Genomic DNA, 144179 nt, shown 5'->3' with positions numbered 1-144179 from the left:
GCCTCAGATAGGTGGGCCAGTGCTTTGCTCAGGACTGGATAGTGAGAAGGAGACCATCACTGGCTCATCAGGGCAAAGGACCAGCGTGTTCAGAGGCTCAGAGGTGGGGAGGAGCGTCTACTAGGGGAATTGAAAGAGAAATACGGATACAACAGGACAAGGGCGAGGAGGCTGGAAGGGGGTGAGGCCTGAGAGACAGCCAAGGGCTCGATCACACAGTCATGACGGCCATGGAAGGAGTCTGGGTTAATTTTGTAGGAATAGGAAGCCCCTGTTTCCTTGGGATCCAAAATCAATGCATACGGTGACTGCAGCCATGCCATTAAAAGACGCTTGCTCCTCGGAAGACAACCTGTGACAAACCTAGACAGTGTATTAGAGCAGAGACACCCCTTTGCTGACAAAGGTCTGTCTTGTCAAAGCTATGGTTTGTCCAGTAGTCATGTATGGATGTGAGAGCTGGATCATAGAGAAGGCTGAGCACCAAAGAATTGATGCGTTTGAACTGTGGTGTTGGAGGAGACTCTTGGAAGTCCCTTGGATGGCAAGGAGATCAAACCAGGCAATCCAAAAGGAAATCAACTCTGAATATTCATTGAAAGGACTGATGCTGAAGCTGAAGCTCCAATACTTTGGCCACCTGATGTGAAGAACCGACTCATTGGAAAGGAAACTGATGCTGGGAAAGACGGAGGACAGGAGGAGAAGGGGGCGACAGAGGATGAGATGGTTGGATGGCATCACTGACTCAATGGATATGAGTTTGAGCAAACTCCAGGAGATAGTTACGGCAGGAAAGCCTGGTGTGCTGCAGTCCGTGGGGTTTCAAAGAGTTGGACATGACTGAGGGACTGAACAAAACCAGGGAAGCCCCTATAAAGTTTTAAGTGAGGAGATGACAAGATCTCTCCCACCCCCATCCTAACTTTTGCCCCATCAACCCCACATGGAGGGACCTGATGGGAGGCCCAGTGCCACTCACCTGGGAGGAGGCACCTCCGGGAGCCCAGTGCCACTGTCCTGATGGCCGGCACTCGACTCGTGTCTGTTGCTCAAGCTCCAGCCTTACTTGTCCTGAAGCCCATTTTCTTTGAGATTTGGGCCTTCCCAGTTCTCATCACTTCTGGACTGGAGTTTCCAGAAGTATCACGCACCCCCCACCACCACTCCCTCCTGTCCCCCGCCACCACCACACACACACACACACACGCACACACACACACACACAAATACACATACACACACAAGCATCTGAATCAGAATCGCCCAAAGATCTTGTGTAAAACCCACTCCAGAAGCCCCTCTGCAGAGAGGCTGGTTGGGCAGGCCTGGTGTTCTTAGCTTGTCGAAGCTTCTGAAGGCTTCAGAGGAATCTCCGAATATAAGGTGGGGCTCGTCTCCTGGCCTCCCTCCCCAGGGCCGACCCCCGCGTGATGGCTCACCTGTTTACCCTCCTGCTGGATGTGCACACATGAACAACCTTCCCAGAGGACCCCCACCTCTCCAGACTCCAGGTAGCCAAGCCTGTCTGCCAGCCCCACACCCCCAGGTATTTCCTGCACGACCCCCCTGCCCCACCACCACCACCCAAGTGCTGGACAAGAGCCACCAACACCTGTCGTCACTCTGTCCTCCTCCCCATGGGTTCTGGCTGCTCAAACTTCCCCTGCCTGCAGCGTGGGCTCCACAAGCCCCACAGGCAGATCTGCTCCCTTATACTGCATGGCTGAGCCTGTGGGCTTTATGGCTGCACAGCCCTGACTTGGAATCCTGGCATTGTTACTGACCAGCTGGGGAGCTGCAGATAAGTTACTCTCTCTGAGCTTCCATCTCTTGTCTGGGGAATGGAGCTAATGGAGCTTTTGCTCTGAAGATTAAATGAAATAATACATTTAGCAGTTTCCAGCACATAGCCAGTACTCACTAAATGTTAGCAACTATTGCTACTATTACCATGATTACTATTATTACTTCTGGCCAGGGGAGATGTGCTTGACAGCCATTCTCATGAGGCTCTCACAGGAGCCCTCCCTCCCTGAGCGAGGACGTTGGTCCACGCACTGTCACAGGTGGCTCAGGAGATGGCAGGAAGTTACTGCTCCAGGAACCAGTTGTCCCCTCCCCCAGGGTGGGGGTAGCATATGCCTGGTGCTGAATTTTCAGGAAGGAAAGGGTCTGAGATCCCTGTCCCCTCCTCCCACTTCTGCTGCTCTGGCTAAAGTCTATTTTTATCAGCTTTGTGCTCCCCTAAGCTGAGATGTTTGGCTGCAGGGAACAGCTTCTCCAGGGGGGGAAAAAAGAAAAACTCATAACCTCCAAGCCTCTCTCTAAAATCAATTGCATGAGCGGTTCTGCTGCCCTGGCACCTCCGTGTGCTCCAGCTGGGGGACCAGCTGTCTAGGAGTGGGGGCTGCCAAGCTGGGCTGAGGCATGCCCAGCCCCGGATGGGAGAGGAATGCATTTCCTTCCAACCCAACTGCCTGAGGGTGGCCTGAACACTCCAGGGCCAGAGCCAGCATGGACACAAACCCACATGTGAGCCATCTCCTTACCTGGCACCTACAGGCTGTGTCAGGAAGTAAGCTGCCCGGAACCACACCTATTAGAGTTGGCAAGGACCTCAGAGATCATCTCTTCCAATCCTTCCATTGACTTCTGGGGATCTGCATCCTCAGTGAGGCAAAGCCACAGCTCCTGGCCTCACAGTGACCTCCCTGGAGACTCGCTGGCTGTGCTGCTCGGCCAGGTCATCTGTTGACTAGAGTAACAGCTCCATACCTGGCTCGAGCAGCACCCCTTTCCAGACATATGGTTGGCCCCTGGTCCCTCTCTGTTTACTGCCAGCATCGCCTGCCTGGTTTTTTTTTTTTTTCCCTTACGGGAAGAGCCAAAGGGGCCAGACAGGGCCACAGCTACTGAATGGCTCTTCTGAAAAGCAGACTGTTACTCCAGCAGCTCTGGAATGTCTAGAAGGATGAAATGGAACTGCTGTGTGCAGAGGTGGGGAGTGCCCTGGCCCCTGCTTCAGCTCTGTGTATTTAGGGTTGCAGTGTTTAAACAATGCCAAACCCCAGATTCCCAAGCATGTGGGCATCGTTTTCACACTCGCACCTCCCAACGTCCCTGGGAGGTTAAGGTCAGGGCCTTTACAGCCACCACAGTCTGTAGATCATCAGCTGAGTTTTGCTTAGTCGAGGGAGCAGCCCAGTCCATGGCTTCCCATACTTCCTACACTGAATTGAGAGTTTGGAAACCAGTTTAGTGCCACATTCCCAGGGCCAGGCACAACTGGTGGCGTGAGATGTACTCTATGCATGTTGCAGCAAGTCCCTCAAGATTTATGGGGTTTCCAAACAGATATTGGACCTTTCTACACAGCATCCTTGGAAGAAATAGAAAATGGTTCCCCTCCACAATTCTGCTGAGAAATTGTTGTAAAATACTGATTTTGTTAGTACAAGACACCTGATTGCCAGGAAACTGTCACAATTCACTTACAAATCCACAATGTATACGACATGAACGAGGCCCCCATGACTGTGGATGAGTCCCCTGCACAGTGGTACGGGGCGACCTGAACTGACAGCTCTGCTCTTCCTCTTATCTCAGATTCTTCCAAAACGGCCCCGTCAAGACCTCTGATTGTCTCCTTCCATTGCCTGAACAGTTGGCTCGGCCTGGGATGGTCAGCCTGTGGTTCACCATAAATTCAGAGAGCAGATTGTTGGGTCCCCAAGTGCCTCCTCTGTTCTCCCCAGCCAGAGGCCCCAGGGTAGAGGGAGGGGCCCAGGCCAACATCTGCTTGGAACAGGAAGGGGGCAGGAGGCTGGAAGCCGCCTTTGACCATGTAAATAAAGGATGCTGATGGAGGCCCGAGGCACAGGGAGTCAGGACAGCATGGGAGAGAAATAAATACAGACACAAAGCCAAATGCATCCAAAAAGCACTGAGATTCTCTTTCCAAGGTCTCTCTCTAAGCCGGGAAAGGAAAATTCTAGCTAACTTCCTCTCCAGAGGGGAACATGGGAGGAGAGGGCCAGGAAAGCTGACTCCTGGGCCTCATGCTCCTACAGAGGCTGGGAAAGAACATTAAACTCCTGGATACACTCCACCAGAATGTCTCCGAATGGGGAGAGAAGAGAAAAGTCAGGCAGTGTGTTAGTTAATTTCTGTTTCCTTTAGGAGCGAGGAAGACAGCTTTGCTCCCACTTCCCCTCACTCACCCCACCCCTCTCCCTCCATCTGGGCCCTCACCCTGGTCACTGCCTGTGGGCTCATTATCTGCCCACTGATATTCAGAATGATTTCATTAACATCATCGCAGATGCAGTCATGGAGAACTTATTAAGGAAGTTTGAACTAGCCAACACTTCCCACAAAGAGCCAACTTAAATACCAAGCAAAGGCTCCATTTACAGTGTCAAGGAAAACTCCCAATGCATAGGGTCAAAGAAATGCTGTTGCTCTTGTTTGATGCAGAGGGTGGTGCCAGAAAACCGAGGGAATATTGCTAATATCTATTTGGGGAAAACGTGGATTAAAAATAAACAGACTGAGCTGAGGGCAGACATGTGATGATGGAGCAAATGTGAAAAGCAAGTGTAAAGATGCTCAGTCACAGATTTTGAGCCTGAATGATCAAGCTTTATTTGTTCCCTATACAGCTCATAATTTTAACCTTTTATTATGCAAAGCAGCCAGTTTGGCTTTACACTGCCGAAGGAGGCTTGGCATGATTAACAGATCACATTTGCCAGTCACTTCATCTATGAAAAGGTGGGTTAGCTTGAAAGAAAGTATTTAAGTTATTTTCAACGATTTGAACATGAAGACATGGGCAGCCTAAGTCAGCATTCTTTCCCAAAAGCTGATGCAGAGAAATAATTAGGTAGGGTATGGGAGTGCATGGGATGACCTGGATAATTCCTGGGGTCCAGAGGAATAACCCTCTCTCCCATCCACTCCCATGTATGCCAGTGAACAGCCTTCAGCCTCCTGAGGTTCATGACAGTGGCCAAGCTACCCAGGTAGGAGGGTTTAGGCTTTGTTGGGCCTTTGGAGCTCTCCAGGGTCCTGAACAGCTTCCGCTAAAACTCTTTCTGACCTAGTGGACCCTCAGGCCTGGAGCTGGGCCCACCATCTCTGTCTTCCAGGCTTTGCCCTCTGGAGACCAGCTACACCAAATATGAACAGCTTGCCAGTGTCTGCATCCTCCTCAGTTTTACACCACATGAAAAAGCAGTGAAGTGCCATTGAAAGAAGCTGGACTTTCAAGCCAGATAGACCTGGGTTTGAATCTCAATTCTATACTCATTGTGTGAATTGGGCATGTTCTCCCTTCCCTTTGAGCCTCAGCTCTCATTTCTAGAAAATGAAATAATAACATTCGTTGTTTAAGGTCATTGAAAAGATTCTAATAGTTGGTGACTATGAAACACTCATCTTGTGTCTGGCATAGAGTAGGTGCTCAGTAACAAATGCCCGACATTATTATCCAGTTAGCTTCAGCGCTATGCCTAGGCTGCTTTAGCAACCTGACAATCCCTGGACTGGTGACTCCTTTCCCTGCTCATGAGTTAGGATTCAGTGGTGACAAGGAAAAGAAAATGGGTATTGGCTTTTTTTTTTTTTTTTAATGGGCATTGCATTACAAGGACATGGGAGTGTCTGATGGAAGCCCAGAGCCCAATGCACTAACCTCCCCAGGACCCGCCACCATCTCCCATCTCTGCTCCTCTCTGACATCTCCTTACTCCATCTGTAAGTGGCTGTCTCTGTTCTTCCAACCATTTGGCAAAATGTGTCGTCCGTTGTTCATGTGTATTCCCTTTTTTGGTTAAGAATAAAGACTGGGTAAGACTGGCTCTGCTTTCTCAGTCCCAATTGCAGTTCACTAGAGGGGAAAAAAAAATCTGATTGGGCCAGTTTGGAAGGACCCCTGATCCAAACCAGCCAAACTAGGGGCAGGTCACCCAATAGGAAAATGACTCCTGGGTAGGGAGAGCCATCCCCAGGGGAGATAACCATTCCCATTCCCACAGATGGTAGCATCACTTGGATTTCCAATACAAACGACTTTCAGATGCTGGTTGATGCATAAAAGCTGTTAAATTGTTGTTCCATAGATAGATAATAAATGACAGGATTTTAGGAGTGATAGAATCAAAAGTACTTTAGTCACATACATTTTACATGTGTTTTTCTTGTCATCAGATTCATGCAAAATAAAAAGCTAATGGTCTTGTCAAAGTGGGACTTACCAATGCCATCTGATAATGTTCACTGTGTAGGCTGTGGTGGAAACCATTGCAACCTTGTATTGAATTTCACAGAAGCTCCTTGCACTTTCACAGAGCTCCCTGTCTCCCTGGCAGGGAGGATGTCAGCGTGTCTGGGCTCTGTGCACCAGGGGCAGTGTGACCCCAAAAGAGACGCTCCTGACCAAGAAGGGCTGACAATACCTAGAGAGACCTGAATCTAGCTTCTGTCCCCACACAGCATACTTTGGGAGAAATATTCAGCCTGAAAGGGCCTAACTGCACAGCCTCATCCTCCAGGTTCTTCAAACCCTTTCCTGCATCCTTTTTTCCTACCAATATATTCCATCTGTCTAGGCAGTGCGTCTCAATTTGTATGAACATCAGAATCATTTAGAGAGTCTTTAAAAGAACAGAGATCCTAAGACAACCTCCTGCTTCCCAGGGATTGTTTTGAAAGCTCAGTAGTGCTGGGGGGCAGGCAACAGAAATTTACTTTTAAACAGCTTCCCTGGTGATTTGGATTTACATCAGACTTGAAAGTCCTGAAATAGGGTAACTCTGCCAACTCACTCTGCCAACTTCATCTGAGCTCTACTGTGCGATGCTGGGGGTAAAAGCTTTAGATGTGATTTCTAAGAACTGCCTCTGCTTCACTCCTCAAAGGAGATGATGGCTTTCCTTTTTCTGCACTGGCAAGTTTGCCAGAAAGCAATGCCTTGGGGAGCACCCCAGGCTGAGCCGCAGGATGATGACTTGTGTACTTTTGAGTGTGGCACCCCATCTTCCCAAGAATCCTCAGAAGAACGATGGCCACAAGCCTGCAATTATAGGAGGAAAAAAAACGGTCTTTTAGGGAAAGACAGCTTAATCAATGCCCATGGAGCAGCGAGGCAGGGACTTGCTATGATTATAGGGTTATACGCTGGGTTGAGCCACTGTTTACATAACCCAAGAGCTAAGACTAATTGCTAAGGGTTACCTGCAAATGGGGAAGTGAAAGCCCCTACCCCCGTAAGAGGGATAGCGAGACCTAGGGCTGGGTGGGAGAGGGCAGTTAGGACCAGCAGAGAATCCGGCAGTAAGGGGAGCAGGGTGGACCAAAAGTATAGAATAAGAAGCTCAGAGGAAGCTCAGGACTAAATCAGAGGAAGCAGAGAACTAGATAGAAAATGCTAACCTGTAAGGAAGTCTAGGACAGAAAGGTACTGCGCAGAAACAAGCTGACCTCAGCTGGCCTGCAGAGGCTTTCAGGAAGGGTAATTTCAGTGTAGCTCATGGAAAGACCTTGGAACTCCCCCCACTGAGACAGAGAATTTGGCCCTAGCCCTTGTTAGGGCTTGCTTCTAACAAGCTGTGTGACCTTGGGCAAGCTGCCTAACCTCTCTGTGTCATGGTTTCTCCATGGGTAGGAGCCGTTGATCTCTAGGTTCTCTTCCAGCCCCAAGATTGTGGATGCCCCAGTCTGGGCCCTGTGAGGACCCTTCCACCACACCGAGAGGACCTTCCCTAATGACTGACTAAGAGGAGGGAGGGTGGCAACCTGGGAGGGAATCACAGGAGTCTCGAGCCTGGACGGCTGTGAGCCATCTGGGGAGCAAAGAGGTCTCCAAGAATTAGGAGACCTGAGGCCAAATCAATGCTCCCATCATGATCTCCCCCCAACCCCACCCCAAGGATCTCGAGGGACCCAAGAAGCCTCACCACTTCTAAAGACAGAAGGGAACACCTACTCTGCTCATGATCAGGTTACACAGGCTGACCAAGGCATCGGGGCTTTTTTTTTTTTGCTTTGGGCTGGAATAGCCTCATGGCAGTGTGGTAACTGGGTAAGCTGGCAGCCTTTGATGGATAAAAAACAGATGGTGAATTACAACTTCCTCATGTAGTCTGTTGGCAGCCAAGGGGTCAGTGTCTGATCCAGAAAACAGAAACCACAGCAGTTATTTTAACAGAGAGAATTTGATCTAGAGAATTGCTTAAACAGGTATTGGATGACTCAAAAAGAGGAAAAAAAAGGAGGGGAGACACATGGAGAAAACAGAATGAATACAGGCAAGAGCTACCACCACCCCAGAACAGGGACAAGGAAGGGTTGGAGATGTCGGGATGTAGAAGTGTAAAAGAAGGGTTCAGAGGGAGGCACTGGGCCCTGGGCTTCTGAGGATGGGTGCTGCTGGCTGGCTGGCTGGGCATCTGAGTGGGCACAGGAGGCTGATGCTAGAAGTGACCCAGAAGAGCCAAGATGAGCCCAGAAGAGCAGTGACTCTGCTGCCAAGATGAGGAACCACTGCTAGGGTGAGGATGACAGGAACAAGAAGCAAATCCTGTCCAGGGGGAGCAAGTCCCAGCTCCCTCCACCTCCTGCCTTTTATCTCTTCTGGCCTCCTCATCAGCAGAACCTACCAGGGCCTACTGATTTGCAGGGGCCCAGCCAGGGCACCCCAAAGCCCCTTCTAGAATAGGGGCAGCCATGGGGGCCAGGTGGGAAGGATTAAGAAGACCTGGGGTGCAATGTGACAATGACGCTAAAGTCTGCTTTGATGGGATGCTGGAGGCCTGTGGAGCAGCAAGGCCTTGGTAGCTGGTTTTGCAGTGAGATCCAGGCTCGGCATGGCTGTGGGCTGCTGGCTGGTGCTCCCAGAGCTCAGGGCTGGACAACCCCACTTTGGAGAGAGGAAACTAAAGAGAAGCTGGCTTGCAGGCTCCTTGCTTTCACCCTCAGCATGTCCTCTTCTTCCTTCCTGTGTAGGCGCTCATTCATGTCCAGCTCTTTGTAACTCGACGGCCTGTAGCCCACCAGGCTCCTCTGTCCACAGAAGTCTCTAGGCAAGAGTACTGGAGAGGGTTGCCATTTCCTCCTCCAAGGGATCTTCCCAACCCAAGGATCTAACTCACGTCTCCTGTGTCTCCTGCATTGGCAAGCAGATTCTTTACCTGCTGAACCATTGGGAAAGCCATCTTCCCTATGGGAGACGGGAATGAACTGTGAGGAGCTAACTCCTCGATGTGGATGTAGGCAGAAACGAGTGACCCTACTCTAGGAAAATCACCCCCTGAACTGCCTGCCCCCGGGTGGAGGGTGGGGCACTGCCTCTGCCTCCATCAGCCATTCTCCTTGCTGGGCCAAACCCTCTCACCCAGCTGGAAGGAGAGAGGACAGGTGCTCTCTTTCCTGGTAGAGAACCCTGGGACATGTCCAGGGGTGTTGGCCATCTTTACTAGCTGCAGCGCCTAGGAGTGTTGAGTCTAGGAAGCAGCCACCTGCATGGGCCAGACATGGAAGTGCAGCCCCTGTCCCTCAGCCTGTACCACCTCCGAGCTGGTGCCCAACTGCCTTCTCTCTCCCTGCTCCCCCGACCCCCATTAGCACTACAGCCTGCTCTGCTGTGGAATGATGGAACTGGCAGTCCCTAATCAATGCGCAACAGAGTATAAATACCCCAGTTCCCTTTCTCCCCAGTGGGCTAACTCTGAGTTGCTGGTCTGGGCTATTTCCCAGCAGAATTCAACCCCTGATGCCCACAGTAGTAACTCACTCAGTCTTCCTCTCCTTCCTCCCATGCCACCTTCCTGCTCCAGCAGGAGTGATTCCTAGGATCACCTCCAAGGGTCTCAGCATCCAGATCTGGGGGAATAAAAATGGGAAAAAGGGAGAGATAGAAGTCGGGCCCAGGAGAGGACCCGGCCATGGACGGTGGGGTGGGCTGAAGCCTCACCCTCCGCAGGAGCCCCAGAGGCCCACAGGAAGTGCCCGCAGCCGGGCTGCCCTCTGGAGTCTGGCCCAGCCCCCCGGGCTTGAGGTTTCTCTGTGTGAGGCTGCTGCTGTGCTTGGATGGTGTGTTTGCCCCAAGACTCCGTCCTGCCTGTGTGTCTACATGACAGCCGGGTCTTTGAGCTCTGAGCATACTTTTGAAAAGGGAAAATCTGGGTCATGCAGTCACCATCCAAGCGAGGTTTCAGAGGACTTTCCATCCCTCAAGCTTTTCCCTTTGAATTTGGCCAAAACTTTCCTCCCAGACTGATGTTTCTTCCACAGAATGATAGCCCAAAGGTGAAAAACGCAGGGCAGTGTTCACCGCAAGTGGGTGGAGTTGTTTTTCGAGTCTGATGAGTAAGCGGGGGGAAAGTACTGGCAGCTGAAGCCGGCAGCCCTGGCCCCCCTGGGATCACCCCCCTCAGTGCCGACGCCTGGCCTGTCACTCATGCCACAAGCTGCCACTCAGAGAGCCCCCTTCTGGGAATCACCGCTGGTTAAAACCACCAGCTCAGCCTTTTCTCCTCCTGCCTCCTGATACGGCCCTGTGGTATGTGGGTCACCCCTAGAGCTCCCGCTCACACAGGGCTGGAGGGCACTCACTGCCAGCATCAGCGTCACTGCCCTGGGGCTCTTCCCTCATGGGTCATCTGTGCCCACAGTGCTCTCAGCTCCCAGTTCAGTTGGCCAGTTCAGGTGCTGTGGGAACTGTTCTCAGACCTAGGGGCAGGAGACACGTGATGCAGAGGCAAGGACCTGGACTTCCTCTCTGGACCACCCCGTGCCTCTGCCCTTCCCCACCTCCCTAGGTCTGGATCTCAAGAATCAAAGCCTCCACGCGCCTCAGCCCCAGCAATAAGCCCCCAAAGCAGAGGGCTGAGAGCTTGGGCTCGGAACCAGGGGGACCTCACTCAGAGCTGAGCCCCTCTCTGGCTGGGAGACCATGGACAGATCACTCACCTTCTCTGGCTTCACTTTTCTTGGCTGTAAATGGGGAAATAATAGCGCCTCCGACATAGGGCTGTTCCGAGGGTCAAATGAGGCCATGCCTGGGCAACGCTCGGGGTGGGCCTGGCACACAGCGTGTTTTCAGAAAAGGTCAGTTTTGTTTGTTGCCTGGTTGTTGTTACTGTTGTTTTTTAAACTTCAAAGAAGGATGTTGGGCCTCAGATCTCTATCTTCTGGTTCTTGAGTTCATTAAAAAACACTGGGGCCTACTTCAGCCACTGTCGAAATTTAAAGTTATGCCAAATTGATTTACTGACCCCAGGAGCTGCTCCAGAAGAAGGGCCAGCTCTGGCCCAGGTTTAACTACTGAACCCAAACTGACTCAGCAACAGTTTTGTTGACTGTTGGAAGATCAGGAATTCTCCAGCTCCTCCACTTTCCTCCTTGCAGGTAGAAAGAGTCACTGTTGAGAGGTCAGAGGCCCAGGTCAAGCATTTCTGAAGGCTGAACAAAAGAGCAAGAGGGGCCTTGTGTGTTCCTGTCGACATCCGCCATCCCCCACGTGCATCTATCACCCACAACCCACCCTGTTCTTCAGTGGATCTCCAAACTTATGTTTTAAGTCATGGAAGTTTGCTTCTGGACTTTGTTTCAGCCACATGAGATGAGGGAACATTTAACCACCCTGACCTTGAAAATATGCAAACAGACTTCATTTTGCTTCAACAGGTGCCCAAAAATGCATCATAAAAGGGACTGTAGAAAGCAGCCCAAACTTTTCCAGAGGTCCAGAGTTGTGATTGGTGGTTACTGGTCTGATCAGCGGTGACTTAACGGCAAATTTATACCACCACCACCGTCATAAAAGCAAATACTGTATGTCTCCATAATCACTTGCAATACTTCAGTTATGCTCCGAGTCCTATAAAATGGGCATAAATACACCCAACACTTTATTACATGAGAGGAACCAATGGCCTATATGCAATATATGTGCAGCTATAAAAAATACAGCCATGTCATAAATTTGAACTAAAGCCAATATTCCAGCCTTAATGGGCATCAATTAAATATTTAATTAATGCCAGGTTCTAACCTCTTGCTTTGAATTCCAAATGAATTTGGGTAGCTTGGATCTCTTTTAAAAACTGCCCAGGGAAGTTTGAGTGGTTACTTTTGCTCCTTAATATGTATGAAGGTCCCAGAGGGGGCAGCAGATGGAGCTCAATGCGCTGGACTCTGAGCTAAGTGACTTTGGTTGTTAAGAATGGCATTTATCCCACAGAAGAGGACATGCCCCACACAATACTCCCCTGGCCTCTCCATCTCTGAAGCGGAAGCTGCCTTCCCTAATGAGGCTGGCAGTTGAGCACCTGAGTTATAGGAGGGAGGGCATTTGCCCCAGGGGTGTTGCTAGGGACCATGGATAGAAGAATCACGGGAAGCTGTTGAAATGCATATGTCTAGGCCTCCCCCTGACATCCTACTCTGTATGGTTGGGATGGGGCCTAGGAACCTGCATTAAACCAGCCCCTTGGTAACTCTGGCGCACAGCAGGGTTTGAGAGTCCCTAAAATGGGGGTCATTCTCATCTTACCCTCTCCTGGCCAGGCATTACAGGCCACCATTATTCCCCAGCTCTACAAAAATCAGTTCAGTCGCTCAGTCGTGTCCGACTCTTTGCGACCCCATGAACTGCAGCACGCCAGGCTTTCCTGTCCATCGCCAACTCTGAGTTTGCTCAAACTCATGTCCATCAAGCTGGTGATGCCATCCAACCATCCCATCCTCTGATGTCCCCTTCTCCTCCCGCCTTCAATCTTTCCCAGCATCAGGGTCTCTTCAAGTGAGTCAGTTCTTCGCATCAGGTGGCCAAAGGATTGGAGCTTCAGCTTCAGCATCAGTCCTTCCAATGAACATTCAGGACTGATTTCCTTAAGGATTGACTGGTTTGATCTCCTTGCAGTCCAAGGGACACTCAAGAGTCTTCTCCAGTACCACAGCTCAAAAGCATCAATTCTTTGGCGCTCAGCTTTCTTTATGGTCCAACTCTCACTTCCATATGAGACTACTGGAAAAACCATAGCTTTGACTAGATGGACCTTTGTCCACAAATAATGTCTCTGCTTCTTAATATGCTGTCTAGGTTGGTCATAGCTTTTCTTCCAAGGAGCAACTGTCTTTTAATTTGGTGGCTGCAGTCACCATCTGCAGTGATTTTGGAGCCCAAGAAAATAAAGTCTGTCACTGTTCCCATTATTTCCCTGTCTATTTGCCATGAAGTGATGGGACCAGATGGCATGATCTTTGTTTTTTGAATGTTGAGTTTGGGGGCAGCACAAAAAATTGGGGCACCAGGGCCCTGCTCACACCATTCTGCAGCTACTCTCCTTTCCCTACAGGCAACCTTGTCAATTGTTGTGCATCTTTCTGGACCTTTTATAAATGCATGGATTTCCCTGGTGGTCCAGTAAACACTGAAATCTGCCTGCCAGTGCAAGAGATAGGAGTTTGATCCCTGGCTGGGGAGGATCCCACGTGCCACGGAGCAACTAGCCCTAGAGCCCATGCTCCACAACAAGAGAGAAGCCACTGCAATGAGAAGCCTGTGCATTGCAGCTAGAGAGTAGCCCCCACTCACCACAACTACAGCCTGCACACAGCAACAAAGGCCCAGCACAGCCAAAGACAAATAGGCAAATACATAAATAAATACGATCAAACAACCAAAACCTGCATCTGCACAGTCACATACGAAGCACAAATAACGAGGTTCTTTCCATGTACACCAGCGGCATCATTCCACAGGCACTGTTACGGAACTTTCCTTTTTTCACTCTGTATAAAGTGTGGGAAAACCACTCTGTGCCAGTGTGTGGGGAGACTGCCTCATTCTTTCTCTCTTGCACCATATCCTACCCCCGGGCTATACCATCTCCCCGCCCCCCTTCTCCTGGTTACCGACCATATTTCTCTGTGCAGACCTTTGGGATCACTCACAGCCTGTCACTTCCCAGGCCTGAGCCCTGGGCTGGGAACAGGAGGAGGGAGCAATGGCCTGGGTTGTTGATGCTCCACACCTCAATGAAAAGTCTTTAAACAGTTATCAGGCCCTTAGCTCAAAGATTAGCTTCTCTTACCAACTTGTCATCTCCTTAACTGAGAGTCCTTATCATTTCACCCTGGGGTCACCTCCCAGCTATTTCTCCAAACAGCGGTCTCCAGCTTGTGTTGCCGAATTGCTCTTCCTAACCCCGCCCGTGACCGTCTCATCACCTGCTTCGCCTGCAGCGAGAGATAGGGCCCTGACTCCACACCGGGCTGTTCTCGCTCAGCCCAGCCCTGGACCCCCTTTCTAGACTTACCTCCTTTTGGTCCCCTGCACTGATCTGATTCTCCACCAGGTTGAGAGTCTCCGTGCTCTCAGGCCTGTGTATGAGGCTGCGGGCATGCCTACCCACCCAGCGTGTACCCCTGTTGGTACCAGCCCGCTCCTCAGGCCCCGTGCACAGCACACTCCCCCACGGGACTGCTCGCAGTGCAAGCTTCCCCTCCATCCTTCTTGCTCCCCAGACACTCACGGCCCCTCCTCTGCTGAAGGTCCCCCTCCAAGCAGGGCTGTTCCCTCTGTGCAGGTCTCCTCTTCCATCCAGGTGCAGCCCCCGAGGACTGGGAGAGCCCTTGCCCTGCACAAATCAGGCCTAACTCAGTGCAGTGCAGACACTCTGGACCCGGTGATGGGTTCAGAAGGGCTCAGATTCTGCACTCATCTCCTTCACCTCTTCCCATTTCCTACTCAGGATCTAAACCTACCTGCTGAGGAGTAACTACATCCCCGGCCTTTATCTCCTGAAGTCATGATGTCAAGACATCCGAATGCATGTCGTAGCTGGCCACTACAACCACCTACACAGGGGTCTCTGTGTGCCTGGAACAAAATAGGGAACCTACCACCTCCCCATCCTCTGTGGTCTCTGATGCAGCCAAAGAGCTTGGCCACCCAACCCTCCTCCCACCCAGGACAGGCCTCCGAAGCATTTTCACTCTCAGCCTCCACTGTGCCTGTCTCAGCAAGGGTGAGCAAGGCTCTCAACTTGCTGAATCAGCCTTACCTCCGGCGCTTAGCTCCCCCTAAATAAATCCATCAGCCTGAGGAGGAGGCGCTCATTCTCCATGGCAGTAGTTCTCAGCTGTCACATGCATGAGGTTCATCCAGAGGATTCGTTAAGACACAGGTTGCTGGGACTTCCCTAGTGAGAACAGTGGGCAAGAATCCGCCTGACAGTGCAGGGGACGCAGGTTCGATCCCTAGTCTGGGGAAGATTCCATGTGCCTCAGAACAACTAAGGCAACGTGCTACAGCTACTGAAGCCTAGCACCTGTAGCCTGTGCCCCATGACAGAAGCCACCACAATAAGAAGCCCATGCACCACAGTGATGAGCAGCCCCCGTTCACCCCAACTAGAGAAAGCCCGCACACAGCAATGAAGATCCGGCACAGACGAAAAAAAAAAAAAAGACACAGATTGCTGCGCCTTGCCAGAGTTTCTGATTCAGAATGTCTAGGGTGGGGCCTGACCACTGGCATTTCCACTAAGTGCTCAGGTGATGCTGAGACTGCTGATCTGGAAACTGCTCTTTGAGAACCACCACTTTGAAGGATTTGGAACTGGTTCCTGCTGCCCTAATTTTGGGTCAGGAAAGTCTGAGGCAGACGCCCAGGTATTTCCCGTGCATACGTGTGTGCTAAGTCACTTCAGCTGTGTCTGACTCTTTGTGTCCTTATGGACTGTAGCCCATCAGGCTCCTCTGTCCATGGGATTCTCCAGGCTAGAATACTGGAGGGGGTTGCCATGCCCTCCTCCAGGGAATCTTCCCAACCCAGGAATGGAACCCGCGTCTCCGGCGGCTCCTGCATTGTAGGCAGATACTTTACCACTGAGCCACCTGGGAAGCCCTGGTTACTTCACACCTGCCTCCAAATCTTGCTCTTCTCTTTTCTCAGGGGGTTTCAATCAGCTGATAGAGGTTACCCAGTAGGGCTGGTGACCAGGCCACCCAGCTGCTGAGCTAAGGATGGAAGGGCAGTTTTGTGGGGTTGTGACAGAAATGCTACAGGAGACTCCTGGTATCAGAACCACCATAGCTTTAATTCCCACCCCGCCCCTTCCCTGGCTCAGACCTTCTGTCTCCTTTACGTCCATGCTTTGTGTCCTCTGGAAGGTCACAAGTCACTGTGAGAATCTGATGAACGCAATGGACTCCTCTCCCTGGAAAAGTTTACATGCAGATAATTTTGCACGCATTCTCAGGAGACACCAAAGATACCTCCAAGGCCCACCACAGATCACAGGTTGAGGGCCATACTAACTCAGTGATCCTTAACCTTCACCATGAAATAGAGTGTCACCTGGGAACTTCAAAAATACAGATGCTCCAAAAACCAACCCCCATCTCCCAACCCCCCTCTGCCATGAGTGTGGGGTGGGACCACGGCAGAGGTTGATCCAGGGGATTTGTTAAGACACAAGTTGCTGGGCATGGGTCCTCTTTAGGACCCATGGGTCCTTTTAGTGCAGGCTGAAATGCTGCACTTGCCTTCTTGCTCTGACCTAGCCCTTCCTCCCCTTTCCACACTCCTGCACCTGAGGTGTCTCTGGGTCCTCCGATCAGTGGGGTCACGGGACAGTTCTGAGCCCCTGTTGCTGCCATGATGATTATGGATGGATGGCGTGACTGGTCACTTGGTGACTCTGTCCAAGGTCACCTCTTCTCAATTATCATCCTCACCAGGGTTCACAGCCAGTCTCCAGGCTGCATCCTGTAACGTTTCTGCGAGGGCCTCTGGAGCAGCCAATCCCATCCTTCCCACCTGGGAACAGCTGTATGCACCATTAACCCGGCCGCTCCTTTCCACTTAGATTCAGATTAGCAAGAGAGGGAGCTGCGATTCTGTCCTGTCATCAGATACGATTAAGATGAGAAATTATCCCAAGCAACCACATGGAAAGGTCAGCTCCTGCACAGGGTGTTCACATGCCTAAGAGACCCCTAGTGTCAGTGACAGCATCATGGGAGAATGCACTAAGATTTCCAGAAGGTAGGACCCTATAATCAATATCTGGAGACAGCATAGGCGATTGTCATTGATTAAGTGAGGTGTTTAAATAGACCAATCACAGTCTAATTATCGCTCATCGCTGACTCAAGGCATCCTGTGAAGTTATAAAAAACAATCCGTGGCTTCCCCTTACTCCTTCCAAGGAACTGAGCAGGAAGGAGTAGAGATCGGGGGTGGGGAATCATGGTGGCAAGAGTCACAGGAAGCTGGCTGTTGCCCCTTGCTCGAGCAGCTGAGGGTTCAGTCTACCCAGTGTCCCTTCCCCTTTGCGGTATCAGCACCCTAGTTTCCTTTTGAGGAACTACCCTCCTCCATTCCAAGAAGCCTTGGTAGCACTTTTAAAGCACCCCCTTCCCACCCCACTCCCTTGAGCAAGCTCTGATCATCATCCCCAACAAGAGCTTTTCCGGTTGAATTAGAATGTGAGTGAGATGACCTGGCGTCCTAGGTGTCTCAGTGGGAAAGAATCTGCCTGCCAATGCAGGAGATGCAAGTTCGATCCCTGGGTCAGGAAGACCCCTTGGAAAAGGAAATGGCAACCCACTGCAGTATTCTTGCCTGGGAAATCCCATGGGCAGAAGAGCCTGGCAGGCCAGAGTCCACAGAGTCGAAAAAGAGTCGGACATGACTGATCAACTGAGCGTGAACACATGAGATGGCCTGAGGACATTCCACAGACAGCAACCTGAATCAACTGCCCTTCAATTCTTGCTAATAATCAAGTTCCCTGGAGCTGTTAGCCTGTCTTATGCCAGCCTACACTATTTAACTTTTCCAGTTTCTCTTCAATAAATCCTTTCTTTATTTAAATTAGCTGAAATGGGTGCCTAAATTTTCCAATCCCTACTAGGAAAGGTCAGAAGGATGACAGATAAGAGGTTGTTTCTTAAGTCTCTATCAGAATAGGGCCTGGATGACTAAGCTTCAGGGTTATTTGAGGAGTTGCCATGCAGAATCAAGGCCACAATGAGTAGGTACGAAGACCACAGACGTGCCCAAGTTCAGTCATGTTAGAGATGAGGTCCAGGAGGCCAGCAGACGACTGAAAGGATATTTCCTGGCATCCAGAGGAGAGAGCAATGACAGCCCACCCCAGTACTCTTGCCTGGAAAATCCCATGGACAAAGGAGCCTGGTGGGCTGCAGTCCATGGGGTCACTAAGAGTCAGATGTGACTGAGCGACTTCACTTTCACTTTTCACTTTCACGCATTGGAGAAGGAAATGGCAACCCACTCCAGTGTTCTTGCCTGGAGAATCCCAGGGACGGCGGAGCCTAGGGGGCTGCCGTCTATGGGGTCGCACAGAGTCGGACACGACTGACGCGACTTAGCAGCAGCAGCAGAGGAGACAGAGCAACGGGGCAGCTGCTCCATCTTTGAAGTACTTGGTCCTCTCACAGCAAAAGTTTTAGCTTGTGGTCAGTGTGCCAGCTTCCTATGGCTTCCGTAACAAATGACTACAAACCAATGTGATTATAACAACAGAAATGCATTCTCTCACCATCTAGAGGCCACATGTCTGAAATCAACATGTCAGCAGGGCTACGCCCCCTCTGAAGGCTCCAGGGGAGGATCCTTCTTGCCTCTTCCAGGTTCTGACCACTCTGATTCTCTGACTTGGCAGCATAACTCCAGTCTTTGACTTCATTTTCACATGACTTTCTTCCCTTTCTGTGTCTCAAATCTCCCTTTCTTTTCTCTTGTAGACATCAGTCATTGGACTTAGGACTCACCCTAAATCCAGAACAGTCTCAGTCTCTAGATCTTTAACTTAATTGCATCTGCAAAGATCTTTTTTTCCAAATGAGGTCACTTTCATAGATTCATGAAGTTAGGACTTGGATATATCATATTTGGGGCCAATTTCATAGGATAAAAAGTCAACGTGCAAAAACTGATTGTACTTTTATATGATAGTGAGGATCAAGTAGAAATTTTTTAAAAAATTAAGTGCTGTGTACAAGAGTACCCAAAATGTGGAATACTAAAGCATAAATCTAACATGTGTATGTTATGTATGTTATGTGTGGGATCTTTATGCTAAAAACTATAAATCACTGATTAAATAAATAAAAGGAGAAAAATATATATGGAGACCTAACCCATGTTCATGGATCAGAAGGCCCAATTTCCTTAAAATATTACTTCTTCTCACTGATTTATATTTTTGGTAGAAATTGACAAGCTGATGCTAAAATGTATATGGGAAGGCAAAGGATCCAGAATAACTAAAACAATTTTGGAAACACAAGGTTGAAAGACTCACTATGTGATGTAAGACTTTCTCTATAGTGACAGCGATCAACACAGGGAGGCACTGGTTTTAAAAAAAGCCACAAGCCAGGGAAACGGGCTAGAGTAAGAGGCCACAGTATCGCACCATCTGGGAGAGGCATTTTCCTCACTTTGTGCCTTGAGAGTCTTTAGAAGCATCGATAACTAGTCCCACTGGCTTGGATATCAGCATTTTCAGCTTGTGAACATGAGCCACAAATACTTGAAAAGTTTTTTCAAGAAGCTTCTCAGGCAATAGACATCAGTGTTGGTGGGGCAGCAGAGGGTTGCAAACTGGGTGGAAGATTACGGAAGAGGCTGCAATCTAACTGCAGCTTCCAGTCTGTTTTATGAGTGCGTGTGGACCACTCCCTGAGAACTCCTAGATGTAAACTGAGTGAGACTTGATTGGGGGAGGGGGTCCTAACTACACTACCAGAATGCTAGAGAGAAGAACCTAGAAAATATGGCCTTTATTGCTAGTGTGACCCCAGGAGTACCCTGGAGTCTGGGAAACTTGGGTTAAATTTACTTTTCTAGATTTCCCAAAGCAGTTCCATAAATACTAGTTGCTCAGTAACTATCATTGAGCGAATAAGTAAATGAACAATTTCATCCATACATAGAGGCAGATTGCACTGGCTGATGTAATTCACATAATTCATATGATATAAATAACTCATGACTTATGTGGTTAATATTGAGGACAGGAACTGGGTCTTTATGTCTCTGAGTCTGCCTTGTGCCTGCCTATACCTTGGAAAGCGTTCTCTGTTATAAATATGGCAGATCAATGCCCAATATTTAGTAGAGGATGATGCCCCAATTTGAACAAGGAACATTCACCTATTAGCTCTGGTTTACAGAGCCTTGCCAAAAGCATAAGGCATTAACACGAAGTTCCCATCACCCTACCTCACCACAGTGACAGTAATTCTGCTGGTGGGCAGAGGTTTATGTTCATTAATTGGTAATGAGGAGAGGAAATTACTTCCCCTAAGAAGTGAAGTTTCTGCTGATATCTTGGTGGAATTCCTTCTCTCCTGCCTTGTTTACTAGTACTCGATGCTAAAAGAAGACATCATTTATCTATGTTTTTTCTGGACCGTTCAGTCAACACTTTAGGGGTCAAACTGTCCTAAGAAAAGTGGTTTTCAGTTTAATGGCTAGGAAATGAAGTTTTTCTTGTCTTTTCTGGGCAGTTTCCTTTGTGAACAAACCAACAACCCTGTAACTGTTTAACTCTTCTTTGGGCACAAGTATATCCAGAAGGGTTCAGGGCTAAGAATTGTTCCTGCAACTCAGGACTCACTGCAGGTTATGAAAGGCAGGACCAGCTGTGAGTGGAAGGAGAGGGCATTTGGAACAGGTGCCAGGTCCCTTCTGCCTGCCCAGAGCTGGTAGGCATCAATGACACCTGTCTCCCAACCTCAGACACTCAGTTATGTTCACCACGGCATAGATTTTTGTGGTGTTGGATAGATGTCAAACTTCCGGTCATGGAGGAAGATTCTGCCGGAATCTATAAGCTGGCCTGAACTCCTACTCCTGGCCCAGCATGGGTAGGGCCTTTTGAGGACTGTAATGAGAAATTCCCCAAGACCACCACCCAAAAATGAACTCCTTGGGGACATGAGCTTTCTGTAGAACTCTACATAGACAATATGGCTCTACCACCCCACATGAAAGGACTAACACCCCTTTGCGACTAACTGCAATATAGAAGACTGTGATCCCAGAAGATCAGCCCATCATACATAGAGGGGATCCTTCATGATGGAAGACAGCCACTGAGAGGGGTTGAGCCCACTAGACAGGTCTGAGACTCCTAGGAAAATGGCATCCACAGGGCTCCAGACTCTGTCAGGGAAAACATTTTCCAAGGGGGTGGACTTGAAAGATGGTTCTCAAATGTGAGCAGGTGTTAGAATTCCCTGAAGGACTTGTTAAAACATAGATGTTGGGCCCCATCTAGGGAGTACCTCGTTGAGTGGCTCTGGGGTGGGGACTGAAACTGGCGTTACTAACAGGTACCCAGGTGATGCTGACGCTGCTTGTCTGGACCACACTGGGAGAACTGCTGGGCCACCATGTGCGACTGCCTGCCTGCCTCTTGCCCCATCTTTTGTGGTCTGAACAGGCCCATCATTAGCCCAACAAGCCCCACCCATTAGTCCTACCTTCTGGTGGGGCTTGTCTCCCACCCCTGCACCCCAGACTCCCTCCTGGTTTGGCCTTTGATTGGCCTGATGCCAAAGGCTCCCTGTCTCACCTCTGGCTCTCGGCCTCTGTCTTGGCTCGGCTTCTGCTTCATCCAGGGATTTCCCTTGACCTCTATCCTGGCAGGTCCCACCCTCTGCCTGTGGTCGGCCTGGTAGGGAATTCCCCATGGGACAGCTCCTTGCTGCCCCCTCCTGGTGGCATGGAAAATTAACCCTTCGTAGTCTGTCAGGCCCACCCTTAATCTTACAGTATAGCTGGGGAGATAAAACCAATTCTTCACAAAAAGCCTTAAAAATTTTTTTGCAAAGCTCTAAATCAACAGACTCAACTTAGTCAATTAGTTCCAGAGACAATTCACAAACAGCTGATCTGGGGCTGTGAATGGCTCCTAATACATTAGTGTTCAGTTTGGCTCTGCTCCCAAGCAGTCAACGATCTTCCCAAACGGGCCAAGCCAAGGTGAGACCTGGGTAAAGGAGTGCTGTGCAAGCCGCGAGGTCCCCAGGCTAGCCCACTAAGGCCGACTGACCTCATTTGCCACAGGAAACCTGGAGAAGCAATGCGATTACTCTATTAGTCATTTTAAGAGATCCAGGAAAACAGCATGGAATAAGAAATGTTTTTTAGTTTAACTTGTCTGCTGTTGCTTGAGGAAAACAAGAGTTCAATTACTGATGGGTGAGATGGTCAGCACAGACTTGTGTGAGATTCTGAAGGGATCTCGGGGGCTTCGGGGTTGTGGCACTGAGTCTTCGTTGTGTTTCTTTTCCTCCAAGAGTCACAACTTCTATTTACCTGAGTAGAAGCATGTCCGGGCACTGTGCCTACATTCAGCTGCTGAGACAGGGGAACCTGGCATTTGCAGGTAGAGCTGGGTGGGCGGTGAGGGAGAATGGGAGGGGGACTTGAAGAAGAGTTGGGGGAGAGGTTAGAGACGGGTGTGGTCTTCTCTAGTGACTCAGATGGTAAAGAATCCGCCTGCCAATGCAGGAGATCCGGGTTTGCTCACCAGGTCAGAAGATCCCCTGGAGGAGGGCATGGCTACCCGCTGCAAGATTCTTGCCTGGAGAAGCCCATGGACAGAGGAGCCTGGTGGGCTCCAGTCCATGGAGTCAGACATGACTGAGCGACTCAGCACTTAACACTTGGAGTGGTGTGTGGCTGAAAGAAAGAGGCAGAGAGAGAAGAGGAAAGTGGGGAGCAGGGCCTGGGAAGGAGTCTAGAGGGAGAGGGAGGGAATGATGATGGGGAGGATGGTGATGACAACCCCCTCACCCAGGACTTACACCTGAGAAGTGGGGTCATGCACTAACAGCGTGTACCTTCTTCAGGGAGGGTGCATGGAAAAAAGGCTGTGGGGCAAAGATGAGGTAAAATTACTGGCATCAAATCACACTGCACATCCAAACAGCTGCGGGAACTCAGCGCCTCTGTGCTGGAGGTCCAGAGGTGGAAGTGGAAACAGGGGGGTCTCAGTGGGATTTTCTGCCTTTAGCAGCTTACAGGTTACTAAGATCCTGCCTGTCCTCCCCCCAGATAACCCCCTTTCCCAGACTCTGCACCCTCCCACCAAAAGGTATAAATCTGTGGAATTAAATTCCAGCTCAAGACAGTACCAGGAAGAAGTAAGGCTCCTACGTCCCAGTTCTAATCAAATCCACAACCTGCCCTCCTCCAAAAGCTTCTGTGGCTCCCCTGCCTGCTGAGGTAGTGTGAGGGCCCCCACCTGACTCTGGGGGCTGCACGGCCCATGGCCTTCTAAACTTGATTGATTTGATTCCCCACCCCAGCCCCAGGGCCCACCTCTAGGCCACATTCCCACCTCCTCGTGGCACTTCCTCCCTCACCCCAAGACTGTGTTTAGACTGGGCAAGGACTCCCCGCTTCAGGGGGCTGCCCTGCAGCCTCATCCAGTCATGCCCTCTCCACAGGGCATGGTTTTCACAGGGTCAAGGGAATGTGCCCACTGGAACTCCCATCCCACTTCTAAACCCGTGCTCCATGGGTATTCTTGCCCATGAGGCCCGAGCCAGTTTCCAGCCTTTCCTCCTGAGGGCAGACTGTACCCCCAAGCTGTGCACCCAGGCTCAGGGCACGAAAGAGCCACTGTTGCAGAAGTCTGGACAAGGCCTGCTGAGCTGGTGTTCCAGACACAGAAGGCCCCTCACTGTGCGGGATGGAGGAGAGAGTGGGCAAGGGGGGCCACACTGGGGCCCAGAGCCTGCGGTAGATACTCCCTGTAAGAACATGTTTGACGCAGAACTTCAAGAAGTAGAAAAGTTCCAGGTTCACACCTGGCCTTCCAGGGCTTTCTGAAGGTATATTTGTCCAGGCAGGAGGACAGACTATGTTTTGTATGACAGTGAGTTAGTTGACGTTTAACTCTTGAATACATAAGCACACGATATAAGACCCCCTTTGACTCCTGCCCAAGCCCTGCAAATGCTGGGCGGGCCTGTCCAACTCCAAACGTTTTTTGTCAGAAAGACTTTTCTGAAGATTTCAGAGGAACAGGGGGTAAGATGACATAACATATCACAAAACACAACTTGCTAACATTTTCATTGAATCAGGGGCTTCCCTGGTAGCTCGGATGGTAAAGAATCTGCCTGTAATGCAGGAGACCTGGGTTCGATCTTTGGGTCGGAAAGTTCCCCTGAAGAAGGGAATGGCAACCCACTCCAGTATTCTTGCCTGAAAAATTCCACGGAGAGACGAGCCTGGCGGGAGTCAATAGCATTGCAAAGAGTCGGACATGCCTGAGCGACTAACACACACAGCTCCTCCCGCACATGTCCTCCCCTTACTCAGCCAGCTCATCTCTCCTCTCTCCCTAGGGACCATCTCCTTGGCTAGCCTCTCCAGCCTGTCCAAATCCACCTCCTCACTGCCCATCACCTAGATTTCTCAAGGTCCCCTCACCTCCCACTCCCCCAACTCTGATCAATATCCCTGTGCCTGACAAATAGTTCCCAGGAAAGAGAAAATCTGTCCTCTGCTGAAATGGTCTCATCCCCGCCCATTTGTCCACTTTGTGTTATCACAATCGACTCTCCATCACAGCTGTGTCTTTGAGTCATCTCTCCCACTAGACGGTGAGCAACTTGAGGCCAGAGACCGTGTCTGGTCCAGCAGCATGACTCGATCAGCACCTTATATTTTGAGAGCATTTATTCAAGGTTTCATAGATGAATTCACAGAGGAGTTAGAATCAGGGTGAGGCCTGAAGGGCAGACAGAAGGTGCAAAATGAAGTCAGGAGAGGAAGGGAGTAGAGGGAACAGGAGGAGCAGGGGATTCTTCACATCCTCTGGGCAACAGTGAGCCACTGGAGATTCTTGAATGAGGGCATGACAATGTGTTAGGAGAATCCGTCTGCACAGGATTTACTGAAGCCAGGGTCTGCAGAAATTCAGGGAAGAGAAAAATTTGGCTCTGGGATGCCAGAGGGCAGGAGTGCAAAGGCAGGACAAAGGAATGCAGGAGGCCATACACTGGGCTTAGCAAAACAGCTCACCAGAGGCCACATAGCTCAGCCAGAACCAGAATCCAGGACCCTATTTCCAAATTGTACAATTTCCTCCATACTGAGTCTCAGAGAAGATGGGGCCAAGTCCCAAAGGCCGCTGAGAGGGAAGGTTTGCCCAGCGGGCATGGCATGAGGTACTCTAGCCAGGTGCTCCCCAGGGCTGCTGGCAACGTCCAAGGTCACAGATTTGTGCAGGAGATATGGGCCTTCCCACTTGGGAGGGAGGCACAGGCCCTGACTCAGGCGAGGATGAGGAATACCCCATGGGGAAGGGATTCCTGTTAGCTACTGATTAACCTCACAGTGCCTCACTCTAAGAGGGTGGGCAGATGGTGATGCTCACACCCAGCCCCCTGGGGGACTGGATGGGGGCTGAAGGGAGACGGGAAATCCCTGACACCTGTACAGTGCTCCACAACTTCCAAAGCTTTATTCATGACCACCCCCGTTTCCCTCTCTCTACGTAGTGAACACAGGCTCTTCTTCCACGAAGACTTCAATCCTCAGATTTCCCTCCTCTGCAAGCTTACAGCCCTGGGGTTAGGCTCCACTTGCTTACCCTCTGCCAATAACAGCTGTGTGACTTTGACCAACTCACCTAAATTCTCTGTGCCCCAAGTTTGTCATTTGTAAAAGGAGGGTGATGAAAGAACTGTCCATAGCGTTTTTTGTTTTTTTTTTTAAGATTTATTTATTCATTTACTGGCTGTGGTGGAGTCTTTGTTGTTACACACGGGCTTTCTCCAGTTGTGGTTCATGGGCTTCTCATTGCCATGGCTTCTCCCGTTGCAGATTACAGGCTCTAGGCGTGCAGGCTTCAGTATTTATGGCACATGGACTCAGTAGTTGAGGTGCACAGGCTTAGCTGCTTCACAGCATGGGGGATCTTCCCAGACAAGGGATTAAACCAGTGTCCCCTGCATTGCAAGGCAGATTCTCAACCCCTGGACCACCAGGGAAGCCCTGTCCATAGGAATTTTAAGATTAAATAAGATGATACACAGAAAAACTGCTCCACACCTGCTGGCTGTTATGATGACAGTGATGATGCCTCATCCGTTGACTGACTTTGTGTCTGTCTCCACCATCACTCTGCAAAGTCCTTGAGGACAGGGACCTCACATCCAGCTTGTCTGCCTCTCCCCAGCTCTGGCTCAAGAACCAGCCCAAAGCCAGCCTATTTATCCAATCCACCAGCACTTATTGAGCCCTTGCTATGGATGCCAAGCCCTGTGATAGAAATTGGGTTTAGAGATAAATAAGAGACTCGAGGGAGCCCCAGAGTCAAGGTGGACACAGACCTGTATATCAAGAGTGCAGTAGAGGGTCTCGGCTGAGGCTGTGAGCACAGTTAGGTGCAAAGGAGGGAACAGGCTGTCTCCATTAAGTCAAAGCTTATTGAGATGAACTGAACTGTCCCATTTGACCCCCAGAGCAATAGCATTTAAGGACAAGGAGACAGCCACTCAGCTGAGACAATCCCACCACTAGTAAGTAATGGAGCTGGGCCAGGGACCCAAGTCCCTTGCTTCTCAAGGAGGAGGCTCACAGTGATCCCTGGGAAGTCCTTCCTTCCCCTGCTCCCCGGCCTCAGCCTCTCCCCAGAGACTTGTAGGTTAAGGGACTTCCGGGAAACATCCATTCATTCTCTGGGCTCCAGCCCAGGCCAGCCTCTGGCCTCCAGGGTATTTTTAGTTCTGGGCAGCCAGGTCTGGGGGGTGATTGGCAGCAGATGGAGCCCGTGTTTTCTGAGCTTTCCGTGTTGTTCCTGGCTCCGGATGAGAGGTGGCGGGGCATGGGGAGGGGGCCAGAGCATACCTGGCACTCCAGCCCACAGCTGCCTCATTGTCCCCAGGGGAGGGGCTGGCCCGCTACTGCTGCCACTGACCCAAGGCTGGGAACATTCTTTCCTGTTGATTCATCACAGGGAATTCTTTGGGCCCAGTTGGGGTGGGGCAGGGCCACTGGAGGGACATCTGGGACTGGGGCAGCCAGGGGTGTACAGTAGTCCTCCAGTGGCCAGGTTGGTGTGACCTGGATGTCACCCAGAAATCAAAGAAGTCTACCTCCCCAACCTAGCCCTTATCACAATCAGCCTTGTAGTAGTGTTTGTTTACATATCTGCCTCCCAGACCAGACTGGAAAGCCCCTCCCATCCACCCCCAGCAGTGTCTAGCAGTCTAGCCCCCTGTCTAGAAAGTAGGAGAAAATCAACAAAGATTTGCTGAATGAATGAGTCAGGCAAAGTTGTGGGGTGGGGAGTTGCAGGATCAGGCTGTACTGATCTGGCCTTGGGAGGAAGCTGGGAGGTTGGAACTCTGCCTGTTTTACAGACGGGGCGACGGGGCACTGAGGCACGGGGAGGAACCAGAACTGGGGGAAAGAAATTGGGACAAAAGGGGCTATGATTCAGGTATCTGGGTACCCAAGGAGGCTTATGGGACTCCCCTCTGTTGACCTCTCCTACTTTTGTCTTATTTCACAGTCTCCCCCACCCCACCCTCCACACACGCTCCCCCCAGCCCCCAAGGGACAGAACGTCCTCAATTAACTCTGTAAGGAGTTGCAGTGGAGAACTGAAATTTTCTCCGTGACAGTTTACTATGCTAGGCAGCAAGTCCTATCTCTTGGGGCTCAGTATTCCCAACTGTATAATTAGAACGAGGCCTCATGCCCCCGTAGAACTCAATAAACTCAGAGGGTGCAGAGGAATGAAAAGGACTGCCTGTTACTCCAAAGACAGCACACCTGCACCACGCCATCCCGGACCTAATTGGAACTGAGTCCCCTGGGCCCCTTGCCGGTCCCTGGAGAAGGGAATCTGCGTTGTCCTAAGTAACCAAGCTGGTGGGATTCGGCCCCTGGGACAGTCCCCTTCGAGACCCACTGAACGTAATTCCCAGGTCAGCCCTGGGGTTGGGTGTACCACCCAGTTTGCAGAGAAGGAAGCTGTGAGTCCTCCGACGGGGACTCACGAGGCCACAGCGGGGCTCGGCCGCCCGCTGGCGCTGCGCCGCCGTCCTTTCCCGGGAACTCCGATCCTCCCACAATCTCTCCTGCTGCAGCGTGCCAGTTCCCTGCATGGAAAACAGCTGCCCCTCGACCCCCTCAACTTTCGCGACCCCGGGCTTTCCCAGGCCAGCGGGCGCCGGGCCGCCCTGGATCGCGTCCGGGGTGGGGGTTCGCCGAGCCCTCGGAGGGGCCGACCGCCGGGCGGGGCTCCTGCCGAGCCCAGGTCCGCCCGGGGGCGGGGCCTGCGGGCCTCCTCCGCGGCGGGCGGGGTGGGGGCGCCGCGGGCCGCAGCCGGATAAAAGGGCCCCCGGGCACCCAGGAGGCCGGTTAGCGTTGCTTGGCCGCGGAGTCCAGGTCCCAACCCCGCAACTTCGCGCTCCAGCCGGTGAGCCCCTGCCTGGTGCCTGGCCAGGTCTGACTCTAGCTGTCCTGTCTGCCTGACTTCTGTCTCTCTGGGGGGTCTGCAAGTCTCTGAGGATTCCTGAAAGCTGGGAATGGGAGGGACGGGGCTCCCCTGGACAGTGAGCCTAGCCCCCTAGTTGCTCACCAACCTGTTGCCAGTGGAAGTGTCCAAGTTGGGCAGCTTGGCCCAAGGCCCTCCCTGGGTGGTGCATTGCGGCCTCGGGTGCCTGCGTGTCTTGTTTGTGGACACGCTGCGTGTAGTCCAACCATTTCTCTGGCCTTCTCTCCCCGGTTTGGGGGCGGGGCAGGAGAAGGGGCAGGTGGGCTCAGATGTCTCTCCTGTGACTTAGGGGACACAGAGACAGAGTGGAGCTGGACTCTGGGAGGAAACAGACCAAAACTGAGTGTGCTGGGGTGGCCCAGGGGTTTGCCCAGGGCTGGAAATTGGAAGGGAGAGGTGAAAGGTAGGCAAAGGGCTTCAAACTCACAGGCGCTATGCCTGAACACGTGGACATTCGTCTGCACTGTGTCAGGCCGCCACAGCCAGTGGTCCCAGGGAGGATATTAGGGCTGGTGGGGTGGGGGGGCCTCATCCCCTCCCCAGAGAGCTAGAGAAGCAGCTTCTAGTGATTCCCAAGGCTGGTTCCCACCAGGATACCACCCCAGTGCTCTCTCCTCAATATCCTTGGGCACTTTCAGTCCCCCTAGCAGGGTCAGGTCAAGCCAGGTGCCAGGGGCCCCTGGCAGCACCTGGTTCAGGTGCCTGTCTCTTTCAAGCTGGCAGGATCCTGTATCTGTCACTTGGTTGCACTCAGCACTGGCAACCAGCCCAGTGCCCTCACACCACCGCTGGGTCATAAATCAACAAGCAGCAGGGTGGAATTTCATTCATCTCCCTGCCTCCTTTCCCTCTTCCGCCTCCTTTCCATGTTCATCCTTCTCTGAGAGCCCAGCTCTGGAACCGTGATGCCTGGGTTTGAATCCTGCCTGGGCAAGTTACTCAGCTTCCCAGGGTCTCATCTTCTCATCTGTCAAGTGGAGATGTGTTCAGTAAATATTTTTTAATGTATAATAATCATGATAGCTTATTATTAACCTCCTCTCCTTCTCAGCCTTGCTTCTCCTTCTGACCTTCTCTCTCCTTCACTTGGGAAAAGCACTGCCACTTTGGAGGCTGCTTCCTTCTCTAAAGAGGCTTCTCAGCCTTGTCCTCTTCTCTGTGCTCAGCTCTGGGGAACAGCTGTGGGGAGACACTCCTCTGGGTTGTGGGGACAGGAAGCAAAGACACAAAGTGCTAGGAAGTTTTCGGGTCTGGGCAGGGTGGGGGGCACTTAATGGAGGGGTAGCCTTTGAACCGGGTATGGAAAGATGTATAGGAATTAAACAATCTGAGCTAGAGGGAAGGGGTACTCCCAGGAGAAGGAACAATGAGAGCAAAGGCTTGGAGACTGGAGGATGTGCTTTGGGGAACGTGAGTAGACAAGTGTGATGTGAGCAAACGCTGCAGAGGCAACTGCAGTGGGCCGGAAGGCTGGACTCTCCCTTTTTTGACTCAGTTCTTGCTACTGCCCATCCACCTCCTGGAGGGCTTTCGTGGAAGGGAGCTGCTCTAGCACCCAGGGTCCTTCAGCAGAAGCCCTCCCTTGTCCCCACAGAGGCTCCTTGGAGGGGAGGGAGCCTGTTGGCCCAGGGCTGCCCACAGCCTTTCATGTGGCCTCCAGTACTCTAGGGATGTCAGTCACACAACAGGCCTGCCCAGCCCAGCCCTGGCCCACAACATGTCCAGTGCCCTCCTGTCATTCTAGAGGAGCTGCACCTGCATCTCAGAGAAGAAAGCCTCTGATTCGCGTCACATGATTTGGTGGCAAAATGACGAGCATCCTGACTCCTGCTGTCGGGGAGCAGGGTCATCTTTTAGGCCAGACCCAGTGTGACCTCTGGGACCTAATAGCTGGAGGGCCTGGAGCCCAATTCTCCCATGGCGATTTTGGTTTGGCTCAGTCCCTAGCTGGCCACCTCCTCCTTAGGGGTGCACGGAAGAGGGAGTGGGGCATCCCAGGCAGCGGAGAGAACTCTGCCTGTGGTGACAGCCAATGGGGACCCTCCACCGGCTCCTGAGTGAAGAAAAAGGCGCTTAAGTCTGTGTCGGAAGAAGTACGGAAAAGAAGGGTATCGGTACTGGGGACTCGATGTGGAGTTGGGGCCACCCCCTCCAGTCCTTCTTTGTCCAGGGAGGGGCTGGGACCAACCTAGACAAGGGTTCTATAGTATAGCTGTTAATAATAGCTAACTAACCATTGAGTTAGTTACTCATGTACTCATGCATTTGATCTTCACAAGAATCCTATCCCCATTTTACAGAGGGGGAAGTTGTGGCATTGAGAAACTAAATAATTTGCCCAAGACCACCCAGAAACCAGCTGGTGGAGGTGGGATGTGAACACAGGCTCCTCACCCCCAGTCTGCCTGCCTAAGCACTGTGCTCTGCTGCCTCGCATCCTCAAATCTGCAGATACTTACAGGGTGCCAGCTACTACTTGGCACTATCCTGGGCCCTGGGGGTGGAACACAAGGTCCCCGTTCCCTTGGAGCTTCATTCTTGAGCTCTTTTGTGCACTTCTAGGTACCTACTGCCGCCAACACTGGGCTGTTCAAAGCAGGAGGCTTGATGGCTAAAGGAGATGGGGCTGGGTGCAGGAGGGAATAAGGACTGATCCTCAGCCAGAAACTAGCTTGTGGGGAAGGAGGGGGCAGGAGGCCCCCTAAGACCCTCCCTACTGAGAATTCCCAGCTATGGAATCCCCCTCCAAGAAGAGCAGTGGCCGTGGAAGAAGGGGGATTCTCCCCAGAAAGAGCCCCTTTAAGACTCAAGCACTAAAGAAGTAGCCAAGGACCCAAATTTGTCCATGCGCTCCTCTGGGCCAGCCTTGGCTGCCCATCAGCAATAGAGCTGGCCATGCAGGAGCTTCAACACCAGTGGCTGCAGACACTCTGACAGCTGCAGCTGGGCATAACTGTTCTCTGAGCTCCTCCCAACCTTGCAACTAGGACCAAGGCTGCTAACATATGAGGAGGGGGAGGACCAGCCCCCAACTTGTCCCCTATGGGGACCCAAAGAACATCTGACGATAGCCTCCTGGACATGGGGGCCCTCTCCCATGTCTGGTCACTGCCTCAAATACTCCCATGACCCCTCACTTCCTACTGGATGAAGGGCGGACGCTCCACATGGTGCACACAGCCCTTGATCTTCTGGCCCCAGCCTGTCCCTCCACCTTGGTCCCCTCCAAGTCGCTGATACTGCAGTACAGGATTAAGAAAGGGCACTCCCTGCTCTTGCACAAACTCACCTCTTTCCCTCTTTCTTCCCTATTCTTTCCCCTTTCCCATTGAGGAGAACTCTTGTTCATCTGACAAGGCCCTGCTTAAATGTCCCTTCTCTGAAAGCCTTCCCTGACTCCTCATCTCTGAGCTTCAGGAGGGCAGAGAGTAGTGTTTGACATGTTTACTTCTTTGTCCCAGCACCTGGCCTGATCATTGGCCTGAAGCAAATATTCCAAAAATGTTTGTTGACTCAATGTACAAATCATGCGCCTCCTAGAGGTGGAGCTTGCTGTGTGGTTTGGGCAAGTCTTTTAAACTCTCTAGGTCCTATTCCTTATTTCTGTGGAACCAAACATCCTATACCTCCTCCAGCTTGCATAGTCTAGCCCTTAAGGACCCCCCTTTCTGCATGCATATGCTTAGTTGCTCAATTGTGTCCAAGTCTTTGTGGGCCCATGGACTGAAGCCTGCCAGGCTCCTCTGTCTATGGGATTCTCCAGGCAAGAAGCCATTCCTCTCTCCAGGGGATCTTCCCAGCCCAGGAACTGAACCCACATCTTTTGCATCTCCTGCAGTGGCAGACGGATGCTTTACCACCAGTGCCATCTGGGAAGCCCCTTCCTCCATAGGAGACTACATCAAAAACAGCTCTTTATTGAGCACTTGCCATGTGGTAGGCTCATGATAAGCCCTTTATCAGTGTTTTATTCAACACTCACAGCAACACTGGGAGGTAAGGATTACTACCCTCACCTTACAGATGAGGAGACTGAGATTCAGGAAAACTCAACTTACAGCTAAAGAATGCTGGGTTTGAGCCAGATGGACTAATCTCAGAGCCCAGACTCAATCTGTGCCACCACACACACACACACCCCAACACCCCAACACACACACACACACACACACACGCACACACACACATTTGGAAGGGCCCAGGCCGTCCTTTGTCTCTGCCAGCAGAAGTGGCCTGAGGTCAGAGGTGGTGATCATTGTCATGTTTCCTTGTTCCCCAGGTGCCTTGACTCCAGCTGCCCTTGAAGTCACCACAATGTGGTTCCTACCAGCCGCCCTCCCCCTGCTCCCATTGCTCCTGCTGCTGGGCCAGGCTCCTCCCAGCAGGTCACAGTCACTCGGCACCATGAAGCTACGGCTGGTGGGTCCCGGCAGCAGGCCAGAGGAGGGCCGCCTGGAGGTGCTGCACCAGGGTCAGTGGGGCACCGTGTGTGATGACGACTTCGCGCTGCAGGAGGCCACAGTGGCCTGCCGCCAGCTAGGCTTTGAGGGTGCCTTGACCTGGGCCCACAGCGCCAAGTATGGCTCAGGGGAGGGTGAGTAACTGCTGCTGCCCTGCAGAATGACAGGGGGATGGCAATGGGCTTCTCTCGGGGGTGGGCTCCTTGAGACTCCAACAAAACAGATGAGACCCCCCCACTTACCCTTGAATACCCAGCTCAAATGACCTGTCCTACCCTTGCATTCTCATTTGCAATGAGGCCATCACCATTGCCACCATCACCGCCACTCAACTCTAAGTTCTTTGAACATCACAATTACATGCAAGGCATGTGTGCCTGCACTCATTTCAGTCATGTTTATTGAGCACTTACCACGTGGTAGACTCATGATAAAGTGTGTGCAGTCGCTTCAGTCATGTCCGACTGTTCGTGACCCTATGGACTGTAGCCCCCCAGGCTCCTCTATCCATGGGGATTCTCCAGGTAAGAATACTGGAGTGGGTTGCTATGCCCTCCTCCAGGGGATCTTCCCAACCCAGGGATGGAACCCACGCCTCCTGCGTCGGTTGCATTACAAGCAGATTCTTTACTGCTGAGCCACCAAGGAAGCCTACCACACACAACAGGTGCTCAGCAAGTGCTGATGAGTGAATGACTAGACGGATGAATGAGGGAACAGATAGACCTAATTGCTAGACCTACCTGGCATTTTCCGAAAGCAGATCCGTTGGGATCTGATTCTGAGAGGAGGCAGTAGGCAGGGTTGTAGACACCAAGCTCCCAGGAGAACCAACTTCTTTCTCCCACCCCCATTTCCCACTCAGATTTTGGGACAGGAAAGTGGGGTCCTATCCATGAGGCAGAGATCATGACTTACCTCTCTGTGCCTGTCACCAAGCATCACTCATCCTCCCCCCACAGGACCTATCTGGCTGGACAATGTGCACTGTGTGGGCACAGAGAGCTCCCTGGACCAGTGCAGTTCTAACGGCTGGGGTGTCAGTGACTGCACTCACTCAGAGGACGTCGGGGTGGTATGCCATCCCCAGCGCCAGCGTGGCTACGTTTCTGAGAGGGTCTCCAATGCCCTCGGGCCCCAGGTGAGGAGGCTGTTCGGGCCCTTGCCTGAGCTGAGGGGGTGGTCAGGGAATGGAGGGCCTCCAGGTGATGAGCCGGGAGGAGGAGGGAGAGGAAAGGGAGCAGGGGGCAGGCTGGGAAGTGCCCCGGGGGCCCCGACACCTGCTTGTGGCTTGGAGCAGGTGCACGGACAGGGCCCCAGCCTGAGGCAGACGGGCAGGGACTCGAGGCTGGGCCTGCCGGGAATCACTGAAGCTGCTCCCCATGAGAGGGTAGGGGGTTGCCTCACCCACAAGGCCCGGCCACAATTGCTGTGTCTTCCGGGCACAAACAAACCGGAGCTAAAAACAGCTCAAGCCAAACAACAGGGGCAGGCAGGGCAGGTCTGTGACTCTTACCCTCTGCTGTCGGGCAGACTCAGCTTGAGGACAGCTGGTGCAGGCCCACTGACTGGGGCGGCCATGGCAGGCAGCTCCGCACTGGTCTAAGTCATTCAGGGCCAAGGTCGGGGCTCAAGGGCCAAAGGATCCTGCTGTGGTCTCAAGCAGCGGTCGGTGTCCCTCCTCCACCCTCCCCAGGGTGCCATGAAGAAGGTCCCCCATGCCCGATGGAAGCCTCCCAAACTCCAGAGGCTCCCATCCTGAGCCCAGGGAGGGTGTGGATCTGCTTGGTCCTCTCTGGGGTTCAGGAAAGGACCTAAACAAACCGAGCTTCTGTCTCATACTCACTGTGTGGCCCTCGGCCCCTGCCTCCCCATCTCTGAGCCTCCGTTTCCAGCCCGTCCAATGAGGGTGCTGGGTGGCATGATCTCTAAGTGCTCCGAGCCCCAGCTTTCCCATGTGAAGACCTGCAGCAGGCTCAGCAGAGGCAGGACTCCTAGGGCCCATGGAGACTACACATCCCGCAGGACCGGCGGCTGGAGGAGGTGCGGCTCAAGCCCATCCTGGCCAGCACCAAGCGGCAGAGCCCGGTGACTGAGGGAGCCGTGGAGGTGAAGTACGAGGGCCACTGGCGGCAGGTGTGTGACCAGAGCTGGACCAGGAACAACAGCAGGGTGGTGTGTGGCATGCTGGGCTTCCCCAGCGAGGCACCTGTCGACAGCCACTACTACAGGTAGGAAGGCACCACTACGGGCAGGAGGGCTGTGCAGGAGGCGGGGTTGTGGGGCAGTGGCTGAGTGTGTGTGCACACGCTTGCACATGCGTGTGTGCGCCTGTGTGTGTGCACATGTGTGTACGTGTGTGTGTGCACATGCATCTATGCGTGTGTGTGTTTGTGTCTGTGTGCATATGTTTGGGACCTTGCAGGAGCGGTGTCTATAGGAGGACATTCAGTGGGTGTTGGGATTGGGAGGGAAAGAGGCCCAACCAAGGGATATCCCTGGATTTCTGGGGTTATAGATCTCTCAATAATTAAGAGTAAAGATGAATTTTTTCAGACCCTGGGAAACTCCTAGAAAAAGTCAGAAAATAAACATCGTACTTGCCAATCAGATAGAAAGAATTGACTGTAGCACAGAATACTCCCAAAATGAAATGTAAATAAATGTAGAACTGTGTTCCTGATTAGAAAATTAGACCTGAGTAATGGCACCCCGCTCCAGTACTCTTGCCTGGAAAATCCCATGGACAGAGGAACCTGATAGGCTGCAGTCCATGGGGTCGTAAAGAGTCAGACACGACTGAGCGACTTCACTTTCACTTTTCACTTTGACGCATTGGAGAAGGAAATGGCAACCCACTCCAGTGTTCTTGCCTGGAGACTCCCAGGGATGGGGGAGCCTGGTGGGCTGCCATCTGTGGGGTCGCACAGAGTCAGACACGACTGAAGTGACTTAGCAGCAGTAAAGATACGGTTCTGCCCACAAGGACAGATGGTGTGGGTTCCGGTCTAAGCTTTGCTGATAACAGGCTTCAGATCCTTGGTAGGGCATCCAGGCCTCAGTCATCCAATCCGCAGGGAATTCTCTGAACCCTGACCCAGCGAATTTCCTTGACTCGAATCTAAGCCAGGTTCTGATTGGGCTGCGTGTAAGCCAGGCATGGGGCGGGGAGGCATTTGGGAGAGGAGACTTAAAAATATTCTGTCAGAAACGTGACAGAACCATCACAAGATTGCATCAGCCTGTAAATGATTAGCAGTGAGGGTTCTACCTGCTCTGATCAGTGAGCGCTTCATATGTTTCTCGTCCGGGGATAAATCTCCCGCAGGACGTGAGTCATCCACCCTTACCCATCCCCAATCAGTCATTCCGCTCTGTGTCTCTGGCTTAGCTGACCCTGATTTCCAAGACCAGCCACGTGGCTCTATCCTTGGGCATGACTGGGGTCTGGGTCCCTGACTCCCTGCTGCCTGGTAATTGCACATCTGGGCCTGGCTGACTTGCCTACCACCCATGAGGAAGGCAGCCCTGATTACAGCCTCAGTATCTCTGGGTGGGCAGCCCCCAGCAGAAAGTCCTTCAACTTCCACCTGTCCCCAGAGGACTTTTGCCTGGGCCTCTTATCATGGGGTTGCTCCCTAAAGGCTGCCCTTCAAAGAGACCGGGGAAATGGCAAGCATGGAGCTTCCTGCCCTAGACAGCCCAGCTCAGAGAGGACCCGACTTTGGGTTTAGTCAAGGGCCCTTGCTGGGCCCTGCTTTCCCTCGCTGTGAAGTGGAGATGGTCTTTACCTGTGGAGCAGCCACCCTCTCTGCTCCCTCTGTGGAGCAGACTGTGGCGAAGCTCAGCATGGAAATAAGATTTGTGAACAAGTGCACCAACTGTGAAGTCTAGTGCAAAGTCAAGCACAGCTCTGAGGAGCCAGGGTGATGGGGCTGGGACTTCTGCATCCACTCCACTCCCCACCTGTTTGCTCCCCTCCAGGAAAGTCTGGGATTCGAAGATGAAGGACCCCAACTCTAGGTAAGGAGTAGTGCCCTCACGGGAGGATGCAAATGAGGTGGCATGAAGGGCCGCCTTCCTCTCCCTTCCCTTCTCCAGGCCCCTCTCCCCTCCCCAGTGCCTTGCCTCCCAGAGTCCTGAGCACCCCTTCTCCACCCTCAGTCTCACTTGTCTTCCAGACTGAAGAGCCTAACAAAGAAGAATTCCTTCTGGATCCACCGTGTCAACTGCCTGGGCACAGAGCCCCACATGGCCAACTGCCAGGTGCAGGTGGCGCCAGCCCAGGGCAAGCTGCGGCCGGCCTGCCCGGGTGGCATGCATGCTGTGGTCAGCTGTGTGGCAGGGCCCCACTTCCGTCCTCCGAAGGCGAAGCCAGGGCGCAAGGAGTCCAGGGCAGAGGTGGGTCCCCAGGGCCCTGCCCGCAGGCCTGGAGCCCCAGGCCCCACTCACAGGACCCTGCTCTGTGGGGAGGGACTGACTGGTGGGAGGGGACTCTCCAGGAGAGTCAGGGGAGGAGGGGGCGAACCTCCCATCAAGGGGACATTGGTTCAGACCAGGAGGAGAGCAAGTCCCAGAATGGTTGAACTTTGGGATTTATTTTAAAGGGCCCATTTATAACCCTACCATAAATGGAAAGCTGACATCACTGGCCAGGAATAGAAGGTAACCATAAAAACTGTAATTACACTGTAGCTGCATCCCATTGAGAGCCGAAGGTATTGAGCCCGAGCCTGGCCCTCGTTATAAAAAGCAAACAGCAAGTGCTGGGGAGGCATTGCAGGCCGACATCTCCACCTGAGAGGGTCTCCTCACGGTGTAGGAAGGGATGGGAGAGACTTCACGGAAATGACTTCCCCACCGCGCGTTTCATTAACACCACGTCCCCGCGGGTCTCTAAAATCATTTCACAGATCTGCTGGGGAAGCGTTGCTCTAGGTTCAGCCCCGAAGGACAAAGCAGCAGTGAGGCTGGATGAGAGGAAGGGACTTGCCTAGCGATTAGGTGGCAGGTTGTGAAGCCCAGGAACCCCAACTCCTGAGGCTCTTTTGTTGGGGCTGGAATTTGTTATTACATTTATTGTTACCGTTATTACATAACAATTTATGAATTTGTTATTACTATTATTATTGTGGTGGTTCTCTGTTACTGGGGAAGGGGGAGAGGACTGAGGAAAATGACTTATTCAAGGCAATAGCTGCAGGAGTCAGAGACGAGACTAGAACTCCAGTCCTTGGCTCTGCCTGAATTGAGGGGCTGCAGCCCCTATGCCTGCCTCCTCCTCACCCTCCCTGAAGCCAGGCGTTCTCCCAGCAGGAGATGAAGGTGCGCCTCCGCTCGGGGGCCCAGGTGGGCGAGGGCCGGGTGGAGGTGCTCGTGAACCGCCAGTGGGGCACCGTCTGTGACCACGGGTGGAACCTCATCTCCGCCAGCGTCGTGTGCCGCCAACTCGGCTTCGGCTCTGCTCGGGAGGCCCTCTTTGGGGCCCAGCTGGGCCAGGGTGAGTGAGGACGCCTGGGGTGGGGTGGGAGAGCCTGGGTGTGCCGCTGGTCCATGCCCTGCTGGTCCCAGGGTGCTGGGGCCCAGGGCAGCTGCCGTAGGGGTGAGGCTGCCAAGATGGAGCCTCACACGGCCTTTCTCCCCGCTCCCCGCTGTAGCGCTGGGGCCCATCCACCTGAGCGAAGTACGCTGCAGGGGATATGAGCAGACCCTCGGCGATTGCCCTTCCCTGGAAGGGTCCCAGAATGGTTGCCAGCACGACAATGATGCTGCCGTGAGATGCAACGTCCCTAACATGGGCTTCCGGGACCAGGTGAGCCCGGGGCTGGGCAGCCCTGAGATAGCCCCGGACACTGCATGCAGCCAGTGGGGAGGGTTTGTGACCGGCAGCTAGAGCTCTGGGCCCCAGCGCCTGCCTGGAGCCAGCCTGGCCGCCCTCTCCTGTGAGTCTCCCCTGGCCTGGCCTGCTTCCCCTCAGGGCCCGGCTTTGGCCTTCAGAGATGGCAGAGGCTCAAGGGGACTGACTCTTCAGGCAGGTGGGCTTGCCTGCCCCACCCACTCAGGAGAGAGAAGCGGCCCATGGGCAGAGGGCCGCAGGGTGTCAGCACCAGGCAGTGGTCAGAGTTCAAGCATCATGCTGACATGGACTGCGGGCGGGCAAGTCTCTCTTATCTCTGACCTTGTTCTCTTCTGTAAAATGGGGTCAGCTGTCCCAGAGGGTCACTGAATGTGACGATAGATATGAAAGCACTTGGCAACTGGTGAGTCATCATCAATGGCAGGATTTCAGGTAGATGGAAGGCAAGGTCTGGGTGCAGGCACCCTGAGTCAACTTTCTCAAGCAGCAGGGACTTTAGGGACTATCCAATAAAATGTCCTCACTTTACAGAGGAGAGCAACCCAGAGAAGGGGCGTGTCGTGTCCAGGGCTGCGTGGTGAGCTGGCCTGGACAGGTCTCCCAGCCAGCAGCCCCACGCTCTCCCCCTCCTAAACTGGCCCTGCTCCTCACACACCCCTGACCATTGCAGGTGCGCTTGGCTGGTGGGCGCAGCCCCGAGGAGGGGGTGGTGGAGGTGCAGGTGGAGGTGAACGGCGTCCAGCGCTGGGGGGCCGTGTGCAGCGACCACTGGGGCCTCAGCGAAGCCATGGTGGCCTGTCGACAGCTTGGCCTGGGCTTTGCCAGCCATGCCATCAAGGTAGGTCTCTGCCATGCTAAAGCTGCTGACCCTTCATTCATTCACTCAGCAATTAGTTATGAGTGGGACTATGCACCGAGGGATGCTGGGTGCTGGCGACCGTGGTGGACCAGACACAGTTCCTGCCTCATGGAGCAGTCCGTCACCACGGTCACGGGAGGGAGGCGGTTTTTCCTAAAATGTTCACACAACAGGCACACAGCTGTATCTGCAGGAGAGATGAGCAGACGTAAGCCAGATGAGGTGGGGGAGGAGTAAACAGCCCGTGTGAAGACCTTGTGGCCAGAGGACACTTGACTTGGTGGAGGAAATCAGGGGTGGAGTGCGGCTTCTAGAGTGATCGATCGGTGTGAAGTGCGAGGGTAGAGGAGGAGGCAGGAGCAAGACCATTCAAAGCCCGCAAGGCAGATTTTTTTTTTTTTTTTAAGATTTCTTCCTTGCTATTTGGCAAACTGTTGGGGTGGGGATTACTGTGAATACAGAGGAACACACTATTGCAGGTGCCCAGCTGAGAATGTTGCTGGCTTGGGCGGGGCTAGCGGCAGTCCTGGGGGAGACAGGTGGATAGGTTCACAAGATATCAAGGAAACGAAATCAAGAGGCCTGGGGCAAGGCTGCTATGGGGAAACTGCTTCAGCTTCACCCTCAGTGGCCTGCCTGGCAGTACTGGGCACCCTTCACCCTGGAGATCTGGGCTCGATCCTGAGCACAACCGGCCACGTAGGGCTGGATGAAGAACAGCTAGGAAATGGGACAGGTCTGAGTGGACAGGAAGGGACCAGGACCATCGTCTTCAAACAGCTGAGGGCTGCAGTCGGGAGTGTGATGGGAACAAGGCCAGTGGTGGAAGCCACAGCAGTGGATTTTGCCCTCATACATGGAGGGCGTGTCTAATACCAGAGGGGTCCAAAGTGGCATCACTAAAGATTGTCAGGCCGAGGCTGGGCACAGCTGGGTGAGGGCGGTTGGCCGGGGTCCAAGCCTCAGATGGAGTCAGGTGACTCTAAGAGCATGTCTCAGCCCTGACTGGGGGATGCTGGCTGTCTCCTTAGGACACCTGGTACTGGCAGGGGACGCCAGGAGCCACAGAAGTGGTCATGAGCGGGGTGCGTTGCTCAGGCGCAGAGCTGGCCCTGCAGCAGTGTCAGAGGCATGGGCCAGTGCACTGCTCCCACGGCGTGGGGCGCTTCTCGGCTGGAGTCTCCTGCACAGACAGTGAGTAACGGGAGGGGCCAGTGGGATGGGTGGACATGGCTCCTCTGGGTTGCCAAGCCTGCAACTCCCATCCTCAGGGAGGGCCCTGAGAGCTGGTTCCAGCTCCCAGGCCCCAGGGTTGGGAGTGGAGGGAGGGCTGGATGTGGAGCACCAGCTCCGTCATTGCCACGTGTGGCCAGGTCACCTGCCACGTGGGGAAACAAGCTCCGCCCCGCTCATGGAGTTAATGTAAGAATTAAGACAGTACCTGACAATGTGAGGATACACAACGGTGTTTTCCAGTGTTTGTGTCACGACCAGTAGTTTGAAAACAATAGCAGCGACATGTTGCATTTAGTAAGGATGGTAGTTTTCTCTTGATATTATGTCTGTGTGTCACAACATAGGGCTTCCCAGGTGACTCAGTGGTAAAGAATCCACCTGCCAGTACAGTAGATGTGGGAGACTCGAGTCCAGCCCCTGGGCCAGGAAGATCCAGCGAGGATCTTTCTTCCTAGAGAAGGGCACGGCAACTCGCTCCAGTATTTTTGCCTGGGAAATCCCATGGACAGAGGAGCCTGGCGGCCTACAGCCAGCGGTTTCAAAGAGTCAGATACAACTGAGCGACTAAGCACGCATGCACATCCCAACAGAAAATATTAATATATTTCTTACTGTAGTTTGTAGTAAGAAAAGAGTTTGAACGCTGTTGTAGAGGGCATAGAAATGTGAGGACGCGTGGGCCTTATGGTGAGCTGTGGGATTTACCCAAAAGGCTTTACTGTAGGTCAAGACTGTTTTGAGGCATCCATCTACCCCACACCCCCAGATTCTTATGGTAGCAGCCTTTGTTTGAAATATGCAAACCAGGTCTGGGCCAAGAACTATATCCAGTCCAAAGGCTGCAGGCTGCCACCGACCCAAGTGGCCTCATGACCTTCTTCCAAGCCAGGCTGCAATGCCAAGATATCCTTCAGCTCCGTCAGCAACCTTAGGGCTTTCACTCTGATCAGCGCCCATTGGAAGAGCACCAGCCTTTACAGCATATCCTCCCCTGCAGGGTGATGGGGTTTCTGAGTGGGCCTCCAGCCACAGCGTCCGGCATACTGGGGGCCGGCTCCCCACTCTCTCCCCTCCTGGGACCCTGTGGCCCTCGATGGAGGGGCAGCTTTCCTCCTGAATTCATTTGATACTTCACAACGGCTGAGCACAAGCAGCCAACCCATCACCCCTGTGGTCGTCCCCATTTCTCCTCTGTGATTTTTCTCATTTCTTTCTTGCCTTTATTGTCTCTTCTTCTCTCTGAAAGAACTCCTTTCCCTCAGAAATTCTAGGGTGTGCCCATGGGCATACCCTTGTCCATCTCCAAAGTATACCTCGGCATTCCAAGGGCATTTAGTGATAGTAGAGACATCATCCAGCAAACCAGCTCCCACCCTGATGCCCATTCCCTGAAAATAAACCCGTGTTCCCGTCTCACCATTGTCAGCGATGGCTCTGCCCCAAATCTAAACTGTAACCCAGTTTTTGCATGAACGAGCATTGAGAATTGGCAGTTTTCTCTCTCGATGTTACAAGGCAAAAGCTGTGGATCTCCACATCTCTGCCCTGGCACACAAGGGACCACAGTGATGGCACAGTGGCTCTGAGGAGGCTAAGAGCCCCTGTGGCAGGAAGGGAACCGCAGAGGCACTGAGCAGCCTGTGGAGAAGCAGTCTCCAGCACGGTGGACGCCATGCACCCGGGCACGCAGTGTCTGGGGGTGAACACCCACGGTGCCCATCAGGGTAGAAGAGGACGCCACACACCCGGGCACGCAGTGTCCTGGGGTGAACACCCACGGTGCCCATCAGGATAGAAGAGGAGCCCTGGAGGAAGTACGGTCTCAGACAATGTAGCAGAATGGTCCAGAACAGCAGAGCCCAGGAGCAGGTTCAGAGATGAACTCATGCAATCTCCAGCCCTCTCCCTCTCACGTTGCAAGAACTAAGGCTCAGAGAAAGAGCTGAGGTGACAAGCCTGGCATCAGCAGAGCTTCTGAGAGGTTATATTAGCCAGGCTTATAGGCAAAGGTATACTCTACAAGAGCAATGCTAGCTTATGCCACTGCATGCTTGCCACGGGCCACACCATGATCTCAGCACATTACAGGTATGGTCACATTCATATTATTCATTATTTGCATCTCACACATGAGGAAAATGATAGACGAAAGGATAAGCCATTCCCCTTAGTGGTGCAGACAGAAATTAAGCCAAGACAGGAACCCAGGTAGTCTAGCTACAAAGCCAGCAAGCTCCACTGTGACGCTAGCAGCCTCCCAGCTTAAGGTGATAGATCTCTCCTGTTAGGAGAACTCACATCTCCTGACTCCTAATGCGTGCTGCGTGCTAGGTTGCTTCAGTTGTGCCCAACTCTTCATGACCCCATGGACTGTAGCCTACCAGGCTTCTCTGTCTGTGAAATTTCCCAGGCAAGAGTACCATCATAGGTTGCCATTCCCTTCTCCAGGGGATCTACCCAGGGATCAAACCCAGATCTTCTGCATTGCAGACAGACACTTTACTGTCTGAGTCACCAGGGAAATCTTCTGACTCCTAAACTGCCCTACTCTCCTGGTTCCTCCAAAAGCACTCAATCTGGAGGCAAGCCTGTCCCCTGGGCCAGAGAGCAAAACTGGCTACCTCCCTCACCTTGTTGTCTCCACGGTGCCCAGGTGCCCCAGACCTCGTGATGAACGCCCAGCTGGTGCAGGAGACCGCCTACCTGGAGGACCGCCCGCTCAGCCTGCTGTACTGCGCCCATGAAGAGAACTGCCTGTCTCAGTCCGCTGACCGCATGGACTGGCCCTACGGACACCGGCGTCTGCTGCGCTTCTCCTCACAGATCCACAACCTGGGCCGGGCCGACTTCCGTCCCAAGATGGGGCGCCACAGCTGGATTTGGCACCAGTGCCACAGGTGAGCGCCTGCTTGGGCCTCAGCCCTTAGGGGGCCAAAACCAGGGTGCAGGGACCCAACCAGTCTGATCCTTCCTGGGAGGGCTGGGTGTGAGCTCAGGGAAAGAGCCTTCCTTCCTAGACATGCTGCCAGCCCCGCCTCCGGGAGGCAGTGAGGAATCCCGAGCATCAGCTGGCCTTTCCATTGCTCTCTCACCTTCCCTGGACATACCCATGGATTCACCTCCCCTGCGGTATCCTATGGAGTGGTCCTCACCAGCAGAGCTGGTCTCTGTTAGAAGGATATTTCTCTGGGGGCCTTAAGCCTTGTCTTTAACAGCCAGGTGAAATGGGGACGCCTAGAAACCTGGGGACCCAAAATAGCCATCCCGTCCAGGATCCTAGCTCTGCAGATAAAGCTGGTTGATTTCTGCTGCAGCAAAGCGAGGCCCCCAAGGAGGAGCAAGGAAGCGCTGCTGGCGCTGGAAGGGGACAATGAGCATTCTTTCCTATCAGCAGCTTCCAGCCCAGACAGAAGGAGAGACGTACAACAGAGGCAGAATGGAAAAGCGTGTTTTGTTTTGTTTTTCTTCACGTAGCCGTGGGTGGGGAAAGCTGAGAGGAGTGGGCAGTGACTTTGGGACTTCGCTGAGATGATAAGCATCTTTCCCTATAGCATGGATGGAGTTGTCATTAGAACTGAACTGGCAACAACGTTAGCCACCTGGGCCCAGGCTGGCAGGGAGCAGCACTAGTGTCCCTCCAGGCTCCGCAGCTCCGCTCCTGGGCTAGTCTCTGGTTGTGTCCCTTCCTTCCACCCGCAGGGCTCTGGCCTTGTCATCAGGCAGCATCTCCTGGAGCTCTGACCCCTCCACACCTGGCTGAGACCCTGCAGGATGGGCGCAGCTGTGTCTGGCTGCCTGGCAGGAGTGCCGGGAAAGCAGGGTCATACTAATCTTGGGTCTGGGAGGGAGAATGGCACTGCCCTGCTATTATAACGCTCCTCTCTGGGTAATGATGGGGCCTGGTGTCTCCGTCCTCCCTGCCGGCTCCTCTCCTGCTGCTGCCGGGCTGACAGCCCTGCCTCTCCCGCAGGCACTACCACAGCATTGAGGTCTTCACCCATTACGACCTCCTCACTCTCAACGGCTCCAAGGTGGCCGAGGGGCACAAGGCCAGCTTCTGCCTAGAGGACACAAATTGCCCCACAGGTACGTGGTTTCCTATATTCCCCCGGCCCCTTTGGGGCCAGGACCCCTCTGTCCTGCTCAACAGCCTTAGGCGTCTGGAGACTGGGGCTTGGCAACGGTCAGCACTTGAGGCGATTCAAAAAGACAGATTTCTGGGAATTCCGTGCAGTGTGCTCTAGCTGTACAGTGGTTAGGACTCTGCTTTCATTCCTGGGTTCAGTCCTTGGCTGGAGAACTAAGATCCTACAAGCTGTGTTGCACAGCCAAAAAACAAAGGAAGATGAATTTCTTACCTTCTCTACTTCCTCTGCATTCCCAGCAGATTGTATATTATTGTTTAGTCATGAAGTCATGTCAGACTATTTCCACGGACTGTAGCCCACCAGCCTCCTCTGTCCATAGGATTTCCCAGGCAAGAATACTGGAGTGGGTTGCTGTTTCCTTTTCTAGGGGATCTTCTCTAGCCAGGAATCAAACTTACATCTCCTGTATTAGAAGGCAGATTCTTTACCACTGAGCCACCTGGGAAGCCCAGTGTACTGTGTACCACTTTTAAAATACTTAACTCTTTTTTTTTGGAAAATAGTTGCTGACCTGTTTCACTTCCACTGATCCTTTTAGGACATGGCTTGTTTGATTCCTATTTGCATACCCACAAATCGTAGCCCTTAGAAAGGGCATGGTGAAACACCAGGTTGGATGGACAAGTGAATTAGCATAGAGGGCTGAAATCTTCCAATCATATTCCCTAGGCCAACAGGAATTTTTACTAGAGCATACAAATAAATGATCTCTGTCACAGATGGACTTTGGTACAGTGCTGGATTCGTGGTTAGTGGGACACCTGGCTCTGATAGGCAGGATCTTTAGGAAGCTCAGGTCCCTAGTCTGACTGCAGTCAATTGGCAAGGCTGGTATGAGGATTAAATGTTGAAGGATGTGAAAGACCTAACAGGTACTTTGTCCCGAGCACCTATTGAGAGCCTCAGTCACCATCAGTACCCTCCCTTACAGGAATGCAAAGGCGCTATGCGTGTGCCAACTTTGGGGAACAGGGAGTGACCGTTGGCTGCTGGGACACCTACCGACATGACATTGATTGCCAATGGGTGGATATCACAGACGTGGGCCCTGGGGATTATATCTTCCAGGTAAGGGGGCTTCTCCATTTCTTCCGGATGTTCTGAAAGCTCTCTGAGGTCAAATGAAAGAAGAGCTTCATAAATAGGGTCTCTGACATGTCTGGCACTTGAAGGGGCTACACTGTAGGGGAAAAAAATCAGGATCCAGGACCTAGGTCTGAGTCCTGAGTCAAGGAACAACAGGCAAGTCAAAACTCAGTCCCCATCTGTAAAAAAAAAAAAAAAAAAAAAAAAAAGGATATTAATGCCTACTTCCTGGGGTGATTGTAAGGATTAATGAGGAATACCAACACACTTTGCCAAGACTGCATGAAATGTAAAGGTTATCACAGAAGCCAAATTGCCTGTTTTCAGCCAATGCTTCTCTCACTCCAGGTGGTTGTGAACCCCAAGTTCGAGGTGGCAGAGTCAGATTTCTCAAACAACATGATGCGGTGCCGCTGCAAGTACGACGGGCAACGGGTCTGGCTGCACAACTGCCACACAGGTACCTGCGGGCCACTGTGCGGCCAGCCCCACGCGAGCCTGGGGTGCTGGAAGACCCTCAGCATCCCTGCGTGCAAGTAGAGTGCGCATGTACAAGGCTGGGGATGGAACAGAGATGGATGTCCTTTGATAGCTTCATAGAAGGTAGATTTCCAGAACAGACTTCACCCACCTCACCCACTAACTACTTCCACGACCCTCTTTATCCTAAAGGTTGTTCAGATTGAAAATGCAGTCTCCCATCTGTTCTGGAATCTTTCCTGATACTTCAAGCCGAGTCAGGATTTCCCTTTGCCAGTCTATTACTATTCCCTTTCCTTTCGTAGGATCTTAGTTGTCTCCATCCCAGGCTGGCTGCCTCACAGGCAAATACGAAAGTCCCCTAGATCTGTGCTGCTGCTTCCAGCTGTAATCCCTGCTTACATGGAGAATAGGGCTCTGCACGCTTGCAGAACTGGTAGTTTCAGACAAAGATGCAGTGATCCAGTGAGGGCAGATACACCGCAGAGTAAGGAGGTGGTTGCCCGTAAAGAAAGGTAGCAGTTCCTGTGTCTTCAACCTTTAAATGCTTGCATTTGCTGTGGGGTGTGTGCATTCACACCCTCACTTTGCACATAGGGGGAGGAGCAGACTCATTCATTTAGTCAACAAACATGGGTTAAGACCTATCTCTGTGTCGAACACTGTGCCAGGCTCTGGGAAATTAAACAGGAGTGAAATGCAGAGCTAAGTGTCAGATAGGGTAAGCAAACATGCAGATGGATACCCCAGTCCTACTGAGCACCCCACACCACTGTGAACTAAGGCTGAGCAAGCAGAGTGCTTTCTGAATAGCAGCCTGGGGGCCAGTCAAGATTCCCCAGTGCTGAGTTGTTTCAGTCATGTCTGACTCTTTATAAGCCTGTGGACAATAACCTGCCAGGCTCCTCTGTCCATAGGATTCTCCAGGGAAGAATACTGGAATGAGTTGCCATTTCCTCCTCTAGGAAATCCTCCTCCTTCCCAACCCAGGGATCAAACCCACATCTCTCTATGTCTCCTGCAGTGGCAAGCAGGTTCTTTACCACTAGCTCCACCTGGGAAGCCCAAGGTTCCCCAGAGGAAGGGACATTTGTGCTGATTTCAGAGGGGAGACTGAAGTCAGAGGGGAAGATCAGGAGAAAGAGCATAGCATTTGGCCTCAGAAGGTTTCACTGGGCACCAAATCCAGTTCCACCACCTTCCAGCTTTAAGACAGTGAAGACATTTCCACGCAGAAGACTTCTCTATTGTAAAATAGGGCTATGTACCCAAGTGTTCTTTGCAGGGAGGGTTATGATGGTTCCTGCTAAGAGAATGGACTTTATCCAGTGGACTTCTGGAAACCAGTAACAAATTTCAGTCAAGGAGGCAAGAAGGTCAGATTTATGTTTTCAGAAGATAACTCTGGCAGTGGATGAAGACAGTGAGGAGTAAGGATTTGAAAGCTGTGTGACTGGAATAGATTCTGCTGCCATCAAGCAGGACAGGAACAGGAGAGGAATTAGGAGTTGGAGCCCAGAGACCTAAGGCTGCTGTCGTGGAGGCAGAGGCTCCATAACACTGGTGGCAGGCTGCACAGGGTCCAGGGGAGCGAGGAAGGAAGGAAACAGAGCAGCTCTGACCCCTCCAGGATCCTTGCAGGAAACAGAGGGCGCACTCAGGTGCAAGTATGAGGTTATTTAATGAGAGGGCTGTCCAGAGGTGTGAGCAGGACTAGGGAGAGGAGCATGTTGAGATATCCAGGGATAAGGAAGACTGAAATGTTGCTATCACTTTGGGCTTAAGCGGGCAAAGGCTGCCCTGGAGCCAGGTGAACACTTGTGCTGAGGAGGAAGGAGGAGCTGGTGGGGTGGAGTCGCAGGAGACCGTTGCTGCAGGACGGGGTAGGAAATGGCCCAGCCTCTCTCTCCTTCCATCCTCTAGTGTCTTGCGGCTTCCCACTGAGCTAAACCAGCCAGAAGCCAGAAGAGGAGGGAGCCAGGGTGAGGCAGTCTCTAGGGGTCCGGTCTCCAGGGCTCTGAGAGAACAAAGGATAGAGAATGAATGTGGGGAGGGGACAAGGAGAGTGACCAGCACAACCCTTCCCACGTGATAGCCTCTTCTTTCCCATGTTCCTGCAGCTAGGCACCTGTTGGCATCTATTTCTCTAAAACGGGTCGTTGTCCGTGCCCATGACTAACCCAATGGAAAGGCCAAGCCAGACAGGATGTATTGGTGTTTGTGAAGTTGTCAGTGAGGGGATGGGACTCTGGTGAGGTCAGCTACTTACCTGTCGTCCTTCGGTCCACAGGGGACTCATACCGAGCTAACACAGAGCTGTCCCAGGAGCAGGAGCAGCGTCTCAGGAACAACCTCATCTGAAGCCGTCACCACACGCTCCCAGCTGCTGCCCACACACCAGATACCTCAGCTTACTGGAGCCATGCCCTTCACCGAGCCCTGATGCAGAGGGAAAGGGGCTAGCATCAAGAGGCACCAGGAACCCACTCAGGAAGCCTTTAGATGGCAAGATCACCAAACCAGAATGGCACCGCTCCCTCAGGATGGCTCTGGGTCTGATCCCTGGGGGCCTCTGGTCTCTAGACTATGGCCTCCAGGCTTTGTTCAGCTGAGCTCCTCTCCTCTAAGGAGACCTGGTCTTCCCAGGATCTTGCCCCTGAGCTCCTGGATCAGCAGGTACCAGTTCCTTAGGAATGGACTGTGGCCTGGCTCCCCATCTAAATGGTGCTTTGCAGATGTCTCAGAGGAGGGCCGAAATACACAGGAGGAGGAGTCAGCTCTCTGCTAGGAGCTCTGAGTGACACAGCTTGTGTCCAAGTCACACCTGGCAGAGAAGCTGGTGAACTGAGCCCCTTGCTCGATCTGTCCACGCTTAGAACTCAGCTGTCTTGCTCTTCAAGAGTCTGTTCTTCAGTGTCCTTACCTTTATCCTCCTGCACATATGGGCTGTTGCTAATGTCCTTGGAGGCTTAGGCCTTAGGCATCCCCCTATCTCCTGATGGGCCCAAACCACCAGTTCCTGAGTGCTTGAGACAGGGCAGGATTCACAGAAGTGGCCAGATACAGCCTTCCTGCAGAGCAGCAAGAGAAGGCCCAAAAGAAAGATGGCGGGGGCAATGTAGACCCCAGCTGCTGCCAGGGTCTCTGCCAGGGAAAAATACTTGTCATAAATCCAGCAGGCGAGATCACTGTGCATCTCAGGACTGGCCTAAATGTCAAGTCCCCCAGGTTTCTGGAGTGAACTTTCCATTGAATAAATTTTTGAAGTGGAAAGAACATCTGTCAAACATCTCTGTAGGAAGAAGAAGACAGGTCTAGTAGAGTGAAGGCTAGACTACGGAGAAGTCAGAAGGGGGAAGATTTAATTTAGTTAAGGATTAAACCTAGGAAAGGCCACCATCTCTGCTCGATGTGGCTGTGATATGCTCTTGCTCAGGTGAGGTTAAGATCTATGATCTTCTTGGACGTGATTCTTAATCCTGTCTCCACTTGGACACACTTGAGAGATGATCTTCATAGGTCTGACGCCCTCATGCCAATAAAGGTTGCTCACTATGGACTGCTACAAAGCAAGGCTGGCTGTGATTCTTCGCAGTTCCCAGCACACGAACTCTACCCCTTTTCACTCCCAGTGACCTGGTTTCTTAAGATGTGTGGGGTGCACGTGCTACTCACGCATCCCCTGGAGGAGGGCATGGCAACCCACCCCAGCATTCTTGCCTGGAGAGTCCCATGGATAGAGAAGCCTGGAGGGCTAGTCCCTAGGGTTGCAAGGAGTCAGACATGACTGAGTGACTTAGCACGCACGCACACACTGCTTCCCGATTCCCTCCCTAGGCTCCATGGTAAATCATGGGCTGGAAAGGTTAACAGATGAGCAGTAGGAGGGAAGAAGGAAAAAGTCCAAAGATGGTAAACTTCTACAACCAAGGCTGCAAGGCTGAAGTGAATGGTGGTAGATGGGGCAGAGTTACCATAGTGCTCCCAACCCCACACGAGGGCTGCCCCTCCTCAGGGAGTAGAAAGGGATATCGGCCCTGGGGTATCCTCTGTGAATACAAAGGAGAGCTTTCTTCCTTCTTTCCCTTTACCTCTCCTCAACTTCCTCATCCCCTTCCTTGGGCAGAGGGAGCGTTAGACTTTGGCATGGCAGTTTAGGTAAACAAGGGAAGGACTGATTTCCTGTTGGATCCAGCAAACATCTCCCAAACAGTAACAACATTATAGTCACACATGCAGCTAATGGTCTGTGAAAGAATGTGTGGCTGGTGGGGGAGCGTGTGGTGACTGATGACTAGATTCCAGCACAGAGGTTACCCACAGCTTCTGGCGGGATCCGGTCTCCAAAAAGGCCAGAAAAACCAGGCCAGGCGGCCAGCCACCGGCTCTGCTCTGTCTCAGTGCCCACATCACACGTGTGATAGGGGCAGCCAGTTCTAATTCTTGGAAAAAGCTACATAAGGGTTGTGCTGTTGCGCCTCTGAGCTGAAAGGGAAGGACACGGGAAGATGTGGCTGGCGTGAGTTGTAACTAAAGGAGGAATGTTAACAGAATACCACCCACCAAATTCCAGACAGAACCAAAAGTGTCCGAATATTTTTCACCTTGGCAGTCTTCAGTCTCACAGAAATTGAAGTATCAGGAACTCAGTTTACCATTCAGATGCCTAATTTTTTCCTATTCCACAAAGACTTCCATTCTGTGAGGAGTATTCTGGAAATCAAAGGGGAATGTATCTTTCTACTATAAATTCCAGGTAGTACTGGGATTCACCAGTTCAACATATTGGAAGCAATATACATGCATAGCAGAGTGCATTAGCTATCTTATCGAATATCTAATAGAGCCAGTGGCAGTTATAAGGAGCTCTCCAGTTAGCTGTGTGTGTGAAGGCATGGTGTGGATACAGCCAAGGATTTGGTCCCCTCTGGACAAGCTCACCGTAGTCTGTGCTGGGCCTGAGCAGGCCCTCTTGTCTCCAGCCAATGTATATTAATTTCCTCTACTGGAAAAACTACAGCTAAAAAGCACATTTTCTACTAATGGTAGAAACAAGGGCACGCCACACCTTGCAGTATTGGCTAAAAAAAATCCTTTCTCTGGATCTACTTATAAATCAAAGTTAGACGTGGCTGATTATTATCTGGAAAAAAAAGTTTAAGTTACTGGCCACCAAGTACATAACATTAGAATGAGGATAAAAGTAATGTCTTGAAATTATGAGTTTTATAAGAAAACTGAGTAATAAATATGGGACTATACGTTACCAGTAACAATGCCCTTAAAAGCCAAAATGCTGCCAGAAAGGGGAAGCACCTCAAAGGCAAGTGATAGGAATGATCGCTTTTTTTTTTTTTTTTTTACCATCCAAGGTCACTCTCAACCTTGAAGAATCAAAACAGAGCAAAGGTATACCTTAGAGGCACACTGTCTCAGTCTGAAACCTGGCTAGTTTCCTGCATCTTCTTTCAAGTGCAGCCACAGTGTTCAAATAGACCTGCCTCTGTTCTCTGAAGACAGAAAGCTCAAGCTGTATGGCCACACCAAAGAGAGGGGCCTGGCCTAAGCAGTTCTGGGGCAGAGGGTCAGGAGGACTTAATGACTCCCCCAAACTTGAAATGGAGGTACTGAATGTGAACAAGGGACAGTTTCAGAACAGAGAAAAACAATGCTGAGGAACTGTAAGAGGGCTCGGAGACGGGAATAGCAGCAGGATCGAGACCCCAAGGCCAGTGTCATTTGAGGAACGTTTGCACAGAGCTCCACTCCACCATCTTCGAGGCAATGCTAATAATCCATCATTGTCGTGGGCACTGAATCATACAAAAATGAGGCTGCTGCCCTCATTGAAAGCACAATGAGACACTGTTTCTTGCTACCTCAGCATCTTAGCGTCTAGCACTACCATCTCTTCAGTGTAGAACTACTTTCCCAAAACACTGAGAATGCAGATATAAGAAGGATACAGCCTGAGCTGACAGCTCTGACTTGTCCGTGTCTTTTAGGAAATCTCTCAGTGCCCAGAGGTGTGTGTTTGATTCTGGCTGCTCTTCACTGCAATGGACGGTCTGGTGTGGCTTGCCAAATGCCTCTGGCATGGGCAGAGAAGACCATACCAGAAACACACTGTGTGCCAGATGGCTTCTGCAGGATGTCAGACTGGACGAAATGGCAAAGGCAAGAGGGTGGGGTGGGGATGTGTGAAGAGGACAGGAAGGGGAGAGAAGCTGCCCTAAACCAATCCCAGGGGAGTATTTTTGTAGTGTACTCTCGGGCACCAGATGATCAGCAGTCTACTCAGCAGGGTTCAGTTAAACCAACAGGCCCACCGAATCCCCTACACAGCATTACAGGAGTGAAAATAAGGGGAGAATTGCTCTCCCATTTCTCTGTGGGAATGACAAAACCGACCAACAGCTGAGTGATGTATATCACAAAATGGGCTTTAATGTCTCCCTCTTATAACATGATAGTGCTGTTTAAACTGGAACTGGCACCCAGCTCCCAAGACTAGCTTCCTATGAGGAATGACGCTGGCAAGCCCCTGGCTGCCATGCAGCCAGAGCAGCTCCAGGCACTCGGCTTAGTACAAGATCTGGGGTCCAAATGCCTACACCAGCTGCAGTTCACCCGCTCTGGGGTTCTGGAGCCGGCAGTGTAGATTCTGTGAATACCAACTACACCGGATACCAGTCCACTTCTTTGTACTAGCGGCTCCCTCCCCTCTGTCCCCCACCTGCCTCATCTGCCCCCCACAATATTGCTGGTCTCAGCTTTGTGAGGTACTAAGAACACCCTCCCTTTGCAGGGCCTAAATCTCCATCGTCACAGGTTTGAATCCTCTGTTTTGCTTTCACTTAAAACATCTTGGAAGCATGGCTTGCCCTGGCCAGAGGATTCTCGGAAGCCACATCCTCCAAGTTTCTCCCAAGCTGATGGCTTCCTGTCACGTCCAACGCGGTAAGGCGATTCCAAAGAACTGCACGTAGGAGTGAAGACAAACAGGAGTTGATCTTCTTACACCCAGTCAGCCCTTGTCTTGATCGCTTTATCTCTTTCTTTCATTAACACGCACATCTGCATGTTCACAGAGGTCTGGAAAAATCCTCTGAAAACTGGAAGTACTTTCTGAATTCCTGGAATTATCCCTTTCATCAAGTGATGTTCAAACTGCAGACTGGTCTCTGCCTTCCCAGATGGCTTCCCGTTGCTTGGCTTCCAATCGTTTTCTCTCTGTAAATAAAAGCAGCATTAAAAATAGTAGTATAACTTCACATCACCAGTAGCTTTCCCTTAATTTGAATTACAAGGCAAATTTTAATCATGAAATGGGTGGATTCCCTGGTTTTCTCTTACCTGATTCCAAGAGTTAATATTTTTAACTTTCCAAGTGCTTTGTAAGTTGAAACAGTGTTAGCATTACTATACAACAAAAAGAGAAAGGGCTGGGCTAATAGAAATTAAAAGAGTATGGAATAGAAGTCAGAACCAAGGAGGATCCAGATTCTTATCTTGCTATTAAGGTTATTTATTTTAGTTCTCTTTCTCAACTGCATTAGTGCTTCAGTGAAACTGGCCATTATTCCCAGTCTACTGATCTTTAATAAACTGTGGAAAATTCTGAAAGAGATGGAATACAAGACCATCTGACCTGCCTCTTGAGAAACCTGTATGCAGGTCAAGAAGCAACAGTTACAACTGGACATGGAACAACAGACTGGTTCCACATAGGAAAAGGAGTACATCAAGGGCTGTATATTGTCACCCTTATTCAACTTATTCAACTTATATGCAGAGTACATCATGAGAAATGCTGGGCTGGAGGAAGCACAAGCTGGACTCAAGATTGCCGGGAGAAATATCAATCACCTCAGATATACAGATGACACCACCCTTGGGCTTCCCTGGTGGCTCAGACAGTAAAGCGTCTGCCTGCAATGCGGGAGACCCAGGTTCGATTCCTGGGTTGGGAAGATCCCCTGGAGAAGTAAATAGCAATCCACTCCAGCACTCTTGCCTGAAAAATCCCATAGATGGAGGAGCCTGATAGGCTACAGTCCATGGGATCGCAAAGAGTCGGACACGACTGAGCGACACACTCACTCTCTCTCAGGTATGCAGATGACACCATCCTTACGGCAGAAAGTGAAGAGGAAGTAAAAAGCCTCTTGAAGAAAGTGAAAGAGGAGAGTGAAAAAGTCGGCTTAAAGCTCAACATTCAGAAAACGAAGATCATGGCATCTGATCCCATCACTTCATGGGAAATAGATGGAGAAATAGTGGAAACGGGGCAGACTATTTTGGGGGGGCTCCAAAATCACTGCAGATGGTGACTGCAGCCATGAAATTAAAAGACGCTTGCTCCTTGGAAGGAAAGTTATAACCAACCTAGATAGCATATTGAAAAGCAGAGACATTACTTTGCCAACAAAGGTCTGTCTAGTCAAGGCTATGGTTTTTCCAGTGGTCATGTATGGATGTGAGAGTTGGACTATATAAGAAAGCTGAGCGCCGAAGAATTGATACTTTTGAACTGTGGTGTTGGAGAAGACTCTTGCGAGTCCCTTGGACTACAAGGAGATCCAACAAGTCCATCCTAAAGGAGATCAGTCCTGGGTGTTCACTGGAAGGACTGATGTTGAAGCTGAAACTCCAGTCCTTTGGCCACCTGATGCAAAGAGCTGACTCACTGGAAAAAACCCTGATGCTGGGAAAGATTGAGGGCAGGAGCAGAAGGGGACGACAGAGGATGAGATGGTTGAATGGCATCACCAACCCGATGGACATGTGTTTGGGTAAACTCTGGGAGTTGGTGATGGACAGGGAGGCCTGGTGTGCTGCGGTTCATGGGGTTGCAGAGTCGGACATGACTGAGCAACTGAACTGACTGATCTTTATAAATATTTCAAAAGGGATCAAGAATATGCTTTAATATTTTTCTTCTACCTTTTTGCTCAAATGGAAATAGTAGCCACTGGGCTTTAGTAATATCTCTTTACTACAGTCCTATGAAAAAAATACTTCACAGGAAAATCAAATTTTAATATTTTCAGAGTACTTTCAGGAGCCAGGAATCTTTTGGAATGTCAATTCCAACATGGAGAAAAGACCACATATAATGAAGGGAAAATAAAAACTACTTCTAAAAACAAAAAAATGCACACATCTGGGCAAACCATCTTCAAATTTTAACACAGAAGCTCAGTTTCCATTTAACACTTTCACCAAGACCCGAGACAGTACATCCCATACACGGTTTGGTGATCCAAGCGCTTCACTAGGCGCCACAATACCAGTTCTAATTTCATGGCTAGTCAGTCATTGATCCTGACACTATAAAATGTAGATAATTAAGCCTAAGTGCTTCCTTCCAAGGGCAATTATTTCAGATAATGTCTGTAAAAGGTTTTGCAAGTCATGAACCAAGGGGAATTACAGAAATCAAAGTGAGTTTAGAGTTAATATTAATAGTTGCTATTTTGATGTTATCTTTCCAAATTAACAGAATACTTTACAAAAATTCTTATATTTGACTCAACTTTAAAGGCAAAGAACTTGATAAGGAAGCTGACTGGCACTTGGAAATGTGAGAGAGAGAAATTTGCTGCTATCTGGGCACCCTCTTGTGGCATTATCTGAAAATAGCAGCAAAGTTACAAGAGGCAAAAAATGGGGGTAAGCAACTTCCCAACTGAAGGCTAGTTTGAATTCAGAGTCCTGGACTCAGCTTGAAGGCAGGCTTAAACTGGGTTGGGGTTCTCCAGGGAGACAGTACTAAGGATAACTGGCCGATGCTGGTTCTGATCCTTAAAAACAGGGAAAAGTTAGGAGAGGATCTAAAGGCAAAGGCAACCTTGGACAAAAACAAAAACTGGTCTGGGTTCTAAGAAAAAGTGAAGAAACCAGACAAGTGAATTATTAGAACTTAGATATTTTAATAAGCTCAGAGAGGTAAACCAGAAAGGCAATGTGGGGTGTTATAAGAAAGGAAATCCAGGAGCAGTAGAAAAACAGAATTTTGGCCCATAATTCACAATTTAAAAATCAAAGTAGCACTGAAAAAAAAAATTGTTTTTTAAAAAAGCTTGGGGCCAAAATTCCTTTAACTATACTATAACCTGAAAGGTCATGAGGCTGCTTTATAGCCTTTATATGCCATTTAATGTGACTAGTCAGTCTGTTATAGAAATATTAATGCTAATGGATTTGATTTTGGTGTTAGGAAACAGATATTAAGATAAACATGTTATCTTTCTAAAATTAGAATAGTTTAGATTTCTGAAACATTTCCTATCCTAACACTTTCTAACAAAAGACTGTACATCTGTATTACCAAATATATGTAAATATAAGAGGAAATTCTGGTGGGAAACCATATGATAAAATCAGCAAGAATAGGGAGACAAATTGAGAAGCACAAAGAAACAGTGAAAATGTGAGGCATAAATTTAGAAATACAGAACATGAACATTCAGAATACATAAATACAGGGTAGAATAAGACCTAAATATATTTTCTTCATTTTAAAGAAGAAATGGAAGGTTGGGGGAGTCAAGTGACTTGCCTAAGTTTATATAATCAGTGAAAACCTGAAGCTGGAACCCAGGTCCTTAGTTCTTAAATCAGAATACTTTCCACTACCCTGACATCTGAAGACAAGATCTGAAAATATTTACACAGAAAAGGAAAATATGTGGGAAAAAAAAATATGATCAGAAAAGTAAAGAATAAACATGTTGCCTTTTACTAAAGAAAAGAGATAATAGCTGATAGACTGCATTTTTTAAAAAAAAGCTCCTATTAACTTTAACTCTACCAATTAAAAAAGTAAACTAAGAGAAAGCCCAACAGCAGCCATGAGGGCATGGAACCAAAGAAGAAGAGAATATTAGTATGAAATGATTAACCTAAAGCCTTGAAGACTTTTATTTCTCAGTATAATAAATAAACTGGCAGAAACAATTATATTAAATGCGTTGAGTTCTCACTGAGGAAATAGAAAGTGCTGAAGATGAAAAAGGGGCCAGTCCGGTGTCATGTTTAAAACAATAAAGAAAAGAGATGGAAATTAAACCTTCAAAATTTACTTCTACACCTAAGAAAACAATGAAAAATCATCACAAAATCTGCTTGTAATTTTTACAGAGTAAAAATCAACATGAAGACTTGAAATACAAGTCTAGTCAAACTAATCTAATTGCCTTCTTTTATGGATTGACAGACCTGGTAGATCAAGGGGGGCTGATATAAAAAACCTCTGTATTTTAGCAAGTTTTAGATTTCAGGCTTACCAAGTGTGTATATGACCATTAATACAGGGGAAATGGAGTCTACCTCACATAAATGTTAAGTGGGCATTTAACTCTAGATAGTGGAATGGTTATCAATACATTAAGTATACACATGCTATTTACTTGGCAATAATCGGTAAACCGGTCAGTCAGTCTGTAAACATTTTCATCTCTGATCAGGGCCACAGATATATGTTTATTAAAAGGCAGGTGACACCAAAAATATGGGTAAACACTGCATCCCAAAGAAAAAGATAGGAAATGAAGGGAACTTTACACAGAGGGAGAAAGGACACCAAGAAAATGCCGTAAGACCTAGCCTACGAGTCAGCAATGCAGTGCTGTCCTGAAGTAACGGAATTCCTAAAAAGGATTTCAGAAGGCAGTGATTGTGATTAGATTTTTATTACAGCTGACTAGGTCTCCTACAGAGATGATTTTACTTTTAAGTTCTTAGTGATTTCATTAATCAAACTAAGGGATCAAATGATTGTTTACTTACTCTGCCTCTCAGGCCTGTGCCCCAAAAGATGGCCTTTCAGAACCAGCCAATTAATCATCCTCCCCCAAGAGTAAAATGACACACAGTTATGAAACAAAATTATAGCCGGCTTTTAAAATGAGAGTAGCTTATTCTGAGAACTCTGATTCCAACTTTAGATGGGAATTAAGTGTTCTGACAAGTGGAACATGGGGAAATTTTACATATATTCCTGAGTTTGGACTTTAAAACGTGGTCTTATCACTTACTGTCAATGATAAAAGATTACTGACAGAGATCATTCTGTCGTTTTTGAGACTGCATCCAAGTACTGCATTTCGGACTCTCTTGTTGACTAGGATGGCTACTGCATTTCTTCTAAGGGATTCTTGCCCACAGAAGTAGATATAATGTGGTGCATAGGGATGACCCAGAGAGATGTTGTGGGGAGGGAGGTGGGAGGGGGGGTCATGTTTGGGAACGCATGTAAGAATTAAAGATTTTAAAATTTAAAAAAAAAAAAAAAGAAGAAGTAGATATAATGGTCTTTTGAGTTAAATTCACTCATTGCAGTCCATTTTAGTTCACCAGTTCCTAAAATGTCGATGTTCACTCTTGCCATCTCCTGTCTGACCACTTCCAATTTACCTTGATTCATGGACCTAACATTCCAGGTTTCTATGCAATATTGCTCTTTAGACCATCAGACTTAACTTCCATCACCACATCCTGGATGCTGTTTTTGCTTTGGCTCCATCTCTTCATTCTTTCTGGAGTTATTTTTCTACTAATCTCCAGTAGCATATTGGGCACCTACTGACCTGGGGAGTTCATCTTTCATTGTCCTAACTTTTTGCCTTTTCATATTGCTCATGGGGTTCTCAAGGCAAGAATACTGAAGTGGTTTGCCATTCCCTTATCCAAGATTACTTTCTTAATCTCTTTTTTTAAGGATTAAGACAAAGACTCCTCAATAAAATGGTAAGAAGACCAAAGTAAGGTAGAGGAAGTTATCAGGAAAGTATTTATACTTCAAAATCCCAAATTCCAAATTCATTAATTAGAAAGGTTCCATATGCAATGTTTAACTCTGGGTTTTATACAGAAAATCATGGAGGACTAAAAGGGTTCAGAGCAGAATCATGACTGAAATAAGACTTAATGAAGAAAAACTAAAGTAACCAATGTCATTCATGTTAATGAATATGTAGCTGAGTATCTCTTTACAAACTAAGCACTGTGCCAGACAGCAGAACTCTTGGAAGTGGGAAAAAGAGAGGCTATGAGCTTTTTTTCCATAGTATCATTAATGCGCGTGTGCGCACGTGTGTGTGTGCACACACGCACAGGCACGCGCACACACACATGCACTCAGTCATGTCTGACTCTTTGCAACCCCATGGACTGCAGCCCGCTGGTTCCTCTGTCCGTGGAAGTTTTCAGGCAAGAATACTGGAGCAGGGAGTCATTTCCTACTCCAGGGGATCTTCCCAACCCAGAGACCGAACCCTCATCTCTTGTGTCTGCTGCACTGGCAGGCCTGAGTCTTTACCACTGCACCACCACCTGGGAAGCCCTAGTATTAATAATAAAAGTACCTATATCAGGATGGCACACAGATTTTGATATCATACTAATTCTGACCGACTGGAAAATGGTCAAGTCAAAAGTCAACAAAGAGTGTCATGACTGATGAGCACTGTCTGTCATGGATAATGAATGGGGAGCAATGGCACACAGTATGTATCTGTCATTACCAGCATGTATTTATTATAATGAATATCAACTTCCCAAGAGTCACACAAACAATAGTATTCTAAATACATAAAGCACCTTTCTAAACGTTTTTATATATGTTAACTTATGTTGCTCAAAGAATTCTCCAAGGTTAGCTGAGTCAAGCATTGCTTTCACTGTGTTAGAAACTGGGGCACAGGGAGGTATAAGAGACCTGCCCACAGCTACATAGCTAGTTAATGGCAAAAACTCTGTTAATAGTCCAGATCCTCTCATTCCTAAATGATCTGCCCTTGATCTTTATAGTTAAAAGCTGTTAGAACAGAATGGTGTCCAGATGCTTCTGATTTCCAGTAAATACCTAAGAAAAAACTTTTAAACTATTGTATAGATTTCAGTTAGACCTAAGAAAGAATTTTCTGATAGTAAAAGCTCTTAACCACTGGAACAGATAACTAAAAAGAAGCCTGTCATATTCTATTTTCTGAAGACCTTAAATTTTTTTTTATTGGGGGAAAAAAAATGTTAATTACCCCCCAAAACTCCTTCAAAAGGGAATACAGTGTTGTAGAAGGAACATGGGTTTTAATTAGAGAGGCCTAGGTTCCAATACCACCTCTCAATTTACCAGTTGGGTAACCTTAGGCCAGTTATTGATACTTTACCTCTCTAAAATGGAGATAATATCATTCCCATCAAGAGTTAGCATAACATGTTATACTTCCAGGAACTTCCTTCAATCCTTTTAACTGCAAAAACCTTTTCATGGCTTTTAATCTTAAAATCTTCGGAAGTAAAGAGAAGAAACAACTGCTTAAAATATCAGGTTCATATTTTCTTTCTTACTCAAGGCAGATATCTCGACCAGATTGTAGGTCTTAAAGAGAGGAACAAAATCCTGCTCTCTCTCTAGTCTTCCTAATTAGGGAGCACAACGCCTTGCACAGGGGCAATGCCAAATGTAGCTGATAAGAGTATCAGAGGCAACTTAAAACAAAAAAATTAATGACAAGAAAAAAATATGCACTGGAATCTGTGCTGGACTCACCATAAAATGATATTGCTACTATTACTAAAAACAGCAGCAGCTAACATTTATCTATCATGGGCCTGTTTCTCTGTACCTATTACAGGCCTAGAGAAACAGGAAGGAGAGCATTCCTACGGGTTTTGAAAATGACTAAGTACCTTTTGTGGATTATCTCACTTGATTTCCATTTTACGGGTGAGGAAACAGAGGCCTCCAGAGAGTAAGTAATTTGCCCAAGGTGCCGGTGCCACAGCCACAGCCAGTAAATGGCAGAGCTTAGATACAGACCCAGCAGTCTGACTCCATAGTCTATGATGTTATTTCTTGTGCTGTACCGACCCCCTTCCCTCCAGTGGAAAATTTGGAACAAAAATATCTGTTCTATTTAATATCTAAACAATACTTTTCATTTTTACAGAAAAAAAAAAAAAAACTTTTACGTGAGCAGTTTTAGGTTCCATGCAGGCAATTATTAGAGTATATGCTTAATGCCTAAGCAGCCAGAAGGCTATATTGGAATTTTCCATAGGCATTTTCTCAGATATAAAGAATGAGAGAGCTCTGAGACACAATAAAGGAAGAGTCCTCTATAACCTGTATAGTTTTAACACCAATGGATAGGAGAAATTTATCACAGTGGGCCTCTATTCACAACTAAAAGGCTTCTTTAAAAACGTATGTACCAGGGTACCCACTTAGCCAAAAGCCTCATTTTTAACTGCATCACTGAAATGTCCTTTGTATAGCTGGGCACTTAAAATAAATTCAAGTGCGCCTGTATGATGACGACCCTACAGAGAAACAGTGGGGTACTCAGGTGATACCCACACAAAACTACTGTTGCAGTACCTGTCGAAATATAGGTGACATTACACTTATAGGGAAGCATGATACACTGCAAAAAGAATCACATCTCCTTTTATACATACCACAGTTATTACCCGCTACTTTCTGAAATGACTGTGGTTATGACAGAAATCATTTTCCTCAGAGATAACCAATTAGTAAAGGGTTAAGGACACTGCACATTCCACTTTAATCTAGTTCTGACAGTGTCTCATATAAAAACCAGAGGGATCATCCCCTGTTTCTGTAATCTAAAGGAAGCCTTTGAGTCAAGAAAGCATGGGAAAAATCAGACCTGCCTCATTATAATCATTAAGGTTTCCAAAAATTAGCTGGTTCAACTCTGAAACCCTAGCACCTGCCATGACACACTCTGTCACTGGTTATCTGGCCAGTGCAGCTGAGAGTCTGCAAGCTGCCTGCTATCACCAAAGCAGAGTGGACAGGAAGTATTAATGGCCTTGTTAGACTGGCAATAAACAAGGAGTTTGCAACTTCAATTCATTTAATGGAAAAATGAAGCTACTTTTCAGTAAGTGGAACTTTCAGAATAAACTGCCTTCAGATTCCACAGATCATGGACTAAGGCAATCAGACTGCTTATAGTCTGAAGTTTGATAAAAAGTACTTAAGTGCAATGGGAGTCCCAAGCCTTTACATAGAATTCAATAGCCTATCAAGAGGAGAGAAACATTTAACCTCAACTACAAACTATACGGAAAGAAAAACCCTGCTTGTGGATCAGTTGAAATATTTTCTGGGAACTCTTAAGTACTGGAAAATAATAAGATTAGGCTAATCTAGATGTGCTCTAATGGAGCCACTCAGGACTATTGTTAAAGAAAAAAATTACATCCTAGAGTTATCATCACCAACGTCAATTGCTGACTTTTCCTTAATTTATCTTCTAAGATCTAAACCATTTGATAAAATCATGGCAATCATGGCCCAGGAAAACCACAGCAAATACTGTTTTCTGCCTGGGAGATTACTATGCCTTCATAGGAAAATTTTTCTGAGTCAGAAGCAAGAACTATAGAAACAGCCATGGATGAGCTAGAAAGACTGAATCCATCTTTTGAAAAACAACAAAGGAGCATGGATTAGGATACCCTGGTGTGTGGAACAGGCAAGACATATTCCAACATGTCTTCCTCCTAAACATAAGTCATGAAAACAATGTCAATATATGTGGGAGGCTTCTAGGAAATGGAAATGACAATACGGAATGACCTTCATTTTTTTTTTTTTAAACACATGCTTTATAGTGAGCTCTAAAGGAACTAAAGAAGAATGCCATCAGCTTCAACTCACCTCGGGCTTCTCGCAGTTTCTTAAGCTCTGCTTCCCGTTCAGTTTTGCTCTGCTTACTTCGAACCCCAAGGGCACTGATGACTAGCCTTCTGGCTAGGGCTGCTGAAGTCTCAGGACGCTCCTTTGCTGGCTGCAGAAACTCTGAATGGGAGAAAAGGAGGGAGCAGAAGGGAGTAAGGAAGAGAAAGCATTCTAGCTCCAAGTGATTTAACTCAGTAATTAACATACAAAATAGACTAACAAGGGCTTCAGCAGTAATTAATGCAAGCCTGATAGATGAAGATCAGAGGAAATTAACACGGCAAAGCACAAACAACCCTGCCTTCATTATCTGTATTAACACAATTTCCTACAGTGACTCTATCAAACTGCTAACCACAGAGGTAAACTGGACAAGGCTGTCGTCAGAAAATGGTGACTGCAGCGCCTGCAGCTCGCATCTCCCACTCTCTCCAAGTGGCTTCTCCAATGCTATATTTCCAACAGAGCCTTTTCTCTTTTCCTTTTTCCTTAAAAATATTTCTTCTTACACTAAAAATAAAAGTGTATGTCTTTAGAACTCTGGATGCTATACAAGTGCTGGGAAAAAAAAAAAAAAACGAGAACACGACTATCAGTAAGAAAAAGCTCCTGAGATTATAGGCTTACCAGCATAAGCTCTAGCTTTGGCCTTGGCTGCTCTTGTGGCCTGTGACAAGGGCCGGATCTTCACCATGGTATGTTTACTACCAAGAGCATCACGAGCTGTGAAGAGAATAAATATATATAAAGAAGTAGAAGACATGAAGATGAGTGATGCAAAATATATATATAGTTAAGGCTAGTTCTTAGAAAGTATTTCCTAGATGTTGTGCTTTATTTTCTCATCGTGGGCAAAAGAAATGGTAAGCTCTAGAAAATCCATAAGGAACAACTCGGCAGTGGTTATTTTAAAATGGGGATTAGTAAACTATGGCTTTGTGACCCAATCTAGCCAACCGCCCCGTTTTTGTGAAGTTTTACCGCAACAGAGCCATGCTCGTTCATTTGTTGAGGGATGCTGTCTTTCCTCAACAGCAGAGTTAGGTAACAAAAGAAACCTTATATCCTGAAATATCCACTATATGGCTCTTTATAGAATAAGTTTGCAGACCCTTATTTTAGATGAATTGGACAGGAATCATCTCTACTTTGCCTGAAAGTCTCTGCATCAGATCTATCCTGATGCCAATGAAGAGGCCAGATCCTACACTTGGAAAGTATGTATTACAAATGATCACTGGACAGGTTAAAGGGCTACTGCAAATTCATCTGTCAGTGGGGCTGGGAGCAGAATCACAAACATATTAACATTTATTCATATTGGCTTCTTAAATCTCTACCTGTTTATGCACTATCGTAACTGACAGTTATGCAGCAAATAACCTTGAAAAGCTGACTATCTCCCCAAATACCACTGGATTAAGGTAAAAAGGGAGAGGCGGGGAGCACCTGGGTACCAAAGTAACTTGCCTCAAAAACCTCTACCTGTCATTTATCTATAGTGACTGAATAAAATGCCAGGTGGCTGGAACAGAAAGCAAATAAGGAAAAGCAGCAGGAGAAAATGGACAATAAACACAGTGAACTCCACTGGGTGAATACCTGTAATCGGACTGGAGAATACTCCTAGGGCATGGGTATCGTCCACCCATTTAATATCAAATCCTTTCTTTCTGTAACAAAATAAAAGAATTTTATTCCTTAAAATAAAACTCACTTTTAAAAAACATCTTTCAAATAGTATCTCGTAAGGCATTCCATGATGAGAGAAACACTCAACAAGTGCATGGGGGGAGTGGGGATAATGACACACAAAGCGCCTGGAGAGCAGGAGCCATTAGAAGCAATAACACCATCATAAAGAACTACCTGGGAGGGTTTTACCTTGTCAGCCATTTTATAGACATCAACTAATTAATCCGCACATGTTCCCTGGGGAGGCAAAGTATTTATCACACTATTTACAAGAGCTGCTTTTAGGGGACTGGAGAAAGGAAGCATAAGAAGAATCAGAGGAGGAGGAGGTAGGGAGGGAAGGTCACTTGGATTTAATGTAAATGTAGGCTCAAGGGCAGAGACAAGAGACAGAGAGGGACAGGGAGATGGGTCATTCAAAACAAAATCAATCAAATAAGAGAAAAAAGAGACATCTATAATCAGGGAGGCTGACCTATTCTTTCTTTCCAGTTGTAAAAGGGAAGTAAAAAAGCAAAATTCAGGTTCTGCCACCTTGAGGCCATGGGCTGGTTTAATCTCTCTGTAAGCCAAGTTTGCTCATCTGTAAAAAAAAAATGGGTTGAATTCCTTCCTAACAGAGTTGCTATGAAAATGGAAATGAGATAATCCATGACAAGGCAAAGGGCACGATGTTGAGCACTTAGTGGACATTTAATAAATCAATGGTGCCCATTATTTTTTATTAGTAACAATATTCATCAGGAAGATGATTAATATTAATGAAGATATGATCAAAATATGAAGTTGACTCTGGTGTTTGACTCACAGGCTTTTGCACCATGACCTTTTCTCTCTTTTTTTAAAATAAAGCACTATAAAGAACAAAAAAAAGACAACTGCTAAAGTATCTTTTCCCTTTAACAATTAGTCAAGAAAAAATTTCCTTTGAAGGAAAAAGGAATAAAGAGGCTTTGAAGGTTAGTGAGACAATTTCCTGACGTAAAACTAAGTTCAACCACGGCAAAACATGACCACAGGAGTTGAAGCCTACGAGAAAGTTCCCCAGTAGAAGTCGATATTATACAATAGCTGACAAAAGATGGTAAAAAACTTAGACGGGCTCTAGAGGGCCTTTTAGACTTCAGAATTTTATAACCCTTTAAAATGCTTTACCCCTTTTGAAAATATTTTTGGGTTTAATAGAAAAAATGGTCTTGCAGGTAAAATTAAGAAGAAATAGAGCAAAAGGAAGTTAATAATTCTTAACAGTTAACTGCAGGTCAGGAAGCAACAGTTAGAACTGGACATGGAACAAGGGACTGGTTCCAAATAGGAAAAGGAGTACGTCAAGGCTGTATATTGTCACCCTGCTTATTTAACTTATATGCAGAGTACATCATGAGAAACGCTGGGCTGGAAGAAACACAAGTTGGAATCAAGATTGCCAGGAGAAATATCAATCACCTCAGATATGCAGATGACACCACCCTTATGACAGAAAGTGAAGAGGAGCTAAAAATCCTCTTGATGAAAGTGAAAGAGGAGAGCGAAAAAGTTGGCCTAAAGCTCAACATTCAGAAAACGAAGATCATGGCATCCGGTCCCATCACTTCATAGGAAATAGATGGGGAAACAGTGGAAACAGTGTCAAGCTTTATTGTTTTGGGCTCCGAAATCACTGCAGATGGTGACTGCAGCCATGAAATTAAAAGACGCTTACTCCTTGGAAGAAAAGTTATGACCAACCTAGATAGCATATTCAAAGCAGAGATATTACTTTGCCGACTAAGGTCTGTCTAGTCAAGGCTATGGTTTTGCCTGTGGTCATGTATGGATGTGAGAGTTGGAATGTGAAGAAGGCTGAGCGCCGAAGAATTGATGCTTTTGAAATGTGGTGTTGGAGAAGACTCTTGAGAGTCCCTTGGACTGCAAGGAGATCCAACCAGTCTGAACAGGGAGGCCTGGCGTGCTGCGATTCATGGGGTTGCAAAGAGTCGGACACGACTGAGTGACTGAACTGAAACTGAAATGTTCAGAAAATTCCAGACATCAACAAAATTAATCCTTGGTTTTAAAAATCATGATTAGTGACAACTTCAGGTAGTTCTAATTTTGGATTTAATCTCACCAACTGCTTTTTAAAATCTACTATGCACTTCACCTGGTACAGACGTGATACTGGGTCTTATCGTAACTGTAATGAATTAGACTGATTGACCCATACTACATATTTAGAGTAAGGTCTATGGCAGACTGTTAACTGTCCTCCAGGATCCAATCACTGCTCCTTTCTTTTAGTTACATAACTGATAAGTGAGGTACCTAGCTGCTAGTTTTGCCTGTTCTAAAACTTTACAGAAAAACAGGGTTCTTGTTTTTGTACACAGAATTTCAAGGAATACAGTCATGCTCATTTATTTACCTCTGGTTTATGGCTATTTATGTACAATGATGGCAGGAAAATACTTACCATCTGACCCTAAAGCAAGAGTTGAGAGCTATACCCTAATTCAAGATGTACATGAACTGAATTTTAAGTTTAAATCTATATATCAGACAATAGACCTGGTTTATTGTTAATGGCAGGATTACAGCATTAAAGCATAATCCCTTCTTGGTAATGACTTTCTTGAAGATCCTGAAAAATGTTTTTCTTAATAACTTACTTTGGGGATTATTTCTTTTCTTCCCAAAGCTTATGTTTCCTTATAAGCTAAAGATACAGAAGTATACTTCTGACTCTATGTATGTATGAAACATATACATATATAAAAGGTAGTGCAACTATTCTCAAACCCATTTACATCAGTTTTATGTTTATGACATAATTTATTAAATAAAATTAAAACAATTAACTATGAGTATGAAACATAAGAGTTATGTCTATAAAAACTTAATGCTTTGAAAGACTTGAGAAAGATAAAGTCACTAAAAAACCCCAAAAAACTATCATCAATTATGTTTTGGCAGAACAGTTTTTTAAAAAAAGGGCAAGGGAATGGGGAATTCCCTGGTGGTCCAGTGGTAAGGACTCAGCACTTCCACTGCTGTGACCTGGGTTCAATCCCTGGTCAAGGAACTAAGGCCCTGCACTCAAACCCTGCAAGCTATGTGGTGCAGCCAAAAAAAAAATTATTTTAAAAGAGAGAAAAACATTTTATTCTACAAGGAATTTGCACTCAGGTGACTTTCAATGGATATTAGTTGTTGCTGGAAGTTGTAGGTGATATCAGAGTGACATTAAGAACTTTTCTATCAACAGACTAGTAATTTTAAAACAAACAAAAAAAGGTCTTGGCACCACATCAAACTTAATGGACATGAGTTTGAGCAAACTCCAGGAGACAGTGAAGGACAGGGAAGTCTGGTGTGCTGTAGCAGTCCATGGGGTTGCAAAGAGTCAGCCACAACTGAGTAACTGAACAACCACTACCACATCAAAGACTGGCAAGTAAATGGACATTTCAGACACAACCGAGCGACTGAACCACCACCACCACCACCACACTGAAGAACGGCAAGGAGGTGGCCATTCATATGCACTGTTACAAAAAACCAGTTGCGATGCAACAATCACATTTTATCATCCTCTACCGTATCTCAGTGGTCAGAATAACCTCAAATCACTAATTTAATTTACAGCCTTTTGGACTGTTAGGACCCTTGGTGCCTAGCAGAAGAAAACACATATCTTCTCAGGAGATAGTCTCTTCTTATATTGCAGACCTCAATTCTCATAAATAAAATTCCAGAGGAAATGGCCAGCTTTACAGTTTAAATAAATAAATAAATAAACCTCCAAAAAAAAAAAAAAGGCAAGGCACTATGAGTGAGAATTTATAAAAACAGAATTAAAAGGACCTCAGGTAAAGGAATAACTAGACATAGACTATAGAAGGTCTTTGTTCACTATACTTAAAAAGAAACTTTTTAAATCTTGAAAATAGAGGGAAAAAATGCAGATTTGAAAATTAGAGAACTCTGAAAAACAAGAAACATAAAATGAAATTTTAAAATTCAATGGATAAGTTTAAAAGCAAATTAACCACAGCTGAAGAGATCAGAACTAAAGAAATTACTCAGTATATAAAGGAGACAAAGAAATGGAAAATACGATAGAGATAACATGAGGATTAAGTTAGGAGGTCTAATCTACTTTCAACTGGCAGCATCACAGAGAATATAAAAGAGACCAGTACAGAGGCAATATTTGAAGAAATAATGTCTGGAGTTCTCCAAAACCAATGAAAACTATTTAGGAAGCCCAAATAATCTCAATAATGATTACAAAAGAAACACAAAGTCACCTCATACTGAAAATGTGCAGTACCAAAGGCAGAGAACATTAAGAGCACCCAAAGAGAACAGACAGATTATACTCAGAACCAACAGTCAGACATGCAATGGGCTTCTCAGCCTGCCCTAAGAAAGCCAGGAGAAAGCAGAATAAAAGCTTCAAGTCCCCGAGAAAAATAACTGTCAACCTAGGCTTCTATACCCAGCAAAAATGTCTTTCAAGAATGAAGCTGAAATAAAGCTATTAAGAAACAAGAGCGACAATGACAACAAAATCCAACTGAGTGTGTTACCAGCAGACTGTTATTAATTAAATTCTAAAGAACCTGTTCCATGCAGGAGGAAAAAGATTTCAAATGAAAGATATGAGACACAATAAGAATACAGAAAGCAGATGAATCTGAATGCTGACTATATAAAAAAGATGTAACATCAAATGGAGTTTAAAAAGAAAAAAACTAAATCAAAAAGACGCAAACTACTAAATCTCAGTAGTATATTAGCTGGAGGTCGGGGAGACACTGGAATGGAATTGGGGAATGGAGTTTAAAACCCTTCAGGTGTTTAGAAACAGTGTAAAAGTATTAACCTTAGTCATTGGTAAATTAAGCATGCATTTTATAATTTCTAAAGTAATCACCAAATAACAGAAACAGTATCATTCCCCAAAAATATGGAGTGAGAAAAAAATACCTCATCAATCCAAAAGAAGGCAAGATAGAAGAGAAAAAGATGGGACAAGTAAACACACACAAAAAGATGGCAGGCAATACATCCAAATATATCAATAATTACAATAAATATAAATGGACTAAATGCACCGTGGAGACAGACTCAAAAGTCATTATTGATGATAGTCTTCTTAAATGCTAAACTGGGATCTAGAAAGACTTTAGCATTTTTTAAAGGAACTTAGAAGAAGACTGGTTTGATACAGATTTCCAATGGGCTTGGAAAACACAATAAAGAAACTTGATGCTAAAGTAAATGACAGGGAATAGGAAAGCAAAAGAGGTGATTTTTCAGAAGACATTTTAAGAAAATTTCATCCCACCTTTCCTAACATCCCCCATCAATTGCAAATACTTACTGATAAGTGCAGAAAATCCGTAGGAGATCTTCAGTACGAAATTCTTGGGGGAAGTCATAAATTTCAATGACATGTGGGAATTCACAATCACTGAGGTCAATATCAGGAACTTCATGGTTGTAATAATCAAATCTAGGTTCTTGGATACTTTCTTTGTTCTTCATATTCCCTGATAACTAGAGAGGAGGAAGCATACATGTGACTGTTATACCAAGCCAGAGCATTATAAAATATCCTCCCATATATAAACAATTCTTCCTTTTATCTCCATGTTCCTATTCCTTAACCTTTACCATTTGTCTCTGTTCCAAACACAGTCATATCACCCAGTTTATATTATACATGTGGAATATTTGAAAAAATGCTGAAATTCCAGAAAAGACAAGCAATGAATGAAACTTAGCTTGCATCTATCAACAAGGTGTGAGAAAATGTAGAATGATTAATGCAGTGAGTTAGAAACAACACATCTTAGAAACTGAATTGCAGAAAATAGTTCAAGAGATGAATTAATAACGTTTTACTTGAGCTTATTGAGCAGACCAATAGTTCCGTTTTTGAAAGTGAGCAAAAACAAAACAAAATGTTTAAAAATGAAAACACTTTGCTAATCTACATATTGTTGATGATAGCTTACAAAGAGAGTCGTTATGATAAATGTTAAATAGCACAGGCAATTACAGTTCCCCAGCGTTAGGGCTACCTAAAGGGGTTCCCACACAGGTTAATAAAGCAACCGTGATGAAGAATACTTAGAATTTTACTCTATGATTAAAACCTGAATGCTGTTTACTATTTCACACTGGAAGCAGGAGAATGGAAAGGGAAAAATGAAAGGCGGCAGCAAAGTAACCATGACAGTCATTCTGTCATTCACCTAGACACTGGTGCTCAACACCCAGAACCTTCAGGCTCAAAAGAGTGTTCTGTTAATCACAAGTCCAACTAGAGGCCTTCAAGCATTCTTTCTTTCATACGGTGCCTCCTTTCCCATCAAATGAGAAAATAAGAATCTGCAATGCCAAGGATGCATCTCCTTTCCTTAGAGAAGTGAAAAATGGATTTAAAAATTTTATTTGGGAGGCAGGAAAGGAAAAAGGTGATTTAGGTAAAATCGATGAAAATGTTTATCTATTGCTGTGTCTCTAGTTGCTTTTCTCCACTAAGCTTCAGTTTTACATCTTAAAAAAAGGATATAATAATGGCACCAACACCTTACGAGTAGGGGTGCAGACTAAATGAGATGATGCAGTAAGTACTTAGCACACTACTTAGCATCTAAGTATGAATTCAACCCAATTTAAACAAATTTTAATGAGGTGTTGAATCTACTGGGCTTCCCTGGGGGCTCAGACAGTAAAGAATCCACCTACAATTCAGGAGACCTGGGTTTGATCCCTGGGTTGGGAAGATCTCCTAGAGGAGGGCATGGCAACCCACTCCAGTATTCTTGCCTGAATTTATTATAGGCCAAGTACCATGTTATTTCCACCCTGCTTAGGATACAGGCAGAAAATAGGCAGAGGGAAGAAAATATCCCTCACACCGTAACAATGAGGAAAGACCAAACAATCTATACATATCATGGCTTTTCTTGAGTTTAGCATAGAGCTGACTGAGTATGCAAGGAAACTGAAATCCACAGGATGACATGTTCCCCCCAGAGACAGAGAATACCTAAACTTTTTTCCCTCTGGTAGATCATGAGAAGAAGTGGCCACCAAACAAGTGGGCAAGAAGATATAAGCTAAATGTTTAACAAGTTCTTAAAAGCCTAGAGTTGACAGTTTAGAATAACTCAGAGCCCCAGAAAGGGGGCTCTAGAAAGGAGGGGAGCCTGCAATTACTTGCAAAACCACCCTTATGCTAATGCCACACTGTCTTGATTACCATAGTTTCATAAGTTCTGAAATTAGGAGGCTTGAGTCTTTCTACTTTCATCATTTTCAAAATCATTTTGCCTATTCTGAGTCCCTTGCATTTCCATATGAATTTGAGGATCAGTTTGCAGACACAAGTGGGCCTCAGGCCAAGGAAGGAGGGCAGCAGTATCTAAGAGAAGCTGAAAAAGGCAAGAAAGCGGATTCTACTCTAGTCTCAAGAAAGGAACACAATCCTACCAATATCCTAATTTTAGTCCAGTGAGACCCATTTTGGACTTTTGACCTCAAGAACTGTAAAGCAATACATCTGTGTTAAGACACTGCTGCTGCTGCTGCTGCTAAGTCACTTCAGTTGTGTCCGACTCTGTGTGACCCCACAGACGGCAGCCCACCAGGCTCCCCTGTCCCTGGGATTCTCCAGGCAAGAACACTGGAGTGGGTTGCCATTTCCTTCTAGTCTGTGGTAATTGAAAACATCTGTAATAGTGTGCATGTGTGTGTGTGTGTGTGTATATATATATATATACATATATATATATATAAAACCTTTCTAGCTTCATGTCATGTCATCCCTTAAAATATGCTACATTCCAACCAAAAAGTAATACTATGCCTAAACAAGCATAAACATATGCCTATGAGTGCACAACTGTACTCATTTCACACGCTAGCAAAGTAATGCTCAAAATTCTCCAAGCTAGGCTTCAACAGTATGTGAACCAAGAACTTCCAGATGTTCAAGCTGGATTTACAAAAGGCAGAGGAACCAGAGATCAAATTGCCAACATCCTCTGGATCATAGAAAAAGCAAGAGAATTCCATAAAAACACCTATTTCTGCTTCATTGACTACGCTAAAGCTTTTTACTGTGTGGATCATAACAAACTGTGGAAATTCTTAAAGAGAGGGGAATACCAGACCACCTTACCTGCCTCCTGAGAAACCTGGATGCAGGTCAAGGAGCAACAGTTAGAACCAGCCATGGAACAACACAGTGGTTCAAAATTGGGAAAGGAGTATGTCAAGGCTGTATATTGTCACCTGGCTTATGAACTTATATGCAGAGTACATCATGCGAAATGCCAGGCTGAATGAAGCACAAGCCAGAATCAAGATTGTCAGGAGAAATATCAATAACCTCAGATATGCAGATGACATCACCCTTATGGCAGAAAGAAAAGAGGAACTAAAGAGCCTCTTGATGAAAGTGAAAGAGGAGAGTGAAAAGGCTGGCTTCAAACTCAGCATTCAAAAAACGAAGATCATGGCATCCAGTCCCATCACTTCATGGCAAAGAGATGGGAAACAATGGAAACAGTGACAGATTTTACTTTCTTGGGCTCCAAAATCGCTGCAGATGGTGACTGCAGCCATGAAATTAAAAGATGCTTGCTCCTTGGAAGAAAAGCCATGACAAACCTAGATGGCACACTAAAGAGGAGAGACACTGCTTTCCCAACAAAGGTCCTATAGTCAGAGCTATTGTTTTCCCAGTAGTCATGTATGGATGTGAGAGCTGGACCATAAAGAAGGCTAAGTGCCAAAGAATTGATGCTTTTGAATTGTGGTGTTGGAGAAGACTCTAAAGAGTCTTTTGGACTGCAAGATCCAACAGTCAACCCTAAAGGAAATCAACCCTGAATGTTCACTAGAAGGACTGATACTGAAGCTAAAGCTCCAATACTCTGGCCACCTGATGTGAAGAACTGCCTCACTGGAAAAGACCCTGATGCTGGGAAAGACTGAAGGCAGAAGGGGATGACAGAGGATGAGATGGCTGGATGGCATCACTGACTCAACGGACCTGAGTTTGAGCAAGCTCCAGGACATGGTAAAGGACAAGGAAGCCTGGCATGCTGCAGTCCATGGGGTTGCAAAGAATTGGACATGGCTGAGTGACTGAACAACAATATGCCTAAACACATGTTGCTTCTTTCTGCCTGTTGATTTGATCACATTATTTTTGATCACACGTATAATCTGACTCTTCCACTATACTTCTATAGCATTTACCTCATCGGCACTATTTTTTTTTTGCTGTGCCATGTGGCATGTGGGATCTTAGCTTCCTGACCAGGGATTAAACCTGTGCTCCCTTCATCACTAGACCATCACCATCAGGGAAGTCCCATCATGTGCACTACTTTTATAGTACTCACTGCGTAACACCTAATATTAATTAGACCTATCTCTTCCTCTAGCTTTAACCTCACTACCTAACCACCTATCCAACAAACATTTAATGTATGTTTACCATCACATTAGAAAAAGAAACTGAACAAAGAATTTTAACATGTAATAAAGTTATAAGAATGAAGAAGGTATTACCAGTGGGTAGAGGAGAATGAACTTTGCTTACTCTTGTTCACTACCCAAGTAAAGAAATTATACAGAGAAAAGTATCGTAGACAGAAGTGTGCAAAGGCATCCAAGGAGCGTAGCATTCACTAAGCAGTTTGGTGTGGCCACAGTGAGTAACGCGAGGATTTCAGAGAGTGCTACGGGCTTCACGGTGTCCTCCCAAAGTTCATGAGTTCAAATCATAAACCCTAACACCTCAGAACATAACCGTATTTAGGGATCAGTTATAAGGTCTCTAAATGCCATTTTATAAGTTAAAATGGTATTAAGTTAAAATAAGGTAGATCCTAATCTGAGTGACGCCCTTATAAAAGGAAATTTGGACACAGAGGGAAGATCATGTAAACACAGCCATTTACAAACCAAGGAGAGGCCTCAGAAGAATCCAACCCTTGCTGACACCTTGATCTTGGACTTCTAGCCTCTAGAATTGTGAGAGAACAAATTTCTGTGGTACTGTGTCACAGCCACAACCGGGTGTTCTTTTGCTTTGGCTCCATCCCTTCATTCTTTCTGGAGTTATTTCTCTACTGATCTCCACAGTAGCATATTGGGCACCTACTGACCTGGGTAGTGGATCTCTCAGTGTCCTATCTTTTTGCTGTTCATGGGGTTCTCAAGGCAAGAATACTGAAGTGGTTTGCCATTCCCTTTTCCAGTGGACCACATTCTGTCAGACCTCTCCACCATGACCCATCCATCTTGGGTGGCCCCCACACGGCATGGCTTAGTTTCATTGAGTTAGACAAGGCTGTGGTCCGTATGATTGGCTAGTTGTCTATTGCTGTAAAGAGCAATATTGCATAGGAACCTGGAATGTTAGGTCCATGAATCAAGGCAAATTGGAAGTGGTCAAACAGGAGATGGCAAGAGTGAACATCAACATTCTAGGAATCAGCAAACTAAGATGGACTGTAGTCCATCTACAGTAGTAGATAGAATGGTCATTTGAATTTAACTCAGAATTTAACTCTACTACTGTGGGCAGGAATCCTTAGGAAGAAATGGAATAGCCATCATAGTAAACAAGAGCCCAAAATGCAGTACTTGGATGCAATCTCAAAAATGACAGAATGATCTGTTTGTCTCCAAGGCAAACCATTCAACATCATGGTAATCCAAGTTTATGTCCTGACCAGTAACGCTAAAGAAGCTGAAGTTGAACGGTTCTATGAAGACCCACAAGACCTGCTAGAACTAACATCCAAAAAAGATGTCCTTTTCATTATAGGGGACTGGAATGCAACAGTAGGAAGTCAAGAAACACCTGGAGTAACAGGCAAATTTGGCCTTGGAGTACAGAATGAAGCAGGGCAAAGGTTAACAGAGTTCTGCCAAAGAACAGACTGGTCATAGCAAACACTCTCTTCGAACAACACAGTAGAAGACTCTACACATGGACATCACCAGATGGTCAACACTGAAATCAGACTGATTATATCCTTTGCAGCCAAAGAAGCTCTATACAGTCAGCAAAAACAAGACCAGGAGCGGACTGTGGCTCAGATCATGAACTCCTTATTGCCAAATTCAGACTTATATTGAAGAAAGTGGGGAAAACCACTAGACTATTCAGGTATGACCTAAATCAAATCCCTTATGACTATACAGTGGAAGTAAGAAATAGATTTAAGGGACTAAATCTGATAGACAGAGTATCTGATGAACTATGCACGGAGGTTTGTGACATCATACAGGAAACAGGGAGTAAGACCTTCCTCAAGAAAAAGAAATGCAAAAAAGAAAAATGGCTGTCTGAGGAGGCCTTACAAATAGCTGTGAAAAGAAGAGAAGAGAAAAGCAAAGGAGAGAAGGAAAGATATATCCATTTGAATGCAGAGTTCCAAAGAACAGCAAGGAGAGATAAGAAAGCCTTCCTCAGCAATCAATGCAAAGAAATAGAGGAAAACAACAGATTGGGAAAGACTAGAGATCTCTTCAAGAAAATTAGAGATACCAAGGGAACATTTCACGCAAAGATGGGCTCAATAAAGGACAGAAATGGTAGGGACCTAACAGAAGTAGAAGATATTAAGAAGAGGTGGCAAGAATACACAGAAGAATTGTACAAAAAAGATCTTCACGACCCAGATAATCACAAAGGTATGATCACTTCTACTCACCTAGAGCTGGACATCCTGGAATGTGAAGTCAAGTGGGCCTTAGGAAGCATCACTACAAACAAAGCTGGTGGAAGTGATGGAATTCCAGTTGAGCTATTTCAAATTCTAAAAGACGATGCTGTGAAAGTGCTGCACTCAATATGTCAGCAAATTTGGAAAACTGAGCAGTGGCCACAGGACTGGAAAAGGTCAGTTTTCATTTCAATCCCAAAGAAAGGCAATCTCAAAGAATGCTCAAACTACCACACAATTGCACTCATCTCACATGCTAGTGAAGTAATGCTGAAAATTCTCCAAGCCAGGCTTCAGCAATACATGAACCGTGAACTTGCAGATGTTCAAGCTGGTTTTAGGAAAGGCAGAGGAACCACAGATCAAATTGCCAACATCTGCTGGATCATTGAAAAAGCAAGAGAGTTCCAGAAAAACATCTATTTCTGCTTTCTTGACTATGCCAAAGCCTTTGACTATGTGGATCATAATAAACTGTGGAAAATTCTGAAAGAGATGGAATACCAGACCACCTGACCTGCCTCTTGAGAAACAGGTATGCAGGTCAGGAAGCAACAGTCAGAACTGGGCATGGAACAACAGACTGGTTCCAAATAGGAAAAGGAGTACATCAAGGACTGTATATTGTCACCCTGCTTATTTAACTTCTATGCAGAGTACATCATGAGAAACACTGGGCTGGAGGAAGCACAAGCTGGAATCAAGATTGCTGAGAGAAATATCAATAACCTCAGATATGCAGATGACACCACCCTTATGGCAGAAAGTGAAGAAGAACTAAAGAGCCTCTTGAAGAAAGTGAAAGAGGAGAGTGAAAAAGTTGGCTTAAAGCTCAACATTCAGAAAATGAAGATCATGGCATCCAGTCTCATCATTTCATAGCAAATAGATGGGGAAACAGTGGCTGACTTTATTTTTGGGGGCTCCAAAATCACTGCAGATGGAACTGCAGCCATGAAATTAAAAGACGCTTACTCCTTAGAAGGAAAGTTATGACCAACCTAGACAGCATATTAAAAAGCAGAGACATCACTTTGTCAGCAAAGGTCCATCTAGCCAAGGCTATGGTTTTTCCAGTAGTCATGTATGGATGTGAGAGTTGGACTGTAAAGAAAGCTGAGCGCCGAAGAATTGATGCTTTTGAACTGTGGTGTTGGAGAAGACTCTTGAGAGTCCCTTGGACTTGGAGGAGATCCAACCAGTCCATCCTAAGGGAGATCAGTTCTGGGTGTTCATTGGAGGGACTGATGTTGAAGCTGAAACTCCAATACTTTGGCCGCCTGATGCGGAGAGCTGACTCATTTGAAAAGACCCTGATGCTGGGAGAGATTGAGGGCAGGAGCAGAAGGGGACAACAGAGGATGAATGGTTGGATGGCATCACTGACACAATGGACATGGGTCTGGGTGGACTCTGAGAGTTGGTGATGGACAGGGAGGCCTGGTGTACCGCTGTTCACGGGGTCGCAAAGAGTCAGACAGGACTGAGCGACTGAACTGAACTTGTCACAGCCAGTCTAGGGTTCTGTGCTCTGGCAGCCTTAACAAGTTAATGCAGGGAGTAAAGCTAGAGTTTCAGCTTCCTCATCAATATTCTGATTCTATAATACAACTACAAGGGACATGTCATATTCACCCCTATACACTCCCACTGCACACATTAACTTGCACAAACTAGGCATTCAAAAAATACTTGTGGGAAAAAAGATGGCGGAGGAATAGGACGGGAAGACCACGTTCTCCCTCACAAATTCCTCAAAAGAACATTTCAACGCCGAGCAAACTCCACAAAACAACTTCTGTAGGCTGGCAGAGGACATCAGGCAACCAGAAAAGCAGACCATTGTCTTCAAAAACAGGTAGGAAAAAATATAAAAGACGAAAAAGGAGACAAAGGAGGTGGGGAGGGAGCTCCGGCCCGGGAAGGGAAGCCCGTTCCGGGAAGGGAATTTTAAGAAGAGAGGTTTCCAAACACCAGGAAACACTCTCCCTGCCGAGTCTGTGGCGAGCCTTGGAGACACAGAGGGCAACATAACAGGAAGGAAAAATAGATAAATAATTAAAACCAAGAGATTACAAGCCCACCAGTAACTCCCCCAGCGGAAAAGCAGCACAGACGCCTGCATCCGCCATTGGGAAGTGGGGGCAGGGCAGGGACGCGCGGGAGGCGCGGGCTGCAGAGCTTTGTAAGAATCGGGCAGGAACGCCCCACGCGCAACCAGAACGATCTAACTTGGGCTAGCAAACCAGACTGTGGGATAGCTACCACGCGAAAAGCTCGAACATAAGACACCGCCAGGACTGAGCACAGAACAAAGGACGGAGCGGAAAAAGCCGGCTGCAGACCATTCCCCGCCGGGGACAGGCAGCCAGAGCCGTAAGGACTGGAAAGGGGCAATTGCAGACCCGGAGAGACTTTACTTACCTAACTGCAAGCAGGCTCCTTTGCTAAGACTTCTGGGGGTGCTGGACAGTCACAGTCTGCCTCACGGGGTGCGCCAGCGGTCCACCCAGAGAGCTGAGCGGTAGCGGTGGAAAAGGTGACAAGCCCCGGCGATCGCGCTCGCCAAACTCCTGAGCTACTCGGACCTGGGAAGGGCACAAAGCGCAGTCCCAGAAGCATTTGTGCCTCTGAGGGCTGCCTGAGGGCCGAACCTGAGCGGCTTGGACCGGGGAAGTGCACGCAGCCTAGGGCCGGCCCCAGACGGTTCCCGGCTGAGCATCGTAGAGCTGGAGCGGTTTGTACGCCGCGAGAAAGGACAGGTCAAGCGGGGCAGAGATACTGTGTACACACGACAGTGCTATTTGTTTGCAGCATCCCCCCTCCCCACAGCGCGACTGAACTAGTGAGCCTAAAAACCAGCAAACAGAAGAAGTTAAACAGAGGAAACCACCTTGGAAGTGAGCCCACACGGCCCATAACATCAGAGAAGAGCCAGATATATTTTTAATTTTTTAATATTTTTAAAATCATTCTTTTTTTTTTTTGCCTTTTGCTTTTTTTTTCTTTTTTTTCCGAGCTTTTTTTTAATTGTTAAGTCTTCTATTTCTCCTCTAATTTTTATTTCTATAACCTAGTATTACTATTTTTTTAAAAAAAAAGACTTTTTTTTTTTTTTTAAGGCAAACACCATATATACTCTTTGGATGGTTGTTGGTGTTTTGTTTTGTTTTTTTTTGTTTGTTTGTTTTTTAATAATTCTTTTTTTTTCTTTCTTCCTTTTTCCTTCTGCTTTTCCTTAATATTGTATCTTTGAAAATCCAACCTCTACTCCAGATTTTTAATCTTTGTTGTCAATTTTGTACATTTAAAAACCCAAACTTCACTACCCAAGTTTACCTGAGAGCGAGATTACTGACTTGTCCACTCTCTCCTCCTCTGGCCTCTCCTCTTTCTCCACCAGGTGGCCTCTGTCTCTTTTCTCCCCCATCTCTTCTCTATCCAACTCTGTGAATCTCTGTGTGTTCCAGACGGTAGAGAACACCTAAGGAACTGGTTACTGGCAGGATTTGTCTCTCTCCTACTCATTCCTCTCTCTTATCCTCCTGGTCACCTCTGTCTACTTCCTCCCTCTCCTCTTCCCCGTATAACTCTGTAAATACCTCTGAGCGGTCCAGACTATAGAGCGCACATAAGGAAGTGACTACTGGCTAGCCTGCTCTCTCCTCTCTTGATCTCACCGCATCTCATTCCAGTTACCTCTAACTACCCCCTCCATCTTCTCTTCTCCTTGTAACTCAGTGAACCTCTCTGAGTGTCCCTCAAGGTGGAGAAACTTTTCATCTTTAACCTAGATGTTTTATCATCGGTGCTGTATAGATGGAGAAGTCTAGAGGCTACTGTGAAAATAAAACTGAAAACCAGAAGCAGGAAGCTTAAACCCAAAGCCTGAAAACATTAGAGAACTCTTGAATTCAGGGAACATTAAGCAATAGGAGCTCATCAAATGCCTTCATACCTACACTGAAACCAAGCTCCACCCAAGGGCCAACAAGTTCCAAAACAAGACATACCACGCAAATTCTCCAGCAACACAGGAACACTCCCCTGAGCCTCAATATACAGGCAGCTCAAAATTATCCCAAAACCTTTGATGTCTCATAACCCATTACGGGTCACTCCATTGCACTCCAGAGAGAAGAAACCCAGCTCCACCCACCAAAACTCCAACACAAGCCTCCCTAACCAGGAAACCTTGACAAGCCACTGATAGAACCCCACCCAAAGTGAGGAAGCTCCATAATAAAGAGAACTCCACAAATTATCAGAATATAAAAAGGCCACCCCAAACGCAGCAATATAACCAAGATGAAGAGACAGAGGAATACTCAGCAGGTAAAGGAACAGGAGAGTTGCCCACCAAACCAAACAAAAGAGGAAGAAGTAGGGAATCTACCGGAGAAGGAATTCCGAATATTGATAGTGAAAATGATCCAAAATCTTGAAATCAAAATGGAAACACAGATAAATAGCCTAGAGACAAGGATTGAGAAGATGCAAGAAAGGTTTAACAAGGACCTAGAAGAAATAAAAAAGAGTCAAAATATAATGAATAACACAATAAATGAGATCAGAAACACTCTGGAGGCAACAAATAGTAGAATAACGGAGGCAGAAGATAGGATTAGTGAAATAGAAGATAGAATGGTAGAAATAAATGAATCAGAGAGGAAACAAGAAAAACGAATTAAAAGAAACGAGGACAATCTCAGAGACCTCCAGGACAATATGAAACGCTCCAACATTCGAATTATAGGAGTCCCAGAAGAAGAAGACAGAAAGAAAGATCATGAGAAAATCCTTGAGGAGATAATAGTTGAAAACTTCCCTAAAATGGGGAAGGAAATAATCACCCAAGTCCAAGAAACACAGAGAGTCCCAAATAGGATAAACCCAAGGCGAAACACCCCAAGACACATATTAATCAAATTAACAAAGATCAAACACAAAGAACAAATATTAAAAGCAGCAAGGGAAAAACAACAAATAACACACAAGGGGATTCCCATAAGGATAACAGCTGATCTGTCAATAGAAACTCTTCAGGCCAGGAGGGAATGGCAAGACATACTTAAAGTGATGAAAGACAATAACCTACAGCCCAGATTACTGTACCCAGCAAGGATCTCATTCAAATACGAAGGAGAAATCAAAAGCTTTACAGACAAGCAAAAGCTGAGAGAATTCAGCACCACCAAACCAGCTCTCCAACAAATTCTAAAGGATATCCTCTAGACAGGAAACACGAAAAGGGTGTATAAACCCGAACCCAAAACAATAAAGTAAATGGCAACGGAATCATACTTATCAATAATTACCTTAAACGTAAATGGGTTGAACGCCCCAACCAAAAGACAAAGACTGGCCGAATGGATACAAAAACAAGACCCCTCTATATGCTGCTTACAAGAGACCCACCTCAAAACAAGGGACACATACAGACTGAAAGTGAAGGGCTGGAAAAAGATATACCACGCGAATAGAGACCAAAAGAAAGCAGGAGTGGCAATACTCATATCCGATAAAATAGACTTTAAAACAAAGGCTGTGAAAAGAGACAAAGAAGGCCACTACATAATGATCAAAGGAACAATCCAAGAAGAAGATATAACAATTATAAATATATATGCACCCAATATAGGAGCACCGCAATATGTAAGACAAATGCTAACAAGTATGAAAGGGGAAATCAACAATAACACAATAATAGTGGGAGACTTTAATACCCCACTCACACCTATGGACAGATCAACTAAACAGAAAATTAACAAAGAAACGCAAACTTTAAATGATACATTAGATCAGTTAGACCTAATTGATATCTATAGGACATTTCACCCCAAAACAACGAATTTCACCTTTTTTTCAAGTGCTCATGGAACCTTCTCCAGGATAGATCACATCCTGGGCCATAAATCTAAACTTGATAAATTCAAAAAAATCGAAATCATTCCAAGCATCTTTTCTGACCATAATGCATTAAGATTAGATCTCAATTACAGGAGAAAAACTATTAAAAATTCTAACATGTGGAGGTTGAACAACACACTTCTGAATAACCAACAAATCACAGAAGAAATCAAAAAAGAAATCAAAATATGCATAGAAACTAATGAAAATGAAAACACAACAACCCAAAACCTGTGGGACACTATAAAAGCAGTGCTAAGAGGAAAGTTCATAGCAATACAGGCATACCTCAAGAAACAAGAAAAAAGTCAAATAAATAACCTAACTCTACAACTAAAGCAACTAGAAAAGGAAGAGTTGGAGAACCCCAGAGTTAGTAGAAGGAAAGAAATCTTAAAAATTAGGGCAGAAATAAATGCAAAAGAAACAAAAGAGACCATAGCAAAAATCAACAAAGCCAAAAGCTGGTTCTTTGAAAGGATAAATAAAATTGACAAACCATTAGCCAGACTCATCAAGAAGCAAAGAGAGAAAAATCAAATCAATAAAATTAGAAATGAAAATGGAGAGATCACAACAGACAACACAGAAATACAAAGGATCATAAGAGACTACTATCAGCAGTTGTATGCCAATAAAATGGACAACGTGGAAGAAATGGACAAATTCTTAGAAAAGTACAATTTTCCAAAACTGAACCAGGAAGAAATAGAAAATCTTAACAGACCCATCACAAGCACGGAAATTGATACTGTAATCAGAAATCTTCCAGCAAACAAAAGCCCAGGTCCAGATGGCTTCACAGCTGAATTCTACCAAAAATTTCGAGAAGAGCTAACACCTATCCTACTCAAACTCTTCCAGAAAATTGCAGAGGAAGGTAAACTTCCAAACTCATTCTATGAGGCCACCATCACCCTAATACCAAAACCTGACAAAGATGTCACAAAAAAAGAAAACTACAGGCCAATATCTCTGATGAACATAGATGCAAAAATCCTCAACAAAATTCTAGCAATCAGAATCCAACAACACATTAAAAAGATCATACATCATGACCAAGTGGGCTTTATCCCAGGGATGCAAGGATTCTTCAATATCCGCAAATCAATCAATGTAATTCACCACATTAACAAATTGAAAAATAAAAACCATATGATTATCTCAATAGATGCAGAGAAGGCCTTTGACAAAATTCAACATCCATTTATGATAAAAACTCTCCAGAAAGCAGGAATAGAAGGAACATATCTCAACATAATAAAAGCTATCTATGACAAACCCACAGCAAACATTATCCTCAATGGTGAAAAATTGAAAGCATTTCCCCTAAAGTCAGGAACAAGACAAGGGTGTCCACTTTCACCGCTACTATTCAACATAGTTCTGGAAGTTTTGGCCACAGCAATCAGAGCAGAAAAAGAAATAAAAGGAATCCAAATTGGAAAAGAAGAAGTAAAACTCTCACTGTTTGCAGATGACATGATCCTCTACATGGAAAACCCTAAAGACTCCACCAGAAAATTACTAGAGCTCATCAATGAATATAGTAAAGTTGCAGGATATAAAATCAACACACAGAAATCCCTTGCATTCCTATACACGAATAATGAGAAAGTAGAAAAAGAAATTAAGGAAACAATTCCATTCACCATTGCAACGAAAAGAATAAAATACTTAGGAATATATCTACCTAAAGAAACTAAAGACCTATATATAGAAAACTATAAAACACTGATGAAAGAAATCAAAGAGGACACTAATAGATGGAGAAATATACCATGTTCATGGATTGGAAGAATCAATATAGTGAAAATGAGTATACTACCCAAAGCAATTTACAAATTCAATGCAATCCCTATCAAGCTACCAGCCACATTTTTCACAGAACTAGAACAAATAATTTCAAGCTTTGTATGGAAATACAAAAAACCTCGAATAGCCAAAGCAATCTTGAGAAAGAAGAATGGAGCTGGAGGAATCAACTTGCCTGACTTCAGGCTCTACTACAAAGCCACAGTCATCAAGACAGTATGGTACTGGCACAAAGACAGACATATAGATCAATGGAACAAAATAGAAAGCCCAGAGATAAATCCACACACATATGGACACCTTATCTTTGACAAAGGAGGCAAGAATATACAATGGAGTAAAGACAATCTTTTTAACAAGTGGTGCTGGGAAAACTGGTCAACCACTTGTAAAAGAATGAAACTAGATCACTTTCTAACACCGCACACAAAAATAAACTCAAAATGGATTAAAGATCTAAATGTAAGATCAGAAACTATAAAACTCCTAGAGGAGAACATAGGCAAAACACTCTCAGACATAAATCACAGCAGGATCCTCTATGATCCACCTCCCAGAATTCTGGAAATAAAAGCAAAAATAAACAAATGGGATCTAATTAAAATTAAAAGCTTCTGCACAACAAAGGAAAATATAAGCAAGGTGAAAAGACAGCCATCTGAATGGGAGAAAATAATAGCAAATGAAGCAACTGACAAACAACTAATCTCAAAAATATACAAGCAACTTCTGCAGCTTAACTCCAGAAAAATAAACGACCCAATCAAAAAATGGGCCAAAGAACTAAATAGACATTTCTCCAAAGAAGACATACGGATGGCTAACAAACACATGAAAAGATGCTCAACATCACTCATTATTAGAGAAATGCAAATCAAAACCACAATGAGGTACCACTTCACACCAGTCAGAATGGCTGCGATCCAAAAATCTGCAAGCAATAAATGCTGGAGAGGGTGTGGAGAAAAGGGAACCCTCCTACACTGTTGGTGGGAATGCAAACTAGTACAGCCACTATGGAGAACAGTGTGGAGATTCCTTAAAAAATTGCAAATAGAACTACCTTATGACCCAGCAATCCCACTTCTGGGCATACACACCGAGGAAACCAGAATTGAAAGAGACACATGTACCCCAATGTTCATCGCAGCACTGTTTATAATAGCCAGGACATGGAAACAACCTAGATGTCCATCAGCAGATGAATGGATAAGAAAGCTGTGGTACATATACACAATGGAGTATTACTCAGCCGTTAAAAAGAATTCATTTGAATCAGTTCTGATGAGATGGATGAAACTGGAGCCGATTATACAGAATGAAGTAAGCCAGAAAGAAAAACACCAATACAGTATACTAACACATATATATGGAATTTAGGAAGATGGCAATGATGACACTGTATGCAAGACAGGGAAAGAGACACAGATGTGTATAATGGACTTTTGGACTCAGAGGGAGAGGGAGAGGGTGGGATGATTTGGGAGAATGACATTCTAACATGTATACTATCATGTGAATTGAATCGCCAGTCTATGTCTGACGCAGGATGCAGCATGCTTGGGGCTGGTGCATGGGGATGACCCAGAATGATGTTCTGGGGAGGGAGGTGGGAGGGGGGTTCATGTTTGGGAATGCATGTAAGAATTAAAGATTTTAAAATTTAAAAAATAAAAAACTAAAAATTTTAAAAAAAAATAAAAAAAAAAATAAAAAAAAATACTTGTGGAATGAATACTTGAGGCACATGCCTCAAATTAATTACTTTGTCCAAATGCCTGCTTATCGAGACTGATTTTACAGGGAGCCCTCATCAATAAGAATTTGATTTATGCAACATATATTTTTTAAATGATTTTGGATGGCATTTTGAAATTTGGGGTAAAATGACACTTTTTTCCTCCCCTTACCAGTAGACTTTAAATGTTCTGGTTCTATAAATCATGCAAACAATTCAACAAATTATAAAAGGAAGACAACAACAACAAAATTTCTCAATAGATCATCTAAACTTCTGATAGGGACAAATTCAGGACCTAAATCTGGGAACATTCCATATTTTTTTATAAGCTGCTCTCACAGCCTGGAATGCCTTGTCTGCTTCTGATCCTTCTTCTTCTAAGACCCAGCTTCAATCTTTATCTCCTCTTGAAGCTTTTCCCATTGACCCCATTTTGATGGTTTCTCCACTCCTTATACTACTGAATCATTACACTTAGAAGCTGGATATATATATCATATTTCATCAATTCTAAGGTACACATTTTAACATCTCCAATATCAGTATGCATCTTAATCATCATACATATTGTTATTGCTTGCCTGCATACGCATGAGACCCAAAAGCACCAGTACCAAAATTTGCAGGCATTTCACACTGGTCCAGCAGTATGGAAGAAAATCTCAATATAAGAATACTTCTATGTAAATGTAAAGATGGCTGAAGAATCCAGCAAGAATGATTTTTGCTTTTTTTGTGTGTTCTTATAAGAAATGCTGTATCATCAAAGTTCTTGTTGGCACAGAAAGTGATAAGAGGATGGAAAGGCATCAATATCAATGACTGAGTCAAGAAATTATTAGAAAGAGCTGGGCGATAACACAAAGTTTTAGGAAACTAACCAATTTATTTCATCTACATTTCACCTACAAGATATTGTAAGATACAATACACGATAAAACTCGCGTCTAAGTCTGTGTGCTACTACGCTGTGCTCAGTCATATCTGACTCTTTGTAACCCCATGGACTGTAGCCCACCAGGTTCCCTCGTCCATGGGATTTCCCAGGCAAGAATACTGGAGTGGGTCGCCATTTCCTACTCCAGGGGATCTTCCAGCGATCGAACTTGCATCTCACGCATCTCCTGCATTAGGAGGCAGATTCTTTACTACTGCACCACCTGAGACCCCTCCTTTAATAAGTAAGCCTAAAGAAGCTCTTTTGATAGGTATAAAATAAAATTCCAAAGGGTAAGCAAACAAATCAAAAGCTAGAATTAAAATGTTTTACTCATTTAACTTCCCGTATTTGGCAAACATGGAAATAACACTATTTTTAAAGTATTTTCAAACACTTTGTAAAATTTCTCACGACCTAAAGTCCAAACACATACTAAAAGAGTTCCCTAAAAAGATAATAAAACTACAGTGTATAATATACAGCATAAGTTATGGCTTCCATCCCTTTTCTATACTGCTTTGGGCATAAATCCTTTACAACAGTAGAAGGATAAATTTAGACTTTTAAACTTTTTAACATTTTACATATTAAGAGTAGTAATGTCTTCAGTAGTGTTCTCAACCTGCAAATAAAATTATATAATATATCTAGGGCTATGCCTCCACTGACCTTATCAAGAAACCAGGGCTAGAAATGCAAACTTTGACCTCATAAAATGTATAACACAGAATAGGCAGAATGGCATTCAAGGTGCCACCTAAAGGTTTCTCTAGAATAGGCATCAGCACATTTCAATATCACTGATAATCATCAGTGAGAGAAAGCCATGGCTATAGCCTTGGATTAAGGCATAGTAGGAGAGAAGAAAGGGTGAAAGTGAATAAGAATACAGAAAAGGAGAAGAACAAAAGGAAATAAAGAAAGCTACAATAATGAGGCATGTCAGATGAACACTTACTGATCCCAGTGCCAGAGGACAAATGTGAGAGCTCTAGTTGCTTCTAACGAATAGTAATATGTGGCACATAAATATTGGCAGGGACCATCAATACAGTAAACCAACAGGGACCTGGATCCTATTCAGACAGTACAGAAAGGTTAATATGGCAAACTGATGCTGGCATTCTTGGGAAGATGCTATCCAAACCCACTGAACAGGGAAAACACTAGTAGATTAAACTTATAGTTAAGAGGAAGACTGAGAAAGTAGGGAGACATCTCTGGATTCCCTCATCTTCCCAGCATGACTGGAACGACTAGATGGAAAGATACCACTGATGAAACATGAACATGAGTAGGCACACACAGAAAAGATGATTTGGAAATGAATGGTATTCCTTTTCTCTTTTCCATGGTTATACATTGTTAGTAACTGTATATAACAAAAGAAAACTCCTACCTAAATATTTACCCCTATCTAAAAACATACCTCAAAACCAGAAATGGCCACTGAAGGGACCAGGTGCCAGCATCTAGCAATATCAGTGTTATGCTGCTGACATCTCACTAGCCCTCCTACTAGTAAGTCTGCTGATTGATACAGGAGACAGAAAAGGAAGTTTTATCTAGACAATAATTCCTATGTTCTGGTACCAAGATCTTAAAGGTTAAAAGAAGTCATGCCAATACCCTTTTCTTTATCAGTTAAAAATCTCAATTTCTGGGTTTCCCATACCAGGGCTTTAGGAGATCATGTAATCTTTAGAGACTCATCAAGAGCTGCAGTTCTGGGAGCTAATGACTCAGGCAGATTTAGAAGTTCAAAAGGTCAGGAAAGTGCTTCACATGCCAATGATGACCACACCCTGCTCTAGAGCATACTTCCCTGCCTACCAGAAGCATGAGGCATACCTCTGTGGCTAGCCATTGTCATCAAAGAAACAGGCCAGGTGGGGAAAGAGCCAAAACTCTTTGGTTGGAAAGTTTTCAAGGTAAGCAGACACTTACTTTAATGAAGTACATTTGGAACAATGTAAATAATAAATTAGGAGTAATAATTATCAAAAGGCTATTAATTTTCTTGGATTTGTGACATCTTTTAATAACATTATCATTATTACATATTTTAAAACCCAAAGCACAGGAGACAACAGCTGGCAGCTGGATCCACTACTTGCACTCTCGATCCAACTTCTTTCCTGCTCTCATCTATCTTCATGCCTCAACATAGATCCCAAATGTTACCAAGCACCTCAAAAGATACCCAAACACAATACCCAGGCACTGGCTATCTTCAGCTTAAAACTCCACCAGCTCTGTTTTCTAGCTGTTCCCAACTTTAGTTCAAGCCAGTGTTTTCTTTGGCAATATTACTATGCCCCTCTGGAGACTTGGCTGCCTAAATTCTTTCTCACCTAAACAGCGTTAAGATCTAACAACCGAGTTGCACACCTGAACCTCCCTCCTCCCAGCACAGAAGCCATAGCCCTAAGCTACCACACAGACTCAAAGTTCCAGCAGCTGTGACATTTGAAAGCTCCTGGAGGCTACCTAGAAAGGCAGAGCAACTCTGCCCTACTGACTCACATTCATTCAATAAATATTACGGAGTCCTACCATGTATAAAAAGGCTCTGTGTCCTATGCCCTCCTTTTGTAAGAAGCTTTGTTTTGTTCTCACCTACGCACACCTGTGGTCTTTCGTCTCCTTAAGCAGTTCCTTTGCCAACTAAGAACACTGCTTCCTTCCCAAGACTAAGGCCTTCTGCCAATGCTTGGGTCCTTAATAACTTCTTTATAATCACCTAACTCACCATATTATTAGTATATTTTAACCTGATTTGGTTCTAAAATCTCTGCTGAACAGTGTTTTTCTTTTTCATTATGAGCTGACGGCCCTCTCATGTTACCACACTCACATCTTGATGTAATTTAAGCTTGCATGTTGCCTGTGAACAGTGGTTATCACTTGATGTGCATGTGAATCTCACTGCAGAGTTTGCATTTCTAGTAAGTTCCCTAGTGATGCTTATGCTGCTGGTCCAGGGACCATACTTTGGAAACGATCACCCTGGAGAATCTGATGAAAGTTATGAAAGACTGCACTCACACACAAAATTTTGCATGCAATTTCAAAGGGTTCATGAACATTAATATGTAGATGCCTTTCTGCTCTATATTCTTTCTAAGAAATGTTTAAGATCTACTGTTTCCTGACATCACAGCAGTAAGTACTAATTTGTACAAATGCGCATGCAAACACCTCCCAAGAGCAAGGAGGAAGTGCTTGATACAGGAAACTCAATTCCGCCCAATGGGTTGCCCTCTTCAGTCTCACGTGCCTCTTTATACGGGCTTGTAAACATTTTTCTGTACTTCTGGTTCAACTATCGGAAACAAAAGACTCATCACTTGGCATTTAAAACGCTCTGTGGAGTCACTCATACAAAACCATCTTACATGTGAGGAAGCGGTCTGGTAGAAAGAACATAAATACAGGATTAAGACAGGAGACTGAAATTCTGAATCTGCCTTTCTTAAAAATACAACCATTAACCTTCAATTCCCCCATGTATAAAACTGGAGATTTTATAGGGAAATGATTTTTTCCCCTTCTAGGCAAAGGTTATATGAACTCACTATAAGGAATGAAAGGGGAAATGATTCTACTATTCAAAACCAACTATTCTTATTCATGGTAAGGAATTTAAATGCTGGATAGAGAGGGAATGTCTAAATCAAGAAAATGAAAAGACTGAACTAAATAATTTCTAAAATGCCTTCAAAGCCAACATTTTGTATTTATGAACTCTACCTAGCCAGCATGTTTTCTGTATGTATTCAACAATCACTCATTCTTTAACTCAGCACAAACTTCTTAAAAAACCACCATACATTCCTTTATCACACCCTTCCTTCCCTCTAGAGTGTCTAACAACATTCCAACATCTGTTGGAATAAAATAAGTATAAATAATAAATTATTCTTCTCTTCAAATAGGCTGGTGTAAAATACATCTTGTCAACACAGAAAAGCCTTTTCAAAGAAGTTTCCCTCTGTATTTTCTCAACAGTTAGCCAGAAGCCATTAAACTCATCTTTAACCTATTCAGTAAGATCTCTCAGGATTCTGCTATTAGAGATATAGTTTACCAGGAGACGTTTCATTTCTTAAAGATCAGACTGTTCTTTTTGCAATCTACAATCCTATTAGTTTGTTGCAGGAACTGTTACATTGGATATAATATGAGTGAATGTGTGACTGTACAAAAACACCTGCTAAAGTTATTCCCCAAATCCTAGGTTCTATGAATTGATAAACTACCTAAGTGGCAAGCAATTTCTACTAAAACATACCTCTTCTAGAAGACGTGGGTCCAGGCACTCACCATCATCATTGAACATAGACTCCCAGCTCTCCTCAGTAGCAGCACTTCTTTCTGTGTGAGATATATCCGTTGCTTTAGGCTCCACGGATGTTTCCTTAGATACTGATTCTATATCAGGAAAGGATACACCAAATTCCACATTCTCTGAGTCGCCATCTTCTTTTGTTTTGAACTCTTCAGCAGTCTTAAGTTCATGCAATGCCTCTGTTATATCACCAGTACCATCAAGGTCACTGCCCAAGGCACTATCTGAAAATACGTTTGTCCCATTTAACATACTGAATTCAGAGTCCAAAAAAGTGTTACAATTACTACCAGTTATCTTCTTTATAGGTAAGGAGGAAGCACAATCGGACAAGCTCTCTATCAACTTTCCTGTTGACTCTGTGAAACTAGATGAAATACTCTCAGCATAGATAGCTGAGCAAGCAGTCAGGTTACTGAAATTTTCAGTGTCATTCCCACTTTTAGCTGCATGAAGGGCTGTATCTGCATTCATTTCTAAACAGTCTGAGAAACTCCCTGTGTTGCTACAAGCCTCATCAGCTACTTTAACTGCAACTACACAAGGGATGCCTACAGATATTTGATCAGATATGGTATCTGTAATGTCCACTGCACATGTCTTATTGGTAATGTCACATATACTCTCGGACTCATTATCTGTATATGTTTCATGAGCAAGGGCAGCTGTGTCAGAAGATTCGTGCTTTACACATAACTCATCAGCAGTATTGTCATTCTCTTCACACTCTCTAATCGTTTTTGGATGAGAAATGTCATTTGCACTCTCTAATTTGCTGCCCATAGTCATTTGATGAGAGAGGTGACCCACAGTCTCAGGAATGGAATCCATACCTTTCTGACTCGCTATGCAATCTGTCCTGTTGGCTGTATCACCAACATTCTCAGCATCCAAGTCCACGTAAGCCTGACCAATGATACCATCTGAACTTCCAGGAACAGAATCAGTAGTGAGGGCGCCATGGCTGTGCTTTAGCATTCCACCTAATGTTTGCATGCCCTGTTGTACAATCCCAGAATCAGAGTTTCGTTTTACTGGTGAGATCACACTCTCAGGTTTCACCACAGAATTAAAATCTCCAGGAAACTGGGGTAGTATCTTCATAATCTCGGCATCAGTTTCCATTCTGTTTTCCAAATTTCTATCTTCAAATATTTCCCCATTTAGTTCATTTCTCTTGGTATCAGAGACTTCCACGTTTCTGGATGGCTTGTTTGGAACCAGAGCCTTACTGATTTCTGAACAAGACTGGGATAGAAGCAACCCATCGTGTTCTCTCAAGTCTCTGGTTTCAACCTCCAAACAGCCTACCTTCTTTGGTTTAAAATGTCTTTGTAAAGGTATGCTAGGTACAACCCCAGTATTCAAGACTCTTTGTTGATGTCCTTGGGACAATACTTCTTTGGATTCTGCAGTTGCCCTCTTAGTACAAACCCTATCTTTCTTTCTTTCTTGAAGGCATGTATCTTTTTTAAATTTCGTTGAAGATTTCTTTCCTTCTCTACGACTGTGCTCCTTTTTATCAGGATTAGTACTCAGTCTTGGAGTCTCGCATTTGTCTCGAAAGATCTCCTTTTGGGAGAGAGAATCTTCCCTTTGTTCTTTCACCACGGAGTCCGGTGGACCACAGCTTTTTCCCTCATCACCTGATCTGAGTAGTACTATGCCCCTTCGAGCTTTGGGAACATAAAGTGCCATGTCAGGCCTCCTGGCTCGAACTCTGCATCTCTCTGCTTCTTGCTGCATGGCACCACCTCAATCTGCAAAAGAAAGAGACAAAATGACTCAATTACCAAAAACTAATTACAATGTATTGAACCGAGAGATTTTAAAGATGGGGCCTACTAATCCATCCTATAGAAACTCTCAAGTTCAAAGCAAGTAAAATCTGCCATAAACTAATTAATGCAATCAGGCAAGCAACTAAGGAAAGTAAATTCCAAAATAACTCATGAACCCATGGATTTTATCTTTATAGCCTCTTTCCTTTATCTTGCTGATTTTAAGAGTAACATATGAATAAGAGTAGCCTGAATGTGGGCTAGAAAAAGAGACAACTAATCAGACTATTTTCTAGAAGATGTTGCTTGTAAACTATGATTTTTAGGAAAGAAATAGGTTGTGGGAAAGAGAAAGTCATCATTCTATAACACTATTTAATCAAGTGACCTACAATGTATTTTTCTTCCTTCCAGTAGCAAATAAATTGGTCCGGGTACAGTAAAGGAGGGTGGAGGTCAAGGAATATGATGAGACAACTCACTGGTTAACTCCCTGACAACCTCTACTAAGGTTGGCCAATGGAATTTAACAAGCGGAAAAATTTAACAAAGGTTAAATAAAACTTTATCTACTATCTACAAAATACAGGGGAATGTACTAGACAATTTCACACTGAGTTATTCTTTTAATCCTCAAAATAATACTGTGAAGTATGTACTAGTCTGTCCAGAGCAAAGAGAATAAGAAAACGCGGAATGAAGCAGGGCAAAGACTAATAGAGTTTTGCCAAGAAAATGCACTGGTCATAGCAAACACCCTCTTCCAACAACACAAGAGAAGATTCTACACATGGACATCACCAGATGGTCAACACCGAAATCAGACTGATTATATTCTATGCAGCCAAAGATGGAGAAGCTCTATACAGTCAACAAAAACAAGACCAGGAGCTGACTGTGGCTCAGATCATGAACTCCTTATTACCAAATTCAGACTTAAATTGAAGAAAGTAGGGAAAACTGCTAGACCATTCAGGTATGACCTAAATCAAATCTCTTATGATTATACAGTGGAAGTGAGAAATAGATCTAAGGGACTAGATCTGACAGATAGAGTGCCTGAAGAACTATGGACAGAGGTTCGTGACATTGTGCAGGAGACAGGGATCAAGACCATTCTCATGGAAAAGAAATGCAAAAAAGCAAAATGGCTATCTGGGGAGGCCTTACAAATAGCTGTGAAGAGAAGAGAGGCGAAAAGCAGAGGAGGAAAGGAAAGATATAGGCATCTAAATGCAGAGTTCCAAAGAATAGCAAGAAGAGATAAGAAAGCCTTCCTCAGCGATCAATGCAAAGAAATAGAGGAAAACAACAGATTGGGAAAGACTAGAGATCTCTTCAAGAAAATCAGAGATACCAAGGGAACATTTCATGCAAAGATAGGCTCGATAAAGGACAGAAATGGTATGGACCTAACAGAAGCAGAAGATATTAAGAAGAGGCGGCAAGAATACACGGAAGAACTGTACAAAAAAGATCTTCACGACCCAGATAGTCATGATGATGTGATCACTAATCTAGAACCAGCCATCTTGGAATGTGAAGTCAAGTGAGCCTTAGAAAGCATCACTACGAACAAAGCTAGTGGAGGTGATGGAATTCCAATTGAGCTGTTTCAAATCCTGAAAGATGATGCTGTGAAAGTGCTGCACTTAATATGTCAGTAAATTTGGAAAACTCAGCAGTGGCCACAGGACTGGAAAAGGTCAGTTTTCATTCCAATTCCAAAGAAAGGCAATGCAAAAGAATGCTCAAACTACCGCAAAATTGCACTCATCTCACATGCTAGTAAAGTAATGCTCAAAATTCTCCAAGCCAGGCTTCAGCAATATGTGAACTGTGAACTCCCTGATGTTCAAGCTGGTTTTAGAAAAGTCAGAGGAACCAGAGATCAAATTGTCAGCATCCACTGGATCATGGAAAAAGCAAGAGAGTTCCAGAAAAACATCTATTTCTGCTTTCTTGACTATGCCAAAGCCTTTGATTGTGTGGATCACAATAAACTGTGGAAAATTCTGAAAGAGATGGGAATACCAGACCACCTGACCTGCCTCTTGAGAAATCTGTATGCAGGTCAGGAAGCAACAGTTAGAACTGGACATGAACAACAGACTGGTTCCAAATAGGAAAGGGAGTACGTCAAGGCTGTATATTGTCACCCTGCTTATTTAACTTATATGCAGAGTACATCATGAGAAACGCTGGGCTGGAAGAAACACAAGCTGGAATCAAGATTGCTGGGAAAAATATCAATAACCTCAAATATGCAGATGACACCACCCTTATGGCAGAAAGTGAAGAGGAGCTAAAAAGCCTCTTGATGAAAGTGAAAGAGGAGAGCGAAAAAGTTGGCCTAAAGCTCAACATTCAGAAAACGAAGATCATGGCATCCGGTCCCATCACTTCATGGGAAATAGATGGGGAAACAGTGGAAACAGTGTCAGACTTTATCTTTCTGGGCTCCAAAATCACTGCAGATGGTGACTGCAGCCATGAAATTAAAAGACGCTTACTCCTTGGAAGAAAAGCTATGACAAACCTAGATAGCATATTGAAAATCAGAGACATTACTTTGCCGACTAAGGTCCGTCTAGTCAAGGCTATAGTTTTTCCAGTGGTCATGTATGGATGTGAGAGTTGGACTGTGAAGAAGGCTGAGCGCCAAAGAATTGATGCGTTTGAACTGTGGTGTTGGAGAAGACTCTTGAGAGTCCCTTGGACTGCAAGGAGATCCAACCAGTCCATTCTGAAGGAGATCAGCCCTGGGATTTCTTTGGAAGGAATGATGCTAAAGCTGAAACTCCAGTACTTTGGCCACCTCATGCAAAGAGTTGACTCATTGGAAAAAACTCTGATGCTGGGAGGGATTGGGGGCAGGAGGAAAAGGGGACGACAGAGGATGAGATGGCTGGATGGCATCACGGACTCAATGGACATGAGTCTGAGTGAACTCCGGGAGATGGTGATGGACAGGGAGGCCTGGCGTGCTGCGATTCATGGGGTCGCAAAGAGTCGGACACGACTGAGCGACTGAACTGAAATGAACTGAACACGTAGCAAAGAAACACCCATATACACTCAGAAAAGTGAAAGTGAAAGTCGCTCAGTTGCATCCAGCTCTTTGCAACCCCATGGACTGTAGAGTCCATGGAATTCTCCAGGCCAATCTACTAGAGTAGGTAGCCTTTCCCTCCTCCAGGGGATCTTCCCAACCCAGGGATTGAACCCAGGTCTCCTGCATTGCAGGTGGATTCTCAGACACACCACTGTTAATATTTTACCACATACCTTTCAAAGGAAAAAGATAATAGGAGGGGAAGACTAACAAATCCTGTTCACTCTAGTACAGATCCCTGACACTTCACCTGATCAGAATGCTTCCTCACTGAATAAGCTCCACTTTCAAGGCGCAGGCTATTTTCTTTTTCAGCCCAGTGATCCACCGGTCCCTTTTCTCTTCTAATGTCCTAACCATCTCGCTCATCATTCTTCATGGGTTTTCTATGTTTCCACTTGTGGAAGAATGTGACTTCAACATTTAACCATGCCAGGGTCTTTTGAAAATGCCTACTTTTCAAAACCAGAAGTACTGAAGTATATTTCACTGGAGAGGATACCAGAGACATAGTGTAACCGAATCTCAGTTGAGCAAAGCATCTGACAAAATACATCATGACGAACTGTAAGCCAGTGATATACGGGTGACTAAGAACTGGTAGGTAGACTCATAGCAAAAAGTAATGATAAGGTAGAAGCACATTCAGAGAGGGCTATTTAATGGAGAACTGTATTACTGATACCTTTTAAAATTCAACATTTTAAACAAAACTGTCAATGCAAACAATAAACACTGAGTGTTTATCAAATGTGCAACTGATACAAAATTGACAGGATTAATAAATACCAAAAATGATAAAATTATAATTTAATATAATTTCTATAATTGGGAATGCTGTGCTGAAAACAATATTAAGACTAAGAATGAATAAATACAAAGACTTGCTTTGGGTTAAAAAAAATTCAAGCAACATAGAATAAAATGTATAACTGGCACACACACACAAAACAAGATCTAAAGGCTTTTACTTCATCTACAAAGTCAATAAAAGTCAAAAGACAGTGAGGTGGATGTTTAGAAAGAAACACGGTCTAAAATATAGAGCCTAGAAAATACATGACAGAAAGTGTGGTTGAAGAAACTAAAGGTATACTCTGCCCAAAAAGGTCTAAATGGAGACAGTCCAGCTACCTTCATACCTGAAGGACTGTTGCTCTACAAGGTTGGTTGCTCTACAAGGTTGGTTGCTTCTGTGTTTCTCCAGAAGTCAATTACCAGAACTAGCTGGAGAAAATTAAAAGAAAACAAAGTATACCTCAAGATAAAAAAGAACTCTACTTTTAGAATTCTCCAGCACTGCTGCTGCTGCTAAGTTGCTTCAGTCGTGTCCGACTCTGTGCGACCCCATAGACGGCAGCCCACCAGGCTCCGCCGTCTCTGGGATTCTCCAAGCAAAAACACTGGAGTGGGTTGCCATTTCCTTCTCTGATGCATGAAAGTGAAAAGTGAAAGTGAAGTCACTGAGTCTCGTCCAACTCTCAGCGACCCCATGGACTGCAGCCTACCAGGCTCCTCCGTCCATGGGATTTTCCACTATTATCAGGCAAATGAGCTCTGCCTCTAGAATAATTTAAATACAGCCTAGACAATGGATTAACACTAGAGAAAGAATTTCTATCTGTAAGGCAGATTCGCCTGTATTAATTTTAAGTGTTCTTCAAACTCTAAATTATGATTCTATTCGTCATCCACAATAGACATACATCAAAGGCTTCAAATTTTAAATTATTTTGTGCTACAGCAAATAGCTTTTGAAACTTAACCTTTTTTTTTCTTAGTTCATGCCTATATGTTGCCATGATGATTTTGAAAGCTGAGTAACAGTATAATAAATTTATATTATTGTCTATTTTCTACCAAAGCACTGAATTTGATTATGCCCTGACCAGCACTGTGCTGGTAAATGTTTAGCAACTGGCTTTCCAACTGTAGTTTGGGGTACTAGGTAATGCTTGGATTTACATCAATGATGTCACCAATATGAGTGGTGTGACTTCTTTGCTGAAGTGGATAATAATCATTTTTGAATGAAAGAATATATTCACATTTTATTGATTATGCACAATACAGTAAATAGCTAAAGACATGGCACTTCTGTAAGTCAGCATTATCAGCACTGCTCCATCATTTTAAGCCTAGACAATCAATAAGCAATAAATCAAACCCTGATTTAGGGCATTTCCTGATCTCTGTGGTGTAAATACGCCTATTGTGGTTAATTTCAAGCTACCAATGTGTTATCAGTGAACACTGTTTTTGTTTTCCTATCTTGCCATTCATTTCTTAAAGAAAGTGGGTTAGATGTCCTTTTAGAATTTACCACATTCTGGAGTTTGCTGCTTGTACTCTTTAGCACTAATAAGTTCTTATATATAATCTCTAAACTTCCTAAAAAATGGTGGCTGACCTACTGACTTGATAGAATTGGGATTTAATCTTTTTTAGTAAGTATATGGCATACATGGTGTTATGAACTTCCTACTGCATCACATCAGAGAGCAATAATGTCTGATTATCTCCTTTTCCATAATGTCACACATTGATCATCATTTATATGTCTCTGAGACAACTGCATGAAGCTTTTATTTTATACTGTATTGTCTGAAGATATCTTTACATTGCTCCCATTCTTTACTGTACTGTGACCTCTACTGTTACTGTTCAGAAACCTGCCATTAGTTTGTCACTGATTTGTACGCGTCTCTCTTTCCTCTCTGATGATTCTCAAGACATTCTCTTACATGTGTGTTTTCTCAGGTGCCTACTCAGTGTCTTGGTTTGTGTTCACGATTGCTTTTCTACTGGGGTAACACTATGCTTTTGAATTTTACCAATTCTGTTTATTCAGAGCAGTACCTATGGACCCATCTTCTGTATCATTAGTTTTCTCTTCACATTTGTCTATTTTACATTATATACTATCCAATCAGCTTTTTTTTAATGACTAAAGTTTTATTGTGAAGTGCTATTTATCACCCACCCTGGCCCTAATCTCCATGGCCTTTATGTTTTTTAATAGTTTTGTTTTTCTTCTTCTATCTTTAATCATTTTTAATATTTCTATTTTATTAATGTTAAGGGCTTCCCTAGTAGCTCAGTTGGTAAAGAATCCGCCTGCAATGTGAGGGACCTGTGTTCAATCCCGGAGTTGGGACGATCCCCTGGCGAAGGGAACAGCTACGCATTCCAGTATTCTGGCCTGGAGAATTCCATGTACTTTATAGTCCATAGGGTCACAAACAGCGGACACAACTGAGTGACTTTCACTTTCACTATAATTGTAGCATTAACTTTTAAACGAACTTTGCAAGTAATTTTAATTATTTAATAGTTCTACTTTGTGAAATTCCTGAGGATTTAATTCTGTTGTCTCTTGTGTCTCTGACTTTTGTTTAAAGTACTGTTTTCTTTTGTTGTTGTTGTAATTTTGGATAGTGAGCACAACATCAGTGGGGCTTTATCAATGGGAACTCCAAACAGCCAGACTATATGCATTTCTCTATTATAGAGTGGTTCTACATTAATGTTAATTTTTAAGTTTGAAGTTTTCTTAATGATGCAGTAAATACAAATATAAAACACAAACCCACATGAGAATAAAATAATAGGAACACAATCTTAGGAAACTTTCCCCCTTCACTCAGAACCCAGGTGAAAACAGGCAAGCATCCTTACTTTCTTTCTGTAACTCTGAGTAAACTTTTTTTCTCCCTAGTCTACCCTTTGAGTGAGGGTTAACACTTTGAGAAATCAAGGCTTTAGGAGGTGAGCTCAGTTCCAACCCATCTCTCCCAGGCCCAATACCTCCACTCTTATTTCTCACAGGGCTATTAAAATCTAAGCCTCTTAGCTATCAAGGAAATCAACATTAGTAAAAGGAAAAATTAACAAAAACTGTACACAAAATCTAAACAGGGAAGTTGTCTTAAAATTACAGCCCATTCACAGCCCAAATGAAACATATTTGGATATGTTTTCATATCTGAAACATAATACTAAGTGAAACAAGAAAATTATAATCCTTTTTTATTTTCTTTTTTTGCACAGAAGTGTGTGTGTGTACACATTAGTACAATCAAGTATAGGTTGTGGTTCCCAGCCCCATGCTTGACTAGCCCTTATATCAGACAAATTACTTAGCTTCACTGTGGCAAAAGTTACTACTTCAAGACTTTGTTTACTCAAAGTATAAAATGAAGAAAACAAAAGACTTATTCGCAGACACACTGAACAAATTAATTACATGATGCCTATATGGAAATTTGCCAGTCATGTCGAAAGTCTCCATAAAAATTAGCTATTATTTAAACAGGCAGTTGAGTTCTTTAAGTTACAAGTTTACACAGGAATCAAAAGTGCCTTGATCACTTATAAAATCCATTTCTAAAGTCTCAATAAAAATTAGCTATTATTAAAATATGCAGTTGAGTTCTTTAAGTTACAAATTTACACAGGAATCAAAAGTGCCTTGATCACTTATAAAATCCATTTCTATTTGACACTAACATCCATTGCAACTATGTATTCTGGCTTTGCCCCATCAATCTCTCACTAATAGCCTAATGTTGAAAGCATCCAATAAGACAAAGTAAACACAATTCAATTGTAAAGTGAAAATAAAAACACTGAAAACAATACAGGATTTCATGAAGTCTATAAAATAATATTGAAGGAGTACTCATCTCAGAGCAAAACCCTTGGGGAATGAAGATGCAGCAAAATCAAACCAGGGAACAACTGAAGAAGAGAAAAATCTAACAAGGATGATGACAGGACAGAAATCAAGAAAAGAAATGTCAAGGGCTTAAGAAAGATCTCTTGAGAAATTTTAACACTCTCAACAGTTCTGGTAAAACTGAAGCTCATCTAATCTACAGGATTGTTGCTGTTGTTTAGCCGCTAAGTCGTATACAACTCTGAGACCCCAGGGACTGCAGCCTGCCAGTCTCCTCTGTCCATGGGATTTCCCAGACAAAAATGCTAGAGTGTGCTGCCATTTCCTTCTCCCAGGGGATCTTCCTGGCATAGGGATTGAACCGCATCTCCTGCACTGCAAGTGGATTCTTTACCACTGAGACACTGGGGAAACCCAAATCTATTTGATAAATACCAAGAAAATCAAAGTAAAAGGATGCTACCAGACTAACACAATTTCAGCGAAAAAAATTATAACAACAAAGTACTGATACTTCTTCTTTGTTAATTCTAAGAATAGCACAGCTGCAATTATAACTCAGATTTTATTAAATACATGGTAAAATGTTTTCATGTCAGAAAACTGCTCCTAGCAATTATATTCATTAATAATTATGAAATTTAGTCACCATTTTAAACAGGTCCACTTTAAGATATATTTCCAAAGTACCAATTTTCTCATTTAACAAAGTTTTCTCAAAAATATACATTCCTAATAAGGGGAGAAAGGCTATTATCTAAACTGTTAACAGTGGTTACATCTGGGAGAGCAGAACATGAAGAGAAAGGAATTCAGAATTTCTCTTTATACATTTAGCACAGAATTGGTTGAATTTGTTACAATAAATGTAGTTATCTTTGTAATTAAAAACAAAATTACTAAAACTTAAAGATATGCTATTGCTTTAGTATAACAGGCCATTACCATAAATTGGTGTAAGGAGAAAGCAAAGGCAATGAAAATTTTTTTGTTTTTTGGCAATGAAAACTGACAAACAGACTTTTATTGGACAAAGTAGGAAAATGATGAATGCAGAAAAGGGCAACCTCTTTAATACATGTCATAGGATAATAAAACAGCACAGAAAATATTTGATGTTGGGAAGATAACTTCACAAATGTTGCAGAATGCTGAGAAACCTACTTTTTGGTCTAGGAAGAACCTAGGGCTACACTGTCCAATACACTAGCCAATAGCCAAATGTAGTCAGTGAGCACTTGAGAAATGGCCAGTCTAAATTAAGATGTGCTGTGCTTACAAAATGTCTCTGGATTTCAAAGACTTAGTATAGAAAATAAAAGTAAAATAATATTAATTATTAATATTAATATTCTTATATTGATTATATGTTTAATGATACTATTTTGTATATAACTGGTTAAATAAAAAAGACATTAAAGTGATTCTGTTTATTTTTGTTTTTAATGTGACTACTAGAGAATTTAAAATTGCACTTGTGGCTCACTTTTGTGGTCTGTATTTTATTTTTAATGGGACCTTAATGCCAGAAGAACAAACACAGTCTTGCTTTTCCTCTTGTGTCTTATCTATTTCAGATTTTTTTCAGTTTCAGCAAGGGAATATAACAAACCAAGGAATCAACTAACTCATAAATCTACAGATAAGTTTATCTCTGCACAATTTAATTTCTCAAATTTCATAGTGATCAAAAAATAAAGCATCAAAAGAAGTAAAGTCTACTTATTATTCATAAATTAAAAGTAAGACTGAATGGACAACACTCTTATGTGGTGAAATTTACCCTCAACAAATTTGGGAGCATTTTTTCATATATGTCTAAAACTATGAAGGGCTTAGATTTAGAATCACTTCTTTGCATATTAATAAAACAACTGCCTTTGTTTTACTGGACTATTAAGAGCATTCTTATTCTCACTGGTCTACTTAGAAGCAGATAAAACTAAGAAATGCCAGTACCCTTCAGCTCAGTAGCATACATGTGCATCTGTAAAGAAATGAAAGAATCCTAAGAGGAGATTTAGAATGTTTATAATTAAATGTACTATACAAAATATATTAAGTGACACAAGTAAATGAATAGATTTCTGAGTACTAAAATATAATTACATACTTTTAACTCCTGGCCATCCCCTCTAAAAGATTCACCGTCTTTCTCGCTCTCATTTAATAGTCTGGTGAATGGTATCGCTCTCAATCTAGTAGTTCAGGCCAGAAACCTGGAAGTCGTTATCTCTGATATTTCAATTACCTACTTCTATACTGTTCATTCTGTTTCTAGACTGTTTCCTGTGATTTTCTAAAATACAAGTCAGATTTGGTTATCTCTTTGTTCAAAACCCTTCAGTGGCTCTTCAGTATCTTGCACAGCAGATATGGCCCTACATGATCTGGCTCCACCGCCACCCTAAAACTGCCCAGCCTCCCAGGGTCATCTCCAGCCACTCCTAACATCAGATTTACAGTCCATCAATTGATTCCAGCTCTGGTAGTACCAGAAACATGCCCAGCCGCATTCTCACACCTCTGTGATTTAAGATGCATTATTTTCTCAGTCAGATGACAGCCTGATAGTCTCCTACATGCCCTTCACATCTCACCTAAAAGGTTAACTTTATAATTACATCACTGACTCCTTGATATGCTACAGTCCTACCCATAAGTTCTCACTATAATACAAACACTTTCATTGAAACAATTATCATGTTGCTTTAGAGTTACATATTTGCATGCCTGGCTCTCTTCTAAACAGTAATTAAGTTCCTTCAGTGTATGGTTAGTGTCTTTTTGTCTCATAGCACTGTACCTGGCACCAAATAAATACTACCTGTTAAATCATAGCAAGTGAAATTTCTCAATAGGTGATGTTCTCCCAACCCCTAGGTGGGACTTAAGGCCCCATTCACTTCACAAACATTCACTGAACATGTAGTATGTGCTAAGTCCCATCTTGGACACTGGGAACACAGCAATAAACAAAGCAAAGTCTGGAACTGAGGGAGAAAATCTCTATGTCTAAAAACAGACATGCAGCATAGGTTACTAACAGAGGAGGTCACAAGAAAAGGTTATTAATGATATATTTTCAAGGCAAAGCCAACAGAAACTTGATGATATGGCTGTATGGGATGTGATGGGAAGAGAGGAGCCACTTGAGAGTTTTGGTCTGATCAACCTGGATGATGACAGTTAAATTTACTAAGATAGGAAGGAAATAAGAAAAGAGGAATCAAGAGCTGTGGCTTGGATACTTTAAATGTGAATGCCTGCTGGACACTGTATAGCTATTAAGGAAGCAACTGGAAAAATAAGTCTGAACCTCAGAGGAGGCATAAGAATTGAAGATAAAAATTTGGAAATCATCACCATAAAGATTCAAGCCAAGAACAGGAATAAGGCTACTCAGGGAGTGTCAGAAATAGTAGGCCAGGGGAACTGAATCATGGGGGGACCTACAACTTTAGAGGTCAGGAAGAAGAGATGCAACCAAGCATGGGACGTGGAGGAAAAAAACAGAAGCATGCAATTCTTTAAAAGGCAAGACTAATCATTTGCATTAAAGGTTGAAAAGTCAAGTAGTAAGAACTGAGAATTTTCCACTGGATTTGGCAGGATAGAGGTTGTTGGTGACATTGGAATAGTTTCAGTGGAGGTGGAGAGATAAATACCTAACTGGAATGAGGTGTGGAAGAATGATCCAATAGGAAAGGAGAAATAAATGATACAAATAGGGAGTTTAATGTAATAAATAATGTAATAAAGGCATATTTATAATAGTTTTTAAATCCTCTAACAAAAAAGTTAGCAATCATAAGATTAGAAATTCTATCAATACCTGCTTTGTTATACTATTAAAAACATAAGGGGAGTATTAAGTAGAACATGATATTCTGAATTGCTCAAATATTTACCTCAGGACAGATACGGTATCTTGAGCCTCACTATTTCATATATAAATTAAACTTACATAATCAACAGCTTTTTTTTTTAGTTATTTTTGCCTTAGAAAGGTTTAGGATTCATTAAAGCCTATGCCAGTTCTTCAGTCATTTCAATTTAATCTAAGGAACACAAACAAATGAATTCTACTTGTTTAGCAATGGCCAGCATATACATACACACATTTCTGGAGTTATTTCATAATCTTGTGAATGGAGCAGTAAATAATCATTTACAAACTTTTAATGAAGTGTTGCATTTGTAGTTGTTTTAGTCGCTAAGTCACATCCGACTCTGCTGTGACCCCAAGGACTGTATGTAGCCTGCCTGGCCTCTCTGTCCATGGGGATTTCCCAGGCTAGGAAACGAGTGGGTTGCCATTTCCTACTCCAGGCATCAAACCTGTATTTCCTGCATTGGCAGGCGGATTCCTTATCACTGCACCACTGGGGAAGCCCCATGAAGTGTGAAGTTAACCAAAAAAGTCATTGTTTCTGTTAACACAAAAGCATTATGAAATAAACCTAAAAAAAATTTTTTTTAATCTGTGGTCTCACCTTATAGAGATAAGCACTCTAAATATCACCTGAATGACTGAAAAAACATTCCAAAACAGCATATTTAATGTCAGAAATTTTCACAGCAGGGATAGAAAACATACTCTGTTTCAACTGATTTGGAATTTTGCTTGTGGAGCAAAAGAAAAAGTAAAACATGAGTAAAAAATTAGACAATTATATCACCTGGCCAGAAGTCTTTAGTAAAATAATAAAATAAGGGATATACCCAATCTTTCCTCACTTTCAAGTTCCTTCACTTCCAGTGTCAAACACATTTTTACAAACAAGAAACCAAAAAATGTCCTCTCTCTGCGAACAAGCTTCATTTAAAAAAAAAAAAAAAAACCTTGATCCAAACACAACAAAGAGGCACTTGCTCATAATATAATAACATGAAAAATTATACTTGGACAGCAAAGAAATGGTTTCATACTTTAAAAACCATGAAGTCTGTTAATGAACCACAACTGATTCTGCTGTAATTTTCTTAACGCATCCTTCCATAAATGCACTTGCACTAGTTAAAACAGGGACATATTTCACACTTGAAAACAAAATAATTTCTACATTCACTTGGAGGTTTACTCTTACTTCTATTCAAGTCAGGTTTACAAAATGTATGCTGTGATTTAGATTAACAGAATAAAGACAATAATTTGTGACATTAGTGAATCAAGGCCTGCTCTTTAACATACCTGAACTGAAGAGAAAGAAAAGGTTTTAAACCAGGTAGACACTCATTTCGGAGAACGCAGTGGCAACCCACTCCAGTACTCTCGCCTGGAAAATCCCATGGATGGAGGAGCCTGATAGGCTGTAGTCCATGGGGTCGCAAAGAGTTGGACACTGAAGCGACTTAGCAGCAGCAGCAGACACTCATTAAGAGGCCCTTACTCAGAAGGTAAACAGATTCATTAACTGGAAGCAAATGAGGAGTCAAACAGCTCTATTCAAATGGCTAAACTGGCCACTTGCTGAGTGATACATCTTTTCATTGTGAAAGAATGTGGATTCTTCATTGGAATTTTATTGTTCCAAAAAAAGTAATTTTTTACAGGATTTTTATTGTTCCTATCTCTTCCCCACCTGTCACTTCTTGCCACTCTCAGCATCTATATTTCTTTGAGTCTAATGGATACTGTAAATTTCAGCATGCTCAAATTATATACGGAATAAGAATAAAAAGGCTTGTAAGTAAGGATCTGCTGCTGCTGCTGCTAAGTCACTCCAGTTGTGTCCGACTCTGTGTGACCCCATAGATGGCAGCGCACCAGGCTCCCCCGTCCCTGGGATTCTCCAGGCAAGAACACTGGAGTGAGTTGCCATTTCCTTCTCCAATGCATGAAAGTGAAAAGTGAAAGTGAAGGCGCTCAGTCGTGTCCGACTCTTCGAGACCCCATGGACTGCAGCCTACCAGGCTCCTCCGTCCATGGGATTTTCCAGGCAAGAGTACTGGAGTGGTGTGCCATCGCCTTCTCCAGTAAGGATCTGAGATGCTTCTTATTTGAGCAAAGTTTACGAACTTTAATATATGAACTTTATGATACCTATTTTGGCCACTTATCAGATCTTATGTAGCTTACTTGATGATGTTCAAAACAGTGATATCCTCATTAAAAGCTTCCCAACAACCCTACAATGTGAAATCATTTCCAGTCAAATTTTACAGATGAGAAAATGAGGCACAGGATGTTAAATAATATGTTGAAGGCCAAGGACCTAGAAAGTGCCAGATCTTAATCTAGATAATATAGCTCCAGTATTTGTGCTCTGAACTGCCTAATGGCAAAATGAATATACCAGTGTTAAATGCCCTCCACTTTAGTATCTTATAACCCTCTGGGGAAGAAAAATATTAGGAATAACTACATCTATTAGTTGATGTCTTAGAAATTAGAGGCCTTAACCATTCTCCTTTCTTTTCAAAAGCTGATCCAAAAGATATAATGGGGCCCTGGAACTGAAAAGCCAGAGGAACAACAGTGGGTCAGCAAAACTGACCATGAAGCTTTCAGAGGTCTAACTGGTCCAGCTGTGTCTAGGATGACCCTATGCCTGTCCTGTAGTGAATCCAAACCCAAGACAGTCCATTGCCATTTGAAGCCCTACCTGCCAAGGATGGTTTCAGACTGTTCCTTCTAAGACCCAGCCCTAAAGGATTTCTGAACACCTGCTGCATGTTGTACATTTCAATGAATTTTTTTTGAGAAAAGTCAGGTATTTTCAACTCCTGTTGCCATATCAAACTGTTAGTCTGTCTGACTCCAATTATACCTTGAGTTCTGTGAAAGTAAGAAACATCTTACCAGTTTTAAATCCTCAATGCACAACACCATAACTGGCACATGGATGGCATTCAGTAAATTTGGTAAAACATCAGAATTAAAAACCAATGTTCCTAACATGAAGTACTATCAGTTCAGATATTTCTGCTTAACTTGAGACTGTGAATAGCTGAAAAGCACATGTATTCTCGGTCAAAATTAGGAATTCTTTACCAGTGTGTTTTTTAATTCAATTCATTCGCTATTTCCTACTAACATAGACTCTTCTTAACTTGTATATATGACACATGATATAAATATATATTTACAAAAAGAGGCCTTATGTGCAAACTAATGGTGAGACCAAAATCAACCTACAGCCAGATTAAAGGCCTGTCCCCTGTACTTGGTTCATTCTTAAAAACCACAATGCCCTTCCACCATTAAAGAAATGATGCCCTATGTTTTTAAGTATTATCTATTTTTACAGATATACACACACACACACACACACACACACACACACACACACACACCCCTATCACAAGAAATACTGAAAAGCACTAAGTCTATGAATATTTCTGAGATTATAAAAACCTTGTATTATGTTGGCATTTTTAAAAACACTGAGCAATATCTGTCCTGCACTGAAGAAGTCAATGAGTGGAAAGCACTGTGCTAAGTGCTCCTATACTATCTCATTTAACAACACCTTGGGGTATATATAGTTATTATTACCATTTCACAGATGAGGTAACTAAATCTCTAGGTCACACAGCTAGCTGCTAAGTAGAGGAGCCGTAACTGAAACCAAGTTTTGACTGCTTACAACTGTCTCCCATTGTATATCCTCAACAAAACAACTCTGAATTTTCTGAATCATAGATCCCTAACTTTAATATTGTGCTAACATGCCATGTTTATTGTTAACTTCATCACTTCAAGAAGTAAAATTACCAACATGACTCCATATATATCTGCCCACCTAACCCCTGAAATCTCAAATCATAGCATGGGCTGTTTACCACTAACTTTCCCTTTTCTGGAAATCAGACTTCACCCCTCCTAAAACCAGGAAAACCCTGTTGGCACCACCTGTTGAACCACTCTGTTCTATATAAAACTTACCACAGCTAGTAGGGATAGTGGTTACTACCTTAGGTAACTCTGGAGTCTTAAAAGACTTGAACTTTCTATAAAACACTGATGAAAGAAATCAAAGAGGACACTAATAGATGGAGAAATATACCATGTTCATGGATTGGAAGAATCAATATAGTGAAAATGAGTATACTACCCAAAGCAATTTACAAATTCAATGCAATCCCTATCAAGCTACCAGCCACATTTTTCACAGAACTAGAACAAATAATTTCAAGCTTTGTATGGAAATACAAAAAACCTCGAATAGCCAAAGCAATCTTGAGAAAGAAGAATGGAGCTGGAGGAATCAACTTGCCTGACTTCAGGCTCTACTACAAAGCCACAGTCATCAAGACAGTATGGTACTGGCACAAAGACAGACATATAGATCAATGGAACAAAATAGAAAGCCCAGAGATAAATCCACACACATATGGACACCTTATCTTTGACAAAGGAGGCAAGAATATACAATGGAGTAAAGACAATCTCTTTAACAAGTGGTGCTGGGAAAACTGGTCAACCACTTGTAAAAGAATGAAACTAGATCACTTTCTAACACCGCACACAAAAATAAACTCAAAATGGATTAAAGATCTAAATGTAAGATCAGAAACTATAAAACTCCTAGAGGAGAACATAGGCAAAACACTCTCAGACATAAATCACAGCAGGATCCTCTATGATCCACCTCCCAGAATTCTGGAAATAAAAGCAAAAATAAACAAATGGGATCTAATTAAAATTAAAAGCTTCTGCACAACAAAGGAAAATATAAGCAAGGTGAAAAGACAGCCTTCTGAATGGGAGAAAATAATAGCAAATGAAGCAACTGACAAACAACTAATCTCAAAAATATACAAGCAACTTCTGCAGCTCAACTCCAGAAAAATAAACGACCCAATCAAAAAATGGGCCAAAGAACTAAATAGACATTTCTCCAAAGAAGACATACGGATGGCTAACAAACACATGAAAAGATGCTCAACATCACTCATTATTAGAGAAATGCAAATCAAAACCACAATGAGGTACCACTTCACACCAGTCAGAATGGCTGCGATCCAAAAATCTGCAAGCAATAAATGCTGGAGAGGGTGTGGAGAAAAGGGAACCCTCCTACACTGTTGGTGGGAATGCAAACTAGTACAGCCACTATGGAGAACAGTGTGGAGATTCCTTAAAAAATTGCAAATAGAACTACCTTATGACCCAGCAATCCCACTTCTGGGCATACACACCGAGGAAACCAGAATTGAAAGAGACACATGTACCCCAATGTTCATCGCAGCACTGTTTATAATAGCCAGGACATGGAAACAACCTAGATGTCCATCAGCAGATGAATGGATAAGAAAGCTGTGGTACATATACACAATGGAGTATTACTCAGCCGTTAAAAAGAATTCATTTGAATCAGTTCTGATGAGATGGATGAAACTGGAGCCGATTATACAGAGTGAAGTAAGCCATAAAGAAAAACACCAATACAGTATACTAACACATATATATGGAATTTAGGAAGATGGCAATGATGACCCTGTATGCAAGACAGGGAAAGAGACACAGATGTGTATAATGGACTTTTGGACTCAGAGGGAGAGGGAGAGGGTGGGATGATTTGGGAGAATGACATTCTAACATGTATACTATCATGTGAATTGAATCGCCAGTCTATGTCTGACGCAGGATGCAGCATGCTTGGGGCTGGTGCATGGGGATGACCCAGAAAGATGTTCTGGGGAGGGAGGTGGGAGGGGGGTTCATGTTTGGGAATGCATGTAAGAATTAAAGATTTTAAAATTTAAAAAATAAAAAACTAAAAATTAAAAAAAAAAAAAAAAGACTTGAACTTTCTAATACAAGTTCTAAAATATCCATCACACCAAATGCTGAGTAAAAACATCTGGGAAAAACAAGGAAATTATGTGATTACATATAGTAAGTTTCTCTCTACAAGGGCTAGCTCTTTGAGAAGATCAATTGTATGCTATTTTTGTTTCAAAAGAAACAAAAGAAAGCCAGTTTGCAGATTTTATTTGTTTATACACCAACAGGCTAAACATCAAAATTGAAGGTATCAAATTTTGCTCCCTGAGATCTGCTGCTATACCACATTCATTTTCATATTTCCAGAGTTAAATACAATGTCTGACCCATGGAAAACACTGAAATATTGAACTAAATTTTACTTTCAAAGACTAAAAAATAAGAAATTGTAAGAAATAGAAACTTGAAGTGGTCCATTTTCAAGGCAAACTAAGTAGCTCTGAGTGGAAAAATTACTAGCAGTTGAATTTGCAAACATGACAAAGTTGAGGCCTGAACTCTTCAGATAAAGTTAGGGTTGGGGGAGGGAGGTCAGACTGGATCCTAAAGAGATAGGACTCCACCCATTACCTATGCCCCACCTCTAACCATGCCTAAGGATTTGTGGACGTGACATAGTTCATGAACCTGCAGGGTCCCTAAGCAAATGGGATGTTGGGGGAAGGGATAAACTAACAAGAAAGTATTTGTTGAAAAATGAGGATGTAAATTGGGAAGAAAGAAAGGATAGCCTAATAAGGAAATAACGAAACTTAGGTGACATCCAGAAAGACTGTACATCTCACAATACTGGGCCAATAAGGAACAGGGGGAAGGGAGCTGCATGTTAGGGAACAAACTGCTTGTAACGGCCCTGGGTTTGCCTGCCCACCGGACACCAGATCTTGCAAGACTGTCATTAAAAGCCTCGCTTTCCTTGTGCTTTATGTCTCTGAGTCCATCCCTTGGTTTTCGGCTGGTGAGCGTGATCTCACAGAAATGGAACCCTAGAGTTCTATCCCAATCCTCTCAAGATTATATTCAGTTCAGTTCAGTTCAGTCGCTCAGTCGTGTCCGACTCTTTGCGACCCCATGAATCGCAGCACGCCAGGCCTCCCTGTCCATCACCGTCTCCCAGAGTTCACTCAGACTCACATCCAGCAAGTCTGTGATGCCATCCAGCCATCTCATCCTCGGTCGTCCCCTTCTCCTCCTGCCCCCAATCCCTCCCAGCATCAGAGTCTTTTCCAATGAGTCCACTCTTCACATGAGGTGGCCAAAGTACTGGAGCTTCAGCTTTAGCATCATTCCCTCCAAAGAAATCCTAGGCTTGATCTCCTTCAAAATGGACTGGTTGGATCTCCTTGCAGTCCAAGGGACTCTCAAGAGTCTTCTCCAACACCACAGTTCAAAACCATCAATTCTTCGGCGCTATTAGTGCCATGAAATAGTCTCTAATTTTTCATATGTCTTCAGATTCTCCCTCGGCAGACTACAAATATTGAAAAGAAAACTGCTTTCTCTATTCTCTAAAGCTCGCAGAGCGATTACCAGTGCTCAGGACATGATGCACAGTAGGTAGGCAGTATTTCCATCAGATTTCTTAAAAAGTAACAGAAAAGCACCTTATATATAATTCTCTGCCCATGAAAAAACATACTAGTTACTCTTCCTACTAGGAAGATTTGTTTTTCATCATCTTTGGCACAAATTCTAGAATGCTATCTGCCAGGTCCCATGCCCCAGCAAATATGCATCCACAAGCAATTATGGAGATAGATAGCTTATGGGGAGGGGGCACTCTCTGGTCAGGTCCCAGTGCTGGCCTGCGGTTAGGGGGAAGGCTAAGTGGGGGGAGGGTGTGGCCCTGTGATAAATCACTGCCCACTCTGCTTAGGGGTATTTATCACAGCCCGCTGTCAGGTAAATCACTGGAAAAACACCTCTTCAGTAATTAATGTGAAGTGACGGATGGACAGCCCCTGGGCCCATTAATCAGGAACATCAGCAACCTACTGAGATTATGAATGTCAGGATGCATAAACTGCCGGTGGATCAATAGGCCCAGGAATTCATCCAAGGCTCTCATTTCCGAGGCATCTCCGGTACATTAGGCTCCCTCGACCCTTCCCCCAATCTAAAATGAAGAGCTAAGGCTTCAGAACAAAGAGCAGGAGCAGAGGTCTGAAGTGACCACAGCAAGAAAACAGTCAAGAAACCTGGCCACGGCTAGGGAAGCACCAGGACAGGCAAAGTGAGCACAGAGCCATACTGAGCAAGAGGCTCTCAGAAGGCCTGGTGCCCTGGGAAAGCAGGAGAACCAGGAAGACAACAGGTAACATTCAACACTCAGAGCTTGATTACCCACTTCAGGGGTAGTCCCCTTCTTGCTTCTTATCTTTGACCTATTTTCCTGCCCACATTTACTTTCCTCCCATGTTGGCACCACTAATACAGAGTAGAGAGAAATATGCAATTTCTGCTCTATAACAACCTAGGTAAAAAAATGCCAATTTTAGAGAAAAAAGAATCTAGATAAAATAAAATCACTAAATTATCCTTGAATTTAATTTAGCCTCATTCCTCACTGCCATGACAAATGGGGACTTGCCAGCACAAGTTCCCACAGTGTTTACAATTGAGGAAAAAGGTGGTCTTCCTGATTCATTTGTATATTGGCAAATATAGTCATATTGTATATTGGCATTTACAAAGCCTTCTGCCAATATACAATATGGGTTAAAGACTAAACTGTGTGGTTGGATTCTAGAGTAATTAAATCAGCTCTTTAATTCTATTTCTTCTCCAAGTCAAACAAAAAATTCTCCATCAAAAGAGTCTGATCAACTTGTAAAACAATACTGGAGCTGAAAGAGAATTACTGCTTGCTCATCACCCAAAGTTTAGCCGAATTATGTACAAGAGATTCGGCTGGGCTTCAGCCTCATATTGAATACACTCAAGGCTGGCACTGACGGGAATGAGACTGCTGTGCTTGCCGCCACATCCCGCCAAACCCCAGTGCTGTGCTTTGTGGTCAGACTAAGGCCAGGGCTGCAATCGCTGGTTAGAAAGTGTCTCAGAGTTACAGCTGCCTGTTCCGCTAAATCTCATTTCATCCTACTGATGGATGGATGGACAGATGGCTGCTTGGTGAAAGCAGCATTATCAGGCAGCTTCTATGGAGCCTCTGAATGATGGATAGCCCTCCTTCTACTTTCTCCAAACCACCATCGATCCAAGCCATATTTCAGCGGTCAGAAGCCCAGTAATATTAAGACACACAATCGGGTTAAGTTACTTGCAGTGTAAACCTCTAAAACAGAAATTCTAACACCTTTGCTTTGCTGTCAGGAACCAGGCTGAAAACATTACAGTCCATTCTTTCTAGCTGCTAACCCAATGAATTCCAACAGTGCAAAGCCCAAAGGGAACAGCTGGGCTCTGTTCCTAGGAGCACTTGAAAAGCTAGCTTGCCTGCCAAATATTTTACTAGCCAGTTCTGTGAAATGAACTCTGCAGTTCTAGTGAGCAGATCTGTGGATATGTGTATCCAGTGGAATGTGAAGCTATTAGAAGCATATAAACTATACAGAGTGTCAGTGATATCCTCACTAGCTTCAACTGTGAGCACCTTAGATATGCCAAGAAGACATGGCTACCAACATCAAGGAAAGTGATTAAAACCAGGATAGACTGAAATTTTGTATCTGCACATAATCCTAAAATGCTGTTTCTATCTGGTTTTCCTGGCTGGCTTCTACTCTCTTGTGTACATATCAAATCATAAGTGCTAATCCTTGCCTGTTTTCACAAGCACGCTTCTGCATCCACTTGTCTGCCACCTTCTAGACACTCATTTCTGCTTGTTTATTTGGACTATATGCCTGCTTTGTTAGGACTTCCCTGGAGGCTCAAACAGTAAAGCGTCTGTCTACAATGCAGGAGACCTGGGTTCGACCCCTGGGTCGGGAAGATCTGCTGGAGAAGGAAATGGCAACCCACCCCCTTTTTACTTCCATGTTACCTTGTGCTCTCAGACGCATACAACCGGACTCTATCAAAGATATTTCCACTTGTGCGATTCAAGAAATGGACTCTGAATCCAGCTTTATAATACAGATTCCTAGACCCCACGTGCCCTCTCTTCTAAGCTCACGTGTTCCCAGATGACTTCTCTAAATGTTTTACTATCAACTATACCCCAAATCAGCTTGGCCTGGTTCCTGGTCCCACCTCTTTTCACTGACTTGCTGCTGCTGTGAGCCAATGCTCAGAGAATTTGTTTGTATTTGTTTTGGGGCTTAGAAAAATGTCTCAATAGAAAGGCAACTGGCATTCTTCTTGCCATAATGGTAGTTCACTTTAAATTTTTAATATTTATGCCTTAACAACACCTGTAATTCTATTTCAAACAAAAAATAGGAAAAATTCTATGCTATTTTTATAAAAATTAATGTCTTATCAAGAATAGCACTGCCCTTCACATAAACATTGAAAAATTTTTACATAATTTTAGAATTACATTATTGAAAGAGATTATATAGGTCAGAATTCAATATCCTAATTTTTCAAATACAGAAACTGAGGATCTGAGGTTGTAATGTGCCTGGTTAGACAGATACTAAGCAGTAAAGCAAGGCTGAAACCTAGATTTCAATTAAAAGTATTGTGCTTATTATATTTCTCAGACATCCCACTTTCATCCTTGGGATTTCAGAAGGAATGAGAGAAATGAGGACTGACTGTCATTTGTATGTATGCCTATGTGTTTGGGGAGGAAGGAAGCCACAAGTAATTTAAACTTAGCCACTAATACTATTGTGCTCCCCATCAAAGTTGCCAATGGGTCACCTGAGAGTCACTTGCTATCTTAGAGAACAAAATTTGATGAATCCCTGACAACAAGAAACCTCTATCCTTCTCTTCTCCCTTCTTTATCTAGAAGTTTGCAAAGAAAAAAGCAGAAAGAGGTGTAACGCAAGTAGAATCACCAAAGTCAGAGGCTCCGTAACTTAAATGGACAGAGGAGCAGTGTGTCCTCTTCGTTTCCAAGGACACCACATTCTGGTCAAATACAGAGCTCCAGCTAACTGACTGGACTCCACCCTCTGGTGGTCAAAATGTGTCACTGTTGCATTTCCTGACTGTCAAGTTACCTCCATACAAACCTTACAGCCTTACAGATAGCCGGAAAAGACCTTGGAAAATCATGTCGTATAAACTCATTTTTAAAATGAGGAAACTGAGGAATTTACTTAAGACTTGGAACTATTTGAGTGGTAACTGAGACAAGAACCCCAGATCTCCCATCAACTAATCTAAATAGTTAGTTAAGCTAACCATCATACCTGCCTTTAACCAATTTTCTACCCAGTATATATATGCAGGACATACTAGCTGAGTAAAATTTAACCAGGAAGTTAATTGTGCTGCAAAAATAATCACATAATACACATCAAAACCAAATATATTATCCACACTAATGCATATCTCCATTAGTGTAAATGATCAGGATGACTTTTCCATCCCATTCCCACAGAAATGTCCTCATACATTAGATGAGAATTCTGCTACAACTATTCTTTGGACCAGACAAAACATTTCTCCTAGGAATTAAAAATAAGGTACCTCCTAAGAAAAAATTATCAGTACTAGGTGAATAATAAGGAATGACAGCGCTTTAAACTTTTCTTATTTCTACAGTGCTTTAAACTCTTTCTTATTTTTATATACTCCTTAAGTTCACAGAAAAGCTGCTTTATTTGCATTATCCAAATACATTTTAGAATAATCAATTTTTTTACAAGGCAATCTCAAGTCAACACAAAGATCCTTTCCTTTCGCTAGAAAGTCTTTTTATGGTGTTTCTATTTGGTTAAGAAAGATCTATTAAGAAATAGATTAAGCCAGGGAACAATGACATATTTTTCAAAATCTGCTGCAATGAACCATGTCTAATTATGTTTTCTGTTCCATTAAGGTTTAGGCCCCACAAGCAAAACTGAAGTAGTGGCAGAGTAGTACCAACAGCAGTAGCGGAGGAAGAGAAGGAAAAAATCAACAGCTAACCATCTGATGAGTGCTCATGGTGTGACAGGGACTGTGCTCAATATTTTACGTATCTTATTTTCTCATTTGATTCCAGCTACAGTACCATGAGATAGGTGTTACGACCTCAGTTTTACCGATGAGAAATCTGAAGCAACTCAAGGTCACACAGCTGTTAAGTGCTGGTTAGGATTTCAAAGGCCCTGCATTTAACTACTACACTAGACTGCCGGATGATACTCAGCAAGTTGGTCTCTCACAATCATCTATTAATTTCATAAATATTAGCAATTTGCTTAGAATCTGTATAAATGCAAAGCAACCAAAAAAGAGTTCAAAGACTGCTGCAGTAAAACAAGAAAATCAACTAGGGTAAGAATGAAAGATTAATGCTTTCATGGCATGACTATTTCCAATAACCTTCCAGACTTAAAAGTGCTGACAATAATAATCTACTACTATCTCTGAAACTTCCTCATTCACCTTGCCTCACCCTCAAAGCCATATGGTTGAAGAACCTAACCAGGTGTCAGGAGAGGAACTCCCTCTCTTCTATTCCCCATAAGAATAATCTCTATACTTCTTCCTATCTACTCCCACGACCATTTGAAAACATTATCCTTCTCCACCTTTCTCCAGAGGCACATGGGAAAAACGAACAGTGAAACTGATGGCACGGTTCCTAGACTAGAGGAACCTTCAAAGCAGAATGCAGAGTGCACTTTCAAATCTGAATCTAAAGAGAGAAGAAACTTGTACAATAAATACCTGCTGCAAATGGCCTTTTCAGATGTAATCTTAAACAGAATATAAGTCAGTATTTTAATATTAGCCTGCTGCAGACATTTATAGCCTTTGCCTCTGTGCGTGCAGCTGAGCAAAGATTATAGGCTGCAGAACTGGAAGAAATATTTCATAGAGAAATCTGAGTATCCAGACAATGAAAGATACAGGAGAGATGATTCCAGCAGGGGTCTTGAGGGCCTCAAAATATGTAAACAAACTATGGCATGAAAAGGTTTTTCTCATAACATAACACAATTCACGCTCCCAACTTATTTTATACTCCACTGGCTACAGCCGCCATGCATCGGCACCAACCGATTTCACGCTTTAGAGGCTGGGAAACAGTCCGCAGCTTAGTCTCTTTCACACTCCACTGATGTGGTAACCCCATCGTTCACCAACTTAGCTGTTCCGAGTCTAATATTTGCACCTACCACTGACCACCTCAGATCAAAGCTTTACTATAACTGAACAATAGCAAGATGCAACATCAAGGTAGAGCAAGCAGTCTGCTTCCTACTCCGTGTCTCTATCTGGTGGTAGAGAAGAGAGAAGAAAACACCTTCCTAAAATTTCTTTCCTTCATTACACATCTGGAGGTTGGTCTGTGTTTCTACACTCCTTTGAAATTAGTTCCTTTCCTGGATCTATCCTGGGTTCCACTGATATCCTATAGTGCAACTGAGAATAAAATAGTTAGAATGAATAAGGCTTTCAGGGCTGTGCCTTAAATCTGACATGCGTTAAGCTTGATCGTTTTTCCCCTTTGAAAGTCACTCAGTTGTGTCTGATTCTTTGTGACCCCATGGACTGTAGCCCTCCAGGCTCCTCCATCCATGGAGTTCTCCAGGCAAGAATACTAGAGTGGGTTGCCATTCCCTTCTCCAGGAGATCCTCCTGACTCAGAGATCAAACCCAGGTCTCTTGCACTGCAGGTGGATTCTTTACCATCTGAGCCACCACAGAAGCCCAAGATCCACAGACTAAAGCTAATAAACCACTGAGTAAGTTTTGAAAGCAGAGGCTAATAGGCTTAATCTGCGTCTTATTCATATTGTCTCATTTGACCCCAAGTACACACCAAGAGGTAGTTGCTATTATCTCAGTTTTACAGATGAGAAATCTAAAACTAAGTTACTTAAGATCACACAGCTTCCAAGTGTTGTTTAGGATTCTGAAGTCCCTACACTTAACTACTACAGTAGACTAGAACACATGTGTTCTAAAAAAAAAATGGGGCAAACAAAGCTTAGTATAGTTTTAAAAAAGAAAAAATACCAAAGTGCAACAATAACCAAAGAGAATAATTGTAAAGGTATGTTAGAGATATAGTTACAACTCTTATCTCCTTCCTCCTTGTAGCTGTACTAGCAACTGTGAAGACCAAATGTGGCTGATCAGAAACTGAGAAATCAAAAGCAGCAAGCTTCACTTTAAAGCAGGCAAAGACAAAACATCAGATAATTAATAAATAAAAGGCTCTCCTATATGCAGACTGAAAGTTTACTAAGTGTCAAGAACAGCAAACAATTACCTTATAATACATAAACACCTTCAGAGAACTGCTCCTTTAAGGATCAGGAAACCTGTCCAGAGTGTTACAAAAGGCTTTCAAAGTAGAATAATCTACTGAACAAAAATGGTTCAGGTACTAAACTGTATTTTAATCTAATATTTTTATGATACAAAAAGCAAGACAAATGTTAAAGGTTAGTAATAGCTAACAATAGGTAATGGCATTTTCTCGTAGCCAAACATTTTTTAGTGCACATAATGTACTGAGATTTACGCTGGGACAGTGGAAACTATAAAGCTGGACTACAGGTAAGGACACAGTTTGAGCCACGCCTCCTCTTTAAGTTGTCTCTATCTAATTGGGAAGGTAGGAAATTTTTTAAAAAAGGTGTTTTAAGGTAATATAAAATTGACAAATAAAAAGCTCTAAATGATAAAAATTCAGAAAAGAGAGCTATCACATAGGGCCTGGAACAGTTGAAAAAGATAGCATCAAAGGGAATTGGAAGCTAGTATGTAGACTGGGGACTGAAGGGAGATATTCCAAGTAGAAGGAATGGTCTGAGCAATCTGAAGAGGCAGTAATTCAGAAAACCTTATTTTGGAGACAGCTATAGAAACTACTAGAGCCAAAGGGTCAATATAGCAAAGTGTGGAATATTCTGCCAGAAAGAATATTCCGTTTTCAGCCTGGAGGGCCCTCAATACTAGGTTCAGTCATTCAATACCATAAGCAATGGAGAGTCAAGTCTAGACCCTACAGGCAATTGCTGAGAAGTGTTACTATTACTGTTGTGTCTAGTCTCCAAACCTTCCCTTACACCATCTGTTCTTTCATTTACCCTGGCTTTTTATTATTATTATTATGTACCATCAGGTAAAGGTGTTACAATAGCACACAATCTTAATACTGACATCGCTCAACATTACACTTGCTTAACCCAATGGTATCAGTGAGCAAGCAATAACATCAAACCAAAACCCAGAAACAGGATCAACAGAAGGAATGGGCTCTGTAACAGTGTTCCCCAAGTCTAACCCCACATGCATAAACAGATGTTACATCTAGGGGAGCAATCAAATACACTTACTTTGTATAACCATTCTCACAATCAGAGAAACAACTGAACCAATGTTTGCCCCACGTCAAATTCCACTCCACAGTCCAAATACCAGAAACTTGTGCCTTGCTACCTGGTGAAGTTGGCCAAGTATTTCTGAAACAAATAGCTGGTGATACCTTAGTATGTTGTTTAGTCGCTAAGTCATGTTCAACTCTTCTGTAACCTCATGGGCTGTAGCTTACCAGGCTCCTCTGTCCATGGGACTCCCCAGGCAAGAATACAGGAATGGGTTGCCATTTCCTTCTCCAGGGGATCTTCCCAATCCAGGGATCGAACCAGTGTCTCCTGCATTGCAGGCGGATTCTTTCCACTGAGCCACCAGTGGTATCTAATAAACTAACAAATATCAGGATATACATTTGTCTGAGATAAGAGCCCAATCATTTTGACTCTAGATATGGTAACTGGCCTTACTACCACTGCAACAGTCTCTGGAAAAGGTAAGACCCATCCCCATTTCTTTGATTTTAATGGTTTCATTTCCTAGCATGAAGTGATATTTCTAGTCTCTTCAAAACTTTTCAATCTATCCAACTCCTACTTTTATCAATAGAACATCTAACCTTATAGTTTTTAAGACAAAATGAAACCATAACACCTTGAAAGGAAAAGTGAAACACATTTCTACCCCACCGAAACCAATTCCAGCTATTCATTTCAGTGGTATCAGCAGAGCTCACAAGGAGAATAGCTACTGTTCAAATTGCCCCCAGAACCTGAGCCGCTCTGCTCTTCTCTCATTTCTCCCCCTCCCCATCTCCTCTGTAACTTATACACAACTGCCTCACTCCACTGTCCATCCTCCCAAAATGCTGCCCAACAATTCACAGGCTGTCACAGATTGTCAGCACTGTGTTTGGGGACTTGAGAAGTGCCCCTGTGGGACAGCGCAGTGTTAGTACAGCATTTTCCCGGACACAATGTCAGTCTTTATAGCCAGTTGCAAATTAGTTTCTTCTAAAAAAAAAAAAAAAATACTCCTAATAAGACAGGTACAAGGAGATTTTAAATAACCAAGATTAAAACTCACTTGGTTTACTCTGAGACGTGGCCCTTTCAGAGTCAAGCACAATGAAATCCCATGTCTCTCTACTGACATGAGATGTGCACATCATCTAGGAACACCTGAAGTCAGCTTTCTGATGTTAACAGAAGCCAAGAGGCTACCAAAAAAAAACATATCAAAGGAGAATCTTCCTTCCCCTTTTTTTGTGCCTGTGGCTCCTCATTCTTAAATTTTATTTGATAGTACTGTTTTGAGCTCAGTTCTCAACATCAACATTTACTTCTATGTCTTGTCGTGCAAACCCATTTGAAAGGAAATTCTGCAAATCACCAGTATCATTTCTTTAAAGCTTTAATCCAATGCTTTGCATGTGCTGCAGCAGCATACAAGGACAATTATGACAGCGCTATGACTGACCCTCTGAAAAAGCCTTCATCCTATACATCCGTTTCCTGGTTGCCAATGGCTACACGTGAGAGTCAGAAGCTGGAACAGACCAAAAAGATTATCACAGGATGTGGGGAAGAGAAACCTCTCACAAAACAGCAGGTCATAGTAACTTAAGTCTTCTTAGAAAAATAAAAATAAACATCTAGAGAGTAACATTTTACAAATTAAAATCAGTTTCACTAGCTATCAATTAGTTTTCATCCACAATTTCTTTGATAGCCGTATTCATTCTGCTTTATTATGGTTTCCTGAGGATTTCACTGATCATATAGTCTTCCCAGTTCATCAAACTCCTACCGTAACAGTGCATCTTTGCTGCTCCCTATTTGAACTACAGGGAAGCTAGAGCTGGACAGGAAGGATGTTAATTCTCAGTTCTTATAGTAGAAAGAGACTGAAAAGAACAAAGCTAGTAATCCAACTTTGAGAATTAATTCCAATATTTAACAAGCCCCTATTCTCTCTACAACAAACACCAAAATTAAGAAAGACACATGAACAAAAGCAAGAAAATCTTCAAAAGGTCCTGAAAGTCTTTCAGGATACTGCCACTTTCAAACTTGTTATACTGGAGAGTTACAAAGTAAAATGGCACTAAAAACATACAAAACATAAGCAAACAGAGTAAATAATATTTCTAGTTAAGCGACTTACCAAATAAGTGGCATTTATTTTTTGAATAATAAAACTCTAGAACATGCAGACAGGCTGCAACTGAGGCAAATGGTACAAAAGTTCCCTTCTGATAGACAGCAGCCTCTCCTGGAAAATAATAATGATAAAAGTTAGTTTTACAAAAATCTGTAATTATCACTTCTTTGACACCTGTTTCTGCATTTAACTTTCATGATCTCATTTCATGACTACTCTAAGAGTTTCATACAGTGATTTGCCATAGAATGGCAATGAACCACAAAAATACTTTTTAAAAGTTCAACAACAAAACAGAATAAGGAAATGTCATTTCCTCTCATTCTCAGTCCTCTGAGAACTAGTCTGAGGAGACAAAATATCTATTAAATGCCATTAAAAAGAGAGAAAGAGATGGAGATAAGAAACAAAATAATACAAATGACTGAAATACAAAAAGATGTTCAACTTCTAGTCATTACTATAGTTCTAACTTTTAGGATGGTACATGGTGGATGTTCAATAAGAATATGTTGAATGGACAGCTAGCTGGACAAATAAAAAATAAAGCATCATCAGTTAACAAAGAAAAAATAAACCACATCAGTTAGCAAAGAAATCCACAATAAATCTACTATTTTATCCATCAGACAAACAAAGATTAAGAAGTAAGGTCTGTTTTGGTGAGTAAAGACTATCTGAATAGGGCTCCACATTGTTAATGGAGATACATATTTTATTAATATAGAAAGCATTTTAATAATATTTCAAAATCTTTTATATATCAAAGGACCTTTGGATCCAGCAATTCTCCTTCAAAGAATTTATCATAAGGAAATGACTGGACTTCTACAGGACTCTTAAAAACTGAGGGAGAAAAAAAAGTCTGATAGAAAAATGAAGTTAAAAATATAATTCACACAGAAAGATATTAAAATGACTTTTATATATTCTATGAAAAGATTATTAACTGTAAAGTGACATTGAGATACTTTGTTTCTAACTACAAATAGGATAGCAAAAATTAAAAAGCATATCAACATACTCGGATAATCAGTTTATGTGAAAAACTCTCATACATTGCTGGTGCAAATTCAAACTTGTACAACCTCCCACAGAAAGGGATTGAGCAATATTTAAGAAAACTATATTTGCTTTTGGAGAAGGCAATGGCAACCCACTCCAGTAAACTTTTGACCTAACTATCCTATTTTAGGTTATTTACCCAAACATACACTTCCAACATACAAAAATATATATAAACAAGGTTAGTTATTGCAGCACTGCTTATAAATTCAAAACACTGGAAATGGCATGAGAGAATGGGTAAGTTATCACAACAGAGTAACCATAAGAGGGAGGAAAAGACAAAGGGAGGATGGGACAGTGAGTGCTATAAATTGATATGGAATGGAGTCCAAAACATATTGAAGTGAAATGTTTAATTTAAAAAAAGCCAAGTACAAAAAAGTATCTACAGTATGCTAAATTTTGTGTAAAAAGTTAAGAAATAAAAAAAAATAAACGTGTTATCTCCTCATACCTGGGGGAAAACACCACCAAGAGGGTAATCCAGAGACTGATGAGACTGATTACCTATAAAGGTGGGGTGAAAACGGTGAACAGAAAGAAGAAATGGGTGACACTGCTTTGAGTATATATACATATTTAAAATAATTCTGACTTTGGGAACCATATTAATGCTTCACATGCTCAAAAATAAGTAACATCAATTAGGATGAGGAGAAAAACTTAAAATATAATAGAAATGAATTGTACTGCAAATGACCAACATAACTATGTTACAGAAAGAAAGTTGGGGAGAAAACTAACCCAAGTAACTTTTTGAAAGTGGTTTCTTGCTCAGTGATGTCCAATAGAAAGATAATGGATGCCACATATGTAATTTAATATCTTCTAGCAGCCATGTTACCCTACTCCAGTACTCTTGCCTGGAAAATCCCATGGATGGAGGAGCCTGGAAGGCTGCAGTCCATGGGGTCCCTGAGGGTCAGACATGACTGAGCGACTTCCCTTTCACTTTTCACTTTCATGCACTGGAGAAGGAAAAGGCAACCCACTCCAGTGTTCTTGCCTGGAGAATCCCAGGGATGGGGGAGCCTGGTGGGCTGCCGTCTACGGGGTCGCACAGAGTCGGACACGACGGAAGTGACTTAGCAGCAGCAGCAGCAGCCATGTTAAAATTGTTAAAATTAACTGTATTTTATCTAATATATCTAAAACATCTCAACATATTATTTAAATATTTTTGGGATATTTCACATTTCTTATCTCATACTAAGTTTACAAAATCCAGTACACATTTTACAATTACAACACATCTCAAATCATGCAGTTAGTGGCTACTTTATTGACCAGTGGAGATTTAGACTATATGCCCATAGGATAAGGAAAACAAATATTGAACTCTATTTACAAGATGTCTTTTAAGTAGTGGTATGAAACTATTCTCTGGTATTCTAGGACTAGGCAAGTAAGTAAAAATGCAAATCATAGGGACAAGTCTCTCACTTTTGGAAGAGGGGGTTATAAATACAGAATGAATAAACCCTGTAGCGTTGGACCGGAATCAGAAGTATCAATATAAACATTGCTTCAGTAGACAGATAAAGATGTACATGAACGTGTATGAGTGACAAGGGCAAGGCAAAAGGAAACAGGAATCAGCTTGAATGGGCTCCCACTGACCAAATCAGTAACAGCATCAAAATAAATGATGAAATAAAGTATTATAAGTATAGGAGACATGATGGAATTAGAAAATTACCATTTAGGAACCATCATGAAAATGATTCAGGCAGATAAACAAAAGTTAGTAAAATTCAAGGAGCAGTAGGAAATTTATAAAATCTCAAAGTATTTTTTCAAAGATACCTCAAAATTAAAAACATAATGTCAATATACTTAATCACTGAACTATACACTTTGGTTAAAATGGTTAAAATGATAAATTTTATGTATATTTTACCACCAAAGTAATTATAAAAGGAAAAATAGTAACTTTGCACTGGAAAACCTGGCAAATACTACCTTTAAAGGAGTGATCCAAGACCACATTACTAGTATTTCAACATCCTGTGCCTCCTGACACAGCGCCCTGAGAAGCATAACATTACTTCTGTGGTATTCCTGCCAGAAATGGGTAACCTGAAGCCAGTAATGAGAAAACAGCAGATAAACCCAATTTATAAGCATTCTACAAAAGAACTGATGCCTTTGAATTGTGGTGCTGGAGAAGACTCTTGAGAGTCCCCTGGACTTCAATGAGATCAAACCAGTCAATTCTAAAGGAAATTAACCCTGAATATTCATTGGAAGGACTGATGCTAAAGCTGAAGCTCCAATACTTTGGCCACTTGATGCGAAAAGCTGACTCACTGGAAAAGATCGAAGGCAAAAGGAGAAGAGGACTGCAGAGGATGAGATGGTTAGATAGAATCACTGACTCAATGGACATGAAACTGACCAAACTCCAGACAGTGAAGGACAGGGATGCCTGGCAAGCTGCAGTCCATGGGATGGCAAAGAGTTGGACACGACTTAACGACTCAACAATAATAACAGCAAAACAACTGGCCTGGACTCTTCAAAAATGTTAATGTCGTACAAAAACAAAGACCGAGGAAATGCTCCAGATTAAAGGAAACTAAAGAGACATGACAATTGAACACACTGCAAGAGCCAGAATTTTCTTTTCCTACAAAACAGTACATTATTGGGATAATGAGTGAAATCTGAATAAGTCTGTGGACTACAGTGTAATATTAAATCAATGTTAAGTTCCTGATTTTGATAACTGTACTATGCTTTCATAAAAGAATGTCCTTCCCTTTAGAAAATGTACTCTCAAGTATTTAGGTAAACAGGAACAGCTCTGTATCTCACTCTCAGACAGGGAAACACTCTCCCTTTATTGTTAGAAGGTCTTCATATTTCCAACATTAAAAGAACACAAACACACAAAATACGGAAGCTTTAAAAATAAACAACTCTAAAGCAAATACTTATCCATTTAGTGGACAGAGAAAATTCAGTCATTATAATACTAGCTAGATTGTAGGCCTGACCTTACATACAAACTCATTAATGATCAGGAGAGTGCAAATAACACATTTAATTAAATTTGCTCATTTATCTATTTTGGGAAGTACTATTAACAGCATTAACAGCAGTGAGAGAGAGTAGTAATATAAAAGGACAGAGACAGATTAAAAACAATGGCCCAAAACAATCAAATTGGAGAGTGAATAGAAGGCTAGGTAAAATTAGAAGCTTAAAAGAACGAAAGAATGATATCAGACACTTAAATAATATCAATTTTAAGGCAGGCTGTTGCTGTATGAAGCAATTTTGGCAAACACCAATGCTAAATGAGGAAATATATATATATTAACGTATATTATATATCTATACACATAGCACATACAGGCATACATATACATACATACCCATCACCTTCTTCCCTATAAGAGACTGATAATCCTAATTAAGTAAGGATTCATGAAAGGATAACACCCTAAAAACAGAGTACTATAGATGCAATTTGATTAAGAGTAGTTTCATACTCATAGTTTCACAAATACAAAAACTCTATCAAGGATTACCAATAAAGAATTAAACTACCCTAAGCATAGCAACCCACTCCAGTATTTTTGCCTGGAGAATTCATTCCATGGACAAAGAAGCCTGGAGGGCTGCAGCCCACGGGTCGCAAAGGGTCGAACATGACTGAAGCAGCCTGGCACACACACAGACTATTAGTTCTGTTATCTACCCTATATTCTTCAACTAGCTACCCTTGGGTTATCCTGATTTTTCCTCATTTTTCTCTCCAGGCACTGAGCATTCAAAATATTCTACATTTCCCAACCTCTCCTGCAGGAAGATGTGGCTCTACGACCAACAGAATATGAGCAGAAGTGGCACACCTAACTTTCAGGAAGTATCCTTAAAGGGAAAAAGATGTTTCCTCCTTTCTGCTGGCTCATATGTGGATGAAGAGGCTAGAACTCCAACAGCCATCTTAGACCACCAGGCAACTTTGGAAAAGAAGAGAATCCATGCACAGCGGTGTAACAACATGACGCCATGACAAACCACGACTGTCCCAGACTACTTCAGGAATTCGTGACAATGACAGAAATGAACTTTTACCACGCTTAAGTCTCCATGATTCGACTGCACCCAAACCTTATCCTAATTAATATAACCTCTATACTAATGTACAGTCCAGAGTTTTTTCTTTCTCTAAACAATCTTCCACTGCTCCTATGCTGGCTTCCTTTTCTGCTTCACACTCCCTTACCATGAATATTCCCCAGTATTCTATCCTTGGTAGGACTTCACAGTGAGGAAAATCTGTCTTTTCTGCTGTTCTCCCACTAAGTTCACACATTCTAAAAAGCCTCATTCCTATATGTCTGATCATTTATTTGAGCTCTAATTTTAACTCTAGCTGTCCATCATTCCATTTGTACAAGATGTAATTAACAGGAACATAAGTGATTTTTGAAACTAAAAAGATAAACAGACAAAATGGAGATGGCAGCAACAGTAGTTGTGATGGTGATGAACAGCTAACACCAAGCTTTTAAAATGTCGGGCACCGTTCCAGCAGCTAATCCTCACGATAATCCTACGAAGCAGGAAGTATTATCACCATCCTTCTTCTAAAAACAAGGAAACTGAGGCAAGTTAAAAAAACGTATTCAAGGTACAGAATTAATGTACTAAAGAGATCATTCAAACCTAGTCTTCCAGAACCCACCCTCTTAACCAGCATGTACTAGCATCTCTTCTCGGAATGCTATCACGGCTTAAGGTTGTTCTCAGCAGTGATGACAGTATTAAATATCCAGCGTGGTAATAAATTTAAGGCCTCTGCAGATTAACTTTTAGGGACCATCAAATATCACTCAGAAATAAATATGGTAAATAAGATGAGTGATCAAGCAAGATAATATTCTTGGGCACGAAAGATATGACCATAAAGTGATGAGATTGGTTTTCCTGTATGGTTCTATTGGTTCTGAAAGCAGTTCCAAAAGACAAATTCCAAAGAATATTTATTTGCTAGAATAAATGCATGGTCTTAAGAATGTAAATGCATGGTCTTAAGAATGATTACTTTAAAAGGGACAGCATTCATTTATAATAAATTTAATAATGAAGATCCTTAAAGTACCAGATTTTTCAACTACCACTCAAACCTACAACTTGTAAAAGCACTTGAATTCAATATCTTTCTCCCTAGACCTCTCTGAGATCCTTCCTCAATGTCACTGTCAAAATACTACAATACACCTATCTGTCAAAACTTTGAGGTATTCCAACTTTCAGTTTTTCTAACCCTACATTTCTTGCTCTTCCTCCACAAGAGCTATTATACCTTGTATTTCTACATTATTCCATGACTGTCCTATTGCCTACCCTAAAGCCACTCCCTACTTGGGGTTACCCCTCTAAGCCACCAGGACAATCTTTCTCAAATACTGTTTTCATCATGACTTTCAACAAAAATATCATCTTTAAGGACCAAATCTAAGTTCTTCAACCCAGGCTTCAGAGCTTTCCATTAATTCTTCATTATCCCTACACACATGTAAACCTAGCAAATCATCTCTTTACTACTCATCGTCTTCCATTTGTGCAATACTGTTAAAATACCCCTTCTGTCTCATTCAGTTCACACACCACACTTCTTGCTTCTAGCTTCTCATCACTCTATGTGGAATCTTCTTCTGTCCTCTCAATTTGTCATTCTATCACTTCCTTCAAGATCCTCCTCTTCCATGGAGTCCTAATAGCCTCAAATAGATACTGCTCTCTTTTACATTTAGATAGAATAGGATGAACTGCAAAGACTGACCAGACTATGGAAGAAAACAGACATCCCAGAAATAAACCCACACTTACAGGGTCAGTTAATCTACAATACGGAGGCAAAGCTACACAATGGGGAAAATGGTCTCTTCAATAAATGAGGGTGAGAAAACAGGACACCTACGTGTAAAAGAATATAACTACACCACTTTCTTACACCAAATACAAAAATAAACTCAAAATGGATGAGACTTAAATGGAAGACCTAAAAGCATAAAACTGCTAGAAGAAAATATAGGTAACACACTCTTTGACATCAGTCTTAGCAATATTTTTTGGAATCTGTTTCTTTGGGAAGGGGAACAAAACCAAAATTAAACAAACGGAACTACATCAAACTCAAAAGCTTCTGCAAAGCAAAGGAAACCATCAACAAAATGAAAGGGCAGGCCTCATTACGCATTGCTTAGGTTGTGAGATTATGCGTTTTGTTGTTGCTCTTTAAACTTTTCCATATTTTCCAAGTTTTCCACAGTAAGCACGTATTTGATTTTTTTCTTTTTAAGAAAAAAGTATTTCTAGAAGAGAAACTAATCATTTTATTTAATATTTTAAAATGAGTTTACCTATGAGGGCTTCCCTGGTGGCTCAGCAGTAAAGAATCCGCCTGCAATGCAGGAGACACGCAGAAGCCGCAGTTTAAATCCCTGAGTCAGGAAGATCCCCTGGAAAAGAAATGGCAACCCACTCCAGGATTTCTGCCTGGGAAATCTCACGGACAGAGAAGCCTGGCAGGCTACAGTCCATAGGCTTGCAAAAGCATTGCCATGACCTAGCCACTGAACCACCACCATATGAAGGGGTCAAGGAGACAGTTAACAGGCCTGCAGCAAAAGCTGGCTTGGTGTTTGAATTTTGAATATGCAAAATAAAATGAGTGCTTAAGGGAAATTTTTAGTGTAATAAAAACTTTATAAACATGTTACTAGATTTACTACTAATATCTGCATTTCTTCCCTCTCTTGGCTAATTACAAATGTCTACAAGAACTCCCCAAATAACAGACAAAAACTCAAGAAACTAATTCAACAAGCCCTTGGCCATGCCCTCCTGGTTCCCTCTTGCAGTCTTTCGCAGTTCCCTCCCTGAATCCACCTGCCATTTCTAAGTCAGCCCTTTGCTCTACATCTGTTTACCCCTCTAACTGCCTCCATCTGACTGTCCCTCCTAAGGGTTTCTGATGGCCCCTCTCTGTTTCTGACTAAGCCTCACTCTCTGCTTTTGCTGTGTACCCTCTTCCTGTCTCAGGGACAAGTTACCCACCCCAGTGTGAGACTTTTTCTCTCTGTCTCTGCCCTTCCGTCAGCCTTTCCCCTAGTTACCTCATTTCCAAGACATTCTTGTTAACTTTTCCCTTTACTCTTTATAAACAAGCAGGGTTGGTATTATTAACTCTATTTTACAGATGATAAGAAAAAAAACAAACAGGGCTGCTGGTATAAATTTCAGAGGGGAATGTTTAAATCCAAAGGCTTCCCTTCTTTAACACTCATCTGGTATTCCATGGCAAAGAACCTGAAACAGCCCATATGCAAGCCAGTATTAACACTACACCTAAGAGGCAAGTCTCATAATAAGAATACCACACACCGTTTGCCCATATTTTTGCCTTAGCACCAAGTTAAACAGTCATGAATTCGTCCATTCTAGAAATTCATATTACCATATGTACAGGTGAACTCATGTTATTAGGGAACCTCAGAATATTAGACACCAGAATCTGCTGTTTCTAACAGTGCTTCTCTGCTTCTCTGTTGTTATCCCTAGTCTAAACCAGCCATGTTTGACATAAAAATAAATAACAAAAAAATTTTAAAAAGGGCACAAGGGACAACAGATTAAATAAAACCAAAGAACAAATTTGAATAATAAAGAACTAGACAGAAGGCCAGCATGAGACTGTGAAAATGCGCAGCACAGACTGTGAGCAATGGGTCCATGTTCTACTGAGAGGAAGATACTCTCTCCACATGCAGGTTTACTGCTGCACAGCAACAGCCTGTAACTTCTATCGAAACCTCTGACAACTGGAATTCCTCTGTAATTCAACAAACTCTCAGGAGTTCAGGAGTTACCCAGGCTTCATTCACCCCATTGGGCTCATTAACAGAAGACGCCGCATGTTTTCCCCACTGGCTAAGAGCACATTTTCTGATGGGTGGCATAGTAGAAGCAGGTTCTCTTTTAAGACATGAACATCCTAATTCCATGTCTTCTCACTTCTCCTGTGGGTGGGATGCCTGCAACCAATATCACTCAACTAAGAGAAACGTCTAAAATATAGTTCAGGTCAGTTCAGTTCAGTTCAGTTCAGTCGCTCAGTCGTGTCCAACTCTTTGAGACCCCATGAATCGCAGCATGCCAGGCCTCCCTGTTCATCACCAACTCCCAGAGTTCACTCAGATTCGTGTCCATCGAGTCAATGATGCCATCCAGCCATCTCATCCTCTATCGTCCCCTTCTCCTCCTGCCCCCAATCCCTCCCAGCATCAAAGCCTTTTCCAATGAGTCAACTCTTCGCATGAGGTGGCCAAAGTACTGGAGTTTCAGCTTTAGCATCATTCCTTCCAAAGAAATCCCAGGCCTGATCTCCTTCAGAATGGACTGGTTGGATCTCCTTGCAGTCCAAGGGACTCTCAAGAGTCTTCTCCAACACCACAGTTCAAAAGCATCAATTCTTCGGCGCTCTGCTTTCTTCACAGTCCAACTCTCACATCCATACATGACTACTGGAAAAACCATAGCCTTGACTAGACGGACCTTAGTCGGCAAAGTAATGTCATTGCTTTTCAATATGCTATCTAGGTTGCTCATAACGTTTCTTCCAAGGAGTAAGCGTCTTTTAATTTCATGGCTGCAGTCACCATCTGCAGTGATTTGGGAGCCCAAAAAAATAAAAGTCTGACGTTGTTTCCACTGTTTCCCCATCTATTTCCTATGAAGTGATGGGACCGGATACCATGATCTTCATTTTCTGAATGTTGAGCTTTAGGCCAACTTTTTCACTCTCCTCTTTCACTTTCATCAAGAGGCTTTTTAGCTCCTCTTCACTTTCTGCCATAAGGGTGGTGTCATCTGCATATCTGAGGTTATTGATATTTCTCTCGGCAATCTTGATTCCAGCTTGTGCTTCCTCCAGCCCAGTGTTTCTCATGATGTACTCTGCATAGAAGTTAAATAAGCAGGGTGACAACATACAGCCTTGACGTACTCCTTTTCCTATTGGGAACCAGTCTGTTGTTCCATGTCCAGTTCTAACTGTTGCTTCCTGGCCTGCATACAGATTTCTCAAGAGGCAGGTCAGGTGGTCTGGTATTCCCATCTCTTTCAGAATTTCCCACAGTTTATTGTGATCCACACAGTCAAAGGCTTTGGCATAGTCAAGAAAGCAGAAGTAGATGTTTTTCTGGAACTCTCTTGCTTTTTCGATGATCCAGTGGATGTTGGCAATTTGATCTCTGGTTCCTCTGCCTTTCCTAAAACCAGCTTGAACATCAGGAAGTTCACAGTTCACGTATTGCTGAAGCCTGCCTTGGAGAATTTTGAGGATTACTTTACTAGCGTGTGAGATGAGTGCAATTGTGTGGTAGTTTGAGCATTCTTTGGCATTGCCCTTCTTTGGGATTGGAATGAAAACTGACCTTTTCCAGTCCTGTGGCCACTGCTGAGTTTTCCAAATTTGCTGGTATATTCAGTGCAGCACTTTCACAGCACCATCTTTCAGGTCACTGATTGTCAAAAACCATCCCATAGGTCACCAGTTTTATACACAGTGTGAGTGCCAGTCCTGTACTGCAGTTTTGTATAATTAAAAATCTACACTTTTACTTTTGGCACTCGTTCATTTCCTTCTGTCATGTCTAATGAGTGCACAAGTTCCAAATTAACAATACACTAGTCTTATCGCTCATTCTGGTGAGACATTTTGTAAATGGTGAGCTAATAAGGACAGGGCCACAGATTGAAACACATTAGACAATTGGTTTTGCTATTTTTCAGGGCTCAGTGGGCACAGTCAACAAACTTAACCTTGGCTAAAAAAAAATCACAGTGATCATGTGAAGCTTTATGAGAGTGAATATATATGTATGACCTAAATTCATGACTATAAGAAGATATAATAAACACAGTAACAATACTGTCTTTCACTAAGCTTGAAAATGGGTCTATCTTTCAAAAATTTCTTTTAAAGAAAAAAGTCATGAACAAAAATGTTTAAAACATAAAGGAAAAAGTAATACGTTACAGCACACAAAGCAGATTTTAATGGAAATGGCTATTGTTATAGTTTATACATAAGTCTGTAGTAAAAAAAAAAAAAATTGTCATCTTGCTGATTCTCAACTACAGGTCAGGGTGAAACTGGTAAAGTGGAGCCAGGGGAAACCACATCAAAAAAGAGAGTAAAGGAAACAGTTCCTAGACATTTGCATCTTCAGACATCTTGCAGTCAACACAGCATCTGAAGGAATGAAAAGTAAATATTTCAATTCTTAACTCTAAGACTCTGCTTGGACCAACAAATCAGTTTTCTCTGGTAGACATTCCCCCTTGGTTTCTCTAAACTCTCACTCCTTGTAGATACACACACACACCTGTGCCACCATAAGAACTTGTCACTACGTTACCACTTTCAAAAACTGAGGGTCACCAAATCTTCTGGCCCCTACCCACTAGATTGAACTTTTAGAGTCAAATAGTCTAGCTTTTTTTAAAAAAAGGCAGGGAGGGTGGGAAGCCAATAAAAAATGCTCTATAAAATGCTATCCTAGTCTAGTCAATAGTCAATATCTAAGTCATTAACATTGATAATTGTTCTGCTACAAGCTATAATGTGCAAAAAGACACAAAACTAAATTCTTACTATGGGTTACCAATGAAGCACTAGCCCAATAGCACACCCCAACAACAAGAGTGTTCTGGAAACTTCTAAATGTAAAAAATAGCCTAATATAATCTTTATATAAAATGCAACTGCTTTAAAAAAAAAAAAGCCTGCAATCTGAGCACTTCTTACTGCTTCTTTAAGTTTATGGGTTAAGGATAACTATCCTCACTTTACGAACAACAAAAAAAATTGAATCTTAAGAAAATACGTTACCTAAAATTTCATCACTTTTTACCATCATCATAGTCATCAACCCACTCCAGTGTTCTTGCCTGGAGAATCCCAGGGACGGGGGAGCCCAGTGGGCTGCCATCTGTGGGGTAGGACACGACTGAAGCAACTTAGCAGCAGCAGCAGCCACCGATTAAAATAGCAACAAAATAACAAGCACATACTCACTCCAGTACTACTTTATATTCACATCTCATTTAATCTGTATAGACACCTTACCAGGTAAACGCTATCATCTTCATTTCAGAAATTAGCAGACAAGCTTAAAGAGGTGAAATAATTCACCACAGCACATGAACTGGAAGTCACAGCACCGAGATTTCAACTCAAATTTGTTCAGCTTTATACATTCAGCAATTGTACTGCCATCCTTTGGTTTTAGAACCATATTCAAGTATTTTCCAACCAATGATTTCAGAAATAATACAAGACTACCTAATTACTATACTGCCAAACCCACAAAAAGTTGACTGTAAAATCCTCACTCGTTACAAGGGGAAAGAGAAGCAAAGTCACCTGCTTGGAGTCTCAGACTGAACTGCCAGAATAAAAACTACACATGAATCCTGGCTGTTTATGTTCTGAATTTTAACTATAAGGTAACACAGACTCCTAACACATGTAGCTAGGACAGGTAAAAATAACCCCAATATTTCTCATTTCAGCTAGTATACATTCAAGTTAGTGACACTGTGATACAATCAGGGCTAGGTTTAGAACAAGTAGTACCTCTAAAGGGCCAACCAGCTGGAGACAAGCATAAGCTTAGCACTGCACATGCAGAACATGAAGTACTTTCTGGGATATCTGTACTCTGTGTAGCACTGAAGAAAGGATGGCTGTAATACAGCAAGACGAGAGCAAGACTGCTCCTAAGTGCCTGCACGCAGCGCTGGTGGGACAGAACAAGCCAAATTCTGGTGGACCTTAAAATCCAGAGGACGTTTAAAATTGACTCCACAGGTGATAGGGCCCTAATGTTACCTCTTCCCCAGGAACACGACATAAGAACATCTGTATGGTTCACATTCGTTTCCAAAGACATTTTTCCCCTATTTATTTATTAACTCATTTGATCTTCATACGGTTCACGATCACGTTTATGATCAAGTTCATAAACACATGAACACGGTTTGAAAATTCAACTGACCTGGGCTGGAGACAGAAAGACAGTGAGATTGTTATATGTGAAACATGCTTTCTCGCACAGGTCACTTCTAATAAACTGCTCGACACTGGAAGGCACGAAGGCCAAAGATGATCACCCCCATTTTTCAGACTGGGAAACCCGGGAGGCAATAAACGGGTTACAAAAGATAAATAGATCCAGCAAGTGGCAAACCTGAGACTCTACCCAGGACATCAGATTCCAAACCCTGTGCTTCTTCCCTACTCAACTCTGACAAGAGGCTTTTATTGATAAAGAAAACTTTAAAAAGCGTACTTGGAGTTTTCCGAGGATGGCCCAAGAAAACCAGGAAGTATACCCTCCCTGGCGAACAGACAGTTCACTCCCAGCTCATAGCCCGGGGCTGCCAGCCAGCCCAGCGGACTCGCTCCAGAGGCTCAGGGCTCGCGCCCCGAAATCGCCCGAAGCCCCGGGTGGCCCCCGCTGTCCACAGCCTCCTACCCACTGGGGAGAAAAAGGGGTCCCTAAGTCCCCACTCAGTACCTGTTGAAACACAGGAAAGGAACTGCCCCTTCGCAGAGAGTATCTGAGGAGAGTACCCAAAGCAAGCACGCAGCCCAGAGAAGGAAAAAGGGGTCTGAGACGGTCCCCCGCAACCCAGGGCCCGCAGGGGTCGAAGGGCGGGAGCTTCCCAGTAACCTCCGCCGCAGGCGGGGGCCGGCCACGCGTCACGTGAGAAGAAAAATACCGGTAACAAAAGGGGAAAGAAAGCTTGTCCCAAGTGTTGAGGGAGACGTGGAAGCCACGAGCCCCAGGCTGGAGTGCAGAGGGAGGGAGGCACAGGTACGCGAATCAACTCGTTACCCGGGGCGCCTTAGCTGGCCGCATCCGCCGCCTCCTGCAAGCTCGAGCTCTTCCGCTCGCACCTCCGAGACTTGCGCCAGGCCTCGGCTCCGCCCCCCAGCGCTGCGCGGCCTTCTGGGGACTGTAGTCTCCGCGAGGCCGGCCTGCGCCGGCGGCCGCCGGGTCACGTGGGGGGAAGAGTAGGCAAAAGGGCGCAGCCCCCGCGATGGGTGCGGTGCCGTCCGCTCACTCGTCCCCTTCCCTCTCAGCTATAAAGGGGTCAGAGCTCCTGACGTCCTGCACAGTCGTACCATCCCTCCTCTTCACAGCAAAGCTTCTTGAAAAAGGTGGTTTGAACTCGCTGTCGCCACTTCCTCCTTCGTCCTCTGCCCGGCAGTTTCTGCCCCGAAAGAAAGTCCCCTTGTCACCATCATTCCTTGAAGGTAGTTTCGAGTTACTAAAGCTTGAGGCACCACTTAATGCTGTTGGACATTATCACTTATTTTCTATCGTCGGGTTTTCCTTCTTCCTCTCTGGTCATTCTTCTCCGTCTCCTTCAAGAATTCTTTTTCTAACCTGCTTCTTAAATATCAGTGTTCTCCAGAGCTCTTGGAGAACACTAATATTTAAGCCTCCCTTTGGGCTTCCCTGGTGCCTCAGATGGTAGAGCCTGCCTGCAATACGTAAGACCGCGGTACGATCCCTGGGTTGAGAAGATCCGCCGGAGAAGCAAATGGCCACCCACTCCAGTATCCTTGACCTGGGAAATCCTGCGGACAGAAGAGCCTGGCGGGCTACAGTCCATGGGGTCGCGAAGAGTCGGACACAACTGAGCAACTAATATTTCCACGTCCAACAAGCACCTCAAATGTAGCAACTTTAAAAGTGACACTTCCCCCCTCCCTGTTCACTAACACTCACTCCAACCTTCAACCTAGATTCCTCCGTCTCACTTCTTCCACTGTGTCCAAATGGGCACCAGATTGCGTAGATTCTCCGTCCTGAGCGTCTCTTGAATCTGTTTCCCTTTCACACCCACCGCCAGAAATTTAAATCAGACCCATCTCATTTTTTACCTCGTTACAGCATGGGCTTCCTTACTGGGCCCAGCACTTCAGCACCTCTGCTGGTTCCTCCCCACTTCCATCAGGACCTCTATGGGTTCCTCCCCACTGCCATCAGGCCTATTTATGTAACCAGCAAGATTTAATCACATCACACTTCTGGTTAAACCTATTAAAGGATCCACTTGATTGGCTTTGAGAAGAGAAAAGGAAGGGTATCTCTTGAGTGATTTTTACAAAACATGGAGGCCAGCCCCACTAAGTCTCTATCCTTATACCAGTAAAATTAAATCATGTCACACTTTGTTAAACCATTTAAAGGATCCACTTGATTGGTTTTGGAAGGAGAAATGGAAGTGAATTTCTTGAGTGGTTTTTACAAAACACGGACACCTGCCTTACTACTTTCTCTACATCCTTGTGGTTCAGAGTTTCAGGGAAGAGAGACTTACAGATCTTATTTCAGGGTAAATGGACATAAGCATGTTTTAAACGTTCCCCAGGTGATGCAGTCTTTCAACAAGATTGTATTTTGTTGACTGCTATGTAGGAGGCTTTGTGTCGGATACTAAGAAAATAACAGTAAACAAGATAGCCCCTGCCCTTGTGGAGTTTACAGTCTCTTGGAAGAGACAGATGTTAATCAAATGATTCCATACCAGAAAAAAATGAAACCCACAAAAACAAACCCCCACAATTACCAGTTGTGAATTATGCAGGAATTATTATGCAGGGAAAGTGATCAATTCCTTTCTCTTTCCCTCTGCCACCCATCCTATGCTGTGAATCAGTGTAGCTCCTCAGCCTATCAAACACAGCCTGGCAGAAGCTAATCTTCCTCCATGCCATCCTATATACTTTTAGACTTATGGAACTGCTGAGTTGCATAAATTGTTCCTCTGTTTGGAAAACTCTTACCTTTCTTCCTTGACTAACTTCTACCCAGTCTTACTCTATGTTGCTGCATTCAAAGCAAACCCAGTAGAATGCTGGCCACCAGGAAACCCTTTCTGAGGCTTGAACTAATCAAGTGGTAACTCCTGGACAAGCAGAAATGAGCTGAGTTAGAGAAGCCAGGAACAGTTGAACATGGGCTACTGGGAGCAGGGCTCTGTTAGCTATTTTGGAGTTAAAGGGCCTGAACCAACATACCCAGCCTTCAAAATACAGATCAAGTGTCACCTCCTCCAGGAAGCCTTTGCTGAGCTCCCCAGCATGAACTAATGGGTTCTCCTTGCACCCATGCAGACCTCTAGTCCAGTGAAAGGCCAGAGGCAGCTCATAACAGCTTTCATGTCCAACTATTTGCGACCCCATGGACTGTAGCCTGCCAGACTCCTCTGTACTTGTAATTTTCCAGGCAAGAATACTGGAGTAGGTAGCTGTTCTCTTCTCCAAGGGATCTTCCCAACCCAGGGATCAAATCCAGGTCTCCCACTTTGAAGGTAGATTCTTTACCATCTGAGCCACCAGGGAAGCCCTTTGAAAAACTAATTGTTTTTACAAGTCAGCTTTTAAACCATTGGTAACTTGAAATCAGCTCAGATTACACCACCATGGAAATCAACAAATGACAAATCAGGTTCTTTTGTTGAGAGTCAGTTTACCAGCATATCACTACCTTTGTCACAAAATGTATCTCTACGTTATGTTGTGATGATTACTCCCCTTTGAGAGACAAATTCTCTGTAACAACTTCATTTAGCAAATATTTGGTATTTATTACTGTGCACCAGAGACTAGCAAAATTCTGAAGGGATTTATAGTGGAGAACAAACAATCATGTTACAAGGCTCACAATCTAGCAGATATGACAGATTGTAAACAAAGAACTGTGTACTTACAAATTGAGCTGGGATGCTTTGTTGTGGAACATCCTAGCAAAGAGTGGCTGGTGGGCATACAATACTACACTACTTTAACAAGGTGGTCCAGATCGCCTCTCTGAGGTTCAGAGTGACCTTTCCACTGAGCACTGAAGGATAAGAAAGAGATGGTCAAGGGGACAACCAGGGAATTGGTGCTCCAGCCAAAGGGATGAGACCACACAGAGAACAAGCTAGGTTGTGTGAAGGACAGAAGGGTGTTTTGTGGAATAGTATGAAAGGTAATTGTGTTTGTGGGTCACCTTGACTGTGTCACTAAGTAACCAGATCAGACATAATTTGTGGGTGTGTCTGTGAGGATGTTTCCAGATGAGACTAGCATTTGAGTGGGTGGACTGAGATAAGTAGCTTATTTGCCCTCCCTTATGTGGGTGCCTGCTTTCTAGGTCACTTCAGTCTTGTCTGACTCTTAGTGACGCTATGGACTGCAGCCCACCAGGCTCCTCTGTCCGTAGAACTCTCCAGGCAAGAATACTGGAGCAGGTTGCCATTCCCTTCTCCAGGGGATCTTCCCACACCAGGGATCAAACACTCATCTCTTATGTCTCTTACGTTGACAGGAAGGTTCTTTACCAGTAGCACCACCTGGGAAGCGGGCATCACTCAGTTTGCTGAAGGTGTGAACAGAAGAAAAAATTGGGAAAGGGGAGCATCGTTTTGGTCTTCTATCCTTCTGCTCTCTCTGGTTCTCAGGCCAGGACCGGCGTTACACCACGGGCTTTCTTGGGTCTTCAACTTGCAGACAGCAATTGTGGGACTTCTCAGCCACAATAAAATCACACAAACCAATTCCTCACAATAAATCTTGTTTTATATATGCATATATACATGTGCGTGTTCAGTGGCTTCAGTCGTGTCCAACTCTTTGCAGCCCTGTGGACTTTAGCCCCCCAGGCTCCTCTGTCCATGGGATTCTCCAGGCAGGAATACTGGAGTGGGTTGCCATGCCCTCCTCCAGAGGATCTTCCTGACCCAGGGATCCAACTCAGGTCTCCTGCATTGAAGGTGGATTCTTTACTGCTAAGCCACCAGGGAAGCCCCACATATATACACACATACATATACATAGGATATAAATATATATATATATATATATATCACATACACCTATGCATATAGGAGATACACATATATCCTATTGGTTCCTATTTCTGTGAAGAACCTCTTCTCACACAGATGGGGAGAGCGTGGGTTGAGTGATTCAGATGATGTGACAAGATGATTGGAATCAGGTGTGCACAGCCTTGAGGCCATGGTGAGGACCCTGGACTAAATTATAGCCACTGAAAAGCTTAAAACAAGAGGTTAATGGTATCTGATTGACTTTTTTTTTTTTTTTTGGCCTTGTCTTAGGGCATGTGGGACCTTAGTTCCCCAACAAGGGATGGAACCATACCCCCTGCAGTGAAAATGTGGTGTCTTAACTACTGGACCCAGGGAAGTCCCCTGATTGACATTTTTATACAGTCACTCTTGTTTTTGTTTGGAGGACCAGAGTAGAAGTAGGAGCCCATTTGCTGCAGTAATCTAGGAAAGAAATAATAAAAACAAAGTGCTAGCAGTGAAACAAGGTGGGTGGACTTGACATATATTCTGCATCTCGAGTCTACAGGACTTGCTGATGACTGAACGTTAGGGGAGGATGGCCTGGTGACGGAAAGAGGACCCAAGGGCAGAAATTATTTACACTCCTCTCCATATCCTCAGTCCCTAGATCAGGGTCTGGCACATAGTAGGTGTTCAAGAACTGTGTGCTGAATAAATGTACCCATTCTAAGTGCTAAGCTCTGTGATCCATGGCTATCACCATTGCTTCACACAGGGCCTCTACTAGCCCGTATACTACTTTTATGCAAATTAGACAGAAGGATCCCTTCCTCCATGTGGACGCTGTCCATCACCAGGGAGCACAGACTGATGAGTAGAGTATGAGCTATGTTTCAGCTCCCACTTACCCCATCAGCTGACACCCTGTGCAGTACACAGCCTGTACAACCACATATGGCAGCCCTGGTTTCACATCCCTGGGAGATTGTTCTGTGGCATTCATCCTAGTATTGATGGGGAGAATTTGAAGTCTGCGGGGGAAGAAGCTGCCTGCCTGGGGTCACGATAACTGCTGCCGTGACCACGACTCAAGCCTTTGCCCTCTGAATCCCTGGGGGCTCTTTAACTTTGGAGCCACATTGTCGCTCCCAAATCACTCAGCCCATCAATAAAGAGCTGAGCTCAAAATGGTGACTTTGCTTCCTTGAGTTTCTCATCTGTCTCAGTTACTATTGTTAGAGTATTTCACATTTACATAGTATCCAATATATGCCTTACAAAATACAATAAAGGAACGTGAAACCAAAGGACTTTGATTTTTTTTAACTGAATAAATAAGGAATGGCTGGTTTAAAGGGCCCTTAGCTCTTGGATTAAAATGAACTGTGTATATTAGTTTGAGGTGATGCTGTAAGTAATACAGAAGAAAGTACTCCCATGCCCAAGCTGTATTTTCTTTGTATCCCTGACCAGAAGAGGAGGGGATATTTAAGCAGCTGGCTTTAGAAATATAAACTAGAGGGTAGTGAAAAGTCAGACACAACTGAGCGACTTCCCTTTCACTTTTCACTTTCATGCATTGGAGAAGGAAATGGCAACCCACTGCAGTGTTCTTGCCTGGAGAATCCCAGGGATGGCGGAGCCTGGTGGGCTGCTGTCTATGGGGTCACACAGAGTCGGACACGACTGAAGTGACTTAGCAGCAGCAGGGGTTCAAGGACATAAGGAAGGAAAGAAACACCCTAGAACAGGAAAAGAATTCTGCCTTTAATAAATAATAGCATTTAACATTTAACAAATGCATATTGTGTGCAGGAGCTGTGCTAAGCCCCCCTTATGTACCTGATCTAAGTCAGTTCTCACACAACCCTACAAGGTACAATCTATTATTATCATCATTTCACAGTGGAGGAAGCCCAAGGCTGTGCAGCTAATAACTGACAAACCTGAGATTTGAACCAAGGCAATCTGACTCTCGAGTCTGAGCTCTCAACCTCTAAGTTACACTGCCTCTAATTCAAATGTTCCTGATGCCAGGTCCCCTCTTTCAGACCCTTCAGAGTCCTCGGATAACTATTAATAGAGGATATCTGGTCCTCAGACTTTTAGGGATTCCATGTTGCCCCTCTGTTCAATAATTTGGGCTTGGTCATCTCCAGCCTAGTTTCAAAACGGACAATTTGAACAAGGCATATATAAGAGAACTCTGCTGGGGGACATTTCACAACTCCTTGGAATTTCAATATCCTCCTAATATAATACCATAATTACCCAGATGACATGGAAGATGGAGGAGAAAAAGTTCAGGAGAGAGGGACTAAATGAACCTTCCCCTTGGAAATGTGGGCCCTTACTGGTGCCCCCTAACTTAAGAATTCTTTCCTTTAGTGACTTTCATCAATAAATGCAGAAAGATCCAGATTTTATTGGGCTTTTGGGTACTTGGATCCTTCCCTCATGACTAACATCAGTAAGTGCTATTTTCTAGAATTTTATCTGTCTTAGGTATCAACTGGAGGAAAAATAAGACTTTTTAGGACAATAGGAGGGCAAAATATCAACTGGGAGAACTCCCATTTAATTCATGAGGAACATAGGATAGAGGACTCTGATGAGCAGCAATGACCTCTGACCCCACAGCTAAGATAGGAGCCCAGAAAACTCTCCCAACTCTAATTGAAGCCACCTTTAAAAGGGCATGGCAGCAACTATTGTTTTGGTTGACTCTCTGGACAATAAGGTCACACATCTGATGCTCTTATCCAACTGTGAGCTGTGCTAGTACCTCCAACACACCCACACACTTTCAATCTCTCTCTCTCTCTCTCTCTCTCTCTCACACACACACACACACACACACACACACGTATACGCAATTAGCTTTCCTGTACCAAGTCTAATCTATCCACCTCTTGACCTCAAGGCTTGTCTGGCTAAAATATCCAACACCACAATGCTTCTTAGAGGAAAGGGCTAGGTGATATTATGTCCATATTCATCTTGATCTGAGGACAACTTGACTCCTTCGAGCTATAATTGAGAAAATAGTCGGATAATGACTACCACTTAGAATTTCCTGACTCAGCTCCGACTGAGTCAACTATTTAGAGCTGGGCTTTGAGTTCCAATACAGCAGCATCCATGCCTTGGTTTTAACATTCTCAATACCTACCTCCAGAAGTGCAGCAAGACACCTCCCACCCCAGGGGGCCACTGGGAGCCCCTGGAGCGCGTAGCACAGAAGCTGTAGTTAAGCACTGATTCAGAAGGCAAGGAGTGCGTGTAATGGGACAAATCTGAGACCACTATGGGGAAGCTTTCTATTGTTATAAAACACATAATCCTGAATATTCACTAAACCTCAGTTTCATCATCTGTAAAATGGAGAACCACCAAGGCCACCTATTTCCCTGCGTTATCATGAGGATTAAGTCATACAGTGGATGGGAAATGGCTTGGTAAATTATAAAGCAACAACAAGGAAAGGGGGCATATACATTACACAGTTTTGCTCTTAAGGGACAGGGCTGACTAGGGAACAAACAGATTTTTTAAATTGCAACATTAATTCTTTTCCCATAGAAGAATGGTAGGGGCAGAGCGACCCTTTTACAGTTTCCTTCCGGCACACAAGCCCTCAGTCCACGACTCGTTCCCACAGCTCTACAGCGCTCAGTTAGGATTCCTTATCCACAGCACCCAGCGCCGT

The 144179-nt window shown here is 44.3% G+C and overlaps 2 protein-coding genes and 1 non-coding gene across 28 annotated transcripts; 2 read left to right on the top strand and 1 right to left on the bottom strand.

Annotated features, from left to right (window-relative positions):
- Positions 1 to 28353: 28353 nt before the first annotated feature.
- Positions 28354 to 50278, top strand: LOXL4 (lysyl oxidase like 4). 2 transcript variants are annotated; one of them, XM_069567221.1, is made up of 15 exons: positions 28354 to 28505; positions 32863 to 33177; positions 34006 to 34184; positions 35069 to 35274; positions 37028 to 37066; positions 37225 to 37444; positions 38360 to 38543; positions 38701 to 38855; positions 39571 to 39738; positions 40791 to 40953; positions 43649 to 43892; positions 44966 to 45081; positions 46075 to 46211; positions 46578 to 46689; positions 49000 to 50278. In XM_069567221.1, the coding sequence occupies exons 2-15, from the start codon at positions 32898 to 32900 to the stop codon at positions 49068 to 49070; spliced, it is 2274 nt and encodes a 757-aa protein (XP_069423322.1). In that variant the 5' UTR covers positions 28354 to 28505; positions 32863 to 32897; the 3' UTR covers positions 49071 to 50278. The 2 variants fall into 2 exon arrangements, with proteins under 2 accessions (XP_069423322.1, XP_069423324.1); XM_069567223.1 differs by having other exon boundaries at positions 28391 to 28532.
- Positions 50279 to 53131: 2853 nt separating this feature from the next.
- Positions 53132 to 136598, bottom strand: R3HCC1L (R3H domain and coiled-coil containing 1 like). 25 transcript variants are annotated; one of them, XM_069567213.1, is made up of 12 exons: positions 136495 to 136565; positions 134484 to 134583; positions 133024 to 133844; positions 129949 to 130047; positions 122504 to 122611; positions 92462 to 93388; positions 91572 to 91852; positions 70493 to 70668; positions 65032 to 65102; positions 64057 to 64152; positions 63409 to 63549; positions 53132 to 53942 (listed from the first exon to the last, which is right to left on the bottom strand). In XM_069567213.1, exons 6-12 carry the CDS (start codon positions 93372 to 93374, stop codon positions 53875 to 53877), a joined length of 1746 nt encoding a protein of 581 aa, XP_069423314.1. In that variant the 5' UTR covers positions 93375 to 93388; positions 122504 to 122611; positions 129949 to 130047; positions 133024 to 133844; positions 134484 to 134583; positions 136495 to 136565; the 3' UTR covers positions 53132 to 53874. The 25 variants fall into 25 exon arrangements, with proteins under 25 accessions (XP_069423314.1, XP_069423297.1, XP_069423311.1 ...); XM_069567196.1 differs by adding an exon at positions 124023 to 124075 and having other exon boundaries at positions 91572 to 93388; positions 135231 to 136544; XM_069567210.1 differs by lacking the exons at positions 133024 to 133844; positions 134484 to 134583 and adding an exon at positions 124023 to 124075 and having other exon boundaries at positions 136495 to 136585.
- TRNAG-UCC (transfer RNA glycine (anticodon UCC)) lies at positions 68114 to 68185 on the top strand. The gene has a single exon. It is a non-coding gene; the product is annotated as a tRNA-Gly (tRNA).
- Positions 136599 to 144179: the final 7581 nt, after the last annotated feature.

Source organism: Ovis canadensis, chromosome 22 (assembly GCF_042477335.2).
Source record: "Ovis canadensis isolate MfBH-ARS-UI-01 breed Bighorn chromosome 22, ARS-UI_OviCan_v2, whole genome shotgun sequence".
In the NCBI taxonomy this organism is placed as follows: Eukaryota; Metazoa; Chordata; class Mammalia; order Artiodactyla; family Bovidae; genus Ovis; species Ovis canadensis.
This window is presented reverse-complemented; position numbering and strand designations above follow the sequence as displayed.

Bases quoted from the DNA above. Each gene is read 5' to 3' on its own strand.
- LOXL4 (XM_069567221.1), top strand. From the start codon at position 32,898: ATGTGGTTCCTACCAGCCGCCCTCCCCCTGCTCCCATTGCTCCTGCTG. The intron at 37,067-37,224 runs GTAAGGAGTAGT...CTTGTCTTCCAG, and splicing joins ATGAAGGACCCCAACTCTAG to ACTGAAGAGCCTAACAAAGA. The intron at 39,739-40,790 runs GTAGGTCTCTGC...CTGTCTCCTTAG, and splicing joins TTGCCAGCCATGCCATCAAG to GACACCTGGTACTGGCAGGG.
- R3HCC1L (XM_069567198.1), bottom strand. From the start codon at position 93,374: ATGCAGCAAGAAGCAGAGAGATGCAGAGTTCGAGCCAGGAGGCCTGAC. The intron at 65,103-70,492 runs GTAAGTATTTGC...ATTTTGTTACAG, and splicing joins CGGATTTTCTGCACTTATCA to AAAGAAAGGATTTGATATTA. The intron at 53,943-63,408 runs GTGAGTTGAAGC...TTTTATTTACAG, and splicing joins GAAACTGCGAGAAGCCCGAG to AGAGAAAACGATTGGAAGCC.